This window comes from Desmodus rotundus, chromosome 12 (genome assembly GCF_022682495.2).
Source record: "Desmodus rotundus isolate HL8 chromosome 12, HLdesRot8A.1, whole genome shotgun sequence".
In the NCBI taxonomy this organism is placed as follows: Eukaryota; Metazoa; Chordata; class Mammalia; order Chiroptera; family Phyllostomidae; genus Desmodus; species Desmodus rotundus.
In genome coordinates, this window is record NC_071398.1 from 33,389,302 (window position 1) to 33,525,034 (window position 135,733).

Here is a 135,733-nt window from a genome sequence, read left to right on the forward strand (position 1 = left end):
GGGCTGCAAATATGCAAGCAGACTAAAGCATGGCCACAGCTTCTCAGAGATGGGTTTCTCTGTTTTCTTCCCTGCTCTGCTTTTATGGTCAAGGCCATTCCCTGGGAGTAGAGGGAACTCTTACTCTGAGAGTGTTCATTTTGGGGTTCCAGCTTAATGTGAGAAAGCTCTCCTTTATACCTCTCATCCTGTTCAGACTTTAGGCCTCAATTTCTGTATCCCTTCAACTCTGTAAAAACATCAAATAGCAGCTCAATTTTTTATTCAGGGCAGAAGTGCTTCCTGTGCATCCCTTCCCTCTCTGGTTTTCACTTTCTCTTAATTCTTTTGGCAGCATTTAATAACTTTAAGATTTTTTAATTGTTTACTCCAGAATTTTTAGTTTTTTAGTGGGAAATTTTGTCTAACTCGTCTATCTGCCATGTTCTCAGAACTAGAAATCTTTGTTCCAGATGGGGCCTATGGGAGCCTTTCTCCAAACATGAGCCCACATCTTGTCAACACTCTCCTTGCAGGGCAGGCTGGCTATGCTGTATATAAGTCCATCCCCCACGGCTCCCTGGAGGAGGTGATCCCCTACCTGATCCGGAGGGCCCAGGAGAACCAGAGTGTTCTGCTCAGGGCCCGCAGGGAATGGGAGCTGCTCAGTCAAGAACTTCGACGGAGGCTGCTGGGGCGGGGCCTGAGGGCACCCTGTTAGCACACCCAGGGGTTATGTGGTCAATAAAGGTCCTGAGCTACTGCCCAAGTTGCTACCCTGCACTGAAGCTGCCTCCTTGGAGAAGGGCTAGTCTTTACCTCAGCCAGCCCAGCTAGGGTGTTCTGCAGCTCATGAGAGACCTTTAGATAAGCCTAAAGCATAGCGAGTGCATTGAGCAAAGACTAATGAAGCCTCTTCCACCCTGAAGCAGTCTACCCTGTGATAGTCCTGGGGTCAGCTCTACTCAGCCAGTCAGTGGCTGAAGCAGGAACTTTCTTCACTCCAGTGGATGCCCAGATGAAGAGCACACCTGAGGCAGTAAAGTCAAGAGGCTGGGCTAAGGCAACACATGTAGGGAGGGACAGAGGCAAGAGGCAAACCACTTTCCCATTTAATAACATATTCTGAGGCCCCTTCTGAGCTAGACTCTGAGGTGAGCGATGCTGAGGACACAACAATGCTAAAGACAACCCCAGGCCCAGCCTCATAGGGCTCTTACTCCAGTAGGGGTAGACAGACGCATTTTCAGACAGTGACAGACCAAAGTGGTCAGGTTGTGATGGGGGAAGCCCACGAAGAGCATCAGGGTGATGTTGCAGAAAGCTGGAGGCTGTAGAAGGCCAGAGGAGACATCTGGTGATCAAGAAAGCTTCTCAGAGTATTCATAAAAATAACTAAATGAATACTGAGAAGAACATTCAAAGGTAATGGCATGTGCATAAACAGATAATTGTGAAACAGACTGGGGAATGGGGAGACAAGGACAGAGGATAGGCAGGGCCAGATGGTACAGTCTTAGATGCCAGGCTGCAGGTTTTGCACCTGGTCCCAAGGGCACTGGAGAGTCAAGAAGGTTTCAAGAAGGGGAGGGACCAAATCAGGTTTGACTTTAAGAAGATCCCACTGGCTGCCATGTGGTGGGTGGACCAGAGTAGGGAGATAGGCTGGGAGAGAAGGGGAATCTGGTGTAGGAAATCCTTCCAGGATGAGGTTGTGGGGAAGGAAGGAGGGGGCTGGTGGAAAGGACAATCAGGAGGTTAAGTGGAACAAGGGACTGATAGGCTGGATGGGAATGAACATTCAGGGCAAGGCCTAGGGTTCTGGTTTGGAGAAGGGACAGTGAGGCCGATCCTGAGATAGGGATCGAGGAGGAAATGTAGTTTTGGACAGATACTGAGGTCAGTGTGGGACCTGGTGGGTATGAAGATCCCAGGGGATGTCCAGGACCCTTTGGGGTCCCATGTCTGGGGCAAAGAGGAAAGGCTGAGGGAGGGACAAAGAGAGGAAACAGCCCATGGGGATGGGTGAGAAGCATGGGAAGAAGACAGCAAGCACAGGGATCAGGAAGGGCCAACCACTTCAAACAAGTCCTGGGACAGGAATAAGAAGGAGGTAACATGTAGGGTACAGCTAACAGTTTTGGGGCAGACATCACTCTCTCTTTTCCCTGGTTACCTCAGGACCCTAGGGGAAAGGGGGCGTCTCACTGGAGGAGCCTGCTGCACAAGTGCAAATGTGGCAGGAAGCCACTGAGGCACCTGCGCCTAGGATTCCTGCCCAAATCACCAGAGCTAGAGCCCTACATGGCAGTCATGTGGTGATCACTGCTGGAGCCCTTTGGTAGGTGCCAAGCTTCCTGGACCCTGGTCTGGGCCCCAGAACCTTCTTAGAGCTTACTGGGTTCTCAGCTCTATACCAGACCCTGTTCCCAGCCTGCTGACCCTACCCTCAGGCTGCCCCCTTCCTCCTTACCCCTCCTACAACCCCAGGCCTCACTGTTTATCAGAGCCTGGCTCCACTGGGCAGACTCTTCCCCCAACCCACAGATAGTCCTCAGACCCCTTTCTGCTCTTGGTCCCTTTTCCTAGCCTGTAGACCCCACCCTGGCACACAGACACTTCCCTAAACCTCAGCCCATGTCCCAACCTTCAGACCCTGTTCATAGCCCGCAGACCTTGACCCCTCTCTCCTCCCTCAGACCCCAACCACTGCAGCAGGGCCCTTTCCTCAGCTCACAGACCCTGCCCTTGGACTGTCCTCTTCACTCTCACAGCTGATAGACTCCACCACCTCTTAGGTGCCTCTTCCTTCAGCCCATAGGTAATCTTTGGACCCCTTGCCAAGCCCCCAGATTCCTTTCCCAGGCCCAGATCCTATCCCTGTAGTCCTTATACCCTCTCCCCAAGTCGGTGCCCAGCCCTCAGATTTCCTTAGATCTCCTTCAGCTCTCAGAATCCCTTAGACACCGCCTGCCCCCTTCTTCCACTTTACATTCTTACCATGTAGCTCTCAGAACCTACCCTTTTTCTCATTCAGACACATCCCTCCAAATCAGACCTCCAATCCTCTTCCTTTTCAGACTGCACACTCAGGACTCCAAGACACCTCTGTCTTTATTGCCCTTTGAGGTCCCATTCCTCTCTTCCTCCTGCTCTCTGATCCCTGCCTTGGATCTGAGTCCAGAGGCCACAGATGCCCTTTCTGAGCTCTCCCTTCCCTGTGGATCTGGGCTCCATAAATCCAGGTGGGCCATCTGCATCTCCTGACTATCACTGGGGGATGATGCTGGGACCTCATCCTGTTCCAGAGGAGAGGTGAAGGATTGGCTGCTGGAACTGCCTCTAGGGGCAAGATCAAGGGGCAGTATGGAGGGTTGGGCTTCAGTTGGCCAGTCAACAATTTTGTACCAAACATCTATTATGTACCCAGCTCTGTTGTCTGTGATGGGGATTTAGGGGTGAATATGACATTCTGGGTCATTGTGAATGAAATTTATTACAGGAATTTAAGAGAGTGATGACACACTGAAAGAATGGCCTTTCTGGTGGGATGATACTTGAGTCTCACAGTATAAGAGCCAATCAGCCCTGGCAGGTGTGGCTCAGAGGATTGAGCACAGGACTGTGAACCAAAGGGTCTCAGGTTCAATTCCCAATCAGGATATGTGGCTGGGTTGCAGGCCAGGTCCTCGGTTGGGGGCACGTGAGATGCAACCACACAATGATGTTTCTCTCCCACTTTTTCTCCCTCCTTTCCTTCTCTCTCAAGAAATAAATAAAATCTAAAAAAAAAAGAAAGGAAAAGAAAAGGTAACTGGTTTGATTCCTGGTCAGGGCACATGCTGGAGTTGTGGGCCAGGTCTCCAGTTGGGGAGTGCAAAAGGCAACCAATCTATGTTTCTCTCGCACATGTTTTTCTCCATCCTTTCCCCTCCCTCTAAATAAATAAATATTTTAGACTTCTAGTCAAGTGGTGGTATAGGCAGAAAAGGCTAGCCACCTCACACGACCTTACCAAAATTAGAACTAAAATATAGGACAAGCATCACTCAGAACCATCAGAAAGCAAGTTGAACGGAAGTCTGACAAGTACGGAATTAAAGAAACCACATCCATCCAGACCGATAGGAGGGGTGGAGACATAGAACAGGCTGGTACCACATACATGTGTGGCGGATAAAAATTCGGGAGAGATATTTGGGAGTGAGGAGTCCCAGCCCCACACCAAGCCCCCATCCCAGGGTTCTAGTACCGGAAAGATTAGTCCCCATAAATTCTGGCTGCAAAAACCAGTTGGGATTGAGTCAGTGGAGAAAATTCTGGAGTCCCAACCAGTTCCTCTTAAAGAAACCACACGTGAACTTACTCAGACTCATTCCCTCTGAGCTCAGCACCAGGGTAGCATCTTGAAAGGTACCAGTGGCATACAGGGGGGAACTGAAGTTTCTGGCATCAAGGCGAGAACTGGGGGACAGCCTTCTCCCAGACAGAAAGGTGGACAGAGGTCACTGCATATTTTCTGAACACTCCCCTGACAGAGCAACAAAGTCAGCAGGCTGGTGCCATATCTGAGACTTCATCAAACTGGCTAATGCTGTTTGCCCCACACTGGGGATCCCCTGAGGCTCCATCTCACCCAACTTACAGGTGTTAACAGTGGCTTTTCCATATGAATGGCTGGTCCTGGCTCATGCTTCACAACTTCCTAAATCCTTTCAAACAAACAGCAACTGGCCTCAGTGATCCCTGAGCTCCCCACCCCCATACATCTTGCTAAGTGGCTCCAGGCATGACATTAGCAGCAGCCAGCCTAGATTCACAGCTTGGCTTTGACTGGCATCTCCAAGCCCAGCACAAGTAGCAGCCATCTCAGATTGCTTTATAGCTCGGGCAGGGTGCCCCAGGAAAAACACATGTTAGGGCTGAACTTAGCCTGCACCACCTGGGAAACCCCAGGGTCTTCGAATCCAGTGGACAGCTACAGGCTACGTCTGAGCACCACCACCCTGCCCCTGCACAGCTGATCCTCCATAGAGGACAGAGGTTGATGGTCAATGGTTACAGCCAGTCCTTGCAGCTGACTGACCTGGGAGGCCTGGATAAATACCTCCCATTGACCTGCCAACAGCAACCAAGGCTCAACTACAAGAGGAGGATGTACTCAGCCCACACAAAGGGTGCACCTCGAGTACGTAGTTTGGGTGGTAGGGGAGGCTGTGCCACTGGACCATACAGGACACCTACTACATTAGGCCATGATACCAAGACAGGGAGTCATAGCAGCTCTACCTAATACATAGAAGAAAAAAAGAAAGAAAGAACAGGGATGCTGCCAAAATGAGGAGACAAAGAAACATGGCCCAAATGAAAGAACAGATCAAAACTCCCCCAAAAGAGCTAAATGAAATGGAGATGAGCAATATATCAGATGCAGAGTGCAAAATACTGGTTATAAAGTTCAAGAAACTTAGTGAGGACCTCAACAGCATAAAGAAGATCCAGTCAGAAATGAAGACTACACTAATTGAAATAAAAAATAATTTATAGGGAAACAGTAGTAGAGTGAATGAAGTCGAGAATAAAATCAATGACTTGGAACATAAGGAAGCAAGAACACAACCAACCAGAACAATAAGAAGAAAAAATAATCCAAAAAAAATGAGGATAGTTTAAGCAGCCTCTGAGACATGTTGAACATCAAGAGGTTCAACATTTGCATCATAGGGGAGCCAGAAGGACAACAGAAGGAGCAAGGAATTGGAAAAGTATTTGAAAAAAATAATGAAAGAAAACTTCCCTAATTTGGTGAAAAAAATAGACATGCAAGTCCAGGAAGCATGGAGAGTCCCAAACAAGATGAATGCAAAGAGGCCCACTCCAAGGCACAGCATAATTAAAATGCCAAAGGTTAAAGATGAAGAGAGAATCTTAAAAGCAGCAAGAGAAAAGCAGTTAGTTACCTACAGGACAGTTAGACTAAGACTACCTAAGACTGTCAGCTTATTTCTCAAAAGAAACTTTGCAGGCTAGAAGGGATTGGCAAGAAATATTCAGAGTCATGAAAAGCAGAGACCTACAGCTAAGATTGCTCTACCCAGCAAAGCTATCATTTAGAATTGAAAGTCAGATAAAGAGCTTCCTGGACAAGAATAAACTAAAGGAGTTCATTGTCGACAAACCAATATTATAAGAAATGTTAAGGGACTTATTTAAGAAAAAGAAAAACATCAAAATTGTGAACAATAAAATGGCAATAAATACATATCTATCAATGATTAAATTAAAAAAAAAAAACAAGCAAAGAAAAGAGCAGAGGCAGAATCATGGATATGGAGAGACTTTTGATGGTTTCCAGGTGGGAGGGGATTGTGGGAGAGTGGGTGAAGAGGTGAGGGGATCAGAAGTACAAATAGGTATTTATAGAATAGCCATGGGGATGTAAAGTACAGTATAGGAAATGGGGTGCCCAAAGAACCTATACATATGACCCATCGACATGAACAATGGTGTAGGGATTGCCTGAGGGAGTGGGGGTTGCTGGGTGGTGGGGGGAAATATTGGCACTACTGGGATACTCTACTTCTGGTCAAGATGGAAGCGTATATAAACACTCCTTGCCTCCATACACAACTATAGCAAAATATATAGATATACTACAAAAGAAATATCACCCAGAAGTGTCAGAAAATCATGCTCTGTGGAAATCTGACAACCAAGGATTAAACAAGCCACATTCATCCTGACGGGTAAGAAGGGTTGAGTTGTTGAAGAGAGGCATGGAGAGGTGTGGAGATGCAGAGTGCTGCACAGAGGCACAGAGATGGGAACCACATCCACCTGTGATGGATAAAAAATGGGAGGGCTACCTCAGGTCAAGGGATCCAGCCCCAGTCCAGAATATCCAGCCCAGGGTCCTAGCGCCAGGAAGGTAAGTCCCCACAACTTCTGACTATAAAAACCAATGGGGGTTGGTGCAGCAGAAGAAACTGTGTCTTGTTAATGGGCCTGCAATGGACTTAGGATTCATGCAGACCCTCCCTCTCTGTGATTCAGCACCAGGGCAACAGCTGGAAGGGCACCAGTGGCATAGGGGAGAAAGTTAAATGCAAGTTGGGAGACAGCTTCCTCCTTAGCAAAACTCCAGAGGCCAGGCATCAGCAGTGTCTCCTTTATGAGCCCTCCCCGACACAGAGCAACAGAGTGGTGACATGGTTGCCTCGCCCTGGCAATTACCTAAGGTTCCACCCCATATATAACTTAACAGGTGTGCTAAGACAGGGAGTCAAAGCAGCTTTACCTAATACATAGAAACAAATACAGGGAGGTTGCCAAAATGAGGAGACAAAGAAATACGGCCCCAATGAAAGAACAGAACAAAACCTCAGAGAAATAACTAAAGAAATGGAGATAAGCAAACTATCAGATGCACAGTTCAAAACACTGGTTTTCAGGATGCTCCAGGGATTCACTGGTTACTTCAATGCCATAAAAAAGACCCAGGCAGAAATGAAGGTTGCATTAAGTGAAATAAAGAAAAATTTACAGGCAACCAACAGTGGAGAGAATGAAGCCAAGAATCATATCAACGACTTGAAACAAAGGAAGGAAAAAGCATTCAATCAAAACAGCAGGAAGAAAAACATTTTTAAAGATGAGGATAAGCTTAGGAACCTTTGGGACATCTGTAAACGTACCAACATCTGAATCATAGGGGTACCAGAAGGAGAAGAGGAAGAACAAAACATTGAATACTTATTTGAAAAGATAATGAAAGAAAACTTCTCTAATTTGATGAAGGAAGTAGACATACAAGTCCAGGAAGCAGAGATTCCCAAACAAGATGGACTCAATGAGGACCACACCCAGACACACCATAATTAAAATGCCAAAGGTTAAAAGATAAAGAGAGAGCCCTGGCAGATGTGGTTCAGTGGATTAAGTGCCTGTCTGCAAACTGAAAGGTCGCCGGTTTGATTCCCATTCAAGGCACATGCCTGGGTTGTGGGCCAGGTCCCCTGTTGTGGGTATGCAAGAGGCAACCAATCAAAATATCTCTCACACATTGATGTTTCTCTCCTTGTCTTCCTCCCTCCCTTCCCCTCTCTCTAAAAAGATAAATAAATAAAAATAAAGTAAAATAAACAAAAAAAGATAAAGAGAGAATCTTAAAAGCAGCAAGAGAAAAGCAGACAATTACCTACAAAGGAGTTCCCATAAGACTGTCAGCTGACTTCTCAAAAGAAACTTTGCAGGCTAGAAAGGACTGGCAAGAAATATTCAAAGTCATGAAAAGCAAAAACCTACCATGTAGATTACTCTACCCAGCAAAGATATCATTTAAAATTGAAGGGCAGACAAAATGCTTCCCAGACAAGGTAAAACTAAAGGAGTTCATGATCACCAAGCCATTATTATATGAAATGCTAAGGGGAATTACATCAGAAAAGTAAGAAGATCAAAATGATAAACATTAAAATGACAATAAATTCACAACTATCAAGAATTGAATCCATACTATAAAGGACACATGGACAAAATCAAGGGGGAGGGTGGAGGTGGGGGAGGGAGGGGGTTTGGCTGGGGTGGGGTGGAGGGATGGGGAGAAAAGGCATACAACTGTAATTGAATAACAATAAAAATTTTTTTAAAAAAGAATTGAATCCAAATAACAAACCAAGCAAACAACCAGAACAGGAACAGAATCATAGATATGAAGATCATTTGGAGGGTTATTAGTTGGGAGAGGGGAATGGGAGAATGGGGCAAAGGTGCAAGGAATAAGAAGCACAAATTGGTAGAGACAAAACAGACAGGGGAATGTTAAGAACAGTATAGGTGATGGAGTAGCCAAAGAACTTATATGCACAACCCAAGGACACGAACTAAAGGGGGGATTGCTGGAGGGAAGCAGCGTACCAGACAGAGGGGGGGCAAAGGGGAAAAAATGGGACAACTGCAATAGCATACTCAATAAAACATAATTTAAATACCTAAATAAAATATTTTTCAAAAAACTGAGGGAAATGCATTTCAGAAAGATGGAATAACCAGTGCAAGGGCCCTGAAGTCAAAACAAACTGCATATGTGTAGCAGCAGGAAGCAAGGGGACCCAGGGTGAGGACTGTAACTGAAGAGGAAGCATGTACAGATAGGAAGGGGCCTCAAAAGGAATATATGAATATTGTTGGTTATTGTTCTGTGTGTGATGGGAAACCATTGGAGTTGTAGATAGGAAATTAATATTATCCAGTTTACAATTTCTGAGTTTTTTGATTTTGGAATTTGATTGTGTATCTGACCACTTTGTGAACTTGCTTAATAGTTGTAATTGTTTGTTGACTGTTTTACTTTATTGTTATCTGCATATGGTGACAGCTTGGTCTTGGGCTTTCAATTTCTAAACTCTAATTTATTCATTTTGTCATAAGCTGTTGGCCAGAATTCTCAAACCTTGTTGTCAATGGGCAATTTTTTTCTTTGTTCTTCAAATTTAAAGGAACAAGTCTATGTTTCTGCATTAAGTATCATGCTTGCTCTTGGGTTCTGTTTTATAATTTTTATCAAGTAAGAAAGTTCTTATCTATTCTTATTTCTCTGAAGTGTTTTTCCCCAATCACAACTAGGTGTTGAATTTTATCAGTGGCCTTTTCTGTATCTACTGAGTTAAACATGATTTTTGTCCTTTAATCCATGGATGTGTTTTATTACATTGATAGATTTTCTTTTGTGAAATCATTCTGCTTTCTGGGAATAAATCGATGGATTACCCCCTTTTTTAGGAGTTTTGCATAATCACAAATACAATTGATATGTAATTTTATTTTCTGGTTGTGGAAACTCTTCTGGTTTTGGAATTAAGGTCATACTAGTCTCGTAAAAGGAGTTTTGCTATGTTTTTGAATTTTTTTTGTTTTTGCAACAACTTGTGTAAGAGTATCTGTACATAAAATGAAGTGATTATCATTATAATAATTAACTATATAAAGAAATGCTTTGTGTTTTAATATGTTTCTGCAGGGATCATTCAAGACAAACGCAGGAAACCAGTTAGGGTGCCATTGCAAAAGATGGGGGTACTGAGAAAAATAAGATGCAGTAAGTGTGATATTCAGAGGTTCCTGAAAGTTCTTATTTGAAGGGATTTTAGAGACCAAGCTGGGTTGAACCAAGTGCATGATTGATTAGCTATGTCTGCCAAGGATAGAGGAGTACAAGGACAAGGAGGCTAAGCAGTTGCTCTCCCTGAGGATATGGGATAGGGCCTTGAGGAAGAGGAACTCAAGGGTGATGGGTGCAGAGAAATAATGCTTGGGGCAAGATGGGTGCAGAGATGAGGATTTGCAAGGGGTGATAGCAGGACAATGGGGGAGGGGACTGGCAAGGGCACGGAGGCAGAGGTGCCAAGGAAGTTGCTACCTGGATTCTGTTCTTACGTGCAGTATTCAAAAATAAACTTGAGAGCCCTGGCCAGGTAGCTCAATTGGTTAGAGTGTCATCCCGATATGCCAAGGTTGTGGGTTCAATTCCGTCAGGGCACATACAAAGAATCAACCAGTGAATGCATGGATGAATGAAACAACCAATCGATGTTTCTGTCTCTCTCCCTCTCTTCAATCAATTTAAAAAAATTTTAAATAAGTAAATAAATAAATAAACTCGAGAGATTTCCTGACAAAAGGTGGAGTTTGCTTTCCTTGAAGAATTGAATGGGACCTCTACATATACTGAATTAGAGCTAGGTGAAGGCTGCTTGCCCTGCACAGTACATGAGGCTCATGTAAGTCCAAGTCCCCACAAAGTTCACTTTGTCCTGGCCCCTGGGTCCCTTTGTGTGATTTTGACACCTCTGGGATAGTAGATGGATGTTGGCATGGCAGGTAGGTGTTTTCTCTTGTTCCAACACTGTGGACTTAATGATAAGCACTGTGTTGAGATAGATTTTGAGGCAGAGTTCCCAGAGGGTGGAGATTCAAAGACATAGGGATGTAACCTGGGGCCAAGGATCACCCAGTCAGGGAAAAGCTGTAGGGGCTGGGAATTGGCAAAGGTGTTGCCTGGAGAAAGGGGCAGGGACAGTCCTAAGCCTCGCTGCCCCTCAGTTGTCCAGGTAGATGGTGAGAACTCTGCTGGGCAGACGGAGCCCTTTTCAGCACTGCTGGGCCACAGCTCTGCCATGCGGCTCCTGCTGGCCTTTGGTGCCAACCCAACCATTGAATGGACACGTGGTGATGCCCGTACACTCCCAGGGTCCCGCGTGTCAGTCCCAGAGAGCCAAGGCTCTCTTTTCCAGAGGCCTCTCTCCATCATGACCCACTCCCACTTCCTGATGACCCTCCTCTCCCCAGTGACCCCTCTTGACTTCTCAATTAACTCCTTCTCATCTCCAATGAGTATTCCCAGTCTCTGGGTGCCTCCCATGCTCACAGTGATCCTCTCATCCTCTCAAAGACCTCACTGTGTCCCCGAGCTATCCCTCCTGTACTGATATCCACCTCCCATGTGACTCCTTTCATCCCTCAGTCCTGTCTTCATTGTTCTGCTATAGTTGCTGCCTCAATGGCAGCACACCTGTGCATGAAGACACCTTCTTAGGCTGCAGTCTTGTGGTATAGCACCTGCTAAAGGCAAGAGATGACCTGCATCTGCATGACCAGCAAGGTTGCACTCCTCAGGACTAGAGAGCAGGGTGGTGTGGCCAAGTGGAGCCAGGAGGTAAGCAGTGGCCCAAATGAAGAGGGGGCATCAGGGCCAGCACCCCCACCCTACCTCACCCGACATACCCCTCATTCAGGTGCTGGAACTGTTACAACTCTGTTGTGCCCACATATCTACACTAGTGTACAGTGGTGAGTCGGCACCCACTGCATTCCTGGGCCAATTGCAGGCTGGCTCTGAACACAGCTTATATGGTTCCCTGTCTTTGCTGTGGCTAGTGCAGGTGGACAAGTAACTGTTCACACTGGGAAGCCCACCCACCCACCACTCCCAGTTACCCTAGACTTACCCTCAGACTGCCCTGTACCCCAGGGCACCAAGGCCAAAGTAGATCAGGAGACCTCCCCAAATCCCAGCCTTGGGGTTCAGCCAGGTAAGTGGGAGAGGTTGGGAGAACAAGGACCACCCCTGTCCTCTTCATGCCTCACAGTCTCATTCCCTTCTCCAGTTCAGCAGCCTGTGGCCACTAGGGCTGGTAACAGGTATACACCTCATGGACCCCAGGCAGCTGCCTCCAGCCTAGGGTGAGCCCGACTGCACTTGCAAGAGCAGCTCCCACACACTCATGGCCAAGTGAGAGGTAGCCCTTCCAACACCTTGTCTGGCTGTCCAGCAGAGAGCTCTGGGGAGGGTCCAGATCACCAGCTCCCCTTGCAAGGAAAACCCCTTTGTCTCTGATGTATACTCTCTCCCCTCCCCATCTCCAGCTTCTTTTTTTAAAAATATATTTATTGATTATGCTATTATAGTTGTCCCATTCCCCCCCCACTCCACTCCATCCTGCCCACCCCCTTCCTCCCACATTCCCCCCTTTCCCACATTCCCTCCCTAGTTCATGTCCATGGGTCATACTTATAAGTTCTTTGGCTTCTACATTTCCTACACTATTCTTACCCTCCCCCTGTCTATTTTCCACCTATCATCTATGCTACTTATTCTCTGTACCTTTCCCCCTCTCTCCCCCTCCCACTCCCCTGTTGACAACCCTCCATGTGATCTCCATCTCTATGGTTCTGTTCCTGTTCTAGTTGTTTGCCTAGTTTGCTCTTGTTTTTGTTTTAGGTGTGGTCGATAATAACTGTGAGTTTGCTGTCATTTTTACTGTTCATATTTTTTATCTTCTTTTTCTTAGATAAGTCCCTTTAACATTTCATATAATAAGGGCTTTTGGTAGTGATTATCTTCTTTAACTTGGCCTTATCTGAGAAGCACTTTATCTTCCCTTCCATTCTAAATGCTAGCTTTGCTGGATACAGTAATCTTGGATGTAGGTCCTTGTGTTTAATCTTGGGTAATGTAATTATGATGTGCCTTGGTGTGTTCCTCCTTGGGTCCAGCTTCTTTGGGACTCTGTGAGCCTCCTGGACTTCCTGGAAGTCTATTTCCTTTGCCAGATTAGGGAAGTTCTCCTTCATTATTTGTTCAAATAAGTTTTCGATTATTTGTTCTTCCTCTTCTCTTTCTGGCACCCCTATAATTGGGATGTTGGAACATTTCAAAATGTCCTGGAGGTTCCTAAGCCTCTCCTCATTTTTTCGAATTCTTGTTTCTTCATTCTTTTCTGGTTGGATGTCCAGCTTCTTATGAAGGGGCCATCCAGTCACTGAGCAGCAGCTGAAGGCCGCCAGAACTCAGCCTGATGTGCTGACCTTCAGCAGTGCAGGTGTGCCACCCTAGCCTTCTCCCCATGTTAATTTGGTCCCACAGACCAGTCTCCTACCTGCCCTCCAAACTCAAATGTTCATAAACAAAAGACCAGGAAGCATGACAGTGGCCATGGTATAGTCTTCACCTCTGGACTGGCACCTCACATGGAGCCCTCCTACTAAAGTGACCACTCCCCACCACCACTGGATAGTGGGTACGCAGTCCTGTGTGCTTGTCTCATAGGTTGCAAAGAGCAAGTGGCTGTACCACTAATGGTAAAGACCAGGTGCTGGCTCTCTGATTTGGGGGTCTCAGTTTCTCTCCTGTCCGGTAGCTGGTATAGATCAGCAGCCCCTGGCACATGGTGATCTCTGTGGAGGGGCAGCCTCCACCCTGTGCAGGTTTGGGCCTCTTTGTGAGTAGCCTGCTTTCCTCCCACGTAGCACCCTGCACCACCCCAACCTGCTGCTGCTGATGGCACTGAGCCCCTTGGCAAACCTGTTGGGGCTATACCTTCTCTTTGAGTCTGTGTGGTTGGGCTCCCTGTATGTGGCTCTGCAGCCCCAGGGAACAAGCGAGGGGTGGTTCTGCACTATGCCAAGCTTGCTGCCTGGCCGCCTGCTGTGGCAGGTACTGGAGGCCCTGTGGTTTCTGCAGACCCACTGGCATGTTCATAGCAGTCTCAGCTCACATGCTGTGCAGTTGGTGCGACCAGTCCTGGCCAAGGTGACTACCTATCTCACCTGCATGCCCAGTGTCCCTGCCTAAGCAGCCAATAGCTTACCAGGCCCCTTGGTCTCCACAGGACTGAGCAGGGGAGGCCCAGGCCCAGGCCCACCTCCTAAACTGTACCCAGGGCTGCTGCTTGAGTTCATCTGCAGTGATATGCCTCTATAGCTTCTGCATCCTGAACCAGGAGGTCTTCACTGGTCAGTGAGTGACCCTACACCCTGCCTCATTGAGGTACCCTGCCCTTTTGGATCCACCAATCATGCTTCCTCACAGGAGAACTGTTCTGGGCTAAGATAAAGGCTAAACTGGAGGCAGGTGAGAGCCTGGCCTTGGAACCCCTGGTGCCAGGCCTCTACCAAGCCTTGGTTCAGGCTGGGCTGGGCCGAGAGCCTGCTGACTACTGGGGCAGCCTGTAGAATACCTGATACCTGCTGCAGGAGTCCAGGTACAGGACAGGCTGGCAGGAGTGGGTGGTTGCCATGGAACTTTAGGCAGGGCCTGTGTCCCCGTACCCAGCCTCCTTTCCACAGGACTCAGCTCCTGAGGTGAACTCCCCAATGGATTAGACCATACTAGGCCCTGCACCCCAGGGTAAGAAGAGGTGGTGGCAGGTGCTGGGCACAGTTCAGCTATAACCCCATAATTCCAACCAACTGGATCGTACCCCCAGAGACATTATTATGAGTTGGCTCCCGGACGCAAGACTACACTCAGGCCTGTGCCCCCCCTGTGATGTCTGAAGGCCCCTCCTCATGCTGGTAAGAGCCAGGACAGGGATGTGGAGGACCAAGGGAGTTATGGGGCACCTGGGTCACCCAGGCCACCCATGCCAGCTCTCTGCCATCACTCTGTGCAGGCCCTGGAGATTCCTGAGGTCACAGGGGGTCACAGCAGAGTCCAAGGGGGCCAAGCCTGGGACTTGGGCAGCAGCTTGTCTCTAGGCAGCAGCCCCAGTCCCATCCATGACTTCTGCCCATCCACAGCCCCATAGCCAGGGTCAGCCTGTACCACTGCCTGGAGCCCAGCTCAACAGTGTGGATGCCTCCAGAGCCCTGTGTGACCATTCAGTCCCTAACTTGTGATACCTACCCCCAGCTGTCACCAACCCCAATTTCTCTGGCTGCCTCCTCTGACCAGGGACCCATCCCTGGGACCCCCAACTGTCCCCTCACTGACCTATGACCCCCTGACTAACACTCCTCCCCCCAGGGCCCTGTCCTGCACTCCATCTTTCAGGGTCCAGCCTGCCTGCTGGACAGCCAGGGTTCTGAGGAACAGCTTGAGATGAAGTTCTCAGCCAAAATCCCAGTACTGCAGGGACTGTGGCAGCACAGGGCTGCCCTGCTGGACCCCCACCTTGTCTGTTGACCCACAGGGAGGTTTCCCATACCCTGGAGATTGCTGGCAGGGAAGGCCACTAGGGCTAGTGAAGCAGAAAACCCTGAGCCCATGCCTTCCCAACCTCCGCTCCTGGCCTGTTCTGAGCTCCATGGCTCCCAGGTGGCAGCGCCAGCTCCCCCTCCCAACCCCCCAGCAGGTGGGTAGTCCTGAACTGATCAGAGGAGGTCCCTTTTCCAGTGTGCAGAAGTGAGAAATGGGCCCTGGCAAGAGTGCTTCTGGACCGCTTCCTCATATCTGGGGTAACCCTCAGCCCATCCCTACCCCGCTACTTCTCAGGATGGGTCTGCTGGAAGAGATCACAGCAGAGCTGCAAGGTGGATGCCAACTGGGAGACAGGCCAGGTCTTGATCCTGTTCCTGATACAGATTCTTAGGACATCCATGGCCTCTTCTCTGCCGATACCGCCCCTCAGAGGCTCCCAGGAGGGACTCCCCACTCAGCACCTGCTGAAGTGATAAAATGATAAAGCAACCTACTGCCTCTTTGTTCACTGAGTCTAGCCCCAGCATGACATTAGCAGACATAGTTTTACCATTTTTATTTATTAATGTTGTCAGATGGTTTAATGGCATATGTGGGGAGATGGGCAGGAGCTGGCCCCCACCCCTTATGCACAGACCAGGACATGCTGGGGGCTTCCCAGAGGGAGAGGGAGGACAGTGTGTCAGCCTGGCCCTAAGATTTGTGTGAGAGCCCCCATGATGGAGGATGGAGAGGGGATGGATGTGCCCTTTAGCCCAGGGCAGGGAAGCCATAACAGGTAGGGACCCACATCAGAAGCAAGTTACAAAGTTAGAAACCTGGGGCAGGGGTCGGGAGCTTAAGAAAATACAAAACAAGGGATTGGGTTGGGCCAAGATCAATGAGAGAGAAGAGAGAAAGGTCTCTGCTCTGGCTCAGCAGTAGCTTTGGGTCTGACCCTCAGAGTGGAGGGACCAGCTAGAAGTGGGGAAAGGGGGTGGGGGACCAGCCCCCTCCCTCCCTTGGCCCCCATTCCTGTACAAGGACCCGCGGTGGTGCTCACCCCCCCTACCATAGACTGGTGGGGCTGCCCTGTAGAGCAGGAGAGGCTCGGGAGGACCCCAGGGCCCAGGCACCCTGTGAGGGGTAGGGGGGCCCCAGGAGGCCCTCTGTTTTTGAGGGAGGCGGGGGACTGGGGGGCAAGGATCTGAACGGCTACGGGTATGGGCAGGAGGGGAAGAGGAGCTGGAAGAGGTGGATGAGGGACCTCTGGGCCCTAGGGCTAGGTTGACATAGAGGGGCTCAGGCTGAGTGGGGCATCGGGCAGAATGCTGAGGGGCTGAATAGCCCAGGTTATGAGGAAAGCAGGAGGGGCGTGGTGGGTAGCTGAGCAGGAAGTCAGGGGACCGGTGGAGTGGTGGTGATTGACCAAGCATGCCATATGAGGCACTGAGCCTATCTGGGGGCATGGAGCGAAAAGGATTCCAGGACCGGGTGGGGCCAGAGTAGGAGGAGCCCTCACCTGTCTCGATCTCATAGTACAGGTTCTCTCCCCTGTCAAGTGGTGCAGGGGGACCCGGGGAGCTCCTCCATACTGGGGCTGGGGAGTTGGGCTGGAAGGATGTGGAGGCCAGGGGATACAAGCCTGGTTTGGGAACCCCAAGAAAGGGTGGCAGGTATTCCCGGGGAGCTGAGAAGCAGCCAGGGGTTCTCACAGAAGAAAGAACCTGTGAGGAGACAGGACACAGGAACTAGGCTGATGTCTCTGGCATATCCCTGCAGCCCCCACCCATCCTGAGCTGGGCACTGACCTGGGCAGGGCCTCTGCATCCCCTCCTTGAGATTCCCATGGGCCGCGGGCTCCTCACCAGGCTCCCAACACTTTGCTGCCTTGGTAGGGAGGGTGAGGGTCCTGGAGCCCAGGCACCAGGGTGGGCTAGGGGGTGGGAGGATGGCCCACTCCCTGAGGTCCCCAGAGGCTCACCACCCACCTCCAGGGACAGTGGGTGGCAGAAAGGGGAGTGTGGAGCAGATGGGGCGCTCCCATGCTCCTGTTGGTTCTGTCTCTGGGCCACCTGTTGAGCCCGCTCAGCCAGGGCCAGGGCCATGAGGCGCGCTGGGTTCTTGGGAGGTGGAGGTGGGGCCCCACCAGGGCGCAAGAGGGATAGTGGTGGGGGCAGCAGCGGTAAATCCATGCCAGACCCTATACAGAGAGGAATGGGAAGCGGCGTCAGCTGGGTCTTGAGTGCAGCCTCAGGGTCTGTGAGGATATTAATGGGCTGAGTAGGACTCACCATGCTGTCCTTGGGCTTCCTGGGGACCAGGTAGTGCCAGCTTGCTGCACATCTCCTGTTGGCAGGTGTCACTCAGCTGGGCTTTGGCTCCGTGAGGCAGCAGGGAGATGAGATGGGGGTGCAGACCTGGGTTGGGGCTGAGTGCTGGTGTTGGGGTGACTGAGGCAGGTGTTCCCCCAGCCTCCAGCAGCTCCAGGACAGCAGGTGGCACTGATACAGCCAAGGGTTCTGAGATGTCCAGGGCAGCGGGTGAGGCAGAGCTGGTGGGCCCACGGGGTGAAAAGGCCTGAGGGGTTGCCCTGGGTGGGAAGGCAGAAGCAGGGGCTGGGGGAGCTGGGCTGGCAGGAGGTGCAGGGTCCCCTGGAGTAGGACTGCTGCAGCGAAAGGTAAGGGGATCAAAGTCGAGCCCCCGGAGCCCCTCCAGGCAGCGGGGTGGGCTGAAGTCCAGATCATTGCCATCATCTAGCCAGGCTGAGTTTCGGTGAGAGGGGGAACCAGAGAGTGCCCCCAGCCCAGCTGCTGAGGACTCGGAGGACTCGGAGGACTCAGAGGATGAGGAAGACTCAGAGGAGGAGGATGAGGACAGGCTCTCGCAGGAGCCAGCAGGTGCAGGGCCCACAGGGAAAGCATCAGTGCTAGAGTGGGGTCGCCGTAGCCTGTGCAGCTTCTGGAGGCCTGAGAGGGTGGTAGGTGGGAAAAAGTTAGGGGTCAGTGCTCAGAATTTTACGTACCCATACATTAGTGAGAATAGGGCACACAACCAGGAGTCTGGGGAAATAATATGCAGAGGCACTTCCCTGGATAGGGCCACAATGGCTATGAACCCAGGGAGAGCTAGCTGTTCAGACTCATGGTGACAAAGGAAGTGAATGGCAAGTTCCTGAGGAGAACCATTCAAGACCCAAAGGCCAGAATGAAGTCTGACAACCCCCCAGGCTGTGAACATGACCAACAGGATCTCAAACAAGCTGCTGGAAGTAGGCTGGAGCGACCACTTTTGGAAAACAGTCGGGCCTTTTCTTGGTCAGTTGAACATGAGTGTGCCCTAGAGTATGCACCTCCACTTCTGGGTACACGTAGAGCCCTCTCAGGAGTGCTCATAAGAGCCCCCAAATCCATCAGGAGTAGGAAGGACAAGCAACCCCGGGTGGGATACCCACATGGAACACCGAAGATCAGCAGACAGAAGTGAGCCTGAGCTACACCTGGCAACACAGTGGTCGTCTGTAATGCAGTTGTGAATGGCAGGCAAGTTCCACATACAGCACGATACCCCCTTTCTTATACTCCCTTTAATTGAAGTTTTAAAGTGACTAAAACTGCACAATATGTTTATGTATACTGCTGTACATGATAAAAACCTTAAAAAGGAGAGGATGATGACCATCAAATCTAGAGGATGCCTCTGGTGATGTCAGCAGGTAGGAGAGGGGAGGAGCCTGCAGGTAAGGTTGTGGGACTCTTTTAGTTCTGGCCAACGGGTATGTGGATGTTCATTATATTATGTACATTTTTTCAAAAGAAATGAATAAGAATGTGAAAGGACCCTATATGGACCAATGATCACAGTGTGGCATGAACCAAGGGTGATACTTTATCCAACTTATTATACCCAATGTCCAAATTAAAAACTAATAAAATCCCAAGACACCCAAATTTGAAGTTCAGCATATGAAGGCCAACTCAGGGCCCCAGCTCCTCCCAGCTTGACCCTGGCATAGGCCAAGCCACCCTGAGCTCACCAGCCCCGCTGGCCTGCGATGATAGAGACTCCTCGCTTTTGGCAGATCTCAGTGTGACTGTGTCAGGTCGGCTACCTATAAGGAGAGGTAGAAGGGTCACGGGGGCACTCCAGAGTGCCTCCCCCCCCACACCATGTCAACTGCTTGACCTCTGACCTGAAGGCTGTGGTGGGGCACGCATGCCCCCCAGCCAGGGAAGAGGCTTCTTTCGAGGGATGCTGGGGCCCCGGCCCAGTGCAAAGAAGGTCTTCCAGCTGCTACCCCCTGGCTTTCGCTGTTTCTCTCCTCTCTCCTCTTTCTTCCTGGGGTTTGGGTGAGACACAGGAGGCAGTTTGAGGAGCTGAGGCCTCCAGGCTAGACCCTCCTCTCCTCGGCATCCCACTCACCTTTCCGCAGGTGAGGCTGAGGCTTTGGGAGCTGTGGATTCAGTGGGTGTCCCCAGTCGGCCCTGGGTGCGAGCCTGAGCTTCCTCCAGAGTCAGCAGGCGAGTAGAGGGGCCGCTGCCCGCAAGGGACTTGGGCCTGGGGAGGAGGCAGCGGCCTGGGGAGTTGGGAAAGTGGGCAGCTATCAGCCCAGGGGCCTTTCAAGGACACAGGCAAAGCCAAGCGCTACAGCCCAAGCCCCAGCCCCAAAGCGTGCCCCCCTCCCCCGGGCTGGCAAGGCAGGGGACCAGAGAGTATCAGGCAGGAATGGGTGGGCAGCAGGCAGGTGAGCAGGAATAAGGCAGAACCAGCTGATGAGGCAGCTCCCAGCAGCCAGCGAGGGCAGTGGCTCTGGCTTCAGTTACCTCGGGCCAGAGGGCCCTCCGATGTGCTGAATCCCGATTGGGCTGGGGTCCGGGGCAGGGTGGGGAGTCTGGGTGGGGCCTGGGCAGGGTCATTTCTGGGGACCTCCCACCTCCTCCCAGGTGGATCCCTGGCCCCATATGCCCCCAGGAGCTACAAGGGGTGAAGGAAGAACGATGTCCGGGCCAAGAAGTGGGGATCCTGAGCGTAGGAGCTGAAATGAGAAGGGTGGGGAGGGGTGGGAGAGGCCGGGGCGGGGTCCTCAAGGAGCCAGGAAGGAGGTCCAGCTCCAGTGGGTAGAAACAGGGCTGGAAGCCCACCTGCCCTCCCACACTGCAGCCGTGACAATGAGGAGGCAGTAGCCAGGACATCAGGAGATGGGACAAGCATACCTGCAGTGTCAAGGCCAGCAGAGGTAAAGGTGTCACTGAATAAGACATCCACGTGGGTGAGCAGGAATTCCACCACCACGGACTGCACCCGCACCTCCCGGAAGGCTGCTGCCCCACCAAGCCCCACTGACTCCAGCTCCATGGACCTGAATGGGAAGAGGGAGAGGGAGACCAGGTGCCTTGAGCCACAGCTGGGGGAGGTTCTAGCTAGGTTAGGTGGGGAGCCGATGGAAGCAGTAACTGTCATTCAGCACCTCTGACTTCATCCAACTAATCACATCTGTAACCAGGTTCTCAACCTTTCCCCAAACATGCTCCCTCACCACCTTCCCCATGTCAGTCAATGCAGTCCTTTAAGTGGTTCAGGCCAGACACCTTGGAACTGTCTTTGACTTCTCTCTCTGTCACACCCACATCCAATCTGACCCAAAACCTTGTGGGCTCCACCTACAAAATCTATCCAGAGTCTAAATTCTTCTCCACTGCTTCACCCTGGCCCAGCTTCCATCCTCTCCCTCTGGAGCCTCACAGCTGCCTCCTCCCTGATCTCCTGCTCCCTCCTATCCCACCTCCACAGTCTGTTTCCCATTCACAGCTGGAGGAAGCTGTGAACACCTGAGTCATGTCAGGACCCTCTGGGCTCAGAGCCCTTTCCTGGCTGCAACTCACTCCTGGTAAAGTCCTCACATGACCCACAACCCATAAGTCACTCCTCTTCTATCTGGTCCCCCACCACCTATCTGACACCTCATCATCTCCTCCCCCTCACCCCTTTATTCACTCACTCACTCACTCAGCTCCAGCACAATGGCCTTCCTACTGTTCCTCCTGACTCAGTCCCAGACCTTTGCACCTCCTGTTCCTTCTGCCTGATTTGTTACTCCCCAGATATCCACATGGCTCCCTCTTTCATCTTTTACAGATCTTGACTCAAATGTTACCTTCCTCAGTGGAGTCTTCCCCATCTACCTTATTTAAAATTGTAAACCTTTTCTGTATTCCAGGTCTGTCTTTGCTTCTTTTCCCCCATAGTTCTTATACCCACCCTGTTATGTACCACCTGTTTTATTTAGGACAGATAGCTTGCCTGTCTCAGTCACCATAAAATCCTCTGGGGCTTACCCTGCTGCTGGCCATAGAAGACTTCTAACCGAAGCTTTCCCCAGTACTCTAAACATTCCAAAATGCCATGATCCTGTGCATGCCCCTTCCCCGCTTTGTAATCTTTCTCCTTGCCACTCACTACCATCAGACCACACTGTGTATTTTCTTGTTGCTAGCTCATTGTCCACCTACCCCATGAGAATGTGAGCCCAGGAGCACAGGGTCTTGCTCACTATTCTGTTCCCAGTGCTGAGAACAGGGGCTGGCACACTGAAGATAATTAATAAATATATGTTGAATGAAATGAACAAGACAACCAAAGTTGAGTGAGTTCCTAGCATAGGTGTAGGGGGAGACATGGGGCTCAGCCCATGGGAGGGAGCTGTGGGTGACAGTCTGGTGGGCTGCAGCTTACCGTAGCAGGTTGGGCGCCCAGACAATGGCCAGGTTTCGGGCATGCATGCTGGTGTTGGCACTGTGTCTGGCCATGCGGGCCAAGTGCCTCAGCAGGTATTCCAGAGTCCTGGAGGTGGGAGTGGAAGGGGACATCTCACCTGAGCATCAACTCCCTTGTGAGCCCACCACAGCCCTTTCCTACCTCTCCTGGTTTACCTGTAGTGTGGCGGGGGCAGCTGCTGGATGACATCATGGACACGCACCAGGCGTTCCTCCTCACCAGGCACTGACATGGCCTCCTGAGATCGTGCACAGGCATGATGCGGGCTGGCCCCCATGCATCCCAATACCCTCCAACCTCACCAGCTCCTTTACTCACACTGAACTTCCCGTAGAGCTGATATGTGAGTAGGGGGTTGGGCAGCTCTCGGAAGTAGAGCTTGCAGAGGGACGACACACTGTGGATGTCCTGAAGGAAGGTGGGGCCAGATAGTTCAGGGATCCTCTCACTGTCAAATTCATGCCTGAGACCAGCAGGTCAAAGAGGAGAAAGACTGGTGTCAGAGCTGGCTCACCTGGCTGTACCCTCCCTCCCACTGTTCACAGATGGATGCAGCCTTCTTCCTGCCCTGGGCTCTTCAAAGGCAGAGAATCACTTCATCTGTAATAACCCTGTGTGCCAAAGACAGAGGTGCCCGTGCTCATTTTACAGAGGAGCACACTGAGGCGCAAGTGGAAGGTGCCCGTGACTGTAGCTACCCAAAGTTATCTGATTCCAGAGCGTGACCATGCTACTTCCACCAAGTTGTTGATCAAGAGGTCAGTGGAAAATGTGGCTGAAATCCCAGCAGCCCTGCTCACAACTGTCTAGTGGTATCCCACTGCTTGAGGGTAAAAGCTCAATGCACAGGGATTCACACCACATCTCTCACACCCCAAGGCTCCACACTGTTCACTTCATGGCCTCCTGTCAGCCTCAGCACTTGTGCCTCACTTCTTCCCATCTCTTAGACCATCATGTCTGCTGTCTCTCCTCACTTCAGGACCCTCCCATGTAAAAGCCAAAATCCTACCAGTTGTCAAAAAGGCCTCGCATGCTCTGCCCCTAATTACTTCTCAGACATCATCTTCTGCTACTTCCCCTTTGGACTGGCTGTTCTCTCCACCATGAATGTTTTTCCCAGGATATCCACATTGCTCGCTCAGTCCCTCCCATCCTACAGAAGTAGCTCTTCCGCAGGAGGCCTTCTCAGCCCACCCTACTTAAAACTGCAATACCTCTCCCAGATTTATTATGATCCTCCTTATCCTCAAATCTCTTGTTCTCCATAGCACTTGTCACCTAGTAGTAAACTTTCTCATTTCTTTGTTTGTCTCTGCCTCCAGCATGTGAGCCCCATGAGGGTGGGAGTCTCTGCTTGTTTCATTAACCACTGTATCACCACTGTGGTCAGGTTGTCAGGGTAGGTTCTTGTTTGGCATGTGGCAGGTACTCAGTGAAATTGATCCCTCTACTTCCAATGCTCATTCTATTCTCACCTCTCAGGCCTTGGTGAGGGTATCACTTCCTTGAAGAATCTCACCCTGCCTCCAGCCCTGATCCAACCCCAATCTATGCCTTCCCAACTCCCAAGATCTTCCCAACTTGGCACATGGCACAGGGCACAGGGCCTAGACTAGGAATGATATTCAGTAAAAGTTTGTGCAGGAAAGGGATGGGTAGAGGGCCCTCACCGTAGCCTCTGGATATTGGATGACACGCCTGAGAGCCGGTAGATTCCATCCACCACCCCATGGGCCTCAATAAACTCAGAGCAGCAGCGAAGCACCTGGGGCACTGGGAGAAAGCAGTGGGGTCAGGGCTGGACAGCTCAAATCCTGAGTGGTAGCAGTGGCCTAGGCAGGTGGGCCCAGGACCTCACCGTCTTGGCCTGAATTGCTGAGGTGCTCTCCAAGGTCGCAGCCAAACACCCTCTGCCGAAGGATACCTCTCTGTCTCAGGCGCTGCCGAGAAGGGCGGGAGTGCATGAAGGTGCGCAGGAGGCCAGCCAGCTTCCCACGTGGCCGGGGTACAGCTGCAGGGGGAAAAGCAGGCCACACAGGGTCGGTACAGTTATCAGTCTGGTGGGAGGAGGGCAGGAGCCTGACCTTTTGTTTTTATTACCTGAGGTCAGAGAGGAGACACCCTGGGAAGCTGGGACACCACATAGGGGACCATCAGCATCTGTGGGGTGAACCATAGGTGGAAAGGATAGATGGCAGACCAAGAATGAAGGAAGACCTCCCCACTTTGCCCCTGGCACTTACCCCCCTTGAGTCCTGGATAGGGCCGCTCTGTGAATAGCTCCACACACTCGCTGGGGAAGAAACCAACCTGAGGAGGGTTCAGAGTCAGTGCCTGGGCCACCTTAGCTGCCACAGGGCCCTAGCCCCACCTGTCTACTCCAATCAAGGCTCACCTGGAAGCCTCGCTTGCCCCGCCACCAGCTCCGATCCTCTGTGGGTGGCATGTCGATCACAGAGATAATGTCTCCCACCTGGGAGTGGGCAGATGAGAGAGTCAGAAGCAGCTAGGAAGTGGGGAGTACAGCTGGAGTCTGCCCCCTCCACACAGCCTCACCTCAAAGGACAGCTCATCTGGTGCCTGGGCTGTGTACCGTTTTACCACATGGGCAGCAGCCACTGCAGGAATATTGAGTGAGGCCTCCTCACTGAGGAGGAGTCGCCTGCCATGGTTGTCCAGCTGGCATGGAGGGTGGATGTGACAGGGAGAGCCCAGAAGGTGATAAATAATAAATAATAAAAAAATAAGAGAAGGTTCTTCCATACCCAGTGCAGGCCACTACTTGTTCCACATCTAGTCATTCAGAGCTATTGGTAAAACACCTAAATTCATGCCCTTTCCATAACAAGGCCCCTTACTTCCCCTCACATGTCCCAGGGCTCCCTGGCCCTGAAGTCCTCCTGATACACTTATGCACCCTTACCCTCCATAGCAGACACTGCACATCTGCTATCTAAAAAGCTGCTGGTTTTACATGGATTCAGAGTGTTTTGAGGATTACCAGATGGGAGGGGGCGTAGGGGAATGGGTAAAGAGGTGAGGAGATTAAGAAGTACAAACAGGTAGTTACAGGATAGCTATGGGAATATAAAGTACAGTATAGGAAATGGAGAAGCCAAAGAACTTATACGCATGATCCATGGACATGAACAATGGTGGGGAGATTGCCTGAGGGAGTGGAGGGTGCTGAGTGGACGGGGGCAAAGAGGGTAAAATCAGGACAACTGTAACAGCATAGTCAGTAAAATATAATTTTTAAAAATAAGGTTTAAAATCAAATATAAATAAATAAATAAATAAATAAATAAATAAATAAATAAATAATTGCCCTGGCTGGTGTGGCTCAATAGACTGAGTATTGGCCTGAGAACTAAAGGGTCACCAGTTTGATTCCCAATCAGGACACATGCCTGGGTTGGGGGCCAGGCCCCCAGTTAGGGGGCGCTCAAAAGGCAACCACACACTGATGTTTCTCTCCCTTTCTCCCTCCCTTCCCCCCTCTTTAAAAATAAACAAATAGCCAAAGGACTTATATATAACAACCCATGGACATGAACTAAAGGGGGTGGGATGTGGGTTTGAGGGGGTATGCAGGGCAGAGGGGAATAAAGGGAAGAAAATGGGATGACTGTAACAGAATAATTGATAAAATATATTTTAAATGAATAAACAAATAAAATCTTTTTAAAATTTAAAATAAAATAAAATAAAAACTAAAAAGCCATTTTTAAGTCACTCTTAGGAGGCCAAACCTATTTCTAACTGATATACCTTGAAATTCTCACATCCCCACAGCCAAACACCAGCTAAAACACACACACACACACACACACACACACACACACACACTCGGGCACTCGTTCTCTCTCACAGGCATTAACCCAAACAGACCCTGAAATGCCAGTGCCTCCTCCTGTCTGGCTCATTTCCTTCCTGTGCCCATATACACTCCCAGGCTGGTTCTTGGTCCTCCAACATCCCTCACTCACTCCCAACTCCAAGCCCTACTGCCCCGGCCCACCTCCATCCAGGTGAGCACAGGCCCACAATTGAGGTTACTGTCCACCAGTCCTGACAGGGTCTCCAAGTATTGCAGCAGCAGCGGCACCAGCATCTATGATTAGATTGTCAGGGTGAGCTCTTATGAGGAGACCCCAAGAGAGCCCACTGCCCTTCTATACTGCCTTAGCTTGCCTCTAGGCAGGACAGAAATTCAATCTCAATGCATGGGTGCCACTCCACTGTTAAGTACTAAAATATTGTCACATCAGTTTGCACACAGGCTATGTCAAGCTCCTTTGCACTTCCATTGCTCTGGCCACATTGACCCTCCCATGGAACACCCCAGAACTCCCCAGGGCCTTAAAACTAAAGGGAGCCTCCAAACCTTGCTGCAGTCCTAGGGCCTCTCCATTCTGATTGGTGGGACTTAAACCATACTTGTGTTTAAGTATTTATCAATCCCCCCTGCCTTAATGGTTTCACACATTCATGATGAGGACACACCATGGTTAAGGCAGGGATGGGACAACAAGCAGTTTACCTGGGAAGCCCTGGCACCCTCTGGAGGTGGGGGAAGCTCTGGGAGGCAGGAAAATCTCCGGTCAAATATGCACCGGTGGAGGTGGGCATCCAGGGAGCGGAAGTCATCATAACTGCGGAGAACTGGCCAAGAACGGCCCTGTGGGAGCAGGAGGGACAAAAAGGAGAAGTGGTTCCATTTCACTGAGCTGAGAACAACCATGGCAACCAGTCCACCGGGCTAGATGAGAAGCAGGGGTGGCCTTACCTGACAAGTCACTTGCACCCCAAACACCAGCTCATTCTCCCCAGAGAAGCTAGAGCCTTCACGCTCTGGAGACAGCAGGAGCTGTAGAGGGAAAGAAAGGCCCAGGTGAGGGCCTCACTTTTGTTCTAGTCCTAACCTTTCCAGGTAGCACTACCTAGGGATGGGGCTGTGTTCCCTAAGGGCAGAGCCTGGTGATGCCTCAATCCAAGTACAGGGTCTTGGCACAGAGTGTACACCTAACAAAAAGTTGTTGCTAAATGAATAAAGAAAAAAAATGCATGAATGATGAGCAGCTCTCCCCTTCTGTCCTGCAACTCCTGTCACTGACTGTGCAGATGGGTGGAGCAGCCAGTCCCAGGGATCAGTCTTAGGGGTAGGGTAGCTGACATTGCTTCAGGGTTGGGTGGGATCTCATCTTCCCACCTGGGGGCAAATCCTCATACCTGAATGTGGCCAAAGTCAACATTCTCATAGTGGAAATGGGCACAGTCAGCCAGCCGAGGGAAGGGACCTCGAGGAGCTGAGAGCCTGGGGGACAGGTGACACATCACTAGTGGCTCCTGTGCTTGGCCCCCTTATAAACTGAACCACTCCCTTACTTCTCACCTCTTCCCAGGCTTCCCCTTTGCACTGGGTGCCGCAGTAGGGGGTAGGGGCTGCACTGAGCCCTCCCCTGAGCCATCCAGGCTGTCAGTGCTGCGAGCCTGTGGAGCAGAAAAAAGAATCAGAGGACCCTAGAGATGGGAGCAGAGAGACAACAGGAGCATTGTTATCCTCCAGTCTGGACCTAGAGGCTGAATCACTCTATACACTGCCATGAGCATGGAGTAGCAGGGAAGGTCAAGGAGAGGTGAAGGCCAGGCTGAGGATAGGCCTTCATCATCCTGTGTGGTCTGGGGTGGGGGTGGGGGGTGTAGAAGAGCAGGGGACAGAGGTGAGGCAGGGAGAGAGCATGCTGGTACCATGTGTCTGGGTTTAAATTCATCTTGTAGGCCCTTGAGAGTATAGTCATTTTCCACTTGTGCCTTTCCACACCTCTGAACAATGTCTGTGCAATCACAGCTTCCATTTTATCAGTCTTCCTGCTCTCAGCCTCCCCTCCTGCCAGCATCTTCACAGCAAGCAACAGTATAACTTTCACACAACACAATCCTACCTGTCTCTCCATAGATCATGGACCTTCAGTGGATCCCTGTTGTCTCGAAGATAATTTTCTGGTTTGTTTACCTTTCCACCCTCATCTCTCCCCATTGCTTCCATTCTCAGAGTTCTCAAATTTCTGAGTCCAACAAAAGCACCATTTTCTCATTTCCTTCTAGGCCTTTGCAAAGGCTGTTCCCTCTGCATGTAACACTCTTCCCTATTCTTTCACTAGGTTCACTCTTCCTCATCAACTCTCATGTTTCCTCCTCTCCAAAGTTCTCCCTCATCCTTCAGGTTGTATCAGTTACCTCTTCTGGACTCCGCCATCCCAAGGTTCCCCCATCCCTTGATGACTTTGCCTGGGCTTCCCCCATCATAGCCCTGAGCACTCTAAGATGTCACTGTCTGGTAACAAGTCCATCTTCCCCACTGGACTGTGATCTCCCCAGGATCAGGGCCTGGGGCTGAGCCCTCAGATCTCCAGCATTGTCCAGCACAGAGGTAGGCACAGAACTGGTCCTCCTCACAGGTAGGGTTGTGTCTGATTCCTTGCTGGGTCCCAATACCAAGTGTCAGCCCAGTTGCCAGCGGGGGTGAGGTAAAATCTGATGAATAAATTAACCAGCTACCAGATGTGGACTCCCGAAACTGGGCTCTAGCTTCTCCCTCCTTCATATCCCTGCAACATCAAGTTCTCCTTCACCTACTCCGCAGGTCTGTTCCCCTCCAACCCATGAAACTACTAAAGGCAGGATGGGACCTGACTCTCTTTGTGCTTGGAGCCTGGGCTTGCAGAGGTCTCCATGAATGTTTGTTAAGTGATCGAATGAAGAAATAAGATGGATGAATGAGCAGGAGCAGCAAGGTGGAAGAGGGAGATGGAGGGGAGGGAGGACGAAGACAAGATGGAGAGGAACTAAGGATCAGTGCTGGTTTGGGGTTGAGGTGGAGTAAGAAGGACAGGAAGAGCTGAGGTAAAGATTCTGGCTGATGGGAATAGAAGAGGGTTGGTTGAGAGAGCCTGGGATGGGGTAAAAATGGTAAGAGAAGAAAAGGGTTAGGCTGAGGTGGAGCTGAGTGGGGGGGTGGAGTGCTAGAGAAAGGGGCTGGTGGTAGCAGGAGGAGGCTAGGCCGGGAAGGGATGGAGGTTGGGACTAAAGGATGAAGATGGCTCTGGGATGGTGGTGGGGGGGGGGGGGGTTGGTGGAGACCCAGGGAGCTTCAGCAGGCACCTGCGGGGACCATTTGGGGGATGCCGGGTCCTTCCCAGGACCAGCCCCTCCCAAGTCCAAGCCTTTGGCCACAGACCTCCATCCGGGGCATGGAAGGAGATGCACGCTGAGAGGGCGGGGCAGGGTAAGGGCTTGGGACCAAGACCAAGCTGGGGGTCAAGAGCGCCTGCGACTAAGGGTGAGGGGCGGCGCAGGCCTCGGGCTCAGGAGGGGCCGGGGGCGGGGCACGCGGGGCGGGGCCGTGCATGGACAGACTGCCACGCGGACGGACTGACGGCCGCATAGGCCCCCTCACCACCATGGTCTCGTGGCCTCCTCAGGTGCTGGCCCTGCTAGACCCCTCGATCCTCGCCGTCCTCGTCGCGGATGCCGCGGCCATGGCGACACAAAGGGGAGGGCATGAGCCTTGCGCGGGCAGCTGCAGGCTCCACCCCTAACCGCTGCCTGTGGCTGAGGCACTCGCCCCACAGGGCGGGGACAGTAGGGACACCACGCAGCCTCTCATTGGCTCCACCCTGCCTGAGGCGCCCAGCCCACATAGAGGCTTTTCATTGGCTTTGGCTTGAGCCCCTCCCTGGCTGGGTCCTGCCTGGATAAGCTTGACAGTGCCATACCACACCCATGACTGCTTTCATTGGCTGTCATTCCCCTGACACCCACACCCCTTGCTTCTTTTTATTTTTAGAGAAGGGAAGGGAAGGAGAAAGAGAAACATGGATGTGAGAGATACATTGATCAGTTGCCTATCTCACGCCCCCCACTGGGGACCTGGCCCGTAAGCCAGGAACGTGCCCTGACTGGGAATCAAACCGGCAACAATTCGCTCAACCCACTGAGCCACATCAGGCAGGGCTAAACTTGTCTTCTAACACTTTTAATGCTAAGCAATGGGCCCTACCCCTTAGTCCACTCAGTGACCACTCCCCTGACACTCATAATTGTATACTCCCATAGGCTCAGGGCTTTTCTCCATCTCCAGGCAGCTTTTCGAAGTCTCAATCCTCCAAGCCTCACCTTGGCAGTCCTGACCCCAACCCTTTCCACAGAATACTGAGGACATTTGCCCATGGACGGTTTCCACTGGCTCAGATGCCTTGCCTGGAACATAACCCTAAGCACTGTGCAACTTAGCTCTATCCACTGGATATTTTCCTTGCCTTTCCCTGCTGCTTATTACAGGCCAGCTTCCAGCCTTATCTCTTTTCCTAGAAATACGTTTAGCCTGCAATGCCACAACATAGCCATGCCTCCCATAAAGCCAATCCCAATTGTTCCCACAGCTGACTTAGCCACGTTCAGAAAACACTAACAGCGACCCTTTCAAGAGGACACTCCCACTGGTCATACCCTCAACAAGGCTCTTCGTCTCAAAAGGTGCATCCTTGTTTTTATCTTATTTTTTTAATTGATTGATTTTAGATTGAGGAAGGGGGAAGAGAGAGAAACATCGATTTGTTGTTCCACTTATTTATGCATTCATTGGTTGATTATTGTATGTGCCCTGATGGGGACTGAACCCGCAACGTTGGTGTATCAGAACAACACTCTCACCAACTGAGTTGCCCCACCAAGGCAGAAGGTACATCCCCGATCAATCTACTCTTTCATTCAAAAACTCCAATCCCATAATTTGTGGAGACATCGGTAACCAAAACAGGAAAACATACCCTGCCCACATAAAACTCAAAAGCTAGTGGGAGAAAACAATGAACAAAATAAAAATTTAAAAATATAGATTAAGTGATAAATTCTATGGATACAAACTAAGTAGGGATTGGGGAAACGGAGTGCTGGGGAAGGGGTCAATTTACAGTTACTTATTTCAATTTATTGAACCTGCAAACTTCACTCCCATCACAGATCCTTCCTACATGATGTTTCCCTCTACCCAGAGTATTCCTCCCCCCCCCCCCCCACTTCAACTTCTGTAGTGGCTGCAAATTCTTTGACACTTCTCTCATAAAAAAGTAGAGTACACATCCCCTCACCTTTGAATCTGGGCAGAATTCAACCAATAAAGAATAGTGGGCCTTAGCTGGTGTGACTCAGTGAATTGAGTGACGGCCTGCGAACCAAAGGGTCACCGGTTCGATTCCTAGTCTAGGGCACATGCCTTGGTGGCAGGCCAGGTTCCTAGGAGGGGATGTGTGAGAGGCAACCACACATTGATGTTTCTCTCCTTCTCTTTCTCCCCCACCCCCTTCCCTTCTATAAAAATAAATAAAATCTTAAAAAAAAAAAAAAAAGAATGGTGGAATGGACACTATGTGACTTCCAAGGCTAGGGAGTGAGAGGCAATGCAGCCCTCTCCTCGTCCACTGGAACTAGGCTTGTTGAGGCATCATGTGAGAAATGTGACTTTGCTGAGGTAGTCATGTTTTGAGGGAGCCCAAGCCACCAGGAAATTGTGTACTAGAGTCAATAGTTCCAGCTGATCATCTGAGCCCTGGTGACAGATTGTTTTATGCCACTAAGTTTTGGGGGTAGTTTGTATCCCAGCAACAGTATTTGAAGTGGCCCTTTGTCAACTAGTTAATTCCTACCTGTCTCAGTTTAAAGGTACCTTTCTGAGGAATCCTTGTAGGTCCTACTCACCCTCCAGCTAGATCAGGCTCTTCTACTATAAACATCTTTTATTTCTTCTTATGTCTAAACATCTATTTCCTTCTTGTTGGTTGGATTTTTTAAAAGATTTTTTTAGAGACGGGGGAAGGGTGGGAGAGAAGGAAAGAACATCAATGTGTGGTTGCCTCTCGTGCACCCCTCACTGGGGACCTGGCCCTCAACCCAGGCATATGCCCTGACTGGGAATTGAACGGTGACCCTTTGGTTCATAGGCCCATGCTCAATCCACTGAGCCACACCAGCCAGGGCTTGTTGGTTTAAATATATGGTATGTTCAAAAAGGCTTAAAACAAATATTTACCATGTCTGTGACAAGCAGAAGCTACTTTTCACAGAAATGTATTCCATATTTTAAATAAATAGATGTCAAAAAGGAAACTAGATAGAAATTGTATCATCTTTTCTCATACAGTTTAGAACTTCAAAGCAGTATCATTTCCTCTGCATTCTGTTTATGGAAGTCAAAGTTCTACCCAGTTTCAAGGAAAAGAAACCTAGATTCTACTTTTTGATGGGAAATATTTCAAAGAACTTGTTGACAAAACAATAGTTTTTAATAGTCCAGACAGGTGATGATCGCCTAGACTAGGGTGATGGCTGTGGAAGGGGAAGAAAGGGTTAAATTCTGGGTAGATTTTAAAGGTAGAGATGACAGGACTTCCTGGGCAACTGACTGTGGGTGTGAGGAAAAGAGGAGTCAAGGACGACCATGAGGCTTTTGGACCAAGTATGAAGAAGGATGTGGAGGAAAGCTTGGGAGGAGCAGGTTTAGGGGGAAGATTGGGAGCTCAGTTTAAGACCTGTGTAGTCTGAGATATCTTGTACACCTCTGAATGACGGTGAGCAGGTAGCAGGATATAGGAGCCTTAGGTTTAGTGGGAAGGTCCAGGCTGAAGATAGAAATTTGGGGACTATCAGGACAGACAGGATTATCCATTAAGGTACGGCAGCACCTGGGAATGAGTGTAGATAGAGAAACCAAGGCCAGAGCCCTGGGACACACTGAAGTGACAGACTGGTGATGCTAGAAGCAGGGGAAGGGAATGCTTCAAGGAGGGAGGGCTCAATGAACCAAATGCTGCTGTAGGCTCAAGCAGGATGTGGACTGAGGACTAATCATTGTCCAGTACTCTGATAACCCCATTAGTTTCAGGCCCAGAGGACAGTTCCTTCTATCTCATGTGAGACAGGAGGATCCACTCCTGAGTTAAGGTGAGTCCCAGACTTGCCTGAAGTGTTGCCTGGAATCCCTCCCCTGCTTGCCCTCAAAGGGGATGAAACCAGAAAAGATTCTGTATCACAGGTCAGAAACCATGGTGGGAATGGGGCAGGATGGAGGTAGGAGGCAGGGGGAGCCATTTCCTTAAAATAGCATGACTCAGCCTTTCTAGAACTCTTTTCTTAGACACAACCAGTAAACTGGAAAAAATAATTTCATTTGGAAAAACAGAATTTGTACAATTCAAAATCTTCTGGTCTCAAGTGAGGCTTCTTCCCTCCTCAGCGGCATCCTTGGGGACCTGGGGGTGGGGGGTGTGGTGACCTAGCTGGAGGAGACCAAGACCCTGGGTCTTCATTGTGGTCCAGCAAGAGGGATAATTGAGCGTCCACTTCCCTGGAAAAAAAACAGGTAGTAGAGACTGAGGTATGTCCTCAGGATTAGGGTCTGGGGCTTTGGACAGTTCTGGGAAAGGGGTGCAAGAGAGGTGGGCACTCTGTGGGGGTCTCAGAAGATTCAGGGTTCCAGTGTCGTAAAACCTGGAGATAGTCACCATTTTTGCTGCTGCAGCTCTGCCCTCTGAACCCTTAGCACCTGCAGTACAGGGTCCTCCTGGAACTCGCCACTGTCGGAGTCTGGGGTTAAAAAGAGTGAGCTCCAGGGGGTTGTACCCATAATGTGCTGGACAGCCATCTGGATCCTAGCAGCCTTGCACATATGCTCACCTTCAGCAGCCTGCAGAAGCCCAGCGGCCTGGCAGAGTATGTCCTCTGGCGGGGCGTGGTCAGCAGCAGGCGCTGATGTGACCACAGCTTCTAGAGACCCCGCCTTGAACAGAGGGGGCGGGGACTTGACGCTTGTGGAAGCCTCCTCAACTGAAGGGGGTAGGAACTTGGGCTGAGCCTGCCTGGCTTCCTTGCAAAGCAATGACCCTGCTGCGGAGGGCATGACCTTGGCATTCAGAAACTCAGCCTTAGACGGATCTGGCGGTATGTCCGCCTGTGGAAACCATGAATCAGATAGAGGGGGTTTAACCTTGGTTTGAGAGTGTGTGGTTTTGATTTTCGGAGACTCAGCTAGGGATGGGGGCAGGCCCTTGAGGGGAGAGTGCTTGTCCTCCAGGCTTTCTGGGAATAGCCTAGCGGCCACTACCTGACCAAGAGGACCTCTGAGCTGCGTGCCAGGCCCCTGGTCAGGCACTGTGACCTGCCCAGCAGGTTCTTGGCAAGGAGTTCTACCCCTCCGAGGCTTGAGGCCCTGGTGCTTGGGCTGGGCGGAGCTGCATGGCTCAGGGTTGGGCAGGCCCTGGGGGATGGTAAGGGGCATAGGAGTAGAGGCCCAGGGCAAGCCCCTGAAAGATACCCATGGACCAATCTGTGGTGCCCAGAAAAACCCATCAGGGCTGGGGCCCCAAAAGATGTGTGGAGAGAATCCTGGGACGATAGGCCTCTCCACATAAAAGGCTTCGCGGGGGGAATGAGGCCGGGCCATACTGCCCTGCAGTGGGACGCAGTTAGACTGTGTTCCCAGAGAACCAAGGGTCTCTGCAGGGGCAGGTGAAGTCTGCAGACAGGTGGGGACAGGGACCTAAAAGAGAGAATGCAGAGTGTCCTCAGTCCCACTCAGGCTTCCCCTTCCTCCAGCTTCCCTTAGGATCCCCGTCAGCCCCTCAGGTGCCTCTCTCCCCCATCTTACTGGAGTTGTGAGGGCAGAGGTCCCTGGCAGTACCCAGGTTCCATCACCCTGACCTCCTTGAGCCTGTTCAAGCTTCCGCCGCTGCCGCCACTGGTACAGAATGTCATCCTCTGGTTGCAGGGGTGCCTGGGAGGAGACCAGGGCTGGAGCAGGGATGGGGGCTGGTGCAGGAATTGCTGTGGGGTAAGTAGAGAGAAGAGGGTAAGATAGGAGCCAAGGCGATAAGGAACCAGGGGGTAAGTACAAAGGGAGTAAGCAGAGCAAAGAGGGTAAGACAGGAACCTGCTGACAGCCTGCACACATACCCTTCAACTGTGCCAGGTTATTCACACAGGCTCTCCAGATAATGTCCCAACTCCTCTCTAGAGTGGGAAGCGGGGAAGGGGTAGGGTCAGAGAGCGGACTCATGGACTTCTTAACCTGTCATCATCATTCAATTCTTCCTTCATTAACAAGTGTTTATTGAGCTCTTACTATTGAGCCAGGCATTGTTCTGGCTCAGTACAACAGTGATACATAGCAGGGCCACTGGCTGTCCTCAGTCCAGTGGGGCAAAACAACATCTTTCCCATCACCCACAGCATCATTTCAACAGTGATGATAGTAGGGCTACCACTGTCTCTCAGAAGCCCTACCATCTAGTGCTGCACACAGAGAGAGGGGCATAGTCTCAGAATTCTCTCTTCTCCCCTCCCCTCTATATCCCCCTAAAATGTGTGTGGAGTGAATCCTGTGAATCTACTTCCAAACCTGGCCACATTCCTCTACTTTCTTCAAGCTCTGGCCCAAGCCAAACTAGCAGCATCTCTCACTGGGTATTGAGAGCAGCCAGGGACAGTTTGTTAACACCCAAGTAATATCAAGTATCCTCCCTACTCAGACCCTCCCATGGCTCCCCAGTATTAAGATAATGACCAATTGCCTCCCCAAGCCTGCTTGGCCCAATGTAATCTGACCCCTGCCAATCTCTCCCTCCTTATCCCACATGACTCTCACCTCTGGTTCTTTCCTTTTCTAGCTCATTGTCTGTACCATGTTCCCTTCCACCTCAGGTTCTCTGTGCATGCTACAGGGCTCTTATCATCACCATCATTCAGGTCTCCATTCATGCAGCATCTCTTCTGGGAAGGTCTTCTCTGACATCCCAAGATCACAATCCTCTCCTGCATGGCCCTCATTTCTGCTTACATTTCACATTTGTTTGTGAGGTAGTGTAGCTACTTTCTGCGCTACACGAACTATGCTGTGAGTACCCTGAAGATTACACTGTGCATAGTTGGTTCACTATGGAATCTCTAATCCTGCTCACAGGGCCTCACACACAATAGGAATTTAATGTTTGTTAGATGAATGAATAAGTTAAATCTGCAAAACAACTCATGAAGTAGGTACTAGTTTTATCCTCATTTTACAGACAAGAAAACTGAGGCTCAGAAAGAAAAAGTGAATCAAAGGTGATGCTTAGGTGGAGGGAAGAATCAGACAGGCGTTTTAGCTGGATCACACAACATGCATGAACCTCTGTTCACTTGTGCTAGCTTGTTGCCATTCCTGGGAGCCCCATGAGACACAGAGCACCTGTCCTGTGTTCCACTGCATCCCAGGACCTGGGCACTGAGTAAAAGTAACAATAATGATGGCAGTAATAGTAACCCAGGTCCTTAATCTCATCTCTGAAATCTTGGGAGAAGAAATTTGAGAGTTCAACAGTTTGCATGTTTTAGCAACATTGCATGGTATGAGAAGTGTAGGCAGGGGTCTGGTGCAGTACACCTGACTCAAACCCATTGGTATTCAGTTGAGCGATATGCAATCGGCAATATTCAACCATTTCCTACTTATGAAGGCAAAAATTTCATATGGTTCAATGTAATATATCCATAGCAAAAAGTATGAAGTCACTCTAAATGAGATATAGATAGAAAGATAATTTCCTTTTTATTGTTAAGGTCAGATTTTGCTGTCAAATTGGGTATGGTGCAAAACTTGCAAAAAGCATTCTGACTTTGGACCTCTGTGTTCAGAGAGGCAGATGGGATAGAGAGCGCAAACCTGTCATACTAATGATAGCTACTTATTAACAAAGTGGTGCTAAGTACTCCATATATTCACCAACTCATTTAATTTTCACAACACTTGGAGCAAAGGAGTACTATTATTATTCTTGTTTTAAAGTTGGGAAAAGAAGAAAGGCCCAGAGAGGCCCAAGGTCACATAACTGGTCAGTGGCAGAGCTGGGATTCACGCCAACTGCCCTCAATTCTTGTTCTCCGGAACTCACCATGTGCCTTGGAGTCAGAGCCCTTGCTGGAGTCAGGGGTGAAGGTCTTGGAGGAGGGAGAAAGGCCATCAGACCTGATGGGGAATGAGGAATTGTTGGCATTGCTGAGGCTTCGGGAGGAAGAGGAGCCAGAGGCTTTGCTGTAGGAAGAAGGCAAAAGTGAGGCAAAAGGGGTCTCAGAGGCAGTGGGCCAGGCCTGGAGCTGTAGGAGTGGGGAGGATGATGGGGGAGGGGAAAGTACCTGTGTTTCAGCAGCTTGGCAGCTCTGCTTTGCAGGCTCAGCATCTCCAGGTCCAGTAGGGATGAGTTCCATGTGCTGAGGCTCTGTGAGGTGAGAGGGTCAGAGGCCAGCTCCCATTTCAAATGCTATTCAGAAAAGGGCTCCAGACAGAGGGCCTCCACCTGCACTCCACCTGGTACCCTCACATGCTGGCTTAGAATCTGCTCCTTCTCCTCAGGGAAAAGTGACCCAGTTTTCCTCTGTGGATCCACACCCATTGATGCAGGCATTTTTGTAGAAGGGTGGACCCTACCTTCCTGACTAGGCCTGGCTAATCACAACAATCTGTCCTCTGGTTCATGTTGATTTTGAGAGAATGAGAGTAAGCCCTGGTTCTATGGATGCAGCTATTAGAAAAAGACCCCTCTTTAGAAGCCTAGAGCTACTGAAGCCATTTAGCTACTTTGAGGGGAAATCCTGCCTGAGGCTGAGCCCAACAAAGAACAGAGCCATGGTAGTCAAGTTCCTCCCAATAGTGTTTAAATACCTGGATCCAGCCATGCCTGAAAACATCTACTTTTGGATTTTTCTTATTGTGGTAGCAAACAAATCCTTTTTTGTTTGTTTATTTGGTTCATTAAGCTTCCTTGAATTGGGGATTGACTCTAATTCTATCCCAGGGCTGATACCTTCAGTTCAGGTACATAGGGGAAGGGGTAGATGGGGATGTCACCTGCTTTATTTCCTGAAGGGGGGCCAAAGCCTTAGCCTGTGATGCACTGGCCACCTTGGCAAGAGTCGGGACTGCTGTGTTGAGTCTTCCTTCTGGTTTATTGGGTCCTGCTGAGAAGCCTCAATTGAGTTAGGAGGGCCAGGAAAAGCAGCTGCTGGGAGCATTGAACAGGAAAGGTTTTGGACCAGCAGTGGATGGGGCTGAAGCAAGTACCTGTTGCAAGTTTACTGCTAGGATCTGGAGATTCAGGCTGCAGCCACCAAAAGTCAGCTGGGGTTGGACCTGCAGTCTGGCGTTCCTCTCTGCTTGTGGGCTGAGCCTGGCGGAACCGGTTTATGAACCTGTGTGCCTCAGAGAATGGGAGGTGGGTGGGGTGAGGACAACCAAATAATAATAATAATCACCATAGCCAATGCAGTTGAACACCATGGCAACACCTGGTAGTTGTCCCTCAATATCCACTCTCTTTTCTTACACAGTAATGCAATATTATGTAAGACTAGTACTAGGCACGTAGCCTCTCTTCTAAAGATACATTTACCAGGTACCCTTGTAGCTTTATGACCATGTAACTAGGTTATTGACTAACAGGGTATAAGGAGATGTGATTCTGAAAAATGGATGTTGTTGGCCATTTTGGTCCACAAAGTAAAGGGCAACAGCCTAGGGTTGGAAGGGCAACAAGATAGAAGGAAACTATATCTCTGACCCCTCAACTAGGGGCTGCCATATTAGCTCTGGTTACTTCTGCCTGGACTGTTAGGTGAGGGAAAAATAAACTCTACCTTGTTTAGGCCCCAATTAATTTGGGACTCTGTTATGGCAGCTGAACTTGTGTCCTACAAATCCAAGTGCTCACCATGTGACAGGCATTGCTGTAGAAGCTTTACAGACAGTTGACAGACCTAGACAGGCCTAGGAGGAATGGAAAATCACCAGGCAGGAAACTACACTGTGGGAAACTGCAGCCTGGGAAATACCTGCTGATTCTACCCAAGACAAACAGATGCTCGGCTAAGATTGGGTCTGGGGTCGGCCTATCCTGCATTACAGGATGCAGCTTTAACCCAAGGCTTACAAGATGTATCAAGAACAATGGTCAGCAGAAACAGCAACCAGCAACCAGCTCTAGCCAATCAGACTCTGATGCCCCAACCAATTACCTTTGTGGGTTTTTGCGCTTAAAAACCCTGCCCTAAGAACAACAGAGTGAGTCTTAACTTCCCTTGGTTGGCTCCCCAACCTCCCTTGGTTGGCTCTACTTTCTGCTTTTTCCTTGCTAATAAACCCTGCTCCTTGGCTTGCTGCGTCTGACTGGTTCTTGAGCGACTCTGACCTAACAACAGTAACTCATTGAAAGCTTAAACAGCCCTAGAGGATATATTATTCATATCCCCAGTTTACAGACAAAAAAAACTGAGGCCAAGCTCACACAGACAGTAAGTGACAGAGCTGGGATTTAAACCCAGGCAACCTAGCTCCAGAGCTCTTAACACATGAAATGTGGTCCTGAAAGTGCTACATAAACAATGCTGGCTGTGATGATTATTACAGGATGCCTGTCCAACTCCCAATCTTTCTTGCCCCTCAGGGCTGATGATACTTACCTGGCCACCACAGAATCACCACTGTCAGTTAGGGTGGGTGGTTGGGAGGCACCCATCTGTTCCTCAGTGGTGATGGGTGGGGAAGGGGTCCCTGAGCTGGATGGCCAGGACTTCTCAAACAGCTCAGGGGAGTTGCGACCTGTGGCCAGAGCCTTGGGAACTTCTGGGATCCTGGATCTTTGGGACATGGGTGGGCTCAGGGACTAAAATAGGGGAGGTGGGGAGAAGAAAAAGTGAGGCCTGGGAACTTCCCTGTAGGAAAACAAACACACATGAAGTCTTAGTCCAGAGGGAAGGAAACACTTCTCACAATGGTAACAACTCAGAGTAGATGAGGTTGTGATGGTGGTAGAGGACTGGAAAAGGCAAGGACATGGGGAGGGAAAGGGGCTGTCTCTTAATCTCTCACCTGCATTTCTTTTTATAGGTCTTCCCTCTAGTCATCACTCCCTTCCTACTGGGCTGGAAACAACACTCTGTGAGGTGTCCTCACCTTGAGGTGCCAGGTCTGGCTTCAGGATGGCCAATAGAAGCTTCAACTTAGGGGAGCATCCCCAAAGGGGCTGTCTTGGGTGGAGAAAACTGGCAGGCTGCAAGGGCAGAGTCGGGTTGGTAGGCAGAGCTTGGTCACTGCGGCCTGGGAGGAGTTGGAAGGGGAGTATAGGGTGGGAGGATGGGAAAAGGAGGGCAGAACAGACTATAATTCCCATGGATTCCTGTAAGAGATGGACTATAATTCCCCTGGTGGAGTCTCAAAAGAGAAGAACCCAGAACTTCCGGTCAAGACAGTGGCATAGGCAGACATGGCTTGCCTCTCACACAACCACAACAAAATTACAACTGAAACAGAGAACCATCATCACTCATAATCAACATAAATCAAGTTGAATGGAAGTCTGACAACTACAAAATTAAAGAAACCACATCCATTAAAACTGGTGGGAGGGGTGCAGATGCAGAACAGGCTGGTCTCTTACCCACATATGGCGGACAAAAATTCAGGAGGGATATCTTGGAAACCAGGAGTCCCAGCCCCATACCAGACCCCAGCCCAGGGTTCTAGTGCCAGGAAGATAAGTCCCCACAATTTCTGGCTGCAAAAATCAGTGGGGATTGAGTCGGTGGAAGAAACTGCTGGAGCCCCAAGCAGTTCCTTTTGAAGAACCCACACATGGACTCACCCACTCAGACTCACTCCCTCTGGGCTCCAGCAACAGGGTGGTGGCTTGAGAGACACCAGTGGTGTGGAGGGGGAGGCTGAGGTGTCTGGTACCAAGAAGAGCAGAGCCCATTGTCCCTTTTCTGGCCCCCCCCCCGGCCCCCCCCCCCCCCCGAGTGGCAGACTGGTGCCTATCTAAGATTCCATCAACCTGGCTAACACTGTTTGACCTGCCTTGGAGACTACAGATACTCTACCATGCCCAACTTATGGGCCCTACACAGGTGCTTTTCCATATAAATGGTCTTGGCTCATGCTTCACAACTTCCTAAATCCTCTCAAATAAGCAGCAGCTAGCCTCAGTGAGCCCCAGGCCCAGAACTAATAGCCTAGATTCACAACTTGGCTTCCCCTGGAAATCTCCAAGCCCAGCACAAGTAGCAGCCATCTCAGACTGCTCTATAGCTCAGGCAGGGTGGCCCAGGCAAAACACAGGTGGGGGTTGATCTTGGCCTGCACCACCTGGGAAACCCCAAGGGCCAGGGCACCCAGTGGACAGTATAGACCACGTCAGAGCACCACCACCCTGCCCCTGCACAGCTGATCCTCCACGGAGGGTGGAGAGTAAATGGTCACAGCCAATCCTGGCAGCTAACTGGCCTGGGTAAACCCCTTCCATTGATCTGCTGACAGCAACCAAGTCTCAACTATAAGAGGAGGGTGTACTCAGTTCACACAAAGGGTGAACCTTGAGTACTCTGCTTGGGTGAAAGGGGAGGCTATGTCACTGGACCCTACAGGACACCTACTACATTAGGCCACACTACCAAGACACGGAGTCAAACCAGCGCTACCTAATACATATAAAAAAACACAGGGAGGTTGCCGAAACAAGGAGACAAAGAAACAGGGCCCAAATGAAAGAAGAGATCAAAACTCCAGAAAAAGAAGTAAATGAAATGGAGATAAGCAATCTATCAGAAGCAGAGTGCAAAACACTGGTTATAAGGATGCTCAAGGAACTTAGTGAGGACCTCAACAGCAAAAAAAGATCCAGTCAGAAACAAAGGACACACTAATTGAAATAAAGAACAATTTACAGGGAATCAACAGTAGAGTGGACGAAGCTGGGAATCAAATTGATGATTTGGAACATAAGGAAGCAAAAAACAACCAATGAGAACAACAAGAAGAAAAAAGAATCCAAAAAACAGGGATAGTGTAAGCAGCCTGTGGGTCAGCTTTAAGCAATCCAACATTCACTATGTAGAGGTGCAGAAGGAGAAGAGAAAGATCAAGAAACTGGAAATCTATCTGAAAAAATAATGAAAGAAAACTTCACTAATTTGGTGAAGGAAATAGACATGCAAGTCCAGGAAGCACAGAGTCCCAAACAAGATGAATGCAAAGAGGCCCTCTCTCAGGCACAGTATAATTAAAATGCCAAAGGTTAAAGATAAAGAGATGGGTGAGTGGGTGTGGAAGAATGGGTGAGAAGTGAGAGGATTAAGAAGTACAAAAAGGTAGTTACAGAATAGCCATGGGGATGTAAAGTACTGCATAGGAAAGGGAGTAGCCAAAGACTTACAAGCATGACCTGTGGACATGCACAAGGTGTGTGTGGGGGGGGGATTGCCTGAGGGAGTGGGGGATGCTGGGTGGAGGGGGGAAGGGGGAAAAATCAGGACAACTGTAGTAGCATAATCAATAAAATATAATTTAAAAAAAAGAGAAGAACCCAGAAACTGCTAACCAGTGGTACTCAACACTAGGTCCAGTCTAGGAGTTTTCTTTAGAAAATAGAGCAGTTGTTTTTTGGAAATACATATGTGTGGTCCTCACCCCAGACCAAAAGAATAAGAATTATCTGGAAGTGGGAGCTAGGCATCTATCTTTTTCTCAGCATTGCAGGGATTTTGAAGTGGAGCTTGAGTTAAGAACCACTGCTAAGCCCAATCACTACATTTCCCGTAAGTCCTTTGGACACTAAGGAGAAAAGGGTAGATGGACTACAATCCCCATCAGTCACTGGGCTCGGCTCCCCAAGAAAGGTCAAAAACAAAACAAAAGAAGACACTCATGGGAGTCTGGGGGCAATTTCAAAATTAAGAAACTTAATTCCCAAGATGCCCCCTGACCATCTTAGAAAAACACGGTCCGTGGGGCAATTTAGAGAGCGGAATGTAAGACGCTATGGGATCCCCGGCTTGGGAGTTGCAGTTCTACGCGATTGAGAAGGAGAGACTCCAGACCCCAGCAACCTTGACTCACCCTTGGTGTTGGCTCTCACTCTTGGTTTTCCCCAGGCGTCCTGTGGTCCCCGGAAGAGAGATCTGCCTCACCTGCGGTTCATCCTGCAGCTACCTCAGCGATTTCGCCTGCTCCTCTCCTTCACTTGATGACTCCGAGCTCCTCTCTGTTGCTTAGCAATGCCCTCTCAGTCCCGCCCCTCCCCAGAAGTTGCGGGCGCGGGAAGATAGCAGCCTCCAAAGCGACCAATGATAGAGAAGAAAATAAAAGTAATGGAATGTGGCCAAAGGGGGTTGTCTCACAACTGGCTGTAACGGCGGCCTGACTAAGAGATCGTGTTTGATTGGAGAACCACAGTGTGCAGGAGTAATTGGAAAGCCTGTGGACCCATGGAAAGTACGCGAAACTGGGCTCGGGGTTAGGAAGGGGTTCTAAAGTACACTCGCTTCCCTGCAGTCTTGTCTTCCAACCACGCCCCCTCTTGCTGCGGGAATGTGGTCCAGACTCCACTCCACCAACCGTTTTTCTCCTTTGTGTCAGGATGGGCGGGGTAGGACAGAATGGCAGCGAAACTACAACCCCAGAAAAGACGGCTGGCGTCAAACCAGGGAACCCAAACCGGGGGGGGGGGGGGGGTGTGCTTTGCCAAGTCGGATATCTGCATGGCAACCTGAGCCCGAAGAGAACCACCAATGATAGTGGTTCAAAGAGACCAATTCCTAGACCCCACAAAGAGAGCCAACCAAAATTTGGTGCATAAAACCCCCTGCCACATTCCCTGCTTCAGTGGGACTTCCTCCGCCGCTCTGTGGACTGGTGCGCAAACCCCAATAAAGCTCTGTACTGCCTAATTTTGTGGCTGATTGGCATTTCTTCCTCGGTGGAGCCTAAGAAAACCTTTCAGTTGCAGGGGCAATCAGGGAGACTATCCACTTTCTAAAGGGTGGCCCTCCAACAGTTAGGCCTGCAGGCCTATCCCGCAGTTACCTAACTCCTGTTGTCTTGCTGCAGGAGCAGCTGGTTGCGCCAAGTGCCAAGCATGGGCTTCTGGCCAGGTGGCTGGATCAAAACGAGCTATTTCGGACCAGGCGCGCGGCCCCGGGGGGCCAGCCTGGACTGTTCTTGCCCACGCCCCCTGGCCGCTGCTCACCTGGCAGACTCCTCTACTCTGCGTACCAGAGGCTGAGTCAGAGGCACAAAATTAGGCCCGGCTTGCCGGGAGGCTGGGCTGAGATGGGAATAGGGTCTGCCGTGTGTCCTCCTGACAGTTTGGCTGGTCGAGAGCATTCCCTATACCCAACATTCTGCTCTGAAGACTGTCATCTGCGTCATCTCCAGAGCTGCCTGCGGGGCAGGGTGGAGTAAGGGACTGGGAACTCTGCTCAGGCCCTGGGTCTCAAATGCCGCGCTGTACTCGCCACTCTGGCAAGGCTCCGCCTCTTCAGCCTTAGTTTCCCTTTCCGGAAACTGGAGAATCTTGATACCTCTGTGGCATCCAGCAGGAGCTTAATAAATGGCCAAGTCTTTGTTGGCTTTCTAAATAAGGCTCTGTTAGTGTCTGGGTCTGGCCGCAGTCCGAACGTCCCGCGGCGGCCCGCGGGGGGGGGGCGGGGGGGGGCGGAGGGGGGGGCGGACACACAGTGTACTATAAAGTAGCTGCGGCGCACGCTGGGACTCTACGAAGCGTAGGCGGCGGCGGCGGCGGAGGAGCAGGATGGAGATCCCAGTCCCTGTGCAGCCGTCTTGGCTGCGGCGCGCCTCGGCCCCGTTGCCCGGGCTTTCGGCGACCGGGCGTCTTTTTGACCAGCGCTTCGGCGAGGGGCTGCTGGAGGCCGAGCTTGCTTCGCTATGTCCCGCCGCGCTGGCCCCCTACTACTTGCGCGCACCCAGCGTGGCGCTTCCGGGCGCCCAGGTGCCAGGATTGGGGAGGGGCTGTAATGCGGCTACTTCCAAGGCTTGGGGTTTTGTCATCCCGGGAGTGGGGGGTCAGGGAATAGACAGTCCCTTGTCTTTGAGCTGGGTGAAGAGTCTGGCCACTCAGGGAGGCTTCTGGAGTTCCCCAAGTATGGAATCTCTGAGGCTGGATTACTGAAGTGGGTCGGAGGTGCCCGTCTATCTGAGGGTCTCATTTCTAAGGGGACTGAATGGATGAGGTGGTAACTGTCTTGGTGACTTTGAAAGAGGCTGGAGACCCAGGGAATGTCGGCGGTGGGGGGGTGGGGGCGGAAATGGAGCCCAGTCATTCTGCAGGGCTTGGGGGCTTCCCAGTGACTCCTGCGGGGGTGGGGGGGGTATGTTTTGTTATTCTTGGGGAAGAGAGTTTGGAGACTGGGGTGACCCTATGTATCCTGGAGAGGCAGAGGGGAAGAAGGGTCTCGTGACTTCAGAAAGGGGGGCTGGACAATCTGAGAGGTGGGGGAGGAGTACTGATTAACTGCTGAGGGCACAAGTGGTCCCGTGACGCGAGTGAACGGTGAGAAAGAGGACTCTGGAGACTGGAAAAGAGGCAACCTGGCAATTTCTGGCGGTAGGAGCAGGGTGTTTGTGGCAGCAAGGGCCCTGGGGGCTCTGAAAGGAAAGGGGCTGGGGAGTGAGTGTTCAGGAAGAAATGTTGACTTTGGGGTCGTTGACACGGGGAGGTAGGGTGGGCCTCACTCTGTGAGGGCGGAGGTCCCTCACTTGGCAGGGGAAGGTGGCCTCATCACTCTGGGTGAGAGGTGGATGAGACTAGTCGGGATTAAGAGGTCATCAGTAGGAAAGGGGCTTCCCAGTTTCGGAGGCCAGGGTCAGCTGCAACATTAGAACCAATCCGGGGGAGCTTTGCTGGGGCCTGGGAGCCCCGCCCCACTCAGTGACTATTGGCTGTACGCAGGTGCCAACTGACCCTGGGCATTTCTCGGTGCTGCTGGATGTGAAACACTTCTCACCAGAGGAAATCTCCGTCAAGGTGGTTGGTGAACACGTGGAGGTGCACGCTCGCCATGAGGAGCGACCGGTGAGCCGGCTGGAGGTGCAGAAACAGAACCCTGGGCGGGTCCTCTGGCCTAAGGGAGGGGGACTCTATCTAGCCTCTCTCCCTCCAGGATGAACACGGATATGTCTCTCGCGAATTCCACCGTCGCTACCGTTTGCCACCTGGCGTGGACCCTGCCGCAGTGACGTCAGCGTTGTCCCCTGAGGGTGTCCTGTCCATTCAGGCCTCACCTGTGTCCGCTCAGGCCCCACTGCCACCACCAACTCCTGCCAATTTGGGATCTGGGCATGCCTGAATCCTGGTAGCTGCCGCAGGGCCCCTCTTTTAAAGCCAACCTGACTCCGCCCAGCCAGATGGCCCAAGTGCGCCAAGATTCCCCCCCACCCCCAAACCGGGATCCAACCCAGACCCCTCCAACCTAGGCTCAGCCCTGATAACTTAGACCTTTTCCACTGGCACTCCTGCTCATACGCCATCCATTTTCAAACCCTAACACCTCCCTAGCTTCCAGACCCTATAAGCACAACCCCTCAGCCTAGTCTCCTGTTAACAAACTCCCTCTTTCACAGTAAAACCCACTCAAAACTCCTTATTTCCTCCTGTCTCCCTAAGAAAATATCCCCACTGTGACACGATTACGATATAGACAGTTCTGTCCCAAACCTAAACCAGTTAAGCGTAATCCACCCCTAGGCAATGTCCCAGACTGCACAGACCTTCCACACCAGACCCCCCAAGCCTGGTCTTCCCCTAATTAATCTCAGCCAGCCACCTTCAGACTCTTGAATCCCTTTTCTGACCCTCACCCTTGGACACCTATTCTAGGCCAGCCAGTACCCTCAACCTCAAAATGTACAGATCACCCTGCCCATCTTCCCAGATTTTGCACACTGTCCTAACTCCTATCTCCAACTTTACCCAGGATCCCGTCTCCAATCCACCTTCCAGACCCTTCCCCTTACTCTCCAAGACCCAGCCCAGCAGCAACTTTTATTCTCCACAATCTTTCTCCCTCCTTGAATTCCCTTCTGTCTCACCCCCTCACTCCTACCTAGCTCCACTCTCCCAATAAACTTGCTAAGCTGTGCCAACTGCTTTGTATCTGGGCCTGGAAGGATGGGCTGGAGCAATCTGAGGCCAGTGTGAGGAGGGGAAATGTTTATTGGGGTGGGATGGGTGCAGGGAAACATCACTGTCGCTCATACATCTCCCGTAGGATCTTCATGCTTTCTGAGTAACGAAGCTGATTCCGATGAGATGCCTCCTTCCACCTGCAGTGGGGGTGGGGAAGCAGAGGGAGGACTCAGAAGTTGGGGCAGAAGCCATAGAGGGGCAGCAGGTTGGGGATGCTCACCTCTGGCGGATGCATTTCCAGCGCTGCATGTTGCGATAGATGAGTGTGGAAGGTGAGGGCTCAGGCTCAGAGGGCTGTGTGGACAGAAAGGCCAGGCTGGGTGGCTATGCCCAAGTCCTACAACATATGTCCCATAGCCCTGGGCAAGCCTTGCAGACCCACCTCATCATCAGGGGTACCATGGGTCTCTGGCTGCAGGGGGGATGGAATTCGGGATCTGCAGGCATCTCCAGGTAGCCCAGGGGCTGTAGGAGGAGGCAGCTTGTACACGTCACAACTCTTGCTGTTGGTGACCTCTGAACCCTGGGGACAGAAGAGCACCATACCAGACCCAAAAGAGTCAGAGAAGAGGGCCAGGGATACACATTTTACCCCTTCTGCCTTTCCCAGTGACAATAAACATGAGGGTCTCACCAGGGACCTGTACTTCTGACAGACGGGGACCTTACCCAGCTTGGGGATCAGGTCTGTCCCAGGAATCTCTGCCTTCTTCTGTCCAGCCCAGGGACCCCCACCAACTGCTTATTCAAAGAGTCCAGAGACTCCTATCTATGCCTGCCAAACCCAAGGGTTTCCCAACTGCTCCTTTAGATCAGGTGGCTACACCTGTTTATACTGAGGATCCCTCTCTGTCCCTTCAGCTACTGGGGATCCTCATCTTGGAGGTCACACTTATATGCCCAGGGGAACCCTGTCCCTTCTTTGTCCCAGACCAGATAGCTATGTCTGTGTGTTCTACAGAGCTCCCTCCATACCCCTAGCCTAAGGGTTCATATCTGTGTCTCACTGGATCCAGGAGACATTTAAGGGACACACAAACCTGTGCCTGTCTATCCTACTGGCTTGTGACCATCTACCCACTCACTCCCTGGCTGTTGGGCAGGGGCCTACCACCCATCCCACCTCTTCATCCTCAGGCAGTGGGGGCAGCGGTGAGCTGGGTGAGCGTTCACGCTCCCGCACTGAGGGGCTGTTGCGCATCCAGGCACGGCAGATTGGGTACAGCGGTGTGTTCTCATTGAATTGAGCCAAGTCCACACTCCGGTCAAACAGCTTAATCACGTAAGTGTCTAGAGTGGTAGGAGCGGGAGGTATGTGAACATGCTCACGTAGCCCCCTATCACTGATCACCCTCTAGGGTCACCACCTACTCACTGGATCGTTGTGGCCCTCCTTCAGCCAGTCCATCATCCATCTCCCTCCTCTTCTTCCTCCGCTGGTGAGGGAAGCGGGCAGATGGCCTGTGTGAGTTGGGACAACATCAGAACCAGGACTGGGGACCTCTTGTCACCTGGCTAGGATCCCTGCTACCTTACCGTTTGCCAGTGGCTGCAATGGAGCAATCCCTGTGGGGAGAGACAGGACATTAGCAGGCTGACCCCTGAACAAATGCTTGCTCAAAACCCACCAAAGGACACCCTAGGGATACTGAGATCAAGCCTGAGGTGCTCACATGGACCCCACTAACTCTGTAGGCCTTGTGTCCCATCCACACCCCTGGAGCTCTAGAAGCCAACTATGAGGGCACCTAAGTTTCTGCTGTCACGTAGTCTTTGTGCACAGAGTGGTTAGGACTGTGGTGGAGGGGACACAGTGGTCAGGGCTTGGATGAGGGAAGTCATTCACCACAAACCCTCAGATACTGATCCCATCAACAAAACTTACTTGCTATGGGTATCTGAGGGGGTCTTCCCGGCTTCCTCGTCCAGACGCTCCCTGGTAGCAGAAGAGAACTGTGGGCTCAGGGTTCCAAAGGCCCAGAGTGGAAAGGAAATGAGTGGCCTCTCCATTAGGCCCCTTCTTCCCTAAGCCAGGTTCTGGGGTCCCACCCAGATCCACTCAAGACCAGAGGGCCCAAAATGCCAGGGTTCCCAACCCCCTATGACCCCAAGCTGGCTCAGAGCCCAACCTGTCCATGTGACTCTTCTCCAGGAGACACTGCAGAACAGCATCCAGTTGGTTCCGAGCCTTAGCCATCTCCAACTCTGAGGAAGAGAGTACCAAGCAGGAGTCAGTTTGAGGCCCAAGGCAGGTGGGCAGCCAACTGGGCTGAAGAAGGGCATGTGTACCAATCCTATGTCCAGGCTCAGGTGTGCTGAGGAGGTGAGGTGGGCTGCCTACTGAAGCAATGAGCAAGAGCTCTGGGTTCCAGTGCTGTCTCACCTAAGGGAAGTCACCTTACCTCATTGAACTTGTTACCTCATCTTGAAAATGGGTCTCCAAGTGATACCTATCTGCTAGGACTATTCTGAGGTTTTGTTTTTAAAGTATATTTTATTGATTATGCTATTACAGTTATCCCATTTTTTTTCTCACCTTCATTCCCCTCCATCCTGTGCCACCCCCTCACCCTCCAGCATCATGGACAGTTCATGTCTGTGTCGTACATATAAGTTCTTTGACTTCTCCATTTCCCATACTATTCTTAACCTCCCCCTATTCTGTGCCTACCCACTCTGCTTCTTATTCCCTGTACCTTTTCCTCCCATTGCCCCTTCTCTCCCTCTCCACTGATAATCCTCCATGTGATCTCCATTTCTGTGAAATCTGTTCCTGTTCTAGTTGTTTGCTTAGTTTTTGTTTTTTAGGTTCAGGTGATGATAGTTGTGGGTTTGTTGTCATTTTACTGTTCATACTTTTTGATATTCTATTTCTTAGGTTAGTCCTTTTAACATTTCATAGAATAAGGGCTTGGTGATGATGAACTCCTTTAACTTTACCTTACCTGGGAAGCACTTTATCTGCCCTTCCATTCTAAATGATAGCTTTGCTGGATAGAGTAATCTTGGATGCAGGTCCTTGCCTTTCCTGACTTCCTATACTTCTATCCAGCCCCTTCTTGCCTGTAAGGTTTCTTTTGAGAAAGTAGCTGATAGCCTTATGGGAATTCCTTTGTAGGTAACTGTGTCCTTTCCTCTTGCTGCTTTAAAGATTCTCTTTTTATCTTTAATATTGCATAACTTAATCATGATGTGCCTTGGTGTGCTTCTCCTTGGGTCCAATTTCTTTGGGACTCTCTGGGCTTCCTGGAAGGAAATAGAGTTGTGGAGAGTTCCTTCACCAGATTGGAAAAGTTCTCCATTATTTGTTCAAGTAAGTTTTCAATATCTTGCTCTTCCTCTTCTCCTTCCGGCACTCCCATGATTCGGATGTTGGAACGTCTAAAGTTGTCCCAGAGGTTCCTTAGCCTCTCCTCACTTTTTTGCATTCTTGTTTCTTCATTCTGTTCCAGTTGGATGCTTATTTTTTGCTTTTGTTCCAAATTGTTGATCTGAGTCCTGGTTTCCTTCCCTTCACTGTTGGTTCCTGTATATTTTCCTTTATTTCACTTTGTGTAGCCTTCATTTCACAACCAAGCTCAATCAATTCTGTGAGCATCCTGATTTCCAATGTTTTGAACTCTGCATCAGACAGGTTGGCTATCTCCTCATCACTTAGTTCTTTTTCTGGAGTTTTGACCTGTTTTTTCATTTGAGCCATATTTCTTGTCTTGGTGCACATGTTACATGTAAGGGACAGAGCCTTAGATATTCGCTAGGGCGGGGCAACCCACTTGGCTGCGTTGTGGTGTTATATGTAAGGGAGGGGTCAGAGAAGGAACACTGCTGCTTGCTCTGCTCTCGTCCCACCTTCTGTCACTTCCCTTGCTTCCCACAAGCAGTTTGTGCCCTTTATGTGCTCATTGGCAGGCGGGTGGGTTTGTGCTCATTTTAGGACCCTGTGAGTCTCTCCAACAAACTCTCCTGTGAGGCTGGGAGTTTCTCCCACTGCCACAATCCCCACAGATCTTTTCCACAGCCTGTGGTTCTGAGTCTTTAGTTCCCTGTGCTGAAACCCAGGGTTTCCCATTTCTTCTCACTCCCCTGCTTTCCCCCAGGCTTGTCTTTGGGCAAATGTGAGATTGCCCATGTGATCTGCCAGCCACTGCCTTACCCGCCCAGTCCTCCAGCTGCCACCTTGCTGCGTCCTCTCTGCCCCACTGCCTGTTTCTGCCCCTCCTACCATCTGGTTGAATGTTTTTTCAACTCCTTGGTTGTTGGATTTCTACGCAAATGTTTTTCTGGAAGTTCTGGTTGTTCTTTGGTTTTAAATTGGTTGTTTTCCTTCTTTTGGTTGTGCGAGGAAAGCGTTTCTGCCTATGCCTCAATCTTGGCTCCTGTTCTGAGGTTTAAATAAACCTCTGTTGTATACGAATCTCTTCACAGAATGCAATAATAAGTAATATGTACAGAGTGCTTATTATGGGCCAAGCATTGTTCCAAGCATATCATACATATTAACCCACTGAATTCTCACATTAACCCTGGTAGGTACATATGATTTTTATCCCCATTTTACAGATCATGAAACCAAGGCACAGAGATGTTAGGTAGTTGCCCAAAGTTACACAGCTAGGAAATTGCAGGGCTGAGGATTTGTACCCAGGCTATCTGGCTCCACAGCTGAAATTGTAAGGCAGGGACTCAAAGTGGGTACAGATATGATCTGTTTGGCTGATGCAGTGGTATTATTTTAAATCAGAATTAAATTTCAATGAGCTGACAACATTTAATTGGGAGATTTCACCCAAAATAACCACTTTGCCCCTTGCTCCAGGAAATGATATCTGGGCCCAACTTCCTGCATGTCACAGGCCCTGCCTGGCCCTGTCAGCCTGTGTGTTTGCCTCCCTTCATCCCAGAACTAAGAAGGTAATGATGTTCTATTATCCTCTTACCTTGTGAGATGTTCACTCTCCTCTTCCAACTAGTAGGTGCCCTGGCCCAGTGCTCAGAGCCTGGAAGGACACTTGGGGATATGCTTTGGCCAGCCCTGGGGCTTCCTGAGGAGACCAGGAGATACAGAGATTCCCAACACCACTTGGAGATACAGGGTAGGGATGTAGTTGGGAGCCACTGAGATTCTAGTGGAAAGTCTTGGGCAGAAGCCATGGTATGGATCATGCCTACAGCTCTTTCGTTAGCCCCAGCTTCTCTTCTGAACTTCAGATCTTGGGATCCCATGAACTCCTGGACACCTCCCCCTGGATATCACCCAGGGTCCTTCCACCTATGGGGTTCCACATTGGCCTCAGTATTTCTCTAAACTTACCCTCTTTCCCAAGCCCCCATTTAAGGGGTAGCCCCGCTGTCCGCAGTCCCTTCCTGGGCCTCACATGGACACCTCTCTCCCTCCTCCATCCCAACCCACAAACCTCTGCCCACTTGGCCTCCTGAGTTTCTCTCCCACCTATCCCAACCCTAACCTGCCCATGCTGGTCCTTTTTCTCCTTCTCCTGGGCTCCCAACTTCATCTCCCCTTCTGATCCACCCTCTACAAGATGGCCAGGGATATCTTCCTAAAACCAGTCCTGACCCTTGATCCTCCCCTTGGAACTCTCCACAACTCTGCAGTATCCCCAGGACAGATTCTGAGCTCTTCAGCCTGGTGTTCACAGGCCTCCATGACCCTACCTACCTCTCCCCACAAGATCATTGTGGTCAAGCCCCCTATACTTTTCCACTCACGATTTTTTCTGGCATGTGAGGGGTATCTTTATTAATGCACTCCTCAGCTCAAAACCCTCCCTTGGCACCCCATTTCCCTCAGAGCAAAAGCCAATGTCCTACCTTTGGCCCACAAGATCTGTTCCCCCCTCTCCTCTCTTTTCCCCTAACTCCTCATATTCTCTATGTCCCAGCCACACTGGCCTCCGTGCTGGCCCTTGAACAGGCCAGTCAAGGCTTCCTTCTACCTCAGGGCTTTTTCAAAGCTATTTCCTTTGTCTGATTCGCTGTTCCCTCACAAATCCTCATGGCTCTCTCCCTCACCTTGCCTCACTCCTGATATCCTCTTCTGTTTCATTTTATTACCACTTATACCATCTAACATCCTACATCGTTTTACTATTATATTTTGTCTCAATTCTGTGCCTCTCCCACCGCCATTAACATGCGAGCCCTGGATTCCCATAAGCTGGGTCCCAACCCAAAATGTCTTCCTCTCTCTCACCTTCGATTTCTTCATCAACCATATTGCCGACTTTTAGGATTACTGGGATACAGTGACTGCGAAGATTAAAAGCTTCCCTGTACTTCAGGCAGTCAGTACAATGCTTGACTTATGACCACTGCTTGAAAGGGAGAAACTGGGGCACAGCCAAGAAGAGTCCTTCTCAGGGTCACACGGCTCGGGATCCCCAGGTCTTACCGCATCACACTGCTTGAGCCACCACCAATTTCAAAGCTATTTCGAGCACAAACCAGGAAAGTATGCAGGCGGCCACGAATCGCTCGATGTCTGACACAGCGATAGTGAGAAGGGCTGCAGGGAGACGTCGCTTTGTCTGCCTAATCGCAATAATCCTATCGGGACTCCCATACCCTGATCAGTTCCGTGCTCCTTTACAGTCCCCTGACCTCCGGGTCCTCACCTGATTTCTCCACTTTCACCTTCACCGGGAACATGGTTTGTGTCTGGGGTCTCGCTAGCTGGGTCGGAGGAGCCCACAAAATCCTGGGGTCACAAGTCAAGGCCACAAGCTGACAGTGGGCGGTCAAATATAAGCTTCGTGTTCGGTAGGTTCGCCTGGAGCAACAGGTAGCTCCCTTCGGTGGGCAACCCAGCGGCAGTCGCTTGTTCCCACTAGTCAGTGCAACTGTCGATCTCACACTCTGACCAATTGACAGCCAGCACCTTCGGCTCGCAACCCTAAATCCCACCTTCCTGGAATCCGTTTCCGGAAACAAACTAACGACATCTCCGAGTGCTTTCTGGGAAATGTAGTTCTAGCTCTGGGGACTGAGCGACGGCGCTGCGTGAAGCATGGTGGGAGATACAGGACTGAGGCACCGAGAAAGGTTTTGGAACTTGTAATGTTGGTAGCTTTGAATAACACGCATTTAGGTATTAACAGGGCTCATTTAACCGTGGAAGTCCCTCTTGCCCCTAACTGGAAGACAAGCCTGGAATTAGGTTTCGTTCCCTTGCCAGCTACCCATCAATCTCTTTTCAAGCACAACCTCATTCGCTCAGCAAATATTTATTAGTGTCCGAGTCAATCTTCTAGGTACTAGAGACAACCAGTGTACAAAACAAAAATATTTGCCCTAATAGAGTTTATATTTTAGAGGGTGGGAGATAAACAATAAACAAGTAAAACATTTTAAATGAAATGTAGTAGGGGAAAGAATATAGCCTGAAGGAACATACTGAGTACCAAGGTGAGGACTGAAATTTTAAACACGATGGTCAAGGAAATGTTCTTTAATAAAGCAGACATCTTCTTCAGAAAGTGGTAAATTTCAAATTTCTACATATGCCTTGACCACACTTCACAAACCATGGTCCACACTTCAGATGAGAATACTGATGTCAAATGGTAAAGTACTGCTTTCAAACTCACAAAAATACCAATACAGGATAGCAGCCCCTAGTAATAGAAATATTATTCCTTTCTTGGTTCTGCATCTGTAAAATAAGTTTCTGGCACAGGACAGCCCCTGTGCCAGAAAGGTTTGGCACATTTCAGAGGGTTACGAGTAGTATTCAGTGAGAAAATGCCCGTAATGTGTGAAGCACTAAGCCTGAACAAAGTAAGCATTCAATGAATGTTTCTGAATATTAATAATCATTTTCTGTTTCAATGTCCAAAAGATCCCAGGAGTCAACATAGAGAATTAGGGTTATTTATTGGGGGATGTCAATAGAGAATATAGGAGATGGGAATTAAGTATTTGGGGCTTGAGCGTGAGCTGAGAATAGAGGAGCCCATCCTGGGAGAATGATCAGGTCTCAGGCCTGTGCAAAAGAAGCTGTCAAGGGGTACCCAGGGGTATGGTGAAGGAGAGGTAGTCCCCAAGGGCGCCCCAATGGGACCGGTAGATCTGGAAGATGGTGATCCAGGTGGTGAGTATAATTACCCAGAAGAGGAAGCCCACAGCTGAGCGCCAGACATCTGTAAGGGGTAATAAGGGTGGGGAAAGTTGGCTTCACATGCTTTCTGGTCACCCCCAGACCAGCTCTGTCTTCTCTTCTACAGAGCCCTAGAATTCTGGAACTTCTATCATCCCCTCCCATCAAAGCTCCAGGTTTCCGCCCCAGCCCCCACCCCCACGGTCTTCTTTCAACCGCGTTCTGGACTCACAGCCTTTGATTTGGCTCTGCTCTGTGTATGCCGGGACAAGGAAGGCCTCTCGGAAAAACCAGAAGATGTTGACCAACCACAGAAAAGGCAGGAAAGCAAACCCACCTGCAAAGAAAAAAACAAACTGGGACATAAGGCAATGAGTATCCTCCCTAATACTCATCTAGAAGACTTATTTGGAAGGTCCTCTCCCACACCCAAGTTCAAACTGAGATCTCTGCTATTAGGGACTCAGATATCGGGGCTCCTCCGTAGGATCCAGGAATCTGATTCCTCAGCCCTGTCTTTCTCAGGACCCAGACCACCCTCCAAATCCCCTCGTTGGGACCAAGAAATTGAGGCCCAGACTCCTCCTTCCTCAGGACCCAGGCCCTTCCCTCAGACCCAGGAATCCGCGCCCTCAGCCGCTTCGTCCGTCTTTGATCCAAGAATCCAGGCCCAGAGACCCTATTTCCCTCTCCTGGGATCCTGGGAGAGTGGTCCTTACCCAGGTAGTACTTCCGGCACAAGTTCAACTTCTCCTCGTTGGACACCCGCTCCAAGTTCATAGTTGCGCTAGGACCGGGTCGTCCCGAGGGCCCGAGGGACAAGACCCGAGTCTTGTCACTGCAAAATGCAAGGATCTCGAAAATCCACGCCCCTTAAACAAAATAAATTAAAGTGTAGGTTTGCTAAAAGTGGGGCACCCTCGACCCCACCAGCAAGCTGAATGGGTTGAGGGCTCTTTATCGGGATTCATCAAAAGACCCCCACTTCACCTGTGGTGTTTACTTCCTCCGGGTTGGATGCCTTTGCCACTTTCTACTACAGAGGTTTGCGTGTGATGCCGCAAATATCTCTGGAGTTCGTAGTCTTTTTTGATAGGCAGCGCTGCACGCATGCGCTTTCAGGGAATTCCGATAGGTGATTCTGCGGAGAGCGCGCAGGCCTTCAACACGCAAGCGCACTATGGAGTTTCTGAAGGCAGCGAAGAACTACACTTCCCAATGCTCTTAAGCAACGGAAGTGATTTAAGAGAAGACAGCGAGTGTTAGAGGGTTCGGGTCAAAAATGGCCGAATACTTAATTTCGATATCCTGGACTGAGGGCACGTGAGAATGGGTGCAGGCAATGGCCATCTGGGGGCCGGGAGCGGCACACTTGGTTTCCTCGTTGCTAGGCGGAGTGGGACGGTGTTTCTGGGGTATCTGGCCTCCCTGGCCCTCGTTTCACCTCTGTCTCTGCACCTTTTCCGGGTTGGTTAACTGCTCTTTGGAAGATCGAGGCTAGCTGGCTACACTACAAACCGACTTTCTGGCACGGAGCCTGAGGGGTTAACGCCTCTCGGCCGTCCCCCTCCTGCTGTCCATCATTACGAGGTCCCGCCTTTTCCGGGTTTCTTAGGCCCACCCTACCGCCGGCTTTTTTCTTATCGGACCTGTGCGAGTTCCTCCCCCAGCCTTCAGGCCCTCCTCCCACGAACTTGCCCACGGCCCCGAACGTACAGACTACACCCCTGGGATGTCTCTCACTTCTTGGCCCTCCCTCTTCTGGTTTCCTTAGGGACAAGCATCGCTGATGCATTCAGGATGCTTAGGGTTCTCTGGTGCAAGGTCCCACCCCAGTCCCTTTGCACGTAGTACCCCTCTTTGCTCAGGCCCTGCCCCTCTTAAGGTTATTCGGAATATAGTGCTGCTCAGCCTGCACCGGAATGCACAGAACACCGGCCAAACCGCAGAAGGATCACACTGTAAGGGAGGGACCGGTCTTGGGGGCAGGGCGGACAGTCCTCAGCAGACCATCCCTTGATTCCACCCTATCGTCTCCTCCAGGTCACGTGAGCAACGTGGAGGTGCAAGAACACTATAAGTTCTCGGAGGTGAGGGCTGGCAGGGGTGGGTTGAGTTTCTTGTGGGCCAGGAGTTCAGCTGAACACCTCCTGGTCTCCGCAGGAGTTCCTGGAACTGCAGGAGAAGTATGGAGAGATTGAAGTGATGAATGTGTGCGACACTTAGGAGACCAGCTCGTGGGCAATATCTGTGTCAAGGTGCCTGTTTTCCCCCCATTAGAGCCCAGAAATGGAGGCATTTCTATACCTAAAGGCCACCACTGAAGCCTCATAGCTTGAGGTCCATCACTAAATCCAGTCCAGCCCCAGAACTGCTAACTAATCCCCTGAAGATTTCGGGGTTTGACTGCTGACCCTGACTGGCTTTGCAGTCAGTTTCCGTGTGAAGAGGATGCCGAGCAGACAGTAGCTGAACTCATTAACTGTTCATTCAATGGGCAGGCTGTACATACTGAGCTGTCTCCTGTCACTGACTTCTGGGAGTCATGTTGTTGGCAGTATGAGATGGGGTATGGCAGTACAGGGGTGGGATGGGCACCTGGAATCCCAGACTCCTGTGTGTGTGTGTTGGTGGGGCTGCCATTCATAATGTACTCCATCCATCCGTCTATCCTCAACCCAGAGAAAGTACCTGTGGTGGCTTCTGCAACTTCATTTACCTACAACCCACCTCCCAGAACCTCAGCCGGCAGCTCTATGGGCAGGAACCCAGGGGCAGGTATCAATACTTCTCAAACCCTTGCTCCTATACCCTGAGATGAACCTGATCCTATGCTCCCAAAACAATGTCTCAAGCCTTTGGTATCCTAACACTAGCACTGAGCCCCACTCCAAGACCAGCACGTAAGTCTCAATCCCCAAATCATTCTGAACCCCAAACCTAAGACCAGCTTGGATCTCCAATCTGAAATCAGCCCTGAGCACCTATCCTGAGACCACATCCAGGAACTCTAGTTACTTCATCACCTGCTCTGCTCCATGCCTCTAACCCTCCTCTCCCCACTCCTGTCCCCAGGTCACCCCTGAGGTCCCATACCCACCACCATTGCCAAGAAAGAAACCAGTGATGTTTCCCAGAAGACTAGCATGGCCGCTTATGAGATCCTGGCCTTCTTGTCCTCCATGCCTGACAGGCACAGATGTTCCTGGCCAGAAACCCTCCTCGAAGCTCCCTCAAGGCCCCAAGGCCATCTTTCCCAGCCTCTGGGGTCTACCACCCCTCCCCTAATAAAGTTCTGTATTGAGGGTTTAGAGCTTGAGCCTAGCCTTGGGCTGGAGTTTCCTTCCTCCTTCATATCTGACGAAAAGGGGAAGTAGGCGGGTATCTAGCCACAACTGCAGCTGAGAAGCTTCAGTGGGCTAAGGTCCCAACACCCTAAAAATCCCCAAGTGGGACTGGTGGGCTGGGGCTAACTTTGTGCTGGAAACTTCAGCATGTCCATCTGAGGCTTTTCAGGGGGAAGACACCTGGTTGCGGCAGGTTGGAGGATTCCCAGCCCAAAGGAGATTGGGGTTAGGAGCTAAGGTAAGGTCACTTGGAGTTGAGTGGGAGTCTCTAGTGGATGAGACCTGGGTCTTTCATCCCGATTTCCTGAGATAGGAGTTGGTAATACCTAATACTTAAGTTTACCATGTGGCAGGTGCTGTCCTAAGAGATTTTTATTTTATTTATTTTTAGAGAAATGGGAATGGAGGGAGAAAGAGGGAGAGAAACATCGATCGGTTGCCTCTTGCACGCCCCGACCTGGGGATCTGGCTGGCAACCCAGGCATGTTCCCTGATTCAATCAAACCAGCGACCTTTAAGTTTGCAGGCTGGCACTCAATCTGCTGAGCCATACCAGCAAGGGCCTAAGAGCTTTTTTAAAATCATTTTTTATTTTTCAATTACAGTTGATTCTAGTAAGGGTTTTAATTCTTCATAATAACCCTATGAGACAGGTGGTATTAGCCTACTTTATGGATGGAACATGGCAGAAGTGGGATATGTAGCCACACTGGCTTCAGAGCCCTTGCTATAGCAATCTTGAGACCTTGTGGCCTCTGATAATGGGCTAGAAGCACGGGGCTGGGGGTAAATCTCTGACTTCCACAGGGGCCTAGGGGTTCCTGTGCCCTCATATCCACCACTTCCTTCTTCCTGGTTTCCTGGAAAAGTGTCAAAGGCGCTGTGGTGGAAAGTCCTGTGGTTGCGGGCTCTCTGGCTGCAGGCCCTGCCCGGATGGGGCCCCAACGCCTCCTCTTGTCTGCGGCACTGTTCTTGGCCCAGATGATGCCGCAGGAAGCCTCCCAGCATTGCGGCCGCCTTGAGTACTGGAACCCCGACAACCTGTGCTGTGGCAGCTGTCTGCAGCGCTTTGGTCCACCTCCATGCCCTGGTAAGGAGCACGAACTGAGCGGATATGTACGCATATGTTTGTGCTGAGTGAGGGGGTAATAGGAAACTGGAGAAGGACAGAGGTTTGGGAGCCTTGCTTTGGGGTAGAGTTGGTGGGCCTTAAGCACATAAGGTATGGGGGTTGAGCCAGTGAAAAAGGGTTACATGAGGGCCACCGCTAAGGTTTTGTGGCCTGTTAGGTGGGGTCCAGACAGTGAGGGAGTGGTGATCTATGCAAGTCAAGTCCCTGCATGGGCACAGCTTGGTGTGGAAGCGGGAGGGGCATTAAGGTGGCGGGGTGTGTGGAGAAAAGGTTTCAAGACTGTCAGGGCAAGGGTTCGGAGGGGTGGGCAGGTCCACGGATGGGTGGGTAGAGTACAAGGGGCGAGGCCTGCTGGGGTAGGACAAAGGAGAAAGGATCTTGCAGAAAAAGTGGGTCTTGGAAGCCACATATGAGACCCTGTCTTCCACTAGACTACGAGTTTTCGGAAAACTGCGGGCTCAATGACTTTGGTGATCACGTAAGGCACCCCTTCAAAAAGTGTCCTCGTGGGCAGTGCAACCCCGACAGCGCGGAGCTATGTAGCCCCTGTGGCAGCAGAGCCAGGGCCCCCACTCCCACGGGAACCCAGCGGCGCTGCGGAGAGGTGCTGGTTGGGCTCTGGGCTCTGGACTGCTTGGGCAAGGTGTAGTCTGCTGGAGGTGGGGTGGGTGTGGTCTGGATCAAAGGAGGTGGGTAGGCCCGCTGAAGAGGATGGGGTGGGGACATAATTATCTGGGGGTGACTAGTTAGGGTTAAAATAGTGTGCGGGCTGATCAGGCGGGATGTGGCCCTGTGGAGGATTATAAGGAGGGGGTTTGGGCTGAGGAGATAGGAGCAGGCAGGGTCTACCTCCTGCTTCACTCCAGTTCCCTATTTCCAGAAGCCGGCTCCTACTAAAGAGCCCTGTCCCCTGAAGCCTGAAACACCCAGTGTCCTAAGCTCCCAGGAATCCAGCTCACTGGCAATTTCCAGCCCACCGTGGACATCTGAGCACACTGCCCCTTGGCAGGGCTTGCTAACCATTGCCCTGCCCCTGGTGCTGGTTCTGCTTGTGACTTCAGCCACCATCATCCGGCTTGTTCAGCAAAGGCATAGCTCCCATCACCACAGGAAAGCTGTCCACCCCTATCCTGACTCGGCTTGTGGTGATCCCAACACCTCTCCACGTTCTCTGGAGGCATCAGAGGCAGGTGACTGACTCAAGGAAAGTGTCTGCTTCTATTCCTGGGCAGGCAGTTGGTTAGTCTTGGGCATGCTGAGGGGGAAGATAGACTGGTAAACCTATGCTTTCTCCCCCTCATGCCTCCTTTTGTCTCCCAGAGCTGCCAAATCTCGCATCGCAGCCCCTGTCTCGCCTTCTGGATGAACTGGAGGTGCTGGAGGAGTTGATTGTGCTGCTGGACCCTGAGCCTGGGCCAGGTGGATCATTGGCCTGTGGTACCACTCGACATCTGGCTGCAAGATATGGATTGCCTGCTGCCTGGTCCACGTTTGCCTACTCACTGAGACCCAGTCGCTCACCTCTGCGCGCACTGATTGAGATGGTGGTAGCAAGGGAGCCCTCTGCTTCTCTGGGCCAGCTTGGCACACACCTGGCCCAACTGGGGCGGGCAGATGCACTGCAGGTGTTGTCCAAGCTCGGGTGATCTGGGGCTTGCCTGGCCTAGCACTCAATCAGGATTCCCTTGAAGTGCCTGTTGGGGGTCAGGGGGAGGATGACCCTTGGGTAGATGGTCCTTATTCCCTTGGAGAGCCTGTTCCCTACCAGACTCATTAAGGAGCCCTCTTGAAACATAGTCCTATTTGGGCCAAGATGTCCTCATTCCCCAACCCCCTCAGAAAAGGGCCCATCCAGCCTACACACAAGAAGACCACATGTGGGAAAGCTGGCCTCGGGTGCCTCTGGGGAACCAGGGTCCCCTCTTGAGAAATACTCCTACCACCTTTGGGAGAGCTCATCCACAGGGACCCAGCTGGGCTCTAACAATATGTAGAACATTTGTTGCTCTGAAGCCTTGACAGGCCAGACAACTTATTTCTAATCTTGAACAGTGGCTTCTCACCTACCTGTTGAAGCTGATGGCTTCCTTGGCTCCAAATGGGTGTGGGACACAGAAATGGGAGCTCCTATCTGCCCCCAGCACCATACAAACCAGAAGACCGCATCTCCAAACATTGACAGACTTTATTGTGGGGGAGTTCCCACCTGGGATCCCACCCTCTTAAATAAAAAAGTGCATAGAAAAGAAGGGATTTAGAAATTTTTGTACAGTATCTACATTCTGGGCCCCCAGGGCAGGAAGGGAGCAATTGCTGGGTGGGCTGGAGGGGTGGGGAATGGGGCCCTTGACACCTGCATGCCCACATCCACCCTGAACATGAGGGTGGGGGTGAGATGCTCTGGAAGGGACTAGGGAATCCTCCAAACGGGTGAGATGGCAGCAGGGGCGGTGGGGCGTTTGTGTGGGCAGCCAGTTTCAGTTAAGGAACCGACGGCAGCGCTTGGCGCCACAGTTGCAGGGCAGCTTGTTGCTGGCATCCTCAATGGGGAACTTGTAGTCATAGGTGAGCTCCTCACCACGCAGGATGCGGCGCAGGGCGAAGATGACGATATGCTTCTGGCCTTCCACATGGATGACTCGAGAGAAGCAGTTGGGCTCACAAGAGTGGTTGATGAAGCGGGCAGCATTGCCATGCATTGTGGCATCCACCACATCAAAGTCATCCATGCGGAACATGTAGCACCCAATACCCTACAGGGACAAGGTGGGGGCAGTCAGGTGCTCTGTTCCCATGGGTAGGTCCTGCTTCACCCACCTCATTCTCATGACCTGGCAGAGCCCACCTTCCCATCGTAGAACTTCTCCCGCTTGTCAGTCAGCACAGAGCGAATGACAATACCAGAGTATTCAATGACCATCTCGCCAGCATCGATGTTGCGCTTACAGAACAGGCCCCGCCCATGGATCGCAGATCTGCAGGGTAGGATGGGCAAGGGGAGCTCAGGGGAAGGGGGACAGAACCAAGGCAGGCCCATACCAGGGCACCTGTCATCCACCCAAGGGGCATCCTCCCCCCAACCCCACTAACCTATAGACACCCACAGCCTCTTTGGATGTCTTCTTGAGGTGGCGAAAGCGCATGGCCATGGGCAGCTCCAGGCTGGTGGCACGTCTGGTCGGGGACAGCAGTATCACACGGGCTGGTATCCAGGAATGACCTCTCCTGCCCCTCATCACCCTCTTTAGGACCCCTCCAGACTACCCCAGCATGCTGGCCTGCCCTCCATACCTAGTTGACCTGAGCTGCACCTCATCCTCCTCCTCATCACAGGTGGCACCCTCAGGTAGCACCCTGTGCTGGGAGGCCAGGAAGTTGAACATGTCAAAGGTACACTTCCTGCAGATAGAAGGGGAAAATGGAGGGAGGTTCATAGCCATTACTTTGAGATGCTACCCCCCTATTCTTGGCCTGGACCTGCTGTTGGCAGAGTAGGAGGAATACCACTACTATTGAAGACAACAAAAGGGGAATGAATGAGGTTCATTCTTCTGATATGAACTCTAGAAATAATTTCTGGAATGGCCTCGTACTCTTCTCTCAGGCCTCAGTTTCTGACCTGTACAGACTTAATTTCCACCCTTGAGATTGCCCATAGGGTTCCCCCGACCCAGGCCTCACACCCCAGACCTCTCACCGAAGATACACCTCGGCTCGGGCTGCCCCATGGGGATTCAGGGGTGGCTCTTCCTGGCCCTCTCCCTGCTGGTGGTAACGGAACTTATAGTGCTGGCAGCGCTGGGCCCCAGGCAGCTGCTCTGCCAGGAAGATGACAGCATCATGGTGGATGCCCAGGAGCCTTGCCCCACTCATTCCTGAGGCGAGAGTCAAAGGTGAGAATGCGCAAGTCACATCAGAGGCCCATCTTGCCCTCAGGGAGTCATCCCAGCCCCCAAAGTCCCTGTGGACCCCCAACTTACCACTAAAGGAGAGATGTCTGAGCCGGGCATGCCCTCTGGCCTCTTGCACCTTCTCAATTAAAGTTCTCCATGCCCCTGAGGAGAGGGCAGGGCCAGAGCAGACTCAGGATGGTATTCTGTGAGATACCTTCCCTCCCTGCCACCACTATTCCTGACTCACCCTCCAAACTCTCTGCCTCCACGCTGAACCCATCCTCACTGCTGATCTCGAAGCGCAGATGCGGGCCAGCACGTTTTGGGGCCTGGTTCTCTTTGTCCTCTGGGGATGGAGGCTCTTCCTCGGAGCTTGAAGCCTCACCTGGTCCCAGGGAGGAGGTCAAAGTAGGTAAGGATCACCCCTCCTGGAGTCAAAACCTCCTGGTTCCCCTCTGCCCTCTCTCTCTGGGCACAAGCAGACTGGGTCTGAAGGCCCCTGCTCTAAATGCCCAGTGAACCCTACCAAATTAAGACCAAACTTAATTTTTTCCTGAAGGGTTTGCAGTCCCTTTCTGTAGAACTTCTAGTGGCCCTACAGGAGACACTATGGCTTACTCAAACCCAGTCTACCATAAACATCCATCCTTCATTCTTCTGTCTCATGAAATAGTACAAATACATTAGTATTACAGGACCATACTCACAGAATCAAATACTTGTACATTATGAGCTATTTAAGGGATTTTCCAGCAGCTAAAGATTTTAAAGAGAGAGCAGACAGGATGTACTGATGTAGGAGATATAGATGTGAGAGAGAGGGAGGTGTCAAGGAAAACTCTGAGGTCTGGGGCCTGAACAACAGTTTTAACTGGAGGGTTAAAACTGTTATTTACAGAGATAATGAGGGTTGGGGAGAAACAAGTTTGGGGTAAAGGTTGAGAGCTCAGTTTGGAACATACTGAATCTGAGATTCCTCTTAGAGAAACCTCCCTGGCAACTTGCTGGTCGAGATGGTAAGCAGGCATCAGGATAAAGGAGTGTGGCTAGCAACTTGGGGGCTATTAGAATTAGAAATGGGACTTAGGGCAATGAAATTAGACAAGACCAGTCTGGACATGCCAAAGTTGACAGGTCGGGGCAATGAGGAGGCACAACCAGAGAGATGAGGAGGAGGATGGGGTTCTGGAAGCCAGGAAAGAAAGTGCTTCAAAGAGGGAGGGACCCGCACATCAACTGCTGATAGCTCATCAGTTTGTGGGCTGAGGGCTGACCACTGTATTTGGGTGGAGTGGGGGTAATTTAAGTTTGACTGGAGCACACTTTAGGAGAGGCAGGACTCACATGGTCACTCTCCCCTCATCGCTTCTCTGGGCCAACCTGCCCACATGCCCTCCTTCCCCTAAGCAAGATTCTAAACCTGACTGCTGCTGTGTGACCCACATCATCTCTAGGCCTCAAGTGCTCCTGAGTCCACCTCTAACTTCTACCTCTTCTTAGCCCTCTCCCATCCTAACCTCCATTCTGCTACCTGAACATTCTCTCTTTGCCTTCTTTCCCAGTGCTCATTCTAGGATGCAGTGCACTATCTAATGTACATGTATGTTTCCTCTACCAAAATGTGGTATGCTCTCTAAGGGCAGTCAGGGACCTGTCTGTCATGGTCACTGTCACATCATCATGCCCTCTCCGACCCCATAAGCAGTCTTTCAGTTAAGTGGTCTCAGTCTATCTCATGCCACTTCCATGCTCAGCAACTGTGATCTACGTAATGAAAAAATTCCCATGTTGGGACAGGACTGGGGCCACTAGAAATTCCAAACCTCAGGCTGCTTGATAACCAGCTTACTTGGTTGCAGCCCTCTCTCTCTCAAGGCCTTCCTTGACCTACAGAGTATTTCTCCTCCAGCTTCACTGAGATTGTCCAAATGATTCCAAGTGCCCTCATCCTGTGCATTTCAGGTGTACCTAACCTTACCTCTCTTCCACCTCAGGGGTCTCCTATTCAACCCAGCCACTATGCCTCCTCTTACCTCCTTTGCCCTCATCCTTGGCTTTGCTGTCTGAGCCCTCATACCAAATCCCTCTAATCTATTGGCCCACCTCCTCCTCCCAGACTCCTAGCTGAGCTTTTTAGCAAGTGCCTGGGTGGTGTTTTGATTTCTTCATCAACCACTGTCTTTGATTCTAAACTCTGACACAACAGCCTCCCTAACTCGTCCCACTGGCACACATGGTACACACCAATCCTAGACCCTGCAATGTCTAGGGCACTCTGTGGCAACTGGGATTGCTGACTACTTCCTTCCCTGTGCCTCTGGGATACCACTCTCCTCTGACCTTCCTACTGTTCCCGCCTGAACTTCATCTTTGGTTTTACTAAGTACCTAAACCTCTGACCCTGGCAGACTTAGGCTCTGAAGCCCTCCCTGGGGCTCTTCGGTATACTGGACAAGACACTTTCAGTAGCCCTCTTAACTCGAACTGCAACTTCCTGTTTCTGTCACAGGCCATAAGCTCCCTGAGGGCATCTCTATAATTTTAACAACCAGCCTCAGGCCTGTTCCCAGTTGGGTGTGCAATGTGTAACACCTAGTAGTTGTTTCTCTTTTTCACTTATTTTTAAAACTTTTTATTGATTGATTTTATAGAGAGAAAGGATGGGGGAAAGAGAGAAACACTGATCTGTTATTCCACTTATTTACGCATTCACTGGTTGCTTTTTGTATGTGCCCTGACCAGGGATTGAACCTGCAACCTTGGTGTACTGGGACAACACTCTAACTAACTGAGCTACCCTGCCAGGGCCCATTAGGTGTTTTTCAAAGTGTTATCAATTCTCCACTGTATCTATCAGTTACTCAGCTGAGCAAGCACAAGGAAGAAAGAGAGGAAAAGGCCAGTCCCTACCTGAGTAGTGGTGCCACTGGGATTCAAGCAGCAGGTCAGGGGGACCATCAGGAGCCTGGGGAGGACCATCTTCTGGAAGTGGAAGCAGAGGGGACTGGTCCTGGAGGGGCCTATGAGAAGAGACCTGTCAGAAGAGAGAAGGGACAGAAATCCCAGAGCTTCCAGGGCAAAGGCACTGGCCACTCACCTCAGGCTTTCCTCCCCGGGATCATCGAGGTTGAGAATTCCACGCACTGTGGGCGTTTTCATCCTCACTCGGCTAAACCTGGTGGTGGGGGGGAACCACGAGAAGCCTGAGCTGCCTTCTTCTGCTGAAGTCCCTTGCCCGCCTCCACAGCCTTAGCATACTCACTCACCCGCTGCCACTAAGCCCTGGACCCTGAGGGGGATCCTCCAAGGCCTCTCCTTCTTCCTCCAGCCGGGGGGTCTTGCTCGGGGGAGGTGCTGGTGGGGAACGGCCAGAGAAGGTGGACACCCTTTTGACACGGATGGCCTGGCGGGGCGGACTGGAGGGCCCACTGCTCAACACCAGCGTCAGTGGAGGGGGCGGTGGAGGCGGGGCAGGGCGGACCACACCTACCACTGGCAACACACCCAGCAAGGGTCCTGGGGGCAGAGTCCAGGATGTGGGGGCCGTGGTGGGAATGGGAGGGGAAAGAGGCAGCTGCTTCACTGGGGGGGAGACAGTTTCACCCTCCCCAGCCATCTTCACAAACACTTGCCCCAGCTTGTTGACAAGAATGATTTTGGATGTGGCGGGTTTGGGGGGCTCAGGGGCAGGGCCCAGGCTCAATACTCGAACCCCTGGAGCCCCAGGGAGCCAGGCAAACGTCCGAGTGGGATCAGCTGGGCTAGAGGGCAGGCCCTGGGGGGGTTGACTGCCATTGGCCAGGGGAGGTACTGGGGGGAGTGGCTCCTCTCTGGGCCTAGTATCTACCTCCCCAGACCCGCCTAAGTTCTTCAATACAAAATCCACAATTTCTGATGGCAAGTCCTCAGGAGGTCGCACCCTGTCCCCTGCAGCCCCGATGACCCCAGCCCGGCCTGCTCCTGGCCCTGAAGGAGGAGTCCCCTGACCCCGAGGCTGCTGGACAGCCTCAGCCTCGCTGTCTGTGCCATCATCCACTCCGTCCAGCTGTTCGATGCGAGGGGTTCCAGGGACAGTGCCAGAGACCAAGGGAGGGCCAGACACAACAGTCACAGGGAAGTGGATGTAGCGGGGGATAGGGCTGGCCTCTTCCTCTGAGCTGTCCCCTGGGCCTGCATGGCTGCTCCCCACTGTCCCTGTGGCCACAATCTCTTCCTGAAAGGGCTCAGTCCCCAGCAGGCTGGCTGCAAAGTCCAGGTCAGCAGCACTCAGTCCTGACACCACCTCCATGTCCTCAAAGTCTGGGCCCAGGTCTTCAGGGGGTGGTGGAGATGGGGCAGGGCCAGGGGGAGCCAGCTCCCCTGAGGTAGGTGTAAGGGCTCTAACAAATGAGGTAGGAGGGGGCACCCTGAGCTGAGGAGAGGTTCTGAGAGGGGGAGAGGCCCGCCGTGATGGTGGCAGCCTAGGGGCCAGGGGGCTGGGACGACGGGAGCGTCTGGGGGGAGCTGGGAAGTCCGGGTCTCCCACTGTAGGGATGTGGTGGGTCAGAGAAGATGGACTTCCTGTGGGGGGAAGGGTCATTGTCAGCCAGGTGCTCCTGCCTCACCTGCCCCATCCCTCCCCTGAGTACTCCCAAGTACTCACCAGGTGAGGGCAGGGGTCCAAAAGAGACACCCCCCAAGGGCCTCCGGGATGGTGAGTAGTTGGGCACTTTGATTCGAGCCCCTGAAAAGGAGCGGGGAGCTGGAGGGGCACTGCTTGGATCTGACCGAAGAGTGGGATCCAGGTTCTGAATAGGTGAGTGGTGTTCAGGAGCTCCAGGGATAAGGGCATCTGTATCTGGTGGGGGGTTGACATGATCTGGGGGCTCTGAAGAGGCAAGAAAACGGTATCAGGGATGGCGGGGGTTCTTTATCAAAGCCCTTCCTCACATGCCCTCCCTTTTGAGCCAACTGCACCTGATCTGCCCCTGTCCCTGACCCAGTCACGAGCACTATTTCCCAGTCATCACCCTGGACCCAAACCCCTCCATGGTTTTTGCAAAACCTCCACATGCACCTGGGTCAGGGTCCCTTTGTGACCCTTCCTCAGACATCCTTTGCCATCTCCTCATTTCCTAGCTGCCTGCTGCTCTGATTCGTGTCCTACACAGCATAAGGGGCACCACCCTCTCTCCAGCACAGCCAGTCCTACCACTTTCTTACCTACACTGTACATCCCTGCCACATGAAAGGCATCTGCCCTATCCTGGCACTTTTGGCTCCCCATTATTTGGCTCCACCCAACCTGTGTAGCTGATGTAGCTGTGTAGCTGTGCTGCCTCCTCCCAACATTCTCGTTTCCATCCAGGAGAGCTGCACCCTCCTCCCCTCTCCACTTCATGTCAGACTCTAACCTGGAACAAACTCCTTACCTGCAAACACAATCCCAATCTCTTCCTCCTCCCTTTCAGCCCCCAATGGCCTCTCCCTTTACCAATCTCCAAGCCCATTCTTTGCTCTGTCATCCAGTCCTCAGCTACATCCCTCAGTGCCATGGTGGCTGTGAAGGTGCCAGATTGGGAATCGAGCAGATCAGGTTAGAATCCTGGCTCCACCACTATGTTACTGTGGAGAGCGACTACCCTTTCGAGCTGCAGTACAGCGGAGCTTGTACCTTCCTCAGAGAGCTGTGGGGAGCATTACATAAGCATGGAGCCCTGAGTCAGGTGGCCCTAAAGGCTCCTTCCATTTGTACAGAAGTTGTCACCACCTCCCCCACCCCAAAGCTGGTAGCATGGTGCTCTCCCCTCACTTCCTGTGAAATGCTAAGCATAACCCCTGGCACAATATTAGGTTATGTTATTGCCATTACAATGAAGGAAAGAATGGCAAACATCCTGGAGTATGTTCAGGGGAGAGGAGAATAAAGATTGAGAGGGTGGCATTCAGGGTAGAAAATGAGGTAGTTCTAAGGCCGTACCAGTGGAAGGGGTGGGGCTGTGCACAATGGTCTGGTTTTCCTCTGCTGCCTCCAGGTGAACTGGCTCTTCCCTTGGCCCCCATGGCCGATACTCAAGAATTCGGCACCGATACCAGCAGCGCCGCCGAGCGTCCACTGTGCTCCAGTACAGACGGGAGCACCTGTCAGGTGGGTGTGTGTGGGATACAAGGTCAGGACAACTTGGGGAAATGAGGTCTAGTCTTGCAGTCCCAAACCCCACCAGTTCCTTCTGGACTGCTCACTGGTAGCCAATGGGGAAGAGCCGTCCCTCGCAGTCGGAGAGATCAGACAGAGTACCCAAGGAGTCAATTCGGATCGAGCCTACAGGGCAGAAGAGAGGTCAGGAGGATGGGGCCAGGCAGGGTCAGGAAGAGCACACTAGAGAGCACCCTAGAGAGCAAGAGGCTTACCGATGAGCACGTTGATGGCATCAGGTTCCAGCCCTGTCAAGAACTTTCGCTTGAAATTGATGCCCTCAAAGTCCACGTAGACTCGGCGGAGAACATCAAAACCATCGGGGGTCACGATCTCCTGGTGGATGGCAAATGGGGTTGCTGGATTGGTGGTGCATGAAAGGGACGGTAGGAAGACTCTATAGGCAGGGACTGGATAGTTAGGGGCTTGGCTAAAGGACACGGGAGCACAAGAAGCACTGAGAGGCAGCAGGGGTCCCTGAGCGGAAGGGGTAAGAGAGAGCAATGGGGAGCTTCCTCCCCCACAGTAATGGCCCACCTTGCCATCCAGCAGATCTGTGTGTTTCTGACAGAAAACTTTCTTGTCATCCTGGAAGATGCAGTAACTGGCCCGGGCACACATGAAGTGGAAATTGCTGAGGCAGGAGGAAAGGCAGCAGCCTACCGTGGCTCCAGGCTTTAGGCAGAGCTCACAGCGCTGCGGGTGGAAGGGGCTGCTGAGGGGAGAAGCCAGTGACCGGGGCCAGGGCCTGACGCTCAGCATCGCTGTCCTTGAGATTCTGCTTGGACCCCTGTCTAGCCAAGTACTTCACAAAGCAAGGAAACTCACTAAACATAACCTCTCACCTAGCTACATCCAGGGCCACGTTCACATCAAAACTATTTCAGATTTTTTTGAGGCAGAGTGTTGAAAAGTAACAGTTAACACTTGAAGAGTGGCATTTACCACCTTTGTCACATAATTCTAATATAAACCTATACTATTTCATTTAATCCTCACATCTGCCCCCTGCAGTAGGTACCTCTATCATTCCACTTCCTGACAGTGAGCTTGAGAATTCTACAGGTCCCACACTAGTGAGGAGGGATTCTAATCCAGGGAACACCTCAACTCATGGGGACATATTAAGAGATAAATGCCATACTGTATGGAAAGCATCTAGCACAAGATCAATCAAAAGGTACTTTTCTAACCTTTTGACAGAGGGCACAAAAAAGGGGGGGCTGGTGAAAGCCACTCTCTCTCCCACACCAGAGTCCTGAGACAACCAAAAAAGGTATCTAGGACCCGTAGTGAAAAGACCTGCTGTGGTAGAGACTGTGAAATAAGAGCTGTCACCACTGAAGGAGGGGCCCTACCCAAAACCCCAAGGGCTGCCCACCTCTCCAAGCCCGTGCCCTCACCATCTGCCTCCCTCGAGCCACAGCAGCATGCACATTCTTGAGGGAACCATCGTTTTCCTCAAATACTTCAGCTGACCAAATGGCACAGTTAACATGTGTCCACTCATTCTGCCCGATGTACAGGAGCCGCCCTGCCTCCTAGGGGCAGAGGAATGATGTGAGGAGACGCCCCAGGGACCAGCCCCCACAACCTAGGGCTTCACACAGTAACCCTTACCTTAGAGTCTGCATCACCATATTTGAGACAGAGCGCACACTGACGAGGGTCCTCCAGGTGTGAGAAAACAACTGAATCCTTTCCCTGGAAAACTAGGAGTGTGGGAAGGGAGGTCTAAGTAAGAATCAGCACCTGGAGCCTGGCCCACCAACTCAGGGGTTCTAGTTCCCAGCTCCCACTTCCCAATACCTGCTGAAGGGTCCCCTGGAGGCTGCCCTGATTCTGGGGTCTCTGGTTCCTGCTGCCTCCACTGAGCGTAGACATGGTCCAAGGATGGGGGCAACACGGCATTGGGAAGGACTCCACTGTGGATAGGGCGGGTTAGCGTCTGACATGTTTAACAATGGCTAAACTGGGGTCCACTCACAATCTCAGCCTAAACATGCCATGACACCTTTTTGTCTTCTCTCCATGTGGCATTTCTCTCAGTCTCCCAAACAAGCCAGGCCCTCTCATGCCACCTTTGGCACATGAAATGCATGATGTTCCTCATACCTGGTATACTCTCCCTCCACATCTCAGCTCAGATATCATCACTTTTAGGAAGTCTTAGGTCCTAGGCTCCAGCAGGCACCACCCCTGGGCTTCCTCATCATCACCCTGACCATCTGGGTCATCAGTCCTGCCCAACCCCCCCATACATAGCTCACTCACTGCTGTCCTCAACACTGCCTGGCACAAAGTGAGAGCTAACTCCACAGTCTGAATCTTTGCTAATCTACAACCACTGCAGACTGTCATCCAAGTCCCTCCAGACCCCAACTCTGCTCCTTGTCCATTCTCAGACTAGTTTGACCCTGGATTCCCAACAGATGCCCTTGGGCTTTGCCCTCACTCCCTGGTTCCCTTCCTGTTACCTAGCCTTACTCACTTTGGCAGCCGGGTACTCCGTCGCCAGTACTTGGGGTCGTGGGCGTCAAACCAGCCAAACGTAGACTCTAGCAGCTGGGAAGTGGGTAACAAAATGAGAAGAACTGGCTTTCCCAGGAAGGTTGACAGAGGAAGGATCTGAAGGACCCACTCTCTCCTCCCCACTACCACTGAAGCCACCCTAATAGCACCTCCCAAACAGCTCACCTTCAGCAGGAGTCCCTTCATCTGGCCTCCAGCCCGGTGCTCTGAGGTCTCTCCTTCTTCCGAATGTCTCATCAGGATGCTCACTAGATCCTCCATGAAGCTGTGCTGTAAGGGGGCTTGTCAGGATCTATACCCCTGCCCAACCCCAGCCCTCTCCTCCTGGCATCTACCTGTTCCGCTCAAGTGTCCCACTCACCACAGATTTATAGTAGCCTTCCTCAAAGCGCTGACTCACAGCCTGTAGATCACAGGGCCCTGGGTGCAGTTGCTTTCCACCTTGTCCACACTGCAAAGAGGGGAAGTCAGCAGGGCTGGTGCTGGGCCTGGCCCCACCCCACCCTGCTGCCCAAGCCCTCCAGACCTGGGTGCACAGCAGCAGTGGGGCCACCACCTTGGAGCTCAATAGGCCCTGGAGCACCTGTTGCAAACCCCCCTGCAAGGCCCCACTCAGGGCCTCTCGCCAGCGGGGGTGCGTGGCCCCAGCACATGGTCCACAGGTGTACAACACTGAGTCTGGCAGCCCTGAAAGGATCTCATAGTCTTCATCTAGAATAACCAGAGTAAGAAAGGAGAAAATGGTTTGGGGCTCCCAACAGCTGCTAAGTTGTCAAGAATATTTAGCCCACCTGTCCTTTGAGGGCTTGTGGAGGGGAGCAGGACAGGGATCCCCACAGGGCTGAGGTTCACACCTCTGGTATTCCACTTACTCACCTGAGAGCCCCTCGCACTTGGCATGCACCCAGTGGTCACACTGTGCACACTGCATCATCTTGCTCTCATAGTCATTGTCTTCATAGCAGCGTGTGCAGATTGGGCAGTAGTTTCCTAAAGAGAGAGAGAAGAGGGCAAGTCAGAGGGGCTGGGGCTATTACCTGCCCCTCAGAATTTCTATCATAGGGGTAAGGAGCACCATCCCTCGACTGCTACATGGGCTGCCTCCATTATGGTCCATCTTGGGTCCCCTACTATTCCCAAAAAGCTAGCTGAGGATATGGATGAGGATAAGGCCTGTTTTTTTAAACCCGCAGCCCCAATGTTTCATAAGAATAGGGCCTTGCTAAACATGGTGCCTGAACAAATGAGGAAAGCCCAGGTTTTCAAAGGGCTCAGTGGAGACTTAAGGTTCCAGAAAGAATTTCAGGCACTACCATGCAGATGGGGTCCCAGGCCCTCCACCTCCACTGCCCTCAGAGAGGCTGTGTCCCCATTTTATGTACTGGATGGGCTTCTACGGAAGAGTACCATAAACAAAGATTACATAGCTAAAAGGGTGGAAAACCACTAGAAGAGAGCATCTGTTCTAACTGCCCGTGTAGGAGCCTGGCCCACTCCCCAGTGGGCCCCCAGGGCCCCTGCCAAGTCCCCACCTTTCTCATAGAGCTGGGTGCACCTGGGGCAGAGGCTGTAATCTCCAGACCACTCGACGTCCCAGTTCTTGCCTGGAGTCGCCCCACAGCTTTTACAGCGCACACAGGCTGAGCAGATCTGGGAAGGTAGGGGGCAGGGCAATGTTAGGAACAGAGCCAAACACCAGACTATAGCAGTGCAAAGGGGAAGATGGGCAAAGAGGAGTGGATGGTAGGCAGAAGATAGGTAAGAAAGGAAGGATAAAAGAACAGAAGAGGAATAAAGCAGGGAGACTGGTGATGGGACACCTGGGAGGAGTGGAGGTTAGGCCAGAGCAGGGGATTCAGGGCCTGGGACTATGGAACCCACGGTCCCCTAAAAACATGACATGCAAATTCTTGCCCATGTGAAATTCCTGAAGAAAAAATGTTATGTTTATCAAGTTCTCAAAAGAACCTCCAACTTTCCCCTCTTCATGAGAGTCCTAGCCTAGAGCAAGGCTGAAGATGGTGGCAGAATTAATCAGAACTCCAAAGCAAGAGGTGTGGGCCCCATCTCTCACCCAGTGGCGCCTTTTGCGTGTGGCCCGGGTTGGGTAGCTGGGCCCCAGGCAGGCTGGGTGGTAAGCATGGCGGCAGCGCTCACACTCCAAGAGGTGCTGTTAAAAGTTGGAGAAATACAGCAATGGCAGGATCTGCTGGCACAGGGATACCTCTTTCCTCCACTCCTTCACCCACTCCCTTGGCTCCAGGGCCCAAACCTTGGATCCTCGGCCTTTGCGTCCACAGACATGGCAGAACTTGCAGCGGCGGCAGCACCAGGTGTCATGATGTTGGGGTAGGGGCCGCTCAGCTTCCTCCAGGCAGAATGGGTGGAAGGGGTCACAGCAGACTTGGCAGAACACCAGCTGGGAATAGGAGAGTGAACGATAAGCACAGTGTGAGGCCAGGAGGCCAGGGCATGAGAAGCTGCTAAGCAGGCCCAAGAAATCAGACAGTAAGGGCTAAGGGAGACTGGGGAGGTTATGAAACAAGGCAGAATCCAACCTCATGCAGGCCTTTGCTGGCACACAGCAAGCACACCATAGGTGGTCCCCCTGGTACGGAGGTGAGCACACTCAAGCCTCCCATCAACCACACGTTCTCCAGATCACAGTCTTCCTGATGGAAAAAGAACACATGGGATCAGAGAACAGTCAATAACATAAAAGTCAGATCCATCTATCTTAGAGCCCTCACTTCTCAGACACAACAAGTTTCCTCCAACCATAGTCCTTGACATCCTCCCCTCCCAATGCCATACCTTGAAATCCACACGAACCCTGTGCACACCATCAGGGGATTTCTGTTTTCCAGTCCAGCCATTGGGAAAAGAAGCAAAAGGACCAGGAGCCAAAGCATCCTAGGGAAGGATGGTGGTGGTCAGAAGGCTGCCCACCCCACCTCTACAGGCTTCTCTCCTTGCTACTCTCTCTCCCAGTCTGCCTGACCCTGTATTTTGCCCAAATCCTTTGCCTTCCAGGACAGGCTTGCCTCACTCCCCAGGGCCTGTTTTCTGGTGTGGACACACCATGGCACTCAGATGAGCCTGTTACTCTGACTTGCCAGGAAGCTTCTGGAGGGCAGGAGCCATGTCTTCCACAGGGCTCAGCATTCTTGGTGTGGGGCTGTGCTCACCTTGTCCAGGCGCCTCCGAGCCTTGAGCTGCAACACAGGCTGCAGGGTGGGTTTGCGGGGCCGGCTCTGCTCCTCAGGTTCTGGCACTGGTAGCTCTAGGCAAGACACATGAGCAGTGAGGTTCCCTCTCCTCCCTGCCCCACTGCCCCTTTCACAACCCCCAAGTGTTACCTGGATCTCCAGGACCTTCTTTAACCAAGGGCTGCTAGGATTATCCTTAGTTAGGCCTTGCTCAAAAAGCTACTAAATACTCCACACACCAGCTCCCCTGTCCACTTAAGACTACTTCCTTCTCTGCACTCAGCTACTTTCTCTACCACTCCCAAAGAACACTGGAGTCAGAGCCCCGTCCCTTCCACACACAAGACGCAGGACTGACAGAGGAAGCAACAAGCAATTCGCACCATTCTCTCGCGGGGCCCGACGCCGGGGAGCAGGAGGACCCCCGGGCTCTGAGTCATCCGAGTCCTCGAAGATATCATAGGAGGGTCGCTGTTTGACGCAGCGCCGGGCTGACTTGCGCTGCAGTAGGAGGGAGTCCTGCTCCTCGGGCCCTGGGGGGGCCACCACCTCCTCCCGGGGCCCCCCAGCTCCCGCCCCCCGGCGTGGGCCTGGAGGACCAGGGGAGGCCTCAGGAGATTCATCGGAATCCCAGGGCAACAGCGTCTTCACTATCGTCCGGCCTGTGGGAACAGGGGACTTAGTAGGATCTGAGCTCAGCCAGGAACATGGGACATTTGGATAGAGAAAACCCAGAAAGTGGGGCAGAAGAGAACAAGTATGAGAGAAACAAAAGCATACAACAGAAAGAGACAAAGGTGGTACAATGCAAAGATAAGGAGAGGAGAGAGCAAAGAAAACATAGTTTCCTCCATACCACGAATCTAAATAAGGTTCTTAAATAGTCCCTAAAACCTGTTACCTTTTTTAGCCAGCCGCTCCATCTTCCGAGCCTCTATCTTGTCGCACTTCCGGTATCTGGGGAGGGGAGCAGCACGTCACCAGGGTAGGGGACTGGTGGTCTGGGGGAAGAGAGGAAGCTCTCCACAAGGATGCCAATCCCACTGCTCTGGTGGGGCAGGGGGCCTTGGTGACAAACCACCATGGATGGAAACAAAAACTGAACCCCAGCTACTCACACACAGCACTGCTTCTTGGTGTTAGGGCCCCCAAACTTGGGCTTGTCCAGGCAATTGACACAGGAGCCACAGTCCTGCACACGCAGGCAGCCCCGACAGTGTCCACATCGTGCCATTCGCATCTTCTTGCCATGATGGGAGGGCAGTGAGCGCCGTGGTGTATGGGCCAGGGCACCTCCAGACCCTGCAGGCTCTGAGTCTCCACCAGGCCCTGCTGAATCCACCTTTCCCTGTTGTGACTGTGATGGGACACTCTCAGTTTCAGATGCTGATGACGTATCTAGTGCAGTGGAGAAAAGGGGATGGAGCTACAAAGCCACCAGGCCTACCTCATCTCTGTTTTCTCCTACACTTCATTCAATTGGCCCTCTGGCCACTCTACTAAGCTTTTGGTGCATCCGCTTGCTCCCAGATTTGACAGAGCTGTCAAATCTCCCCAGAAAACACCTGCCCCTACCCTCTGTCGCAAGGTCCTGCCGATCCCGGAGAGGGAGAGCACTGAGGCGGGGGACATCTTCAGGTACCATGGCCCGTGCCTGACCCAGGGCCACGGCAGCATGACGGCAGACATGTTTGATGCGGGGACCTTGCACCGGGGATTCGGGGCCCTGGTGGAAGAGAAATCACAAATACATGCGAGGTGTTGCTACTTGTGCTCCTGCAAAAAGCCTCCTTCAGAGGGCCCTCCACCCATTCCATACCGATGGCCTCTCTCGCTTAGTTTCCATCGATTCATCTTCAGACTTGACAGAACCTCTATCTGAGATCTGCTTAACAGTCCCCACAACTTCCTCCATCTGCCCTCCAGGACTTGGCTGGTGGAGAAATAATAAACAGGGTCAGAGGTTGGAAAGTGAAGAAATATGGAACCAGGGAAGAAATACAGGAAGCTAAGGAACAGGGGAGGACTGGCTCTGAGGGTTCCCTGCAATGTTAGAAGGATGCAGGTGACTAAGAGATTGCAGGGAATCAAGGCTAAATGGCTGGGTGCAGGGGCCTGGGCAAAGCATCATGCTTACCAGCATCAAAGATGCCACTTTCTGCTGCTGCTGCTGGTCAATCTTGAATAGCTGCACCTTGGCTCTCTTGAGCAGGCTGAACATTTTCTCCTCTACACCAGACAGTGGTAAGGAACCCATGCCTGCAGTCTGGGCCTTTTCCAGTGGTGGCAGCTGCTGTGGTGGTGGTGCCTGGGGCAGCTGCTGGGTTTGCAAGACCTGCAGAGGCTGCTGTAGCTGAGCCTGAGGCTGCTGCCCATTGCTCACAGCTGGAGCCCCAGGTGGGTGCACCTCAGCCTTAACTGGGGCGGTGACCACAGGGGCAAATCGAGGCAGGCTGAGATGGTTGGTGCGGCCCACTGCCCGTGGCTCAGGCTCAGCTGGAGATTCATCAGCGGGAGGTGGCTCTGGCTCAGGGGCTTCAGGGGCCCCAAGAGGAGGAGTAGTAAGCACCGATTCATAGATCTTCAAGTGGGCTTCACTTGGGGTAAATTGAGGAGCCCGAAGGAGCAGGGGCCTCCGGGATGGAGTGACAGGAGCAGGGGGTGGGGGTGGGGGTGGGGCTGGGGGAGGAGCAGGGGGAGGAGGGGGCAGTTCCCGGGTCAGTGAGGTCCAGCGAAATGTGGGTTCCCTTAAGATGGACCGTCTCTTTTCAGGGAGTGGGACTGGGACAGATGGAGGAGTTGGGGTACACGGTGGAGAGGGGGCTGGTGCTGGTTCCTGGGGGGCAAGCAGGGAGATGGCAACAGGAGGCCGTGGAGTAGGTGAGACCTCCACCTTTGGGGGTTTGGAGGGGTCTTCATCCATAAATCGTCGGGGTGTCTTGATGACACGGGAGGACCGGGCACTCACCACAGGCATAATAAATTGCCGGATGTTCTTGAGGAAGGTGGTGCTTTTGGGGGCCACAGTGGGGCTGTCTTCCACAGAGCCTCCTGTGGTGGTACTGGGGGTTAGAGTGGTAGGGGAGGTGCCCTCTGGTCCTGCCCGAGCAGCTTCCCGCTCTGCCCGTTGGCTGGGAGTCAGGGGAGGCCGGCCCCTCTTCCTGGAGCACGTAGCTGAGATGATGGGAGGGGATTCTTCCTGCTCATCTGGGGCAGGAGGTGGTGGAGGGGATGGTGGAGGTGGTGGGGTCACTGAGGGTGGTGGAAGGCAAAGTGGGGAGAGTGATACTGAGGGCGATGGAAGAGGTGGAGGAGGTGGAGGGGCTGGAGGAGTCAGGGGTGGTGAGGGCAGCTTTGCCTCTTCCTTGTCCTCGGCTAACATCATCTCTTCCTCAGCTACAGCTCTCTCTTCCTTCTCTTTCCCTTCCTCGTCTTTCTCTTCTTTCTCCTCCTTTCCCTCCTCCTCCAACTTCTGCTCCTTGTTCCAGCAAGGGCCGTCTCCCTGTCCAGATTCAACTTTTCCTTGGGGGGCATCCTGCCAGCTTTCCTCATGTCGATCTTGACCCTGACCTGATTCAAGTCCCAAGGACAATCGTCCCATCTTCACTCTTTTAGCCTTTGAAACAAACTTGATCACGAGGGGGTGTCCGCCTCGGCCTCGGCCCCTGCCTCCACGGCCTCCTCGCCCAGACTGTCCTCCACGTTTGGGGGTTCCAGGTCCTAGGCCAGGCCCCTCCTTGTATTTCCAGCTGCCAGTTCGGTGTTTTACTGGAACCACAGGAGGTGAGGGCTCAGGTTTGGGGATTGTCACAGCTGCTTCTGCCACCATTATTGCCTGTTGCTTCTTCCTGCAGGGGCCTGCTGGCCGTCCTGGGGGCCGCCCCCGAGACCGTCGGGGGGTGGAGGGCTCACATGCCCGGCTCCGGGGGGCTGGGGGTGCCTGGGCCCGCCTGAGAAGTTCAGTCAGTGCTTGCACCATCCGTTCTGTGCCCTCCTCACCCCGTTTCCGGGCAGGAGTCTTTGGGGGTGTAGGAGTCACATCTGCTAAGCGAGGAGGCGGAAGGGGTGTCATCTTATGCTTGCGGCCCCGACCTCGGGGGGCTCGACCTAAAAGGAGAATAGGTGTGGGGAAATGGGTCAAGCCAGCCCCGTAGACTAAGGAACACGCTCCAGGAGGGCCAGTCTTACTTGTCTGTTTCCCCCACAGCCCAGCGTAGCTTGGGCTTTGAACACAGAACACACTCAGTAACTGATTGAAACTTTAGCTGAGCAGGGAAAAGCTGACACAATGACTGAGAATAACATTCCTATAAAGCTACAGAGGTAGAGTTTCCCCATCACTCACCTCGCTGGGACCGGAGCGCAGAGCGCAGGGAACTGGGGGCCACATCTTCATCTGAATGAAAACCCTGAAATTCCTGATTTAGGGGGCCAAGGGTGGAGGGGAGAAACAGCAGTCAGTGCCAAAGCCCTTGTTCCACCTGAGAATCAGGTATTGAGGAATATCCCCAGCTTCCCCCTTCATGGACCCCTATTTGCAAAAGAACTAAAAGTCTGGAAGGTGAAGGGAGTAGAAAACAGGGTCTCTCCTTCCTTAGGGATGAAGACAGAGTATTCTGAATCCCCACTTCCTGTGCCAGACCATGACGGCACAGCCATCAGTAGTTTGCTGGCCCAGAAGAACACTGAACAGGGTCTTCTCAGGCCAGTCAGTAGGTACTACCATCATATTTCCTTACACTCCAACTCAGAAAAAAAGTAGGATCTCTGTTTACATTCTCTTGGGCTGTAGTTTCTTCCAGAATGAAGATGAGAAAAGGGCCTCCCAAGCATGGTGTGTATCAAATGTTTACCACATTAGGATCCCCACACACTCCTGCTTTTTCTGAGAGGCTGAGGATAAATCCTGAGCTGAACTCAGACCTGCTAGAATGCCCCATCTTAGCCTTCATTCCATTTCTCTTCAACCTGTGCCCCTAAGAGGAAGCCCTCCACCATTCTACCCTCTCTCCACTTTAGGTCAGAAGAGGAAATGGGGCACTGGTGAAACCAAGGCTATGTCAGAGGTTATGAGGCTGGGCGGGGCGGGTTACAGGTAAGAGCCCAGAGAGCCCTAGCCTGGGTCCACTAAAGCCAAGCTGCTGCTGTCAACCACCACTGGTTAGGCATGCAGTCCCCATTAACTTCCTCGCCCAAACCTCTACTGTCTTAGCTTTGCCAACTACCAAGAAGGATCAGCCCAGGACACTTCAGCATGACCCGCCACGGGCCGAAGAGCCCAGCTGCCGCTCAGGCTTCTCTCTTCACTTCTAAAGCCCCTTCCACCGACAGCTCCGTGCAGCCTACCTTCTCCCATGCCTATTTCCAGGGCCCTTTCTCTCCGCAGGGGTCCTGAGGAGCTCGCTTCCCCACGTCTCTCCACTGGGCCACTTAGACCCCTGGAAGCCCCCGGCCTCCGCCCAGCCCGGCGCTGGGAACGCCTCCGACCGTCTCACCTCATCATCGGATTCTCCGTCACTGCTCTCCTCCTCTGGCACACAGCCCCGGCTCGGGCCCCAGCCGCGGCCCCGTCCCCTGCCTCGCTGAACGCGCGGGCCGGCCCACAGTCGGCGCAGCCGGCGCAGGCCCCGGCGGAGCCCCAGCAAACGGAGCAGGGCCGTGTCCTCCCCTGGCTCAGCTCCGCCCGGCCCCGCCGCGCCGACGCCGCGCCGCAGAGCTACCCGCACTCTCTCGGCCCCACTGCCCCGTCCGCCGCGGCCCCCTCCCCCGCCGGAGCCTCGCGGCCGGCCCGGGAAGCGGCCCCGCGCGGAGCCAGGCCCCGGGCAACTGCCGCCGCCCGCCGCCGCCGCCATCTTGGCACCGTGAGAGGGGCCGGGGAGGCAGGGGGGAGGGGCGGCCCGAAAGCAGGGCCGGGGGGAGGGGAGAGGAGGGTGGGAGAGCCGCGGCTCACGACAACAATCCGCGCCGCCGCTGGTCTGGCGGGAGCCGGGGGCTGGGCCGGCCACGCGCGGGGCACCACGGGAGCGGGAGTCCAAGGCGGGCCAGCCGTCACTTTGGACCCGGCCTAAAGCGGATGGACGCCGCGTCGTGGCCGAAATGGGCTGAGGCGCAGGGGCCTCAGGGAAATGTAGTCCAGGCACCTCGCTCCTTCCGCCGGGACCTAGGACCGCGAGAGCTGGGACTGTGGGGTCCCAACCCCACCGGAGAGAAAGCTAGCTCTGGAGCCACTAGAAGGTGTGATTTTCGCCCCAGACTCCTCCTTATCGTTCCTGTGTAGGCCAGCGGCCCACATGAACTACCACTCCCAGAATGCAGGGGACTTCTTACCCTGGGAAGCCCGAAGACACTGGGAAATGAAGTTCGCGACTGCTGGAGGTTGTGGCTGAGGAAGGGGCGGTGGCCAAGGGTTTGTCTCAGATGGAGGTACGACCTGGCCGCCGTTTCACACTTCGTGGAGGAAACAGGCCGCAGAGGCCCATGTCCTCAAGGAGAGGAGACGGGTGGTTGAAAGCAGAGCGGAGCACGCGTTCCCCTCAAGCCCCAGGCCGGGTGTCCCCAAGACTTAGACGCACACCTTTGCTTGCTGTAGAAAGGGTAGTAACTTGGGTTCTCACAACCTCTCCCCTCAGGGCTTGCTGCTAAGTGTCTGAACCTTGAACCCTCCCGGCCCTCAGCTTGCCCCGGAGGACGGAGAGGTAGGGGAGGTGGCCGCGGCGCGGAATTGTGGACGCACGCCCACTAGGGGCCGCTACAGGATTAGGGTCAAGGGTGGACGCACTCCCACCCACGCACAGAAACTAGTCGGGACTCGGCTTTCTTATCCTGAGAGGAAAGCACAGAAAACGCTTTATTTGGGTGATGAAGTAAACAGCCCCCGCACAGTTAACTTTCACGTGCGAAAACCTCACTGTCCTCGCTACACGGGATTGCTGACCCAGGCTTCTGCAGCCCGCGGTCATCTGGAAGGGGGCTCTTGGCGCCCTTTCTGTAATGCTTCTTAGAGCCGAATTTGCTAGACAGCCGAAACCGCGGTGCCGGGTCATAAGCCTAGTCAGCCCACCGGCCCGTCTTCGCTTTTTTCATTATTTGGCTGAAGGCAAAGAAGCTCAATATCCCTTCAGGTGGAGGAGGAAGGGGGCCTACAGGGAGGTCGAGGCCCGAGATGGCCTTGAGGTGGAGGAGTAGAGAAAAGTGGAGCGAATGGTCCATCCCGGCGGGAGCTGGCTGGGTGAGTGGCCGCGCATGTGTGCCTGCATGGAAGCCAGGCTGGGGCAGCCGGCTCCGCACAGAGGGCAGCGGTAGGGTGCAGCCCCGTGTGTCCGGAGGTGCTTGGTCATGGCCGAGAAGTCCCGCGAGCGCTGAGGACAGAGGCTGCAGGAGAAGGGCTTCTCTCCTATGGTGGGTGGAGGAGAAGGCTAGTGAAGGAAGGAAGGGGGAAGGCTGGCCTAGGGGTACAACCGGGCAACGGGCAAGGGAGTTGCGTGGGAGCTAGGCACGCAGAGAGGGACTTCGGGGCGAGCAGACCAGTGCTTAGAGAGAAGCAGACAACTTATATTGGATAGGACGCTCGTACCTGTGTGAACTCGGTAGTGTGTCTCCATCTGATGCTTGAGCGAAAACCTCTTTCCACAAACAGAACAAGAATAAGGCCTGGACCGAGCAGGAGGGAGCGGAGGACGTTGGCGAGATGAGCGGCCTTCTTTGCCAACAGGACCCACACAGGTTGCTAGTGCACCTATGGGGATAAAGAAGGCAAAGGAGGGCAGAGCTGGGAATCCCAGGGCTGGATCACTGAATCATCAGGGGCTATGGTGAGAGTAAAGCAAAAGCCCTGTCACTCTACTCACCAGTGTACCTCTGATCAGACTCTTCCATCTCCTCAGGGCTGAGCTTTGCGGGGCTCTGAGGGAGAGAACCTGGAGGAAGCAGAGTGAAGTAGGGGCCCTGCTCAGGCTGGACTCCTGCAGCCCCAGCCCCAGCCAAGAGACCATATTACAGGGTTCATGCAGGACAATGAGGCGCTTACCTGAGGTAGGTCTAGAGAAGGCCAACTGGTTCTGGTTCCAGAGACCTTTGTGGAGGTGTAGAGACAGTGGGATCCTGCGGGGAGGGGAGGGGGAGGGTGGGGGGTTGGGGAGAGGAGAGTAACAGACTTGGCAAAACCTGTGATCCTGACTATTCCCATCCTGGAGAGGAAGGTGTCATGAGTTCTCAGGGGCTGGGCTTTGGCTTCCCCTGTGGCGGGAGCTTGTTGTCCTATCTCCAACTCAGGAAATGTACAACAAGATAAGAAATGTGGTGCCTTTCCACCCATCAGCACTGCTTCACCTGAGCTACTCCCTCCCAACCAGGCTTCCATAAGTCCCCCTCACTCACCTCTGGTCCTGAGGCCAGACCTCTTGCCAAGCTCCATTAATGGGAGTGCTACGGGAGAAGGGAGTGCCATATCTTTGCGGCAACAACAGGAAGCTCCTCCATAGGGCAGGCTGGCCCTCCCCCAACCAAGGGGCCTCAGCCCACCAGGGCCTAGAAGTGATGCTGGTTTGGAGGGAACCTGGGTGGGGACGGGGGCCAGGCAATTCCCCCAGACTTTCCTCAGAGCCCCCTGGACTCTCCCTTACCCACATGATCACTTCTTGTTTGCCATCTACACCTCTGTGGTCAACAAGGGATTGGTTGAGTATCTCCTCTGATCTCATCTGCTCCCCCTGACTTTCCTGCACTGCCTCTGCTATCTCAGGGCTCTCTCTTAGTGGCCTGTGATGGTGTATTGTTTCCTGTTCTCTCCCACCAGTTCTAATAAACTTCTCTGGTTTCTGCTCTCCAAGGCCCCCCACTCCTCTCTCAGAATCCTTTGTGGGTCTCTCTGGCTCCTCCTGATGTTCCTTTAGCTCTTGACTCAGCTCTACTCTAGCCCTGTCTCTTCGAGCTTTCCTGCATGCCTCTTCCAGACACTGTACTCCCAAGGCCCTGGCTGCCTCCTCAAGGGGCCCCAGTTCCCCAGGTTGCAGCTCAACACTCTCCCCATAAACAAAGTACAGAAGCTGTGCAAAAGTGGAAGGGCTGATTCCTTTCACCAAAGTCCAGTGGCCCCTGTGGCCCAGCTGTTGGCTGACACCTGCCAGCACCAGGCTGTGGGCGGGGAACTCCTGGCTCCCCACGGTGATCATGGTATCACATAGTGCTGGCCAAAGCCTGGCTGCTAGCCGTACTAGCCGATCAGAGTCATAGGGGCTAGGCAGTCTTGTTGGGGACAGGGGCATTTTGCCTTGCCTGGGTACCAATCTCAGAAGTTCTGAGACAAAGGCCACAGTGTGAGGTCCATGGTAGAAAGGGGAGGAAGGAACAGCATATTCTCAAGCCTGTGGAGGTGAGGGGAGAAAGAGTGAGTTGCTGGTTCTGGATCAGAGCTCTGTCCTGAATGGAGCAAATAAACTAACCTGAGAGAGGACCTGAGCTTACCCAGAACCATAACAGGGGGCTGGGGTGGGGTGACAGGAGAATGGAAATTAGATCAAAGTCAGAACTTAAAAGGCAAGGACCAGGTAGTTAACAAGTATATCAAGTAGTGGGTTTCAGACTAGAATATAATGAATTTTGCCAATTAGCAATCTCTGACTTAAAGGATAGCAGATATTTATATTTCTGCTTCTCTGAGCCGCTCTTCAGGGAAAGACCTCTGAGTAGGCCAGGTTCTCTTCATTCAAGACAAAGAGATCACCATAAGACCTAGTCAGCCCAGGCAGTTAGGGGCAAGACACAGCTTCATGAGAGAGTTTAGAGAGCTGTTGTGTCCCCACACAAGCTGAGGGTCCTAAGGCAGAAAAGTCAGCAAGGCATGGGTCATAGCTGCAGGAGGGCAGGCTCCAAGGTATCAATTGATCATCTCCTTGAGGCTGAAGCTTCTAGAACACATCCTCAGAGAAGAAACTGGAAGAGACTGGTCATGTCCAGTGAGTTAAGAGAACAGGATACAACAAGCCACAGGAGAGAAGGCTCTTGACCCAAGGATGGAGAGAGGTTTTGGAGAAGACTTTGGCCACTGAGGACGTGAGAGAAAGGGAGATGAGAACTGTAGAGGGAGAGGCTATCTACTTTCAAAGTTAAGATAAGGAGATAGTTTAATTTTGTTTTTTAGAAGCTAAAAATGAAGAATAGAAAGACAGAACCCAACAAGGCAGAAATTTATCACACATCAAAACCAACACACTGGTTTTTACGAAGAGAACTGGGAACTCAGAAACAAAGAGACAGACCCAAGTGTCTCAGTGCCCACAGGCATATTCCTAGGTGTGTTGAGTTAGGACCCTTGTGGGAGGGAGGATTATTTCTTGGACACCTCAGGGAGAGGGCTACAGATTGGCAGGAAGTGAACAGAAAAAGGGGTATAATGAGAGGAAAGTCTCAGCTGGGGAGAAGAAACCACTCACCGTCTGCAGCTTCCTCCTGAACCACCGCATGTTCTGAACTGCTGTTTGTGCTCCTCCTGCCTACCCTCCACCCCCAATAACTCCACCCCTGAGCTCACAGTCTTCCATTGGGTGTCCCAAGTATCAATCTACCACAATCCCCACATGGGGTGTGGTTTTAAACCCCAGTGCTGCTTTACCCCTCCAGGAAAGAACACCCCTTCTACTTCCAGAATGCAGGCATTCTGTCTCCTAACCTCCCATCTCCTTATTTTATTTGTGAAATTCTAGAGTCAAAAAAGTGTATATCTTAGGCAACAAAAACTTTGAACTAATCAGACCTGCATTTGAGTCTCATCTTTGCCATTTACTAGTTGAGTCACCTTGGTCAAGCCATCTCTCTGAGCCTTGTGATCTCAACTCTGAAATAGGGATAGCCTCTGCTTATCTCATTTGGAGGTGGAGGTGAAGATGAAATGATGAATGTGGAAGTGGTTTGTCAGTACATAGCATCATTCAAATAATATTAATTCTGTTTCTTAGAGGTGTCAGTAGAGCTCTAACAGGTGAAGCTGTTTATACTGTCTCAGAAGTAAAAAAGACTAAAATATCTGGCTACCACTGCGGATGGGCTGTGTGAATGACTCAGATCCTTCCATCCAGCTCTGAAGGGGGCAACCCCAGAAAGGGTCCGTAGTGGTCTTTGAAGAGAAAAACTTAGTTTCTTGGGTTGATGACAAATGACATTTCTCTGAAATTGGGACTCTGGGGTTTCTTTCACTTCCTGCCCAAAGGGTCAAGGTCCTCAGAGATTTCCCCTCTTTTCACACTTTAGCACTTATTAACCTGGGGAAAGGATGAGGTCTGAGAAACTCAACAAATTTTTTTCTGTTTCTTATTATTTCATTATCCTCATCATGCTGTGGCAAATTTTCATTTATTCAACAAGTGATAAATCACTTATATGTTCCTGGCATATCATATATTGCCCAATAAATAACTGGAAAATAAACTAATGAGGCCCTGGTAGGCTGCTCTGGTGACAAGACATAGTCTGATTCCACCTTAGGCTTCTCACTTAGATCTTAATACCCTCCTAGGTTCAAATATTGTTTTCCTAAACTCCTGTTTCTCCTTTTGGTTCCAGGACCCCAAAGTATTCAGACCAGCCCCTACTTTCTCCCTCCAGACCTAACATGCCTTCCCTCTACCTTTCATTCTAGGTAGATGTTAACCCTTCCTAGATCACACAGGGTGTGCCAATGGGTGGGGCTGGTAGAGGGGCAATAATAGGGTGGAAGAGGGGAAGATGAGTCAGAGTGAAAGGGAAAATGCAAATGGGCAAGCTGTATTCATTTGCTACTCTGAATGTTAAATGTTTTCCATTTCTGGGCTTTCTAACTCCTCACATCACCACACCCAGGGACTCATTAGATACCCATATGAAAGACACTTGGCCTGGACACATATAAACACCAATGTCTGATATTTATTGTATACAGAGGGAATATCCTCCAAAAAAGAAGTACATAATCCCTGACGATACGGAATAAGTTGGGGAAGCCATGAAGGAAAACCCCAAGAGTAGAAGGAAAGGTACAGGGGTCTGGAAGATTACATCACCAATGTGGTCCTCCTCACCTCTCAGCCCCATATCACGTATCTGTGACCAGCACACCCATTGGTGTGGTTTGCGCACTGATGATCAAAAGAGTGGGAGACTGCCCAAAAGAAAGCATCCTTTGTAAGCCAAATGTAGTTGATGGGGAGCGTCAACAGGCTTTTACGAAGTCTAAAAGGGAGCAGAAGGGAAAAGGGAACTCCCCATTCAGTGAACAAAAGCCCTCAAGAATGAGAAACCCTTATCTTGCCTTCCATTTGGTGTCTACTCCATCACAAGAGTGTCCAAACATTTGGTATCTCTGGGCCACACTGAAAGAAGAAGAGTTGTCTTGGGCCATGCATTAAATAACAAACATTAACGAAAACAAATAAAATCTCATAATGTTTCAAGTGAATTTATGGTTTTGTGTTGGGCCACATTCATAGCCATCCTGGGTCGCATGTGGACCACAGGTCATGGGTTGGACACTCCTGAAGGATATCCCTTTAGAGAGTGCCTCTCTCCTTCGAGGTATCTCTATAGAGTTTTCTACACCTCAGCAGTTAGGCTGGTGACACTCTAGCCCATGCTCTGTCTCTTCATTTTCTACAACACAGCCCAAGCCATCTTGCACTGAGTGAGCAGTGACAGCAGAAGCAATTGACACTGTTCTTTTTATTTTTGAAAGGTCTCCCCTCCCCAGTCTCAGAAACCTTGTCTACCTTTCATTTCCCAGGCTAACTCAGTAGGAATCACCTGCAGTTGTCTCTCTGGGAACCACAGGTTATAAGGAACCAAGCCTGGATTCTGGGAGAGGGTAGAGTGGGTAGGAGAGATTAGGTAGGACATAACTGCAAGAGAAGCATGTGGGGAAAGGAGGCATAATTTTTGCCTCTCAGTCCTTTAGAATACTCATATTTCTAAGTAAAGTTAGAAATCTGGTATTTTTTATTGTTACTGATAAGCTTGACCAAGAACCCCTTCAAGTATAACCCAGCTTGATATAAAAATATCAATACAGCAATACAAGTGTGGATTCTCTTTAAATATAATTAAAATTAAATAATCAAAATAGACCAATTTAAGGGATGGTTTTATTTTCTGAAAAATATTCCCCTTTTATTGCATTTATTTTAAATACCAAGTAATTTCAAAGCCAAGTGTAACAAGATTCAATTTTTAAAAATTCTATGAGCTTCCCACTCTTCACAGGAACACATCTCTGTACCCAAATTAAGGTGATTAACACCCTCCCCTACCCACAGCATTTTCTATAGATTAAGACCAATTATCCAAATTTGACATAAACTTTCAAATGCTTGATCTTTTTAATTAAAATACATACAGAGGAGAGACACCACAGAGTGAATTCATTTCTTTCTTCCTTAAATCTATGTTCTATACAACCCAAGAACCAGCTATAGTCATAGCCAGGTGAGCTAAATCTAGGTCATAGAGACCCTATCATAGCACACCTTTTGTGGAGTAAGTGGATAAAGAACTAGACTAGAAGAAAAAAAAACTTAGGTTCCACTACATCCTCACAGTGAAGAGCTTTTTTCTTCAGCCCTAATATGGGGCTAACTCTTCCAAAACCCTCAACTTCCTCACGTGGACTGTTTTCAAGAGCAGTACTAAATACCAGTATTGCCTTAAAGCCAGGGAGAGAGCCTGACATCCTCTGGTTGTGTCCCTCCCCATAGGCTGAGGGGTCCAAGGGCAGCTAGGAAGTGCCCACCTGGAACCTGTGCCCATCCCTCAATTCTAGACCATGTTCTGGAAACTTGGAACCCTGGATCTCCTGGCCCAAATGGCCCACTTCTAGGGCCTACGTGGGCCTCAACCCTAAGCCTATACTCATGAAAGTGGACTGTGGTAGTGGTGTAACTTAAGGCTTTGACTGTGTGTGAGGGTCAGGTGAACTGAGCTTGGACATTTAGGCCAGTGCGTGAGATACCTTCAAATGTGCCCCAATAGCAGGTGTGGGAAGAAAAAGGGGAATCTTCATTTCTAGTCATGCCTAGGTCCCATAAATAATATGGGAGCCTACTTTATTCCAATAGTCCTTAACCTCTTAGGGGGTCAACATCCCCTTCTAAATGTAAGCCATGGAATCAACTCTTTACATCAGAAAATTGTAGACTCTCATACCATTTTTGCATATGAATGATAAGGGATTCACAGACCGCTCTGAAGCCCATCCTTGGACAAGCCAAATACTCCTTGTTTATCCCTGTGACCACTTTTCCCCCTCACCCCCCATAAAACAACATGTGTACAATTTTTCTGATGATTTCCAAGAGTTCACAAACCCTTGAAATCCACTCCCTTGTATCCCCCACCCTTGATTTAAGAACTCTCAGTGTACATGAAAGCCCTCTGAAAGCTTTAATGTCAGGTAGTGCTGGAAAAGCCAAGCAAAATTAGATATCAACACCCTGTCCCATAAGTGTAAAAGAGTCATCAGTAAGAACAACCTGAGTGATTTTCTAAAGAGCAGGATATTTCACACACCTCTTCCTGTGCTCCAGTACAATATATATCTATATTTGTATCTATATCTATATCTATCTTTCCCATTCACCTGCTCCATGCTTACAGCTTGATATCTTCTTGGAGTGACCAGAAAGATTTGGGGAAGAGTTTGGGACAGGGACTGAAATGCTCCAAACATGACCCTATCCAGATTTTGTATAGAACCACCGCAAGGCAATGATACTTCACGGAGGGCAAATAACTTGACTGGGGTTTGGAGACTCCCCCCTTCCCAGAACCTCCAGAAGACCATGGGCCTAACTTCCTGGCCACATTGTCCATCCTGGACCCAATACTGGAAAATCTGCCAAGAGCATCTCAGCCAAGAGTCCAGAGACCTGGAAAAGCATGCAGCCACATGTTCCTAGCACAGCCTGGATGCAATGACCCTTGACAACTTCTCATTGGGCTTTTGACCTCATCAAAGCTCACTCTCAGGCTAGGCTGGGTCCAAAGACCCTGGAAACCTCTCAAGTACACACCGGTTTCATCTCTTGTCCAGTGACTCCCAATAACCTGTAGAGAGTCACTGGCTTCTCTTTCTAGTTACCAGATCCAGACTCAGTCCAGAGACCCCAGACAACCTCTCACAGTTCAGAGGCCATACCTCATGGCCAATGACCCCACACAGGGCTCCAAGGGCCTCCAACTGCACCACAACACACTTCCAAATCAGGCTGGTATCAGAAACCACGGACCAACTCATAGGGCATGCTGGCCTGGCCTCTGCCCAGCCAGGGCACAAAGGTGCCCAGAAGTCCCCATTTCCAGCCTCTCCAAGTCAGAGGGTGTTCCCAGGGCCTAAAACCCTCAGCTCTCACTTCCTGACCCTCATGGTGACCACTCCATCTCCGATACCCCAGTTGTGCCTGGGCAAGGCCCAAGCCCAAAGAAGAGTAAGAAAAACCATGGCACTCACCAGCTCAGACTCTGTTCCTCTCCCCACTCGGCCCTCATATACACTCAGGGTGGCACAAGCCCTAGTGGCCGTTAGAAAGTGGGGACTGTCGCTAAGCCAGGAACAAGAGGCCCGGGCGCGCGGTCTTCGCACCCGTATCCCGAGGCGGATGCTGATTGGCTGCAGCGCTGGCTGCACCCTCTTTCCTGGCTCCCGCTTAATGAGCGCGCTCTGCAGCCTAGGAGGCACCTAGGACAGCTCGGTTATCTCTAGCCTGCCTCGAGCTCGCCCCTGATTGGTTGTGGGGCTCGTGCTGGCTGTGGGTCTATGGAGGGGTAGAGCCTAGAGTCTGATTGGTCTGCGGACTGGCGCTTCAGGCCTCTAAGGCTGATACCTCAACCTCCAGCCTGCGCCCAATGCTGATTGCTGCGGAATTCGCCATCTCCCACCCTTTCTATAAGGAGACTGGAACCTGAACCTCCTTCACCTGAATAGCCTTGGAGGACCCCTTCACAAGAGTTTAGGGATATCACCGCTTTCTTGCTTCTGTCTTGCCATGCTGAGTAGCTCTTTGCAAACCCTTTCGCCTTTTTCTCAACTCCTTACAATCTGTGGAGGGGTGTGTGTGTTTGTGACTTGCTGAGGGGCCCTCAAGAGCCAGCCAGACTTCAGGTGCCTGTGGGAAGCTCCCCTTTTCCGTCCCCTGCCCTGTCCCACTACCGAATGGTTGCAGAACAAACCCTGCCTCACCAGGCAGTATGTGGGGACAGGGAAGACACACAAGGGGGCAGTGCCTCGACTCATGAATGGCCTAGGCCTAGATATCGCACTTCAAATGCTCACTGACACCTCAACTGTCAGCTGAGCCAGGATTACCTGCTTACTTCGTGTACCAGGCTCCCTCCGACCCCCGCCCAACACCGTAGAGAAAAATGGCCAATTGCACTGCCCTTCTACTAGTTGGCTCGGGCTTAGAGCCTGGTCAGCGGGCTTTCTGCCTAGGCAGGGCTTTGGTGCTGACTGGCTGCAAGCTCGCACCATTCCAGTCTGCTAGGGCCAACTACCTTCCTTCTCCCGCCTCTGCGGTTGCATCGCTGATTGGCTGGCCCTACTCTCTTCTAAGTGGCTTAAACTACGGTTTGCGCTGGGACACATCCAATGAGGTGCAAGGGCGCTTTAAGGAGGCGGGCGTCGCTCAATCGGTTCCACTTCTGATTGGTCTCGAGGCTTGCTTCCTCGCTTTTAATAATCAGAGGGCAAGGAGGCGGGAGTCCAGTCCAACGGTTTCGGGAGGTTTGGATTTTGTCTCAGTCTTCAGCTCAGCTCCAAGTCTCTGCGGGGGGGGGGGGGGGTTGTCACGCGCCTTGGTCCGTGCTACAAGCTGAGGAGCTGGGGGCGGGGTTGGGGGGATTAGGGCAGGAGAAGCATGGAGAGGAAATGCGGAGGCACCTGGGGGATCTGAAACAGGAGGGAGATAACCTAAGGAGAAAATCTCTCCAAAAGTAAGGGAAACGCAGGCGTTGTAGCTGTAGTAACAGCAGCTTCCACTTACTGAGCCCTTTCCATGTACCACCTTTCTGCGTTGTCTCGTTGACTTCTAAATAATACTGTGAGGCAGCCGGATACTATCTCCGTAGGAAGCAAAGTCACTTGTGCCACAGGGTTGGGCATTGCTCAGACTCCGACCTTGTTCTGGTGAGAGTCCAGCATTCAAGGTACGGTACAATTAAGTACGGTTGATCTTGTAGATGTGGGATGGGGTCTGATGTGGTTACGTTGGCCCTGGTTTACCTCATCTATAAATGAGGGTTTTGTTTGTTTGTTTGTTTTGGACTTGAATCTGACCCTGAAGTCTACAGCACTCAGTGCATATTTGCAACTCCTCAAACAGTTGGGCAAATGCATTTGCATTCTAGAAAATGATATTTTAAAGATCAACCGCAGAGCCCTGGCTGGTGTGGCTCAGTGGATTAAGTGCTATTCTGTGAACCAAAGGGTCGCTGGTTTGATTCCCAGTGGGGGCACATGCCTGGGTTGTGGGCCAGGTTCCTTGTGGGGGTCACGTGAGAGGCAACCACACAAGGATGTTTCTCTCCCTCTCTTTCTCCCTCCCCTCCCCTCTCTCTAAAAATAAATAAAATCTTTTTAAAAATCAGCCGCATAATACCTTTGCCACCTACACTGGAGCAGGCCAGTTTTAAATACTTTACATGCACAATTTGACTGAATCCTCATAACAAGCTGTATTAGATATTTACTGTTATTTTTCTCACTTCACAAATTAGCAAATTGAGGCTGAGAGAAGAAGTTGATTTACCTAAGATCTCACCAGAAGTAATTACCAGAGCTGGAATTTGAACTAGGCTTATTACAATCTGACTCTGGAGCCTAAGCTTCTAACGATTGATATTCACTGCCTCCCATCCTAACAGCTGCAGTGTTCACAGTGGGCACACATGGTCCTAGGCAATCCTCAGCCACCTTAGGAAGAGGAATGATGACAAAACCCACTGGAACAGACAACCAAGGTGAAGGAGGTAAAGACACTCAGCTCACACAGCTGGTTCTTGGCAGAGCAAGGAGTAGGATGATACATAACCTTCTGAATCCAAACCCACATTCTTAATCAGTCCTTGCACTGCCCCTTTCCCATTTCACAGATGAAGAAACTTAGGCCCTGAGGAGAAATCAGAGCTGGAATTCAGGCCTAGGTCTATCAGAACCAAGAAATCACATCCTGAAACACACTTTCTCTAAAAGTACTTGTCTGGTAGATCCTGGGTTGGATAAGATGAGAGGTCCTCTTTTTTTTTTTTAAGATTTTATTTATTTTTAGAGAGAGGGGAAGGGAGGGAGAAAGAGAGGGGGAGAAACATCAATGTGTGGTTGACTCCCGTGTGCCCCCCCCTGGGGACCAGGCCCACAACCCAGGCATGTGCCCTGACTGGGAACCGAACTGGCAACCCTTTGGTTCCCAGGCTAGTGCTCAATCCACTGAGCCACACCAGCCAGGGCAATGAGAGGTCCTCTTAACCCAGCCAGCCTTGTCTGCAGTTCATCAGTTCCCAATTTTTACCCTAAAGGAGGTTAGCAGTGTCTATACAGCATTGGGACGATTGGGAGCTTCTCATTGAAAAGCCGTACTCATAGTAGTTCCCATTTATCGAACACTTCTTATGGGCCAGGCAAGAAGCATTCACATCATCTATGCAGCATCTCACTGAATCCCTATAATAACTCTAGGACATAAGTATTGTTATTGTCCCTGTTTTCCAGGTGAGAAAACTGAGACCCAGGAAGGGGTTAACATTTTGTTTACAGAGCTAGTGAATGATAGAAACTGGATGGGAACCCAGAGAGCCTTACTCTAGAGCACTAAAATCCAGTTACCAAGCATGTGCAGGCATGAGAAGATGAAGTGAGGGAACCTGGGCTCTGGCAAGGTGGAGTATGAAGGATTGTTTGCTTCATTCTGGGGTTGGGTTGTAAGATTAAAAGAGTCAAATGTCTGAGAAGAGCAGGGAAATTATTAGCTTATTGAGTAAACTACCCATTGCCAGAACCCATGTTAAATAATTTTTTAAAACATCAAAAAGCAGAGAACCTTTTAGTTAAGAAGCTGAAAACTAGATCCAAACTGCCTGGATTCATATTCTGGTCCTGCTACTTACTCGTTGTGAGACCTTTGGCCTTCACCTCTTACTTCACCTCTCTTGGCCTCGATATTCTCATCTGCAAAATGGGGATAATGATAGTTATTATCTTCCAGGACTGATGAGAGGATTAAATGAACTAAGAGAACAGTGGTGTCTCTTCTCCTCCCTGATGCCCTGAAACTGAGTTGCTTTCTCACAGTCACCATCACCTGATTCGACTCTGATGGAGACACTGAAAATTAAGGCCAGACATTTGTCATGGGAAAGTTTTGGGGAAGTATACTCCCAGAACAGGTAGCAAGTAGTAAAGGCCCTGAAACAGGGGTGAACTTAGTATGTTTGAGCTACAGCAAGAAGTCAGTCTGGAGCCAAGCAGATGACTAAGGCTCAGGAGTTCAGTTTCACTGCACAAGTGTTCATAACAAACACAAAGATGATCCCATAATTTTCAGAACATAAAGGTCTTTTACCAAGCTTTGATATCTGGATGAGCCCAAGGCTATAGTTATTTTGAGGCTCATAAAGCTTAGAACTCACGTCTTCTTGCTCCCCATCCAGGGCTCATGTGTATGGGTCAGCAGACTTGCATTCACTCAAATATTTATTTTTTAAAAAGATTTCATTTATTTACTCCTAGAGAGACAAGAAGGGAGGGAGAAGGAGAAGGAGAGAAACATTGATCAGTTGAGAAACATCCATGTGTGAGAGGTACATTAATTGGTTGCTCCCCTCTAACCAGGGAGGAGCCCCCAACCAGGGAACCTGGCCACTACTCAGGTATGTGCCCTGACCTTTTGGTTCACAGGCCTGCGCTCAATCCACTGAGCCACACTAGTCAGGGCTCAAATATTTATTAAACCCTGTCAGCATATGACATCTGTGCTGAGCCGTGGAGAAGACTAGTCCCTTTGAAGTCTAAATACAAAAATTTACTGTTTTAGGAAGGAATTATCCTTCCAGAACGAAATGAAAAGTATAGCAGCTAAAACCGTAAGGGACACTTAAGCCACGGGAAGGGGAAGGAGAGAAGTGAGGGAAGACTTTCCAGAAAAGGTTGCGATGCCTGAGTATATAATTTTGGAGTATTTACTATGTGCTAGACATGGTGTATAGCACCAAGTATATAATGGCAAGCAAGAAGAGTCTGAATGTATTAGTCTTTTATGGCTGACATAACAAATACCACAGACTGGATGGTTTAAACAACAGAAACTGATTTCTCTCAGTTCTATAATGTGTTAGCAAGTCCAATATCAATGTGTTAGCAAGGTCTGTTTCTCCTGAGGCCTCTCTCCTTGGCTTGCAGATGGCTGCCTCTCATGTTTCTCATATGGATTTTTCTCTGTGCATGTACACTCCTGGTCTCTTTCTCTTCTTATAAAGTGACGTAAACTGAATATATGCTCCCCCCACCACACAAAGAAACCCCATGTGTTAAAATCCTAGTGCCCAATGTGACGGTAATAGGAAATAGTACCTTTGGGAGATGATTAAGTCACAAGGAGCCCTCATGAATGGGATTAGTGCCCTTGTAAAAGAAGCCCCATACGACTCCCTTGCCTCTTACACCGTGTGATTTTACAGTGAGAAGATAGCCATATACAAACCAGAAAGCAGACCCTCACCAGATCCCAAATCTGCTAGAGCCTTGATCTTAGATTTCTCAGTCTCCAGAACTATATAAAATAAATTTCTGTTGTTTATAAGCTACCCAGTTTGTGGCATTCTATTATAACAGCCCAAATGGACTGCTATAATAAGAAGACATAAGAACACCAGTCTTACTGGATTAGAGCCCTACCCTTATGACTTCTTTCAACCATGATTTCCTTCTTTAAGGCCCTGTCTCCAAATGCAGTCACATTGAGGGCTAAATGTCAACATATGAATTGGGGGACACAATTCAGTCCATAACAATGAATATCTGCCACTGAGGACCCAGAGTCTGGTAGAGGAAATGCATATTAGTACTTCAGAGGGAGAGAGCTGAGCAGAATGGTTCAAATGTCAGCTCTGACAGGGTTTGGACCCTACCTGTACCTCTCACCAACTGTGCGACCTTGAGAAACTTTCACTTTCTGTGCCTTGAGAAAATCAAATGAGCAGACGGCTCTAGAACAGAGTAAGTGCTCATTAAGTGTTGGTTATTGTTATTAATTGCAAGTAAAACTGCACTATGTGCTATGTGGATAAAATCACAAGATAGATACTTTAAGAAAGTAAAACAAGACTCTGATCTGGCCAGGGTTTTTAAGGATGACTTCCTGGAAGAAGTGATGCTTGCACTGAGTTATGAAGGATAAATACTCACTAATCAGACTAGGGATTGGGAAGAGTCTTCCAGGCAATAGAAAATTAGGTTCTGGAGCTCTAAGGCAGGAGGTAGCATGGCCTGACGTTCAATGTTGGTGGAGCAGAGAAAGCAAAGCAAGGGGAAACAGGAGAGAGTGAGTCTGGGGCTGGTTGGCAGGTGTGGCCTAGTAGGCCATGATCAGGATTTCTGGCATTCTCCTAGGATCTGTGCAAAGTAACAGAAGGAAGTGTTTATTTTTTACAGAGGATGGTTTAATGAACCTCTATGTACCTATCACCCACTTATTAACAGTTATCAACATTCTGCCTTTCTTATTTCATCAATGCTCCCTCAATTTAAAAAAAAATGGTTTTTCTCCTTGAATATATTCTAATAATCTATTAGGACAAAAATTTCTTGAAAAGGGGAAACATAATAAACATAGTTGACTTCATTATTAGGCAGTGATATGATCAACAGATACAATGTTTCTTTATATAGATTCTTTTGGATTTTCTACACAATCATGTCATCTATGAGCAAAGAGAGTTTTATTTCTTCCTTCTCTATTTGTGTACTTTTATTTCCTTTTCTTCTCTTTTTGTATTAGCTAAGACTTCTAGTATGGTATTGAAAAGGAGTGGTGAGATGGGACATTCTTGGCAATTTGGTCTTAAGTGTTCTTTTTGTACAGCAAGTAGACCTGGAACACTAGAACCTACCTTTAATTATGTGCCCAGCAGTACTAAAGTAGAACTCCAAAGAGACCATTTTCTTAACCTTTTACCTTTTCTATTTCTTTCCATTCCAGTGCCCATGTCATCTGAGACGGCATCTAAGAAACATTTAAGGGATTCTTTGCATCTTTAATGTCCTTTTTGGATTTTGAAACATGAATTAGTTACAGCATTGTTTCCTTAATCTTCTGTGATATATGAAGTTTGGAAAAAGATACCTATTCATAAGACAGCTTTTTGGTTACTGGAGGAATGGCCCAAGGTCCAGGCTGCTGTTAGCATCAACTGTCTCCCATCTGGCTTTGCCCTGGGAACAAAGGCCATTTGAGGAGATCACAACTACCCACACTGTCAAATAGAGGCATTTTTTAAAAAGATTTTATGTATTTATTTCTAGAGAGAGGGGAAGGGAGGGAGAAAGAGAGGGAGAGAAACATCATACACGGTTGCCTCTCTCTCATGCACCCCCCACCGGGGTCCTGGCCTGAAACCCAGGCACGTGCCCTGACTGGGAATTGAACCGTCTATCCTTTGGTTCACAGGGCAGTGCTCCATCCACTGAGCCACACCAGCCAGGGCTGAAATTTTTATGAGATGAACTTTAATACCAGGGATATATTTTCAAAGATTTTATTTATTTATTTTTAGAGAGAGGGTTAGGGAGAGAGGGAGAGAAACATTGATGTGAGAGAGAAACATCAATCTGTTGCCTCACATACATGCCTCGACTGGGGGACTGAACCTGCAACCCAGGCATGTGCCCTGACATGAAACTGAACCAGCGACTTTTCACTTCACGACACAATGCCCAACCAACTGGGGCCGCACCAGTCACCACAGCCAGGGCCTTTTGGTTTTTGATCATTTTCCCAGCAGGACAGAAAATGGCTCTTCAAAAAGACCATTGCCTCTCTTTTGCATTTTTCCATTTCCAGAACATCTGAAAAGACAGTCAATTCAGTGAAAAATCATAATTCTATTTCATGTTTTCAATAGATCTCTTGCTTAGGTCAAGTGATGTGTCCCTAGCTGAGCTTAAGAATGTGCTGAAGGTGGTGGGCTACAATGTGGAGAAGAATAACAGCCACCTACTGGTCACAAGCAAGAAGGAACAAGAACAAAGCATTGGAATCTGAAGATTCCTAACTCCTGCAATGTCCTTCCAGCGCCCTCTACTGACAAGGCCTAACCTTGTGCCACCTGATAAATGTTGGAATTGAGGCAATAAATTGATAACTGACACAGGTGAGTGATGGGGCCCCGGTTATCAAGAAAAATGACAGTAATGGGATGGTTAACATTAAATTCTCAGTGCTTTCTGTGTCATTTATTATCAGATGAAGGCTGGTGAGGAGAGGGGATAGTGGTCCTTTCTGCCTCCCGGGTTTGTTTACTTGTACAATATTATGACTGATTTGATAGGTGTACAGAGCAGAGTGTGTTATTAAGGTTAAAAATATTTGATGGCACTTTTTCTTGTGTTTTGAATATTTTATTTATGAAACACTCAAACACTTTATGAAGTGCCGAGTAGGTGATGGTGATTCAACTTGTTTGCTAAAATGAGTATTTGTTTAACTCTGTACAGTTTCATTGTTTATTTACGCAAAGGTGTATATACTTTCAAATAATTGATTTAAAATGCTTTATATTATTTGGCTGGAAATTGCTGTTTTTAATAAATGAAAAATTTTTTAAATAAATATTTTTGCTTCCTTTCCAGCCTGCTTTGAGTAGCCTAATCCTCCCTGCTCCCAGCCTGGACCATTGAATGAGGCTGACTCCATCCCAAGGCACGTGTCCCAGGAGTGGTCAATCAGAGCTCCACACCCCCTTCCCCCACCATGGGAACGGCATCCAACTAGGACAATGGAAAACAACCTAGAGGGGGTGCATGTCACTATTGAGAGCTCATACATCAAGCCAGGATGAGGAAGTGGTGATGACCTCCCTTCCTCACTAGTTTTTAAAATTCTCTCACTTTTACATTTTCTTTTTCTCTTTAGCATTTACTATTCTCTAACATGTTTATTTCCCTTATTGGTTTTCTCTATCTCCCCCTCCAGAAGGTGAGCTTTATAAGGGGAGAAGGTGAGGTCTTGATTTGTTCCCTGCTGGATCCCCCAGAACCTGGAACAATGCCTAATGCACATGATGGGCAAGATATAAATATTACAATGCATGAATGAGTTGATGGTATTCACAAATTTACTGGAAAGATATTTACAATTTTACCACGTAGGATGGGCAGAAGTAACCTGTTTCAGAAAAGCTTCCTAGGCCCTCTAGTATATTGGTATCAATGACATTGGCTAAGATAGGTTCTCAATGGATCTGGAAAGTTAATTCTTATAGCACTATAGCCCTTGAATCCCCAGGACTTATATCATCATTCTGGAAAACCTTACATGACAATGTAAGCTTTTCTATATAAGGTAGGTTAACCCACACTGAATTCCTGGTTCTCACCCATAACTCAGGATCAGCAAGGCTACATTGGAGAGCCAGCAAAGTCAGTGGCCAGATTTCCTGAAGGCTATTACTGTCTCCAGGTTCCCACCCTTCTGAGAAGTCTGTGTTCCTGTTGTCTGCTCCATCTCTGCCACAGGACACTTTTAGCTCAGTTGTTCTGAGAGGAACTAAATTAAAAAAAAAAACAAAAAAACATTTCCTTATAATCTGTTAAACCATTTTGGTTGACACTATTAAAAGCATTTTTGATCAATTCAATGAGTGGGCCATTTGGTGACCTGAACATTTGGTGAGTTGGTTTCTAGTGAATTGCTCTGTTCCCTTTCACTCCATTCTTCAGCCTTGTTTAATTTCTAATTGCAATCCAAAATGAAGACATTTGGATTGGAAATAGTGTTATCAGATTAAAATTTTCAAATAATGACATTAGGTACTCTGAAAAAATCATGATGCAAGTGTGGATATAAATTATTTTTTAAATATTTATCAATTGTCAAACTGAATAATCTTTCCTGAATTAAGAAAAATTAATCACAATAGGACAATTTATAAGAAAGAACATATCCTGTGCCTACACAAACTTCTTTTTTTCTCCTCTTTTTTAAAAAAGATTTATTTACTTTTAGAGAGAGGGGAAGGGAGGGAGACAGAGAGGGAGAGAAACATCAATGTGTGGCTGCTTCTTGCAAGCCTCTCGCCGGGGACCTGCCCACAACCCAGGCACGTGCCCTGACTGGGAATCGAACCAGTGACCTTTCTTTTCGTAGGCCGGCACTCAATCCACTGAGCCACACCAGCCAGGGCTTATTCCTCCTCTTTACAGATCTACAAATGTAGAAACATACAGTCAGGTTTTTTTTTTGTTGTGGTTTTTTTTTTGCATATAAACTTTTTATCTTGGACGAATTTTAGATTTACAGAAAAGGTGCAAAGTGACTACAGAGCATTCTTGTATACCCTTCTCCCAGTTTCCCCTAATGTTGACATATTACATAGCCATGGTACATTCATCAAAATCTTGAAATAAACATTGGTACAATGCCATTAATTAAACATTAGATTTTATTCGGATTGTACTAGTTTTTATACTAATGTTTTTTTTTCTCTTCCAGGATCCAATCTAGGATTGCACTTAGCATACATTGTTGTGTGCTTTGCCTTTTTCTCAGTGAATAATCTGTCTTGGAGATGGTTTCATATCAGCAAATATAAAAGTGGTGACCTTTAAACTTAGCTGCATAGTACTCCATGGCGTGAAAAAGATGAGCTATATAACTGGTTTCCTTCTGACATGATTTAGGATGTTTCTTATTTATTGCTTCCTGTTACCCCTTGTACATAGGGGTAACAAACGTGTAAGTGTATATTCAAGATGAATTCCCAGAGGTGGAATCAGTTAAGTCAAAGGGATATAAGTTTCACATTTTATTGGATAAGACAACTTGCCCTTATGGAAGTTACAGTGGGTGTAGTCAGAGGTGTGTTCCTGCTTGGTTTCTATATAACACTGTAGTTTATTCTCAGATGGTGAAAGAAAGATTGGCTCAGTGGGGCTAGAGAGAGAGATAAGCCTGGGTATGTGGCAAGGAGACAGGCCGTAAGGGCCCTTCAGGGCATGTCTGAGGAGCTGGACTTTGTGCTGAGGGCACTGGGGAGCCATGTTAGGAACAGCAACTGAATGACTGCCTTTCTCTCTTAAGTGTCCTGAAACTCATGTCTTTGCTCCCCTCTCACCCACAGAAGTGGGCCTCTGAGAGAAGGGACCAGGGCAGATCAACCTGTCCTGCTGGCCGAGGCCTACCCTGGACATGTCAAACTGCTGCCATTCTGGCTGAGCCACACTCTAAAGGTATGTGGCCAGATGGAGCCAGAGAAGGTAGTGGCAGACCTGTGACAGAGAAGGAGAGGCCTGCCTAGTGTCTGCACAGAGGCCAGCTCGACCCTAAGACACAGCATCTGGCAAGGCCTGACGTGTCTTGACTACTCAGTTAAAGTTTAAAAATATTTAGTGATAACTCTTTCCTCAAAACATATCTCATGTCCAGCAGTGATGTTTTTATAAACATTTATTTTTTGATTTTTGTTGGAGAACAAAAGCAATAATCATCATAGAATATTTGGAAAATACCCCAATGCCCAAGGAATGAAAAAAAAATCCCCTAAAAGTGTCTCCTGTTCCTTAAAGACCAATGTTAACCTTTGGGAGACTTTGTTAACAAGTTTAATGCAAATGTGGACATATTTATATTTTTATCAGAAAAGCAATCATACTTGGCATGCTATTTTGTAAACTTCTTTTTTCACATGCTAACTTTACAAGTATAGTCCCATAACATTAAATATTTCTTTGCAGTGTGATTGTTAAGGGAAAAACTGATTTTATGCATATTAGTCTCCATTAATTCCACAAACATTCTTTAAAGAACCTCAGCCCAAAAATATCATATTAACTCTAACATATGCTCATCTCTCAGAGAAAGCACCAGTCATTTTCAAGTATGACTCTACTTTTATAAGTGCAAATATCTGAGTCACTTCATAGAATCAGCTTCTATAATGAGGATGGTGGAGCCCCAATCATTTGAAATTGGGGTTTAGCGGAGACAGACGCAGCCTCAGCAGACAGTTTATTTTTGCATTTGATTCTGATTACACAGGGTTGAGAAAATTCCTGATTCATAATAAAAAGGTCTACCAGTTCTTGAGCTCTCAAGAATGTTTAAGCTGTGTGCTATGAACTAGGGACTGTTGGAACCCCTGTTTCTCAAGGGGGCACACTGAGGCTCAGAGTGTGGTGAGGCCAGTGAGAACCCAGTGCTGCCTTTTTGCTTCTCTCAGAAATTCCCAGTCACAGACTAGGTCACTGTGAACTTGCTGGTTTGCACATATCTGAATTTACAAGTAAGTAGATTAGCCCTGGCTGGTGTAGCTCAGTGGATTGAACACAGGCTGCGAATCAAAGGGTTGTCCGTTAGATTGCAGGTCAGAGCACATGCCTGGGTTTTGGGCCAGGTCCCCAGTGGGGGGCACGTGAGAGGCAACCACACACTGATGTTTCTCTCCCTCTCGTTCTCCTTCCCTTCCCTTCTCTAAAAATGAGTAAACAAAATCTTTAAAAAAAAAAAAAAGTAAGTCAATTAGGTCAGAATTCTGCCCTCCCCCCACCACAGCCCTTCCTTTGACACTTTTACAAGGCAGCCAAATATGTACCCAGGAGTGGGGGAGAAGTTTCATTCCAGAGCCTGCAGAAAAACCAGTTAAGCCAGTTAACCTGGAGGGGCCCTTGAGTGATAAAATATGGTGCATATCACATCTAAGTAGTGTTTTAAAATTCTGGCTTCAAAAGTAAAGCTGTACATTGTTTGGTATTTTAGAAACCCCTTTAATAATCTTTGTTTTTGAAAAATAATAGATGATCTTTACAAAACTAGTTTCAAGCAAAGATATATACAATGTGAAAATTCCTCCTTTCACCCTCCATCCCACTCCCTTTCTCAAAGGAGTCCTTCATGGGAAACATGTGTACATAATTTTTATAAAGATAAAATCACTTATGCATACTGTTTTGCTCCTTGCCTTGTTTATTTAACAACAGATCATGATGATCTGTGATACAGCTATACTCTGAAATACATTGCAATAATTTAAAAAAAGAGGTGAAGATGACCATAATATAGTTAAGAAAGCAAGTTGCAAAGTAATGTTTAAAGCATGATTCTATTAAACATGTGTGTACTTATATAAGTATATATAGATCTGTTGATATAAACTTTTGAAAAGCCAAAAAAGAAATTTATTATGTGTTAATAGCAATTATCTAGGTAGGGGGTTGGGCCAGACTTGGAGTGGGCGGGATTTACTATGAAGTGGAACACGGGACACTTCCATTTCTAAATTTTTCTAAACTTCTATATGACAGGGTTACATATAATTTTTGCTTTTTAAAAATTATTTTCCCTATTCTTTTAAACATTATTTTAAATATTTTGACCATTTAAAAAAAGATCAACCCTGCATATGTATGTACAGAAATTAAAGTACTGTGTATGGTTTGCAAATTTTTCTACTTTGCATTTCTTGGAGATTTTTCTTTGTTAAAACATTATTTTTTACTATTGTGTGGTGTTCCGAAGTAAAGATATAGCATTATCACAGGTGGGCACAGGTAACCAGATTCTTGGTGATTGCAGACAAAGAATTAAACTGAACACATAGAGTTTATAGCAGAAAGAGACAGAGCAGATTTGTTAAGCGGTAGTACACTCCACAGAACATGGGAGCAGGCCATCTCGGAGCAGAGATTGACCTTAGGGGCTGGAGGGATTCTATTCTTTTTTTTTTTTTTTAATATATTTATTGATTATGCTATTACAGTTGTCCCATTCCCCCCCAACTCCACTCCATCCTGCCCACCCCTTCCCTCCCACATTCCCCCCTATAGTTCATGTCCATGGGTCATACTTATAAGTTCTTTGGCTTCTACATTTCCTACACTATTCTTACCCTCCCCCTGTCTATTTTCTACCTACCATTTATGCTACTTATTCTCTGTACCTTTCCCCCCTCTCCCCCTCCCACTCCCCTGTTGACAACCCTCCATGTGATCTCCATTTCTGTGGTTCTGTTTCTGTTCTAGTTGTTTGCTTAGTTTGCTTTTGTTTTGGTTTTAGGTGTGGTCGTTAATAACTGAGTTTGCTGTCATTTTTACTGTTCATATTTTTTATCTTCTTTTTCTTAGGTAACTCCCTTTAACATTTCATATAATAAGGGCTTGGTGATGATGAACTTCTTTAACTTGACCTTATCTGAGAAGCACTTTATCTTCCCTTCCATTCTAAATGATAGCTTTGCTGGATACAGTAATCTTGGATGTAGGTCCTTGCATTTAATCTTGGGTAAGGAAATTATGATGTGCCTTGGTGTGTTCCTCCTTGGGTCTAGCTTCTTTGGGACTCTCTGAGCTTCCTGGACTTCCTGGAAGTCTGTTTCCTTTGCCAGATTAGGGAAGTTCTCCTTCATTATTTGTTCAAATAAGTTTTCAATTTTTTGTTCTTCCTCTTCTCCTGGCACACCTATAATTCGGATGTTGGAACATTTCAAGATGTCCTGGAGGTTCCTAAGCCTCTCCTCATTTTTCCGAATTCTTGTTTCTACATTCTTTTCTGGTTGGATGTTTGTTTCTTCCTTCTGGTCCTCACCATTGATTTGAGTCTCAGTTTCCTTTGCATCCCTATTGGTTTCCTGTACATTTTCCTTTGTTTCTCTTAGCATAGGCTTCATTTTTTCATCTACTTTTCGAACAGATTCAAACAATTCTGTGAGCATATTGATAACCAGTGCTTTGAACTGTGCATCCGATAGGTTAGCTATCTCTTCGTTGCTTAGTTGTATTTTTTCTGGAGCTTTGAAGTGTTCTGTCATTTGGGCCATTTTTTCTTTCTTTTTTTTGTCTTGGCGCATCTGTTACTTTAAGGGGCGGAGCCTTAGGTGTTCACTGGGGCAGGGTAACGCTGGTTGCTGTGCTGTGACGCTGTATGTTGGGGAGGGGCCCAGAGGGAGCAATGGCGCCCGCCTCACTCTCCTCCGGATTTCAGTCTTTCACTCCGATACCCACAATCAAACTGGGCCCCTCTGGTGCTGGTTTCCGAGTGGGTGGGCTTGTGCACACTCTAGGCCCCTGTGGGTCTCTCCAATGACCTCTCCTGTGAGGCTGGGAGTCTCTCCTACTGCCACCCCAACCCCCACGGCCGTTTTCAATAAAAGGTTTGAGGCTTTATTTCCCCGAGCTGGAGCCCTGGGTTGCGCGGTCCGCTTCGTTGCCCGCCGTTCCTCCGGTTTATCTGTGGGCGAATGTGGTGCCGCAGGGTGCTACTGGCCACTCTGCCTGCCCCACTCCCCGCCACTGTGAGTCCGGCCCTCTGGGTTTATCTGTGCAAATGTGGGGCCACAGGGTCTGCTAGTGCTTGGACTGCCTGCGCCATTTGTCCCACACTCCGCCAGTCTCAGTCCCGCCACAGCCACGCAAGTCCTCTCCACCCCGGTGCCTGTCTCCGCCCCTCCTACCAGTCTGGATGAGTGTTTATTTTCTATTTCCTTGGTGTCGGTCCCCCTTGCTGTTCGATTCTCTGTCAGTTCTGGTTGTGCGAGGAGGCGCAGTGTGTCTACCTACGCCGCCATCTTGGTTCTCTGGGATTCTATTCTTATAGGGCAGATATTTCCTGGCTGGTTTAGGCGGGGTTTCAATGCTCATGTGCAAGTAGTTGTATTACTTTAAATCTACTGCGCATGTGGTCTCCCATGATTTTCCTTGATTGGCCATTGGGGAAGGGGGCCCCAAAATGTTAATTTATTATAATTATATTATAATGAAGCAGGGATCATATAGCATCTTCTGTGCAGGTGTATTCATGAGTCACCATGATTCAGCGCTTTTTCAGAAAGCAGGAACAACCGGTCCTAGAACAGTGTCTCTATCCTGTATGGATGTTCTTTATCTTAGCCCTGGGGCACCTCCAGAGTTCCTCCCTCCTGACTCTCTCCTGCCTCTGCATAGCTAACAAGTCCCCTACTGATATTCATTTAGGTTACTGTAATGAGATCACCTTATATATGCTGTTGGATTATTTATGCCATTATGATATGTTTTTATATCAGCTCACACAGATCTATCATTTTTTAAATTTTATTGTCGTTTAAGTACAGTTGTCTGCATTTCCTCCCACCACCACCACCACTCGATCTATCTTTTTTTTTTTTAACAGCCACAGAGAATTCCAGTCCAAGGTCGTAACATGAATTGTACAACCCATCCCCTGCTGATGGATATCAGGTTGTTTCCAACTGACCATTACAGATTTTTTAAAGCTGATATCTGAATTTAGCATTTGCACACCATCAGCAGACCAGTGGAGTAAATGAGGACCTTGAGAAACTTCGTATCATGGGGAGTGAAGCCAGTCTCTCCTGGCAGAGCCTAATTGCTATGAAATGGCCAGAAGCTGGGCTTGCTTCAGAGAGGCAAACGATGATGAGATTCTTAAAGTTTGTTGTATGTCATGCACCCTATAGTGAACTTGCTGGAAGCTTTAGTCCCTAATAGGAGGATATCTATCACCTGTACTGGTCCATCCGCCCTGCACTCTGATTTTCCTTTGATAAACAAACACTATCCCAACACCACCCTTGGATGCATCTTTAGCAGGATCATTAGTCCAGGTGCTCTTCCTTTCCTAACCAAAGGGTGGGCCTGGAACCTAAATCAAGACAGTGAGATTTAATCCTTGACCTTGGCTAAAGCTATTGGGACATAGGTCCTTTCTCACCACTGTGTTGCTTAGCTATAATGATGCACATCTGGTGTTGCAGAGAAATCTTGTCTTAGATTGAAGCAGGTTTCCTGGAAACCTAGTCTGAGCTCCTGGATCAAGTCCTGTTAACTCAGTTACATGAGCCAATAAATTTCATTTTATATTTCAATCAGTGCCAGTTGGGTTTCTGCCACTTTCATTGATAGAGTTCTTATTCACTCACCTTTCCCAGAAGAGAACAAATTAACTCATTCAAACAGTATTTATTGACTCTCTATGCTTAGTTCAGTGCTGGGCAATGCTGGGGACAATAAATGACCATGACAGAACTTGTCCCTCCCCTCATAGCAATCCCACTCTACCAGAGCTTATAGATCATCATAAACCATTCAGTAATAATGGCAACATCCACCAGGAAGGAGACATCTGTGAATGGGGTGGTGAGATCTAAGGACAAGACTTTAAATTGACACTGATAGATAGTTCAAGAATCAACCAAATGAAATGAGGTTAAGGGCTAACGGTCCATGTACACATGTCCAGGGGTTTCAGGGCATCCTCAATTCCTACCAGAGCTCAGAAACCTGGTAAAATATACTGGGAGTAGAAGGAGGAAAGGGTGATGGGGGTGGAAAGGGGAGAGATGAGGTGCCAGCCAAGCCTCAGCTGAAGGACAAAGGAGTAGGAGTAGGAGGAGGCCGAGGTGTACATGAAGCCATCTGTTCTCATTCCTCACAGTGTAGTGTAGAAATACATGGCTATCAGCATCACAGGGAGCTGGAGGAGAAGGCAGTCTGGTTAGGAGCACTCCAGCCCTACACCCACATCCCACCCAACCATAGGTTCCCCGCCTCTCACTGTCCACATCAGGATGGCAAATCCAAACCACGAGATGCCCCACGTGTAGCTGTCGATGGCATGGCCAATGTGTTCGAAACAGCCCTAGGCACAGGGAAAATGAGAGTTTGAGAAAATTCCCAGGGAGGCTGGCTGCTGAAAGCAAGACTTTCTGTATGCCCTCAAGAAAGTCACTTCCTTCCTTGTCTTGTTTTATTTTTCACTGAACATGAGGATCATGGCAGTGTCTACCTCCCAGGGTGGTTTCAGAGAGCAGGGATGTGACCTTGAACCCAGGCTCTGTATAAGTAGGTGCTACCCTGATGATGATTATGACAGCCTGAGGGTGATTTTGTTTAGAGCCAGCTTACCATGCTGCCCACAGGTTCCAAGGGTTTGAAATATGTCTTTAGGATCACTCCACTTCAGACATCTCCTCATTGAGAGATGAGGCTGTATGGGTCTAGAGCCCCACATCTTCATGTAGACCCCTGGTCCAATTTGGAAGCAGCCAAGAACCAAGTTTCAGGGTGTGTGCCCTGGATTCAGGCATGCTAAGTGGGGGGCTATCATTTGTTGGCTATGGGGCCTACCTATGACTCTGATCCTCTAAGCCTCAGTTTTCTAATCTGTGAAGTGGTGATCTTAACAGCACTGCCCTCTGAAAGCAGTTGTGAAGATTCCATGAGGATGCATGTAAGCACTCTGCACAGAGTCATGGCTGGGAATATGGCTGTCTGATTCTGAGGGTGGAGACGGTTTGCACACCTGATCTAACACACACCGCTGAAGAGCCCCAGGCAGCCAAGAGCAGCTAGAGAGGGCCACTGGGACCAGTTCTCCTAGTCTAACCTCCTCTAGTTTCTTTCTCTGTCTCTGTGCTCCCCTTGCAGTAGTTAAAGCACCTGGTTGGGGCCTAACTACCTGAAATCAAACCCCAGTTCCATCCCTCACTAGTAAGTTATCTCTCAGTTTCATCATCTATAAAATGGCATAATTATCATCTTTACCTCATCAGGCTATGGTGAGAAATAAGATAAAAACTTAGCTCTGGCTGGGTGGCTCAGTTGATTAGAGCATCATGCCATACACCAAAACGCTGCAGGTTTGATACTTCATAAGGGCATATCCCTAGGTTGTGGGTTCAATCCCTAGTTGGGGAGCATACCGATGTTTCTCTCTCTCTCTCTCTCTTTCTCTCTCTTCCCCTTCCTAACTCTTGAAAATCAATAAATATATCCTCAGGTGAGGATTAAAAAATAATAAGATAAAAACCTAAAGCACTTAAGAGGATGTCTGGTACAAAGTGAAAGCTCAGTAAATATGGGTTGTTATCAGTGTGTGCTATTGCTATTATTGTTGTTGCTCATATTCCCAGAAAGCCTGAGGAGAGTTGCAGGTGCTAGGTCTAAATCAGACAGACCCTCTGTACATCCCATTGACTTTCAGAGGGAGGGAGAGACAGATGGATGGAGAATTGAGAGAAGGGAGAGAGAGAGAAAGACAGAGAGGGGAGGAGGAAATAATAGACAGTGAGGGGTTGGGGGGCAGGTAGAGAAGAGGGCCAGAGAGACCACAGACAGGTGCAGCAGGAGGAAGGAGATATACCTTGGTGAATAGGTAGTCCATGTGGCCCAGACGGCAGCCCTGTTCATTGAGGGGGATGAAGTTGCCAGTTCGCCGACAGCACAGTGGGGGCCAGGGAAATACCACCTCTGGGGTGGAAGCCCGGAAGGCTGATGTGAAGTTCACCCAGTCCATGGGACCAGATGTGCCACAGCACTCTTGCTGGAGAGAAAGGCAGGGGGTCAGGCTCTAGCTCAGAGCAGATAGCCACTTGCCTGAGGTCAGGTAGTGAGAAACTGTCCTGTGCCACTGCTGGGCCCAACTTCCCCATGTGCTGGGCCTCAAAGAGGAGGGCAGGGTCCATGTGTGTGAGTAAAAACCAGAAGATATTTGTTCTAGGACCAAGAGGCTGATGGGGGATTTGGATCAAACCTATACCTGTGATTTATTTTAAAATTCTTTTGAATTCACTGTCAACAAAACCTGAGCTAAATAACACCAAAAGGCATATTTCTGGCTTTTCCTAGCCCCTGTGGGTGTTTAATTTGTGGCCCTTGAAAGATAAAAACATAAGCTCTTTCAAACATGGGTTCCAATCCTGGCTAGCTGTATCATTTGAGCCGAACTGGGACTTCATTTTCCTTTGAACCCTCAATATTCTCTTCTGTGCTGCCATGTCATGTAGGATTTAGCTAAGAATGTGGTTTCTGGAAATTGGCATTCTGGGTTTGAATCCTTCTGGTTCTGTAGACTACCAGCTGTGTGACTTCATGCAAGCCCCTCAATCCCTTGCCTCATTTTCTTATTGCTAAAATGCTGATCTCCTTTATGGGGTAGTTGTGAGGATTAAATAAGCTTTCAAAGTTCTTTGGACACAGCTAAACAGAAATTAGTGCTCATTAAATGTTTGCTGTTATTGTTAATACAATATATGTCATGATTAGAGCAGGGATTCTGGATCTAGGCTGCCAGGTTTGGATCCCAGCTCAGCCACTTACCCTGGGCAAGTGACTTTCCCCTTTTTGGGTCTTTTTACTCATCTGGAAAATGACAACCACCAGAGCATCCCTTGTAAGAGCGACATGAGTAAATATCTTATACCAGTGTGAGCATAGCGGGAGCCCCATCTACCTCTGTGGTCAGAGCCCCAGGTCCTCCAGACCTCCCTGCTCACCCTCACCCATCCTTGCTCACCTCAATCATGATGCGGTCCCAGAGGCGAGTCAGTTCTTGGCCCTGGTCCGTGTCTGCACTGTAGAATGTCAGCATCTGCTTGGTGATCAGGGATGGATTGGACACCATCTGTGAAGGGCCAGGAAGAACAGAGTCCAGTGGGGATGGGTGGGGAGAGAAGTCAACCTCCACCCTCAACCTGAGACCCTCACCACACTACCCCTAGAAGTCAAGCCCTTCCCCTGGCTTCTGCCTGGCTCACGTAGTCTCGGTGGGTGTAGGACGTGATGCAGGAGGCACACTCGAAGATGTAGACGATGAGCATGAGCACCAGGTACTGGGGAGAGATAGAGGGAGGGGTGAAATAACAGCCCAGTCATGGCAAGGCCTGTGAAATCACAGTCCCTCGAGGGATGGATTGATGGATAGAAATGCAATTTTTAAAAAGTGTATAAGACAAGTGAGTGGTAGCATCTGTGAATGGGTATACAAGTGTTCGCTTTTCAAGTCTTTCACATTTTCTGTATGTTTGAAATTTTCCATAACAAAATGATAGGGAAAATGAAATGAAAACATATATAAAGTATTTCCTGAAGTTAACAATATGCTTGGATACAGTAAAATAAATGTTTACTTTGGAAAGAAAAAAAGACATTCTTGAGACAACTAGGGACATTTGAACCCAGAATGGGTGTTGGAAGGTACATATGCAGGAACTACAGTGAATTTTGCACGTGTGCCAGTGGTGTGGTGATTGTACAAATAAAAGAAAAATCTCTTTGACCTGTGTTTAATGAAAAGTATTTTCCTGTCCTCACCCTTTACCTTTACCCTTAAAGCAACATGGTGTGGGGTATGGATTTGCCAACTCCACTGCCGAGAGATGGTATGATTTGGCATAACATGCCTGACTATTTTAAAACAATATCCTTATCACTCAGAGAAATGTGTACTCAAGTATTTGTATGTAAACGAGTTGGTGTATGGAATGTGCTTCAAAATACCCCAGGAAAGAAAAATGTGGGCAGGCAGGGAGTGGAGTAGAGGACACAAAGTTCGCCAGTCTGTGATAGATGTGTTGAAACCAGGTGGTAGGTACGCAGGGTTCATCAGGGCATTCTCTCTAGTCTATGTTTGAAATTTCCCATAATATTTTTTAAAAACTTCTAGGCCTTAGTTAATGACAAACTAATAGACACACACAGATTTTACTAGTTGGGTGAACTTCTAGGGCTTTGGTTAAATTATTATGCCAGAGAATTAAATGCAGGAAAGAAATTTAAAAAAGGAGGAACACAGGAAAGGAAAGGAAAAGAGCCTTTTCATGGCTCCATCTTATAATAAAATCACCTTACCAAGGCCCATAAGGCCTACCTGATAGGCCCATGTTCCTTTTCTTTCCTCATCCTCTATGTACATTGCCCATTGTTCTCTCCTTCGCCTCCATCTGCCCTCACTTCATCTCCTCTCACTCTCACTCCCACTTGGTTCCAGCCACACTGGTCTCCTAGCCTCCTCTGGCTTCAGATCATTTGCCTCCGCCTGGAATGGTCTTCCTGAAATTTCACACACAAGCTCACTCCTCATCTCCCCCAGGCCTTTGCTTCCCCTTGCTTCGAGGCTTCCCCATCCCTTTCTCCAGTTCCAGCTCACCCTTCCCTGGTCACTGTCTTCCCCCCTCAGAGCCGTTGCAAAGGCAACGGCTTTGTGTTTTGCTTACTATATAGTTCTGGTGCCTAGCATAGGGTTTGGCATGTGGTTCTTGCTTAATAAGCATTTGTTGGTTGAATAGGTAGGTGCTCATGGGAATTTAAAGGTCTGTCAACCATAGAGGAAACGCAGTGTTGGCTCTGTGTCACTGGGTCAGAATTGGAATTCCTGCTCTCCCTACTATATGGGCTTTGGCCTCTTTGAACCTCAGTTTTCTCATTTAGTAAATGGATGGAAAAGCAGTAACTTCAGAGGGCTTCTGGGAGGATTGAGGGAGCTCATTTTCTAAACTGCTTAGTCTGGTGTCAGACACATGAGAAGCCCTTAGGAAGCGTGGATATTGTTGTTACAATTACTGATATTGGCAGAGATTGATATCACAGGCTCAAGTGCTGAACTGCTCAGGTTTGAATCCTCCTGGCTCTGTCACTCACTCACTGTGCAACCCTGGATAAGTGACTTCACTTCTCTGAGCCTCAATTTCAACTGTCAAGTGGGTTCATGATGATGATGGTGATGATGATGATGGTGATGATGATGATATCTCATGGTGGGTTGTGAGGTAAAACACTTAGAAAGTAGTGAGCACTCATTAAATGGTATCTGATCTACTATTACTATTGTCTATCAACAGCACTCATGAGACCAGACTCTGGAGACCAACTACCTGAGGTTCAAATCCCAGTCACGCTACTCAAAAGCTGTACTCCTGTGCAGAGAGCTTTCTTCCTTTCCTCCCCTGTGTCCCAGTTTTCTTTCTGAAATTATGGAGACAGACAGCTGAATCTAGATTATTGGGTATTGGGAAGGTGAAATAAAAGGATTTCCAGGAGGCCTGGGTATGGTGCCATGCTGAATGCACACTAGTGGCTACGGTGATGGTTACTATTATGACTCTACGAGGATGATCTTTATGCCTACCCAGCCCCATCCCCTCCTCCTGGGCCTCACCGTGAGGATCATGGACTGCCGGCGGCAGAGCGCTGCACCCACTCCAAAGCTGGCCACAACAAAGAAGGAGAAGCCGCAGAAGATGGCGATCCAGGCACCAGCGAAGACATCATCCTTGCCTGAGACGCCCATCAGTGGGTACACACGGTACTGGTCAGCTGTTACCCATACTGTCTCAGCAAATAGAGCCAGACCTGACAGCTAGACAGAGCAGCCGGTAAGAAAGATCTGCTCAGGGGCAGCAGCTCCAGCTGCATGAGTCTCCGTGAACAAATTCTTTCCTCATTCTGAGCCTCCACTGCTTGCTCAGTAAAGTGGGCATGTAATAAGAGTGGCAAAGAGCACTGGTCGGGTGGCTGATTTGTTGCAGTGTCATCCAGCACATCAAAAGGTTGTGGGTTTGATTTCTGGCCAAGCCCATACCTAGCTTGTAGATGGGGGGCAACTGACTGATGTTTCTTTTCCACATCAAATATTGTCTCACATCGATGTTATTGTCTCTCTCTCTTCCTCTCTCTCTAAAATCAATAAACATATCTTTGGGTGAAGATTTTAAAAATTTATTTAGAAAATAATAAGTGACAAAGACATCACTTTTCATGAGCAGGGATGAGGCTAGACAGAGGTCAGGAGGGGGGCCCAGTCAGAACCCACTGCTTGTTGCCACTGCCAGTTGCTTCAAAGATAGGAGGAGATGACACATGCAAAGCCTAGAGCACATAACTGGCACAGAGGAGATGCTCAGTCAACCTGTCCTCCCTTACTATTGTTATTCCCTGAAGAGGGGAATCTGGCCATTACCAGAATTATAAGTACATCAACCCTTTGGTCCAGCAATTCCACTTAGTGAAATAACCCTACACATACACCTGCCCATGCAGGAAAATCACAACCCCACAAGGTGATCCCCTGTAACATTGTAGATAGAGGAACCAGGATGCCACACAATGGAGTGTTATGCAGTTGTGAAAAAGGGCAGGGAGGCTCTCTTGAGGACTGCTTTGGAGTAGCCTATAGGCTATGTGAGTAGGAAGAAATGGGAGGCATGAAAAAGGATATGGAATGAGCTACAGTTTAGGCAAGACAGGGGAGAGAGTAGGTGTATATGCTACTATTGCTTGCATTTGTAGCATGTTGAAAAAACTAAGCATCTGGTTGTCTGTGGGATGAGGGACACAGAAAAAAGAGAGGAAACTGCTTGGTGGGTTCTTTTGACAACAATAAAACTAAAACTCCTAGAGTACTTACTCTGTGCCAGGCATTGGGCCTTGTAACTGGTTTCTGTGTAATAATCATTAGTTGCCAGCTTTAGTGGACACTGTTGTTATGGCTAATACAAAGAGTAACCATGTGTGAAAAATTGGTCTAAGAACATTAATCCAAAGCTCATTTTATCCTTGCAGCATTAATATTTTATCTCCATCTTTTAAAAATTTTTTATTGATTGATTTTAGAGAGAGAGAAGAAGGGATAGAGAGGGAGAGAGAAACATTGCTTCACCACTCTACCCACACATTCATTGGTTGTCTCTTGTATGTGCATATTGGGACGATACTCTAACCAACTGAGCTACCTGGCCAGGGTGAGTCTCCATCTTACAGATGAGAAAATTGAGGTTCAGAGAGGCGACCCCAAGTCTACAATAGAAAGTAGCAGAGCTGGGATTTGAATCCAGGCTGTCTTCCCTCAGAGCCATGTACAGGTATCACATATTTTTTTTAAAAACATTAAATATTAGTAAAAGGCATTGTTATTATACATTATCATGAGCCTGCTATGTGCCAAGCAGGCACTTTATGTTGATAATCACGTTAATGTTCATAGCTAGCATTTGTTAATCATTTTTTCTGAGCTGAGGGTCATACATAGATTAATCCACACAAATATTCCCACAATGAAGTCATAATCTATGGATAGGGAAACAGGCACAGAGAAGTAAAGCCACTTGCTCAAGGTCACACAGCTGGGGAGAGGCAGAGCTGAGATTCAAATCCAGGCTTCTCTGACTAGAAAGCCTGCAGCACTGGTCTGCTGGGGAGTCCTGGACCTTTGCCCTCCACCCCAGGCTCAAGACTGCCCTCCTCTCCCCACCCTCCCACTCAACTCCCAGCACTGGGGGATGTCTCACCAGAATAATGATGTTGCCCACGACCAGCATCCCCACCACAATCGGAGACCCCTTCTCCACTTCTGCTGCTGCAGATGCCATAGTCCTGCCTGAGACACATGAGCAGGGATGAGGCCACGGAAAGGCCGGGAGGGGAGGGAAGGCCCAGCTGGACCCATTGCCCCCACTCCATGCCTCAGCTGCAAGGGGCTGCTCCTGGCTCTCTGCTGGGCCCAAGTGGACTGAGCCTGCCCAGTTTCCCACACCCTGGTGGTAGGCTATTTTACAGCAGAGGACAGTGAGGACCAGGCAGGGCAGTTACCGGCCAGCACTCCGCACTGGCCTTCCTTGAGCCTGAGACCACCCCAGCTCCTTCTGCCCATCCAAGCCCCCAGATCCTCCTCCTCACCTTCTCTGCCTGAAGCTTCTTTGGCCAGCCCCTCCCACAGTGGCTCCCTATATATGCCCAGGGCCCTCCTTGGGCCAGCCTCCTAGGAAGGGAGGAGTATGTCTGGGGAAAGAGACAAGAGGTGAAGCAGGCAGACCAGCATGAGAGAACAGCTTTAGGTGCCCCACCCCCAAGTGATTTATAGACCTGACATTCTGGACAGTGCCAGTTTCTGGCCACACGGGCAGGGTGATGTGCCCCTGGGAAGGCTGCTGTGGTGTTGGACGGGGGAGGGGTTGGGAGAGTAAGTGTACCACCTAATGTCTCTCCTTAAGACATGGGCCTTCCTGGGAGCAGAAGAGATATCCAAGTCGGACCTGGATGTGAATCCTAAATCAAAGAACTCCCTCTTCTTCTGGTGGTTCCATCTGTCCAAGGATAGGAACCCAGGGGGAGGCCCAGGTAAGGACCCTGGCAGGTGAGGCTAGACCAAGGCAGTGAGGTAGAGAGATGAGTGGGCAGGTGGGCTGAGAAGGCTGATTATACAGGCTGTGGGCTAAGGGAAGAGATTGGCAAGAGATGGGTATATGAGGGGAGTTCGAGAGGAGTATTCAACGAGGGGAAAGAGAAGTGTGCTAGAAAAAGGGAAGGAGAACACTGAAGGGGCTTGGTGGGGGAGAAGTCCCCTTACCACAACCACCACCAGCAAACACGTAGGGACAAAGCAGGGTTACAGTGAAGAGCCAAAGTGTGGAAACGTCTTCAGGCTGCAGAATCAGAGACTAGCTTCAAATCCTAGTTCAGTTTTGTCTGTGCTGTGTGACTTGGTGTGTGCATTTGCCCCTGTGCCAAATGGGTACCAATCACCATCACCTTCCTGGACGGCAATGGGAACTCAGTGCAGGGATGGGTTCCAAAGATGTCTTTCAGTCCCAGTACGCAAGTGACTGAGCTTCACAAGCTGCGCTCCCGAGAGGCCCGCGTTCTCTCCGATGGTGCCCCCTAGTATCAGGAGGCTGGTTCTGCAAGCGAAAGTGGTGGCTTGAGGCTCCCAGTCCTTGTCCCAAACTTCTCTAGCCCGCAGGCTGGGATATTTACTGTGTTGTGTCTGAGCAGCAGCTCTACGGGTGTACGCGCCATCGGCAAACGAGTAGAACTTGAAATTCTATTGTCAAGATACTGGCTTGGTAGTAAAATACATGAGATGTATTCCAATGAAAATAGATAATTAGGTTTAGGTTTTCAGTCAATTCACTTTACTTTTAAAATAGGTTTTCTCTGTTAATTTACATTTATATTAAGGGCTAATGAGGAAAATTTAAATAATAATGTACATGACCTCTCAAGTACATCTTACAAGTTTTACCTAAAATAACTTGACGAATGTGAGGGCAATCTGGCTGCGACATCTGTCACCCCACTGGTCGCCAGGGTTGATTCGGCTGATCTGGCTGGCTAGGCAGGTAACCCCTTCCTCCCCCACCGATCCACATGCGTCCCTCCGGAAGCTGCACGCTCGATCGAAGAGGATGACCTTCCCAACTAGAGGAGAGGACAGGTCTTCAATCAAGGGTATACGAGTAGCTGTGCTCCCCTGCTAGAACCTCCACACAAGCTCTCAAGGTCCATTTGTAAGAGAACGTAGGGTAGTCAAGCTTCCAAGACTCCAGACACATCCAAATGGGGCGCTGCACGTGGCAGTCTGCCTTTCCAAAAAAAAAAAAAAAGAAAAAAAAAAAAGAAAAACTTGCCAAATAATAAGGTCAGGCTAATAATATGAAATATTTTTATTTTCAAATAGTTGGTAATAGTAGAAGTTACATAAATGCCTAGTAAAGGCAAAAGGGTGTGTCATCAATGGTGCATTACTATGTCGCCAGTCATGTAGTCAATGCATTAATATGACACCAGTCATTGATGTTTTTCTCCCTCCCTGTCTCTCTCCCTTCCCCTCTCTCTAAAAATAAATAAATAAAATGTAAAAAAATATGTCTTCAGTCATAAAAGGGATTCATTTTGTTCTGAAGCATGAAGCCAATGTACTTTTTGTCAAACTTGAATTTTCACTATTCTTTCTTATTATTATGTAAGCCTGTCTTCAAACAATACATTTTGAAGTGCTAATTACTTCCTTAAAAAAAAAAAAAAACACACTGGTGCCCTGGCTGGTGAGGCTCAGTGGATTAAGTGCCTGCCTGCAAACTGAAAGGTCGCCGGTTCGATTCCCAGTCAGGGCACATGCCTGGGTTGTGGGCCATGTACCCAGTTGGGGGTATGTGAGAAGCAACCAACCTCTTGCACATCGATGTTTCTCCCTCTCTCCCCCTCTCTCTAAAAAAATGGAATCTTTAAAAAAATTATTTAAAAAAATTACAATGCCAAGATGTCCTAAAGATACATGCCTACTACTTGCCCCTACCAAATACTGTGAATGTTTTCATAATAGTCCCAAACTTGAAACTACCCAAATGCCCCTTAACAGTAGAATGGATAAGTACATTCGGATACCTGCATACAATGGATACTATTCAGCAATAAAAGGCAACAAACTATTGATATATGCAACTACAGGGATGAATCTCAAAAGTATTATGCTAAATGAAAAAAGCCATACTCAAAAGACTACAACTGTATGATACTAGATATGAAGTTCTAGAACAGGAAAACCAATCTAGAGTGATAAAAGTCAGGGGAGAGGTTACCCATGGGGCACTGTGACTAGAAGGGACAGGAAGGGGACTTCTCTTTCTTGATTTGAACATTGTTACACAAGGGCATGCAGATTGTGAAAATTCATCAAGCTATACAGTTACAATAAGTGTACTTTTCTGTATATATACACACACAAATATACATATTTCATTACAATGCCTTCTAAAGAAGGTAAATCCTTTCAGAGACAGAGTCAATGTGTTAAAGTGGTATTTTCCAAAGGCGGCATATGAGATAATTTTAGGCTGTCTATGGACATGAATAGAACTAGCATAAAATGACATAAAACTCAGGTGATGAGAAAATGATCGAGTTTAATCCTGGTGGTGGCATGGAGAAAAGCTCAGGAGTTTGATGCTACTATGTCCTAAACATGTTTCTATCCATGCTTAGAGCAGCTCTTAACCAGCCTCAGTGTCTGACTAGAATTTAACAACATATTTTCATTCTATTTATTTTTAAGACAAAGTGTTTTGTTTTCTTCTTATTATTTATATTTTATTGATTTTGCTGTTACAGTTGTCCCAGTTTTTCCCCCTTTGCCCACATCCACCCAGCACCCCCCACTCCCTCAGGCAATCACCACACCATTGTTCATGTCCATGGGTCATGCGTATAAGTTCTTTGACTACTCCATTTCCTATGCTGTACTTTACATCCCCATGGCTATTCTGTAACTACTTATTTGTACTTAATCCCCTCACGTCTACACCCATTCCCCCATACACTCCTCCCATCTAGCAGCTATCAAAATGCTCCCCATATCCATGATTCTGTCTGTTTTTCTTGTTTGCTTAGTTTGTTTTTTAGATTCATTTGTTGATACATATGTATTTATTGCCATTTTATTGTGCATAGTTTCAGCCTTTTTCTTAAATAAGTCCCTTTAACATTTCATATAATAGTTTGGTATTGATGAACTCCTTTAGTTTTTCTTGTCTGGGAAGCTCTTTATCTTCCCTTCATTCTAGATGATATCTTTGCTGGGTAGAGCAATCTTGGCTGTAGGTCTCTGCTTTTCATGACTTTGAATATTTCTTGCTAATCCCTTTTTGCCTGCAAAGTTTTTTTTAAGAAATCAGCTGACAGTCTTATTGGAACTCCCTGGTAGATAATTAACGGCTTCTCTCTTGCTGCTTTTAAGATTCTCTCTTTATCTTTAACCTTTGTTATTTTAATTATAATGTGTCTTGGACTGGGACTCTTTGCATCCATCTTGTTTGGGGCTCTCTGCACTTCTTGGACTTGCATGGCTACTTCTTTCACCAAATTAGGGAAGTTTTCTTTCATTATTTTTTTCAAATAGATTTCCAATTTCTTGCTCTTTCTCTTTTCCTTCTGGCACCCCTATGATGCAAAAGTTGGAATACTTGAAGTTGTCCCAGAGGATGCTTACACTATCCTCATTTCTTTGGATTCTTTTTTCTTCTTGTTTTTCTGATTGGCTGGTTTTTTGCTTCCTTGTGTTCCAAATCACTGATTTTATTTTCAGCTTCATTCACTCTACTGTTGTTTCCTTGTAAATTGCTTTTCATTTCATTAGTGAATCCATTTTTTCCAACTGGATCATTTTTTGTGCTGTAGAGGTCCTCACTAATTTCCTTGAGCATCCTTATAAAACCAGTATTTTGCACTCTGCATCTGATAGATTGCTTATCTCCATTTTGTTTAGTTCTTTTTCTAGAGTTTTGATCTGTTCTTTCATTTGGGCCATGTTTTTTTTGTCTCCTCATTTTGGCAGCCTCCCTGTGCTTGTTTTTATGTATTAGGTAGAGCTACTATGACTCCCTGTCTTGGTATGTGGCCTAATGTAGTAGGTGTTGAGTAGGGTCCAGTGGCACAGCATCCCCTATCACCCAAGCTGGGTACTCAAGGTGTGCCCTTTGTGTGGACTGAGTACACCCTCCTCTTATAGTTGAGCCTCAGTTGCTGTCAGCAGATCAATGGGAGGGAATTACCCAGGCCAGTCAGCTGCAAGGACTGGCTGTGTCCACTGATCCACCCTCCAGGGAGGATCAACTATGCAGGGGCAGGGTGGTGGTGCTTTGACGTGGTCTGTAATTGTCCACTAGTTGCACAGGTTCTGGGGTTTCCCAGATCGTGCAGGCCAAGGTCAGCCCCCACCTGTGTTCTGACTGGAGCAAACCTGCATGAGCTATGTGAGATGGCTGCCTCTTGTGCTGGGCTTGGAGATTGCCAGGCAAAGCCAAGCTGTGAATCTATACTGGTTGCTGCTAGTGCTGGTCCTGGGGCCACTTAGCAAGAGGTACAGGGGCTGGAGGCTTGCTGAGGTCAGTTGTTGTTTGTTTGAGAGGATTTAGGAAGTTTTGAAGCATGAGCCAAGACCAGCCATTCATATGGAAAAGCCACTGTTAACAGCTTAGGTGTGCCTGTAAGCTGGGTGGGGCAGAGTCTCAGGGCAGGGCAGTGTTAGCCAAGTTGATGGAGTCTCACATATTGCACTAGTCTGCCAGCTCTGTAGCTCTGTTGGTGGGGGGGTTCAGAATAGGGACAGTGGCCTCTGCCTGCCTTTCTCTCTGGGAGAAAGCTGTCCCCCAGCTCTCATCTTGATGCCAGACACTTCAGTCCTTCCCTGTATGCCACTGGTGCCTTTCAAGCTCCTACCCTGGTGCTGGGGCTCAGAGGGAGTAAGTCTGAGTAAGTCCATGTGTGGGTTCTTTAAGAGGAACTGTTTGGGACTCTAGAAGTTTCTTCCACTGACTCAGTCCCCACTGGTTTTTGCAGCCGAAAGTTATGGGATTTATCTTCCTGGCACTAGAACCTTGGGCTGGGGGACCTATTGTGGGGCTGGGACTCCTCATTCCCAAGATATCCCTCCCATATTTTTATCCACCACATGTGGATGTGGACCCGTTCCATGTCTCTGCCCCTCCTTCTAGTCAGATGGATGTGGTTTCTTTAATTCTGTAGTTGTCAGATTTCTGTTCAACTTGATATCTGACAGTTTTGAGTGATGGTTGTTCTCTAATTTAGTTGTAATTTTGATGTGGTTGTGCAAGGAGGCAATCCATGTTTACCTATGCTTCCTCCTTGACCAGAAGTTGGTGTTTTGTTTTCAATGGTCAATAGTGAAAGGAATGTTTTCTTAAAATATTCAAGTACACAAAAAAATGTAGAGAATAAGCTAACAGACAACCTACGTCTTCACCATCCAGCTTTTTCCTAAGTAATTATCTATATTCACTGCAGATTTTTTATTTTTAGGTGGCAAGCATTGCAGATAGCATTTGAAGCCACCTGATCTCACCCCAGAGATAACTTCACTACTAACCTTGGAACGCATCATCCTCCATACCCCTTCCCCTGTCTTCTTTTTCAGATATCAGGTGTCATGGGTTGAGTTAATCCCATACCCTCAGTTTATTTATTTTAAAGATTTTATTTTTAGAGAGAGGGGAAGGGAAGGAGAAAGAGAGGGAGAGAAACACTGACGTGTGGAAGCTTCTCACAGGTCCCCAACTGGGGACCTGGCCTGCAACCCAGGGATGTGCCCTGACTTGAAATTGAACCAGCGACCTTTCAGTTCTGAGGCCAGCACTCAGTCCACTGAGCCACACCATCCAGGGCCCATACCCTCAGTTTATAGCTCATTATTCCCTACAGGACACCTCTTGTTTTAAATTTAATATATTTCCTTATATCCCTATATCCCAGTCTTTTTCAGTGTCCCCTACTGGCAAATATTCTAATATGTTCATATATGTCTTTTTCTTTTAAAGATTTTACTTATTTATTTTTAGAGAGAGGGGAAGGGAGGGAGAAAGAGAGGGAGAGAAACATCAATGTGTGGTTGCCTCTCGTGTGCGCCCTACTGGGGACCTGGCCTGCAACCCAGTCATATGCCCTGACTGGGAATCCAACAGGAGACCCCTTGTTTCCCAGGCCTGCGCTCAATCCACTGAGCCACACCAGCCAGGGCCATATATATCTTTTTGTTGGGTGTGTTTTTGAAAAATAGGTACCACTATTTCCTTTGCACATATTTTCAAATTTACATACCCATAATTGTGTTAAATAGCTCATCCTATTCTTACTTTTTTTGCTCAGTACTATGATTTTAAGATCCATCCATGTTACTCTGGGAACACTGAGTCCAAGGCTTCTTGGTTGCTTGGGACACCAGTGTTGTGCATCCTCCAGTTTATTGTTTCTTTCCCAATGAGGACACCCAGGGTACTTCCAACTCCCCCACCACCACCACTATCACTATAAGTAATGCTGCAGTGAACACCCTCACTCACGCCCCCTTAGAGACCTTATGTCTTTTTCTTAGGGAGCAGATTTCCCGGTCATGGATATGTATGTACCAGGTTGCTTTTCACAATGGCTGCCCCTTCTACTCTCCAACCAAGAATTCATGAAGGTTCCTGTATCCTTCCATTACTACCTACACTTGGCATCATCCAGCATTGTAGTTTTGACAGAGTAAATCAGTGACAGGTGATACCTGCCATTATATCAATTCTCACTTATTATGAATGATTTTGAGCATCTTTCCAAATATTTGTTAGCCTTTTGAGTTTTTACTCCCATACATGTTTTCATTTTTAACATTTATACATATATTCATCAGCAATGTATAGAAGAGTTTTAGATGTTTTGATAAACTTTATACATATAATTTGTACATATCCTTATGCAATTGACTTTGTTCGCCTCAGAATTATGCTTTTAGGATTTATTCATCACAGATGTGGCTCTAGCTCATCCATTTTTTGCAAGAGTAATTCATAAGTTAAATTTTCCTTTTCAAATGTTCTTTTTAGCAAAATGTCACCAATGGCAGCACAGAGGTATGCAGACTTAGCAACACTCTGAAACCTCAAGTTTGGGCACTAAGGTAATATGTAAAGCCTGGGATATCAGATGCTCCTTTGGGTCAGCTGAGCAAAGGAGAGCCTAAAATTCACAGGTAGTGGGAAACAGCTAAATATTGTGGCCAAGAAAGGGAAACTTCACAGCTAGATGGGACCAGTGTGAATTGTGAGATGAGGAGGAGAGAGGGGGAAAAAGGGAGGGGGAAAGAGAGATCCAGGGAGATGAGGACATGGTGTGCGGTGGTGAAGCAAAGGGGAAAACTCTAGTGTGGGGGTAGTCAAGAGGTATTTTTATTTTTTCTCAAATTTATCAGCACCATGTATATGATCAGGCCTAAACTAAGGATTAAAGGTGTGGCACACATAATGAGCTTTCTCATGTCCAACCCTGTGCGGGCAATGCTGAGAACACAGCAGTGATCAAGACAGCTCAATTCCTGCTTTCATAGGAGAGAGATGTTTACCAGAGTGGGATAGCCCAGAGGGATCAGGGAATGTTGAAGTGACCATGGCACTGAGAGAGGAAGTACACATCAGAGTGATCAAGGCCACCATGGGAAAACAAAGGTGAGTCCAGTGGAAGCATCTGACCCAGGTTGGGGCATAGAGGAAGGCTTCCTGAAGAAAGGGACATTGGAGGAACAGTCTGTGGCCATCAGGTAAAAGGCAGGAAAGAACATTTCTGACAGAACATTTCTACATTGGGAATGTAGTGTATACATACAATGGAAAATTTCAGCCTTAGAAAAGAATGCTGCAATATACAACAACATGGAAGAACCTGGAGGACATTGTGCTAAGTGCAAGCAGCCAGTCTCAGAAGAGCAAAGTGCATGATTCCACTTATATGAGATATCTAAAACAGTCAAACTCGTTAAAGCAGAGGATAAAATGGCAGATACCAGCAGCTGGTGGGGGAAATGGGGAGCTGCTAATCAATGTGTCACAGGTAGGAAAAGGTGACCAGGTTCTTGGTGATTGTGGACAAAGAATTGAACCAAACACACAGAGAGTTTATAGCAGAAAGAGGGAGAGCAGATTTATTCAGCAGTAGTACACTCCACAGAACACAGGAGCGGACCAACCCTGAGCACAGATTGACCTCAGGGGCCGGAGGGATTCTGTTCTCAGGGCAGATCCTTCCTTAGCTAGTTTAGGCGGGCTTTTATTGCACATGTACAAGTAGTTGTGTTACTTTAAAGCTACTGCACATGTGGTCTCCCATGATTTTCCTTGATTGGCCACTGGAGAAGGGGGTTGCACAATATTAATTTATCATAATGCTATTATAATGAAGCAGGGGTCATGTAGCATCTTCGCAGGTGCATTCATGAGCCACCATGACTCAGTGCTTTTTCAGAAAGCAGAAACAACCCATCTTAGAACAGGGTCTCTGTCCTGAATGGATGTCCTTTGTCTTAGCCCTGGAGCACCTCCAGAGTTCCTCCCTCCTGACTATTTCTTGCTTCAAATGGATATAAACGTTTCAGTTACATAAGATAAATAAGTTCTTGAGATCTGATGTACATTGTACTGCCTCTCTGTGTGTATACTGACTCTGTTGGAGTATTTTCCTTTTTTTTTAAACCAGGTGAATATATTCATGTACTACTTGATAAATTTGAAAAGTTTTAAAAATATATTTTATTGATTATGCTAATGTAATTGTCCCATTTTTTCTCTTTATTTCCCTCCCCCTTTCCAACTAGCATTTCCCAATCTTAGTTCATGTCTATGGGTCATAAATAAGTTCTTTGGCTTCTCCATTTCACATACTATTCTTAACATTCCCCTGTCTATTTTGTACCTACCATTTATGCTTCTTATTCCCTGTGCCTTTTTCCATATTCTCCCCCTTCCACTCCCCACTGATAACCCTCCATGTGATCTCCATTTCTGTGATTCTGTTCCTGTTGTAGTTGTTTGCTTAGTTTATTTTTGTGTTTTGTTTTTTTTAGGTTCAGTTGTTGATAGTTGTGAGTTTGTTGTCATTTCACTGTTTGTACTTTTGATCTTTTTCTTATACAAGTCCTGTGGGATGACTTGTCCCACGGTGCTCTCCCAGCTGCCGTGGATGAGAATACGTCGTCCTGGACACATTCTGTTGTTCCAGTGGGAAAGGGGTGGGGGCTATTCCCTCTAGTGGAGAATGCCCCAAGCCCTTCTGCAAAATGGCTTTTATTGAGATGGTATGCCCAGTGGTATACAGTATGCATGCAAAGCTCATCAATCAACGTCTAAAGGCCGTAGTTACAGAAAACAGATATTATCTATAGATAACAATTAAGGAAACACAGAGATCTGCCTCAGGCCAGAGTCTGTTAGATATGCTGATGCCAGAGGGTCATTCTTAAGATTAGGAGTTCACTCCCTTATGCTTTGAATTTAAACATCTGGTTTATATCAACAGGGCTATACAAAGCAAAGCAAGCTTCAAAGGATACAATGTATTCTTCAGGCCTGATTTCCCACTGGAACCCTAAGTGTTAGTATAAGTTCATGCCTGCCACCTGCATTCCCGGCATTCCGTTTGAGACTTAAAGGCAAGGCCTTGCTCACCCGGGGTTATAGTTTCCAATACTACACAAAATGATCCCCAACAAAGTCCCTTTAACATTTCATGTAATAATGGCTGGTAATGATGAACTCCTTTAACTTTACCCTATCTGGGAAGCAGTATCTGCCCTTCCATTCTAAATGATAGCTTTCCTGGATAGAGTAATCTTGAATGTAGGTCCTTGCCTTTCATGACTTCAAATATTTTTTGCCAGCCCCTTCTTGCCTGCAAGGTTCCTTTTGAGAAATCAGCTGATAGTCTTATGGGAACTCCTTTGTAGGTAACTGTCTCCTTTTCTCTTGGTGCGTTTAAGATTCTCTCCTTATCTTTAATCTTGGGTAACTTAATGATGATGTGCCTTGGTGTGTGCTTCTTTGGGTCCAACTTCTTGGGACTCTCTGAGCTTCCTGGACTTCCTGGAAGTCTATTTCTTTTGCCAGATTAGGGAAGTTCTCCATCATTAATATTTTCAAATAAGTTTTCCATTTCTTGCTCTTCCTCTTCTCCTTCTGACACCCCTACGATATGGATGTTGGAACCTTTAAAGTTGTCCTGGAGGTTCCTAAGCCTCTCCTCATTTAAAAAAATTCTTGTTTCTTCATTCTGTTCTGGTTGAATGTTTATGTCTTCCTTCTGCTCCAAACTGTTGATTTGAGTCCCAGTTTCCTTCCCTTCACTGTTGGCTCCCTGTACACTTTCCTTTATTTCACTTTTAATAGCCTTCATTTTTTCCTCTATTTTGCATCCACACCTAACCATTTCTGTGAGCATCTTGATTACTAGTGTCTTGAACTCTGCATCTGACAGGTTGGCTATCTCTTCATCCCTTAGTTGTAATTTTTCTGGAGCTTTGATCTGTTCTTCCATTTGGGCTGTAGTTTTTTGTCTTGGTGTGCCTATTATGTAGTAAGAGGTGGAACCTTAGGTATTTGCCAGGGTGGGCAACCCATGTTGCTGTGTTGTGGTGCTGTATGTGGAGGAGGGTTCCGAGAGGGAACAATGCCACCCACCTAGCTCTCAGCCAGCTTTCAGTCACTTCCTCCACTACCCACAAGCAAATTGGGCCCTTCTGGTGCTGATTCCCTGGTGAGTGGGTTTGTGTACATTCTAGGACCCTGTGGGTCTCTCCAAGAAACTCTCCTGTGAGGCTGGGAGTTTCTCCTGCCCCCTCAACCCTCACAGGTTTTTTTAGTCAGAGGTTTTGATGTTTAATTTCTTCCCACTGGAACCCTGGGTTGGGCCGTCTGTCCCCTTCCCCAGTTGTTCCTCCTGGTTTATCTGCATGCAAATGTCGGACCACCTGCTCTGCCAACCCCGGCCTTGCCTGGTCTGCCAGCCTCCCCTTTGCCCACCCTGGTACTTTAGCCAACGCCTTGCTGCATGTCCTCTACACCCTGGCTTCCCATCTCCTCCCCTCCTACTGGTCTGGATAAATGTTTCTTCCCTAACTCCTTGGCTGTCAGACTTCCATACAGTTTGATTTTCTGGCAGTTCTGGTTATTTTTTTATGTTTAAATTTGTTGTTGTCCTTCTTTTCATTGTGCAAGGAGGCAAAGTGTATCTACCTACACTTCCATCTTGGCCGGAAGTTTGAAAAGTTTAAATGTATCAGGAGATAAGAAATTATCTGTAAGTACAGTCATACCTCAGTATTCATTGGCTTTAGAACTTGTCAAAACCTGTATTTGTCGTATTTTGACAAGAAAAAAATATTTCAGCACTTGGCACTTGCAGTTGCTAGAACTTGTATGAGTCTTGACACCGTTCTTCAAGAGAAAATACTTCCATACTAATCGGCTTTGGCACTCATCACGAGTTCCAGAACCAATTAATAATGAGTACTGAGGTACCACTGTACTATTATTAATGGATAAAAGCAAGGTTCAGAACAGTAGGAACAGCAGGCTACTATGGTGGGTAAGCAGGATGGAGGGAAGGTCTGCTTGCAAATGTATACTATCTCTGGAAAGACACGCAAGAAACCAGTAATGGCAGTCACTTCTTTATGGCTAGAGGAGAAGGTGAGGAAGAGGCTGATTTTTCCTTAATGTTTTTTGTACCTTTGAAAGGGCTGAGATATTATTCAAGCAATGTTATTCAAATGTCTACATAGGAGATATTCTACCATTAAAAAACATTGATTTTGAAAATCATCCATGGATGAGAAGTCCAGGAGTCCAGCAGAGAAGTTCCAGCACACCACTGGAGAAAAAAAATTGAGATTAGAGGCACTGAACAAAAACACTGACTGAGGAATTCTGTACAACTGGGGAGTGGGGTGAGAAGAAGCTGGAAGAATAGCAGCCACGGTTCTTAGAAAGCATTAGAGGGACCTGGATCCTAGTAACCACATCACAGACATCAGAAGATTGTGCATGAACCACTGGGAATAGAATTCCTTGTCTTTGGATCCCCCCAACTGGCCCACAGTCACCTCCAACACTCTGTGCACCTCACCCACACCCGCCCCCACCCCATGGCTGGCTCCCTGTGCACATCCCTGAGGGCTATGAGAGTGAGCCTTTGCAGATGGCTAGAGAGCATGTGCAGAAGTCAGCCAACTCCGTGGGATTGGGAGAAAGTACAGAAACATGAGCATTCAGCACAGAACTAGAGAAAGCAAATGGGAGGCTGTTAGCATTTGATCTGGCTTTATAGGATTAAGAGAAGACATACAATCTTCTCTCCTCCCCAAGAGGAAATGTCCCCCCCCACACACACACAAAAGGGAACAAGGAATGTGGAGCAGGTGAATCCATAGAAGGGTTCTGAGAAAGCTTCAGAATCCCTACCAAGGCTGAAGTAAGATGGGAGGAGTTGACTGAGTCTTCAAATGTGAAGGCAGCAATGCAAGACTTCAAGGAGTATGAAAAATCAAGGAAATATGCCACTACCAAAGAAATAATTTTCCAGTAACCAACCCCAAAGAAATGGAAATCTGTGATTTGCCTAATAAAGAATTCAAAATAGTAGTTTTAAGGAAGCTTACTGAGCTACAAGAAAACACAGGAAGATGACTTAATGAAATCAGAAAAACAATACACAAACAACATGAGAAGTTTAACAGAGAGATAAAAATCATAAAAATAAAATAAAATAAAGAAAAAATAATGAAAATAAGTGAAAAAAGTCCATGTAAACTAGGGGATACCATTAAGAGAAATAAACTATACATTATTAGAGTCCCAGAGGAAAACGGAGGGAGAAAGGGGGAGAAAGTTTATTTAAAGAAAAAATGGCAGACAGCTCCCCAAATCTGCGGAGTGATTTGGACATCCAAATCCCCCCCAATTTGAACTCAAAAAGATTTTCTCCAAGACACATTATAATAAAACTATCTAAAATGAAAAACAAAGAGAATTTTAAAAGTGGCAAGAAAAACAAGTATCCTCATATACAAAGGAACTCCCATAAGGCTAGAGCAGTGAATTTCTCAGCAGAAACTTTGCATGCCAGGAGACAGTGGAATGATATATCAAAGTGCTAAAAGAAAGAAAAAAAAATGTCAACCAAGAATGCTTAACCTAGAAAAGTTGTCCTTTAGAAATGGAGAGATATGTAATTGTTTTCCAGATAAACAAAAGCTGAGGTAGTTTATCGCCACTAGACCTGCCTTACTAGAAATGCTGGAAGGAGTTCTACAAACTGAAATGAAAGGATGCTAATTAGTAACATGTAAACATATGAAAATAAGCCCCGACTGGTGTGGTTCAGTGGATTGAGTGCCAGCCTGTGAACCAAAGAATTGCTGGTTCAATTCCCAGTCAGGGCACATGCCTGGGTTGAGGGCCATGTCCCCAGTAGGGGGCATGCGAGAGGCAACCACACATTGATGTTTCTCTCCCTCTCTTTCTCCCTCGCCTCCCTTCTGTCTAAATTAAAACAAAAAACAAAAAACAAAAAACAGCCCTGCCTGGTGAAGCTCAGTGAATTGAGTGCCAGCCTTTCACTGGTTTGATTCCCAGTCAGGGCACATGCCTGGGTTGTGGGACAGGTCCCTGGTAGGGGGCGTGCGAGAGGCAACCACACATTGATGTTTCTCTTCCTCCCTCCCTTCCTCTCTCTCTAAAAACAAATAAATAAAATCTTTAAAAAATTAAATTAAATTAAAAAACATATGAAAATATAAACACACTGGTAAAGTTAAGTATATAGTTAAATTCAAATACAGTTGATCCTTAAACAACACAGATTTGAACTGTGTGGGTCCATTTATATGTAATTTTTTTTCAACAAAGATACAGTTGACTCTCCATATTCTAGGGTTTTGCATCTGCAGATTCAACCAACTGAGACTAAAAGGAATATTTTCAATCTGCATTTGAGAATCCATGTGTGTGCAGGGCTAACTTAAGTTATACACAGATTTTCTACTGCAGGGTGGGGGAAGGGTATCAGTGCCCCAATCCCTGCATTGGTCAAGGGTCAACTGTATTCTAAGACTGTAATAAGTGATTTCTTAATCATTTAACTCTAATATAAAGGTTAAAAGACAAAAGTATTAAAAATCACTATAGCTACAATAATGTGTTAATGGATGCACAATATAAAATGATGTAAATTGTGATATCAAAAATATAAAATGGGAGGAAGTAAAAGGGTAGTGTTTTTGTATGCAGTTGAAGATAAATTATTATCAGTAACTTTACTGAATTTGCTTTTAGTTCTAACACTTTTTGGATGGAGTCTTTAGGAACTTTTATATGTAAGACCATCATCTTCAAAAAGAGACCATTTTACTTGTTCCTTTCTGATTTGGATGATTTTTATTTCTCCTTCTCCTCCCCCAGTTCCTCCTTCTTCTTCTCCTTTTTTGCTTGCCTAATTGCTTTGACTAGAACTTCCAGTACTATGTTAATAGGAATAGTGAGAGTGGGCACCCTTGTCTTGTTCCTGATCTTAGAAGAAAAGCTTTCAACCTTTCAGGCTGTGGCTTTGTCATTTATGGCTTTTATAATATTGAGGTATGTTCCTGCTTATACCCAAATGTTGAGAATTTTTATTATGAAAGACTGATACATTTTTTCAAATACTTTTTCTGCATTGATTGAAATGATCATATGGCTTTTATTATTCATTTTGTAATGTGGTATAATAGAAAGGTGTTAGCTTTGTAGAAGCTCAACATCTCATGTTCATGGGTAATGATGACTGCTTCCATCTGGAGGCACAACATGTTTGATGGTCTTTCTTTTGGTGATTTTCGCAGCCATTGATATAAGGCTTAGGTTCATTAGGGGTTGATATTCTAATTCTCTATTCTTCTTCATTTGTTGTCTGGAATATTTTTTAAAGTAATATAAAACCCTACTGTAAAGCTATGTTCAATCATGTAAAATGTGGGGTCATGTTGAGTTGAATACTATGAAATGAGGGTATATCCAAATTCATATTTTCAGTTTTACTGTACCAAATTCCTCATAGCAAATCTCTTTCTACTTAACATGCCTTGGGAGGTGTCTGTTTCCTGCACTGAACTCTCTCCTATGCAGACGCACTAAAAGGAAACCCACAGCCACACAAACTGGCCAGGGAATAAAAGTGTCAGTTTCCTTGCTTGTAAAATAGGGTACCTAATAACATATGTCTCATTGAGTTGTTAGAAGGCCTGAGATAAGTCAGGTAAGGTAATCAGCATGATAGCTTTAGAGTTGTTTTACAGCCTGCAGCTATACCCTAAGGAGGAGTGAGGTAGAGAGTCCTATGTTCAACTGAAACAAGAGAGACAGATGATAAATGTTCTGTGGCAGTCTCCTGCAAGAGAGGGAGGTGGATGAGAAATTGCTCCATTGTAGCTCTTTGCAAAACTGCTTATATCCCTCTGTTTTGGAATCACCAGGAGTTCTGCCAAGTTTCGGGTCAGGCCATAGGTAAGTCTTGTGTAGATGCGTAAGATCTACATGTGGAGATGTGTAAGGTTATCAGGGTCCCATGGTGGAACTGTTCCCCGTAGTATCACTCCACTGGTCATTTGCCAATGGCAAAAAGGAAAAACAGATCTTTCCAGAGGAGACGGTTAGTGGCTACTACCTTCCCCAGGGATTAGCCTCAACCACCACTAATGGGGCAACCCAGCATCAGGTGTCCTGATGGGAAGCAATAAGAAAGATGCACACAGGAAAGATTCTTGCCAAAAATACTTAACCTGCTTCTAATCAAGCAGGTTCTTCTAAAGAGCTAATTTCAGTTTATAAGAACTACAGAAGACAGTAGAAGCAAAATGACACAATGAGGAAACAAGGCAAATCCAGAGTGGGAGACATTCTACAGTTGGTCTGGCCTCTTTAAAAATTCCACCTTACACAGGTGGGCAGGGTGGGGAGCATTGGCTACTCTAGAATTTTTTTAAAAACTAGATAACTAAAAACCGAATGTGAACCTTGATTGGATCCTAGTACAAAAAAATAAGCAAAAATAAGTAAGACTTGGGGTACAATTTGGGAAATTTGAATGAGACATTAGGGAATTAGTGTTTCTTAGGAGTGATAATAGTATGAAGGAACATGTGTTTTTCAGAGATATATGCTCATGAATTTAGGAGTAGAGCGTCTCAAGATGTTGGGAAACTACTTTTAAATGGTTCAGTAAAAAAAAAAAAAGCCATGTATACACATACACAAAATAAATATGACACAATGGTAACAATTGTTAAAAACATGTGGTGGGAATAAAGGCAATCACTGTCTACTTTTTATATGTGCTTGAAAATTTTCTGGTTTTTTCCCCCGGTAAGACACTATTAAGAGACTTCTGGCCAAGATGGAGGCATAGGAAGATACATTTTGCCTCCTTGCACAACCAAAAGAAGGACAACAAAAAACAACCTGAACTGCTAGAAAATGGAACTGTATGGAAGTCTAACAACCAAGGCGTTAGAGAAGAAACATTCATCCAGACTGGTAGGAGGGGTGGAGAGGACACAGGGCAAGGTGGTGGTGTGAGGACCAGGGTGGGTAAGGCAGTGGCTGCTGGACTGGGCGGTCCCACATTTGCGTGCAGATAAACTGGGAGGAACCATTGAGGAGTGAGACAGACCGCTCAACCCAGGGTTTCAGTATGGGGAAATAAAACCTCACAAGCTGACTGTAAAAAATCTGTGGGGGTTGTGGTGGCAGGAGAAAATCCCAGCCTCACAAGAGAGTTCGTTGGAGAGACCCACAGCGTTCTAGAACGTACACAAAACCACCCACCCAGGAATCAGCACCAGAAGGGTTCAATTTGCTGTGGGTAGCTGGGGAAGTGACTGAAAGCCAGCCAAGAACCAAGCAAACATCATTTTTTCTCTCTCGGCTCCCTCTCCACATACAGCACCACAATGCAGTGACCTGGGTTTCCCTACCCTGGTGAATACCTGATGTGGACTCTGTCCAGCGGGGCCCGTATGTTGTGGATGCAACGAACAAATTCACACAGACTACCGAAGTCCTGTGGAGAAAACGGGACAGCACAGCCACTCTCTGAGAGAGAGAGCGCCTCAACCCTTGCCTGGACAGGCTTTTATTGGCTTTCTAATAGCATACATCAAAGAATGTTCTCATTCATTATGCTCAGGTTTGCTTTAGGTGATTACTTTTTTACAGATAACAAAGGAAAGGATGTTACTGATCAATTCTTACAGATTAACGAGGAAAAATATGTTGCAAATGCAAGAGAACGATAAGAGTGATTGGTCTGGTTACACTCCGTCCTTGGGAGGATTAGCACAGACTTTAAGAAGTTAAAGATATGCAGTAAGCATTTGCTGCTTCAACTCAGGGTTAGGGAGTTTTAGCAAAAGCAAGCCTCAAAGCAGCCTAGGTATAATGCGGGCCTGGTTTCCCATGGAAAAGCCGATCTGTGGGTTTGGCTTCCTGTGTGCTGCCTTGCACCTGTTGGTTTTCTGATAGGGCTGGGCTACATTTGCCTTTGCCAGGTGGATGGTTCCCTATAAATACCCGAGGCTCTGTCCTTACAACATAAAAGCTATGCCAAGACAAAAAAAAAAAAAAAAAAAAAAGACCCAAATAAAAGAACATATCAAAGCTCCAAAAATAGAACTAAGTGGTAAGGAGATAGCCAGCCTGTCAGATGCAGAGTTCAAGACACTGATAATCAGGATGCTCACTCCCCAATTGTTCCTCCTGGTTTATTCACAAGTGAATGTGGGACCGCCCAGTCCACCACCTACGCCTTGTCTCACATCCTCTCTGCCCCAGCTGCTCATCTGCACCCCTCCTACTGGTCTGGATGAATGTTTCTTCTCTAACTCCTTGGTTGTTGGACATCCATACAGTTTGATTTCTTGGCAGTTCTCGTTTTTTTTTTGTTGTTGTTGTTTTTAATTTGTTGTTGTTGTTCTTTTGGTTGTGCGAGGAAGCAAAGTATATCTACCTATGCTTCCATCTTGGCTGGAAGTCCCAGAAAAATGCCATGCTTGAAAATTTTCATCAGAAAATGTTGAGAGGCAGAATATGTAATAGATATTTTTAAAAAATTACTACCCGCACTGCCCTGGCTTGTGTTGCAGGTTGGATTCCCAGTCAGGGCATGCCTGGGTTATGAGCCAGGCCCCCAGATGGGGGATAAAAGAGGCAATGGATCGATATTTCTCTCACACATCGATGTCTCTGTACCTCTTTTTCCCTCTCTCCTCCTCTCTCTAAAAAATAAATCTTTTTCTAAAATTAAAAAATAAATAAATAAAAATTACTACCCCCATGGAAATTACATTCTAGTGGTAGAGGTATAATTATCAAGGATAAAAAAGTAAAATATAGGGACTATTAATGGTAAGCACTTAGAAACAAAAGGAATGAACGGCTAAGTTATGTTCGTGGAAGACCTGAATGCAGGAGGGAGTGAGCTGTGGGGAAAAGCATTCCCAGCAGAGCAAACAGCATGTGCATAGGCCTTGAGGTTAGAGCCAGGCTGATGTGTTCACCCTCTCATTTGCTCATAGTTCCTGGCACCCTGAAGAGGCCAGTGCAGTAGGAACTGCATGAGCAAAGTGGTAGATCAGAGAAGAAGTAGGAGACTATATCAAATCTTCATTAAATCAAATACATATAAATATGTATTTACCAGATGAGCCCCTCATCAAGTCTGCAGATAGACAGCTTAGATGCAGCAGATGCGCAGGAGAGTCCAGAACCTAAGGAGTTTTCCCTGAAAATCACAACAGTCAAAATCTAGACTTAACAGTAGAAAATATCCTTTGTACTGAGCTACCCTGACCCTGTGGCTGTCACCCTAGTCAGGACCAGTGCACCTGTAGATGGATTTAGGGCAACTTCTTCAGAGGTCAAACTTGGCAAGAACAGAAGCAGAGGT

The 135,733-nt window shown here is 48.9% G+C and overlaps 10 protein-coding genes across 26 annotated transcripts in view; 3 read left to right on the forward strand and 7 right to left on the reverse strand.

Annotated features, from left to right (window-relative positions):
* PRODH2 (proline dehydrogenase 2) overlaps window positions 1-807 on the forward strand; it is a 9,798-nt gene extending 8,991 nt beyond the window's left edge. Inside the window, exon 10 of the mRNA XM_024577436.4 lies at window positions 516-807. Within this exon, the coding sequence (XP_024433204.2) occupies window positions 516-700 (185 nt within the window). The 3' untranslated portion in view covers window positions 701-807. The remainder of the gene's footprint in view (window positions 1-515) is intronic.
* A 15,205-nt stretch (window positions 808-16,012) lies between these two features.
* Window positions 16,013-29,803, reverse strand: ARHGAP33 (Rho GTPase activating protein 33). Its single transcript, XM_024577533.3, has 22 exons — window positions 29,673-29,803; window positions 27,609-27,706; window positions 27,446-27,530; window positions 27,003-27,083; window positions 26,757-26,894; window positions 26,235-26,327; window positions 24,770-24,892; window positions 24,609-24,686; window positions 24,457-24,523; window positions 24,314-24,373; window positions 24,072-24,224; window positions 23,884-23,986; window positions 22,529-22,673; window positions 22,366-22,448; window positions 22,169-22,276; window positions 20,650-20,795; window positions 19,859-20,012; window positions 19,629-19,774; window positions 19,473-19,547; window positions 17,731-18,405; window positions 17,248-17,639; window positions 16,013-17,163 (listed from the first exon to the last, which is right to left on the reverse strand). Exons 1-22 carry the CDS (start codon window positions 29,676-29,678, stop codon window positions 16,372-16,374), a joined length of 3,801 nt encoding a protein of 1,266 aa, XP_024433301.2. The 5' UTR covers window positions 29,679-29,803; the 3' UTR covers window positions 16,013-16,371.
* Window positions 29,804-33,417: 3,614 nt separating this feature from the next.
* PROSER3 (proline and serine rich 3) lies at window positions 33,418-43,590 on the reverse strand. 4 transcript variants are annotated; one of them, XM_024577687.4, is made up of 11 exons: window positions 43,188-43,585; window positions 40,167-40,394; window positions 39,758-39,960; window positions 38,364-38,491; window positions 38,151-38,260; window positions 37,439-37,521; window positions 37,198-37,337; window positions 34,917-35,092; window positions 33,947-34,808; window positions 33,775-33,856; window positions 33,418-33,617 (listed from the first exon to the last, which is right to left on the reverse strand). In XM_024577687.4, the coding sequence occupies exons 2-11, from the start codon at window positions 40,170-40,172 to the stop codon at window positions 33,503-33,505; spliced, it is 1,905 nt and encodes a 634-aa protein (XP_024433455.4). In that variant the 5' UTR covers window positions 40,173-40,394; window positions 43,188-43,585; the 3' UTR covers window positions 33,418-33,502. The 4 variants fall into 4 exon arrangements, with proteins under 4 accessions (XP_024433455.4, XP_071076053.1, XP_071076055.1 ...); XM_071219952.1 differs by lacking the exons at window positions 33,418-33,617; window positions 33,775-33,856 and having other exon boundaries at window positions 34,045-34,220; window positions 34,718-34,808; window positions 43,188-43,587; XM_071219953.1 differs by lacking the exons at window positions 33,418-33,617; window positions 33,775-33,856 and having other exon boundaries at window positions 34,104-34,220; window positions 34,718-34,808; window positions 34,970-35,092; window positions 43,188-43,590.
* A 1,234-nt stretch (window positions 43,591-44,824) lies between these two features.
* On the forward strand, window positions 44,825-47,231 carry HSPB6 (heat shock protein family B (small) member 6). 2 transcript variants are annotated; one of them, XM_045185551.3, is made up of 3 exons: window positions 44,825-45,078; window positions 46,039-46,176; window positions 46,250-47,231. In XM_045185551.3, exons 1-3 carry the CDS (start codon window positions 44,881-44,883, stop codon window positions 46,433-46,435), a joined length of 522 nt encoding a protein of 173 aa, XP_045041486.1. In that variant the 5' UTR covers window positions 44,825-44,880; the 3' UTR covers window positions 46,436-47,231. The 2 variants fall into 2 exon arrangements, with proteins under 2 accessions (XP_045041486.1, XP_024433422.1); XM_024577654.4 differs by having other exon boundaries at window positions 44,828-45,078; window positions 46,039-46,161.
* Window positions 47,232-47,283: 52 nt separating this feature from the next.
* On the reverse strand, window positions 47,284-54,075 carry LIN37 (lin-37 DREAM MuvB core complex component). 2 transcript variants are annotated; one of them, XM_045185550.3, is made up of 10 exons: window positions 53,907-54,075; window positions 52,212-52,316; window positions 49,404-49,479; window positions 49,160-49,210; window positions 48,811-48,840; window positions 48,650-48,735; window positions 48,398-48,564; window positions 47,657-47,797; window positions 47,495-47,568; window positions 47,284-47,411 (listed from the first exon to the last, which is right to left on the reverse strand). In XM_045185550.3, exons 1-10 carry the CDS (start codon window positions 53,938-53,940, stop codon window positions 47,330-47,332), a joined length of 846 nt encoding a protein of 281 aa, XP_045041485.1. In that variant the 5' UTR covers window positions 53,941-54,075; the 3' UTR covers window positions 47,284-47,329. The 2 variants fall into 2 exon arrangements, with proteins under 2 accessions (XP_045041485.1, XP_024433421.1); XM_024577653.4 differs by lacking the exon at window positions 52,212-52,316.
* A 1,070-nt stretch (window positions 54,076-55,145) lies between these two features.
* On the reverse strand, window positions 55,146-56,489 carry PSENEN (presenilin enhancer, gamma-secretase subunit). Of its 2 annotated transcripts, none has more exons than XM_024577563.2 (4): window positions 56,378-56,489; window positions 56,107-56,259; window positions 55,620-55,724; window positions 55,146-55,430 (listed from the first exon to the last, which is right to left on the reverse strand). In XM_024577563.2, exons 2-4 carry the CDS (start codon window positions 56,165-56,167, stop codon window positions 55,291-55,293), a joined length of 306 nt encoding a protein of 101 aa, XP_024433331.1. In that variant the 5' UTR covers window positions 56,168-56,259; window positions 56,378-56,489; the 3' UTR covers window positions 55,146-55,290. The 2 variants fall into 2 exon arrangements, with proteins under 2 accessions (XP_024433331.1, XP_024433332.1); XM_024577564.4 differs by having other exon boundaries at window positions 56,107-56,225; window positions 56,378-56,465.
* Window positions 56,490-56,647: 158 nt separating this feature from the next.
* Window positions 56,648-62,046, forward strand: IGFLR1 (IGF like family receptor 1). Of its 7 annotated transcripts, none has more exons than XM_045185403.3 (8): window positions 56,648-57,348; window positions 57,431-57,477; window positions 58,070-58,165; window positions 58,904-58,972; window positions 59,542-59,824; window positions 60,298-60,470; window positions 60,747-61,056; window positions 61,187-61,999. In XM_045185403.3, exons 1-8 carry the CDS (start codon window positions 57,177-57,179, stop codon window positions 61,510-61,512), a joined length of 1,476 nt encoding a protein of 491 aa, XP_045041338.2. In that variant the 5' UTR covers window positions 56,648-57,176; the 3' UTR covers window positions 61,513-61,999. The 7 variants fall into 7 exon arrangements, with proteins under 7 accessions (XP_045041338.2, XP_045041339.2, XP_045041340.2 ...); XM_045185404.3 differs by having other exon boundaries at window positions 60,298-60,344; XM_045185405.3 differs by having other exon boundaries at window positions 59,716-59,824.
* Window positions 62,034-81,585, reverse strand: KMT2B (lysine methyltransferase 2B). Its single transcript, XM_053914711.2, has 37 exons — window positions 81,171-81,585; window positions 80,021-80,093; window positions 77,813-79,782; window positions 77,495-77,608; window positions 77,251-77,401; window positions 76,794-77,073; window positions 76,577-76,632; window positions 76,059-76,337; window positions 75,655-75,749; window positions 75,281-75,379; window positions 75,025-75,138; window positions 74,739-74,885; window positions 74,541-74,636; window positions 73,999-74,116; window positions 73,343-73,456; window positions 72,993-73,177; window positions 72,828-72,917; window positions 72,632-72,736; window positions 72,426-72,499; window positions 71,744-71,859; window positions 71,555-71,646; window positions 71,338-71,475; window positions 70,472-70,630; window positions 70,150-70,270; window positions 69,982-70,060; window positions 69,719-69,879; window positions 68,402-68,626; window positions 67,026-68,319; window positions 66,857-66,934; window positions 66,670-66,779; window positions 64,007-64,144; window positions 63,847-63,921; window positions 63,564-63,741; window positions 63,158-63,265; window positions 62,957-63,040; window positions 62,712-62,841; window positions 62,034-62,619 (listed from the first exon to the last, which is right to left on the reverse strand). Exons 1-37 carry the CDS (start codon window positions 81,525-81,527, stop codon window positions 62,344-62,346), a joined length of 8,079 nt encoding a protein of 2,692 aa, XP_053770686.1. The 5' UTR covers window positions 81,528-81,585; the 3' UTR covers window positions 62,034-62,343.
* A 914-nt stretch (window positions 81,586-82,499) lies between these two features.
* On the reverse strand, window positions 82,500-86,182 carry ZBTB32 (zinc finger and BTB domain containing 32). 4 transcript variants are annotated; one of them, XM_045185631.2, is made up of 6 exons: window positions 86,106-86,182; window positions 84,052-85,037; window positions 83,702-83,775; window positions 83,523-83,591; window positions 83,249-83,443; window positions 82,500-83,068 (listed from the first exon to the last, which is right to left on the reverse strand). In XM_045185631.2, exons 2-6 carry the CDS (start codon window positions 84,936-84,938, stop codon window positions 82,815-82,817), a joined length of 1,479 nt encoding a protein of 492 aa, XP_045041566.2. In that variant the 5' UTR covers window positions 84,939-85,037; window positions 86,106-86,182; the 3' UTR covers window positions 82,500-82,814. The 4 variants fall into 4 exon arrangements, with proteins under 4 accessions (XP_045041566.2, XP_024433510.3, XP_053770687.1 ...); XM_024577742.3 differs by having other exon boundaries at window positions 83,249-83,410; window positions 86,106-86,181; XM_053914712.2 differs by having other exon boundaries at window positions 84,052-84,099; window positions 86,106-86,128.
* Window positions 86,183-107,794: 21,612 nt separating this feature from the next.
* On the reverse strand, window positions 107,795-116,443 carry UPK1A (uroplakin 1A). 2 transcript variants are annotated; one of them, XM_024577730.3, is made up of 8 exons: window positions 116,339-116,443; window positions 115,951-116,039; window positions 113,823-114,023; window positions 111,424-111,498; window positions 111,183-111,290; window positions 110,031-110,210; window positions 108,444-108,527; window positions 107,795-108,362 (listed from the first exon to the last, which is right to left on the reverse strand). In XM_024577730.3, the coding sequence occupies exons 2-8, from the start codon at window positions 116,029-116,031 to the stop codon at window positions 108,318-108,320; spliced, it is 774 nt and encodes a 257-aa protein (XP_024433498.1). In that variant the 5' UTR covers window positions 116,032-116,039; window positions 116,339-116,443; the 3' UTR covers window positions 107,795-108,317. The 2 variants fall into 2 exon arrangements, with proteins under 2 accessions (XP_024433498.1, XP_045041424.1); XM_045185489.2 differs by lacking the exon at window positions 111,424-111,498.
* Window positions 116,444-135,733: the final 19,290 nt, after the last annotated feature.

Coding starts and splice junctions, on each gene's coding strand:
- LIN37 (XM_045185550.3), bottom strand. CDS start 53,940: ATGTTCCCGGTGAAGGTGAAAGTGGAGAAATCAG. Junction 49,480..52,211: donor GAGAGTGAACATCTCACAAG/GTAAGAGGATAA, acceptor TCTCTTCCTCAG/AGTTGGAGATGGCTAAGGCT. Junction 48,736..48,810: donor ATTGCAGCCACTGGCAAACG/GTAAGGTAGCAG, acceptor CAACTCACACAG/GCCATCTGCCCGCTTCCCTC.
- ARHGAP33 (XM_024577533.3), bottom strand. Junction 22,449..22,528: donor AGCTCTACGGGAAGTTCAGT/GTGAGTAAAGGA, acceptor GCACGATCTCAG/GAGGCCATGTCAGTGCCTGG. Junction 19,775..19,858: donor TCAGCCTCACCTGCGGAAAG/GTGAGTGGGATG, acceptor CCCAAACCCCAG/GAAGAAAGAGGAGAGAGGAG.
- HSPB6 (XM_045185551.3), top strand. CDS start 44,881: ATGGAGATCCCAGTCCCTGTGCAGCCGTCTTGGCTGCGGCGCGCCTCG. Junction 45,079..46,038: donor TGGCGCTTCCGGGCGCCCAG/GTGCCAGGATTG, acceptor GGCTGTACGCAG/GTGCCAACTGACCCTGGGCA. Junction 46,177..46,249: donor GACCGGTGAGCCGGCTGGAG/GTGCAGAAACAG, acceptor CTCTCCCTCCAG/GATGAACACGGATATGTCTC.
- IGFLR1 (XM_045185403.3), top strand. CDS start 57,177: ATGCATTCAGGATGCTTAGGGTTCTCTGGTGCAAGGTCCCACCCCAGT. Junction 57,349..57,430: donor AACCGCAGAAGGATCACACT/GTAAGGGAGGGA, acceptor CGTCTCCTCCAG/GTCACGTGAGCAACGTGGAG. Junction 61,057..61,186: donor TCTGGAGGCATCAGAGGCAG/GTGACTGACTCA, acceptor TTTGTCTCCCAG/AGCTGCCAAATCTCGCATCG.
- ZBTB32 (XM_045185631.2), bottom strand. CDS start 84,938: ATGCCCCTGTCCCCAACAAGACTGCCTAGCCCCTATGACTCTGATCGG. Junction 83,776..84,051: donor GTCTGGCCTCAGGACCAGAG/GTGAGTGAGGGG, acceptor CCCTCCCCGCAG/GATCCCACTGTCTCTACACC. Junction 83,592..83,701: donor CTTCTCTAGACCTACCTCAG/GTAAGCGCCTCA, acceptor TGCTTCCTCCAG/GTTCTCTCCCTCAGAGCCCC.
- PSENEN (XM_024577563.2), bottom strand. CDS start 56,167: ATGAACTTGGAGCGGGTGTCCAACGAGGAGAAGTTGAACTTGTGCCGG. Junction 55,725..56,106: donor GTGCCGGAAGTACTACCTGG/GTAAGGACCACT, acceptor TTTTCTTTGCAG/GTGGGTTTGCTTTCCTGCCT. Junction 55,431..55,619: donor GCAGAGCCAAATCAAAGGCT/GTGAGTCCAGAA, acceptor TACCCCTTACAG/ATGTCTGGCGCTCAGCTGTG.
- KMT2B (XM_053914711.2), bottom strand. CDS start 81,527: ATGGCGGCGGCGGCGGGCGGCGGCAGTTGCCCGGGGCCTGGCTCCGCG. Junction 77,402..77,494: donor CTAAGCGAGAGAGGCCATCG/GTATGGAATGGG, acceptor CTCTTCCACCAG/GGCCCCGAATCCCCGGTGCA. Junction 63,922..64,006: donor GGAGGCAGAGAGTTTGGAGG/GTGAGTCAGGAA, acceptor CCCTCTCCTCAG/GGGCATGGAGAACTTTAATT.
- PROSER3 (XM_024577687.4), bottom strand. Junction 37,338..37,438: donor GCCAAGCTGCTGAAACACAG/GTACTTTCCCCT, acceptor TTCTTCCTACAG/CAAAGCCTCTGGCTCCTCTT. Junction 35,093..37,197: donor CTCTGACTCCAAGGCACATG/GTGAGTTCCGGA, acceptor CTTACCCCACAG/CAATTCCTGCACCAGCCCCC.
- UPK1A (XM_024577730.3), bottom strand. CDS start 116,031: ATGGCATCTGCAGCAGCAGAAGTGGAGAAGGGGTCTCCGATTGTGGTG. Junction 111,499..113,822: donor GGCAGTCCATGATCCTCACG/GTGAGGCCCAGG, acceptor ATCTCTCCCCAG/TACCTGGTGCTCATGCTCAT. Junction 108,363..108,443: donor TTGCCATCCTGATGTGGACA/GTGAGAGGCGGG, acceptor CTTCTCCTCCAG/CTCCCTGTGATGCTGATAGC.